The sequence below is a fragment of the Megalobrama amblycephala genome, linkage group LG18, assembly GCF_018812025.1.
Source record: "Megalobrama amblycephala isolate DHTTF-2021 linkage group LG18, ASM1881202v1, whole genome shotgun sequence".
Taxonomy (NCBI): Eukaryota; Metazoa; Chordata; class Actinopteri; order Cypriniformes; family Xenocyprididae; genus Megalobrama; species Megalobrama amblycephala.
This window is the reverse complement of record NC_063061.1, coordinates 14654148-14794962: the sequence shown is the minus strand read 5'-3', so window position 1 is coordinate 14794962 and position 140815 is coordinate 14654148. Positions and strand designations below refer to the sequence as shown.

The 140815-nt window shown below is 38.2% G+C and overlaps 6 protein-coding genes and 2 non-coding genes across 12 annotated transcripts in view; 5 read left to right on the top strand and 3 right to left on the bottom strand.

The window, feature by feature from the left end:
• Positions 1-5030, top strand: part of LOC125252195 (CAAX prenyl protease 2) — a 5916-nt gene extending 886 nt beyond the window's left edge. Inside the window, exons 1-8 of one of the 3 annotated variants that reach the window (XM_048165317.1) lie at positions 1-586; positions 700-802; positions 972-1055; positions 1285-1363; positions 2651-2818; positions 3585-3656; positions 3726-3788; positions 3867-5030. The exon at positions 1-586 is cut by the window's left edge and continues 161 nt beyond it. In XM_048165317.1, the coding sequence (XP_048021274.1) occupies positions 459-586; positions 700-802; positions 972-1055; positions 1285-1363; positions 2651-2818; positions 3585-3656; positions 3726-3788; positions 3867-4090 (921 nt within the window). In that variant the 5' untranslated portion in view covers positions 1-458 and the 3' untranslated portion in view covers positions 4091-5030. The remainder of the gene's footprint in view (positions 587-699; positions 803-971; positions 1056-1284; positions 1364-2650; positions 2819-3584; positions 3657-3725; positions 3789-3866) is intronic. The other 2 variants (XM_048165316.1, XM_048165315.1) reach the window with 2 other exon arrangements.
• A 19356-nt stretch (positions 5031-24386) lies between these two features.
• cd248b (CD248 molecule, endosialin b) lies at positions 24387-30405 on the top strand. The gene is made up of 2 exons (XM_048166045.1): positions 24387-24635; positions 27399-30405. The coding sequence occupies exon 2, from the start codon at positions 27404-27406 to the stop codon at positions 29342-29344; it is 1941 nt and encodes a 646-aa protein (XP_048022002.1). The 5' UTR covers positions 24387-24635; positions 27399-27403; the 3' UTR covers positions 29345-30405.
• A 555-nt stretch (positions 30406-30960) lies between these two features.
• Positions 30961-31042, bottom strand: trnas-gcu. The gene has a single exon. It is a non-coding gene; the product is annotated as a tRNA-Ser (tRNA).
• Positions 31043-31890: 848 nt separating this feature from the next.
• Positions 31891-35527, top strand: zgc:110540 (deoxynucleoside kinase). The gene is made up of 7 exons (XM_048166046.1): positions 31891-32148; positions 32671-32786; positions 32872-33065; positions 33168-33315; positions 33424-33539; positions 33628-33727; positions 34988-35527. Exons 1-7 carry the CDS (start codon positions 32055-32057, stop codon positions 35012-35014), a joined length of 795 nt encoding a protein of 264 aa, XP_048022003.1. The 5' UTR covers positions 31891-32054; the 3' UTR covers positions 35015-35527.
• A 1735-nt stretch (positions 35528-37262) lies between these two features.
• On the top strand, positions 37263-86767 carry ankhd1 (ankyrin repeat and KH domain containing 1). 2 transcript variants are annotated; one of them, XM_048166044.1, is made up of 34 exons: positions 37263-37715; positions 57721-57874; positions 69259-69415; positions 69711-69858; positions 70674-70821; positions 70974-71207; positions 71769-71863; positions 71959-72196; positions 72417-72608; positions 72698-72807; positions 72921-73008; positions 73735-73862; positions 73968-74111; positions 74286-74388; positions 75384-76256; positions 76994-77127; positions 77285-77396; positions 77487-77632; positions 77727-77869; positions 77993-78206; positions 79235-79410; positions 79504-79666; positions 79800-79895; positions 80001-80117; positions 80241-80406; positions 81321-81825; positions 82086-82241; positions 82729-82878; positions 82972-84629; positions 84923-85087; positions 85205-85459; positions 85633-85808; positions 85932-86096; positions 86181-86767. In XM_048166044.1, exons 1-34 carry the CDS (start codon positions 37452-37454, stop codon positions 86238-86240), a joined length of 7833 nt encoding a protein of 2610 aa, XP_048022001.1. In that variant the 5' UTR covers positions 37263-37451; the 3' UTR covers positions 86241-86767. The 2 variants fall into 2 exon arrangements, with proteins under 2 accessions (XP_048022001.1, XP_048022000.1); XM_048166043.1 differs by having other exon boundaries at positions 69696-69858.
• Positions 86768-90877: 4110 nt separating this feature from the next.
• On the top strand, positions 90878-95016 carry eif4ebp3 (eukaryotic translation initiation factor 4E binding protein 3). Its single transcript, XM_048166603.1, has 3 exons — positions 90878-91189; positions 92777-92929; positions 94492-95016. Exons 1-3 carry the CDS (start codon positions 91057-91059, stop codon positions 94521-94523), a joined length of 318 nt encoding a protein of 105 aa, XP_048022560.1. The 5' UTR covers positions 90878-91056; the 3' UTR covers positions 94524-95016.
• A 6135-nt stretch (positions 95017-101151) lies between these two features.
• trnas-gcu lies at positions 101152-101233 on the bottom strand. The gene has a single exon. It is a non-coding gene; the product is annotated as a tRNA-Ser (tRNA).
• Position 101234: 1 nt separating this feature from the next.
• tmsb (thymosin, beta) lies at positions 101235-103128 on the bottom strand. Of its 2 annotated transcripts, XR_007181276.1 has the most exons (4): positions 103114-103128; positions 102549-102880; positions 101968-102078; positions 101235-101473 (listed from the first exon to the last, which is right to left on the bottom strand). XR_007181276.1 is itself a non-coding variant. In XM_048166299.1 (3 exons), exons 2-3 carry the CDS (start codon positions 102065-102067, stop codon positions 101436-101438), a joined length of 138 nt encoding a protein of 45 aa, XP_048022256.1. In that variant the 5' UTR covers positions 102068-102078; positions 102549-102703; the 3' UTR covers positions 101235-101435. The 2 variants fall into 2 exon arrangements, 1 of the variants encoding a protein (XP_048022256.1); XM_048166299.1 differs by lacking the exon at positions 103114-103128 and having other exon boundaries at positions 102549-102703.
• Positions 103129-140815: the final 37687 nt, after the last annotated feature.

Below are 140815 nucleotides of genomic sequence, written 5' to 3'. Positions count from 1 at the left end.
TGTTAATATTGTTTGTGTCTGTGTTAATATTGAGATCTGATTGAGATTCCTTTTTGCTGAGGCTCATTTTGATTAACAGATTAACATCTGTCAACTTCTTTATGATCTAGTAATAAAACTAGTAATCTGAATATTTACTTTAATAAAAAAAAAATGTTTGACTCTCTCTAAACTTATTAAAAACAGCCAAACCAGTCGGGCCCGCATGTCCAAACATAGGTAAAGTGAATTTAAAAAGAAAAAGTGTAATAAAACTAGCCACTTCAACTATTAAAACATTTTTAATCATTTAAAGTATAGTTGACAAAGAGAAGACATGCATAAACTGGACATAAAAATCATGATTATTCAATTGCTTTGCACTAGCTTGACAACAGAGGCTACGTCATGAACCGCAAGCGGCTTAAGCTCATTATCTTCTTTTCAGACAGCAGCATGTTTCTTTGGAATAACGGACGATGTTATCAATCAAAACCCTTTCAGAGACTTTTGAAGGAGAGTGTTGGATATCTGTTATGTGTTGTTTACTGCTTGCCTGTTTGTATGTTGGGAGTTTGTATGTATGGAGGGGCAACAGCTTACCCAGGTAGTGATAAAGCAAAGCACTGGGCTATTATTTCTCTGATAACTGAAGAACAGTTCAGTTGCAGTTTAAAATGTTTCAATGATGCCATATATGCTCTTTTGTTCATTCTTCAGGGATCACCCAAACACAATAAAAAGGCGTTTTATCAGTGTTTTGTGTGTGTCAGCTGTTTCACCACTGGTTGTACTGGCATGGACTCATTACATGAAAGTCAGGGTGAGTGTGGGCTGCATGCCAGAGTGACCCATGCATATGCGATGAAATACTTTTCAAGTATTCAGTTACTGTCTTAAGTGTTAAGAGTATTCATTTTTATATAAATTTAAGTTAATTTAAATTTTTACTTAATTTTATTTAATATGATCTATTTTTGGACTTGTTACAGCCAAGTCCACCATTGTGGGCCCTGCTGGGCATTCGTCTAGAGGGCTTTTTGCCTGCCACTCTGCTGCCGCTGACACTCACTATGGTTTGTTATTGCTATCTTCTCTTTTTTTCATAAACATTAGATAAACATGTAGCCTACAATAACTGGTTACCTGATGGTTACAAACCAGGCCTCTAAACCCAACGGTTTACCTTACCTTTTACTAGGTACCTAATAAAACCACCATTGTGCAAGCATTGAACCAGAAACAGCTTCATGGGAAGCCATTCCTAAGATTTCTGGTTATTTTGTGTATTTATTTTGAACACAGGTGCTTTTTCTTGGACCTCTGACCCAGCTGGCAATTGAGAGCCCAAGAGGACTTTTTCATGATGTTAAAACAGCCTTGAGTGAGTATGAATACGTGTACATTTTAGGGCTGTCAAACAATTAATCATGATTAATGATTAATCGCATACAAAATGGTTTGCCTAATATATGTGAGTGTACTGTGTAATTATTAAGTATACAAACACATTCATGTATATATTTGAGAAATATTTACAAGTACATGTATTTATTTATATTCTTATATAATTTATATTATATATAAATACAAATATTTTGTACATAAATAACATATTTCTCTTAAATATATACATATAAATTACACACAGTACTCACACATATATTATGCAAACTCAAACTTTTATTTTGTATGCGATTAATCGCGATTAATCCTTTGACAGCCATATTTAGAATATAAATTTTTTAAATAAAACATTTGAATAAAAAATAAAATAAATATAAAAACTAACTGCTCTAAAACTTACTGCTTTAAAAAAATGCTCACCAACGCTTCATTTATTTGATCCAAACTACAGCAAAAAGATATATTATGAAATATTTTTACAATTTCAATTGTTTTCTATTTGAATATATTTTAAAATGCTATTTATTTCTGTGTTTGCAAAGCTGAATTTTCAGCATCATTACTACATGATCCTTCAGAAATCATTCCAATATGCTGATTTGCTGCTCAATAAACATTTATTATTATTATCATCAATGTTGGCAAAAAAATTTCAGGATTATTTGATGAATAGAAAGTTCAAAAGAACAGCATTTATCTGAAATACAAAGCTTTTGCAACATTATAAATGTCTATACTGTCACTTTTGATCAATTTAATGCATCCTTGCTGAATAAAGTATTAATTTCTTTAATTCCTTAAAAAAAAACTCTCACTGACCTTTCTATTCATCAAATAATCCTGAAAAAAAATGTACACAACTGTTTTCAACATTGATAATAATAATAAATGTTTCTTGAGCATCAAATCAGCATATTAGAATGATTTCTGAAGGATCACGTGACACTGAAGACTGGAGTAATGATGCTGAAAATTCAGCTTTGCCAACACAGAAATAAATAGCATTTTAAAATATATTCAAATAGAAAACGGTTATTTTAAATTGTAAAAATATTAAACTATTGTACTGTTTTTGCTGTATTTTGGATCAAATAAATGAAACCTTGGTGAGCAGAAGAGACTTCTTTTTTAAAAAACATTAAAAAAATTCTACCGTTCAAAAACGTTTGTCCGGTAATGTAGGCTATATAGCCTATATATAATGTAAAAAAAAAAAAAAAAAAAAAAAAAAAAAATTAATACTGTGATCCTTATTACTGAGCAGATTCTCGGTCCTGGAGCAAGTGTGTGAAGGATCTGCGATGGCTGCGGAACCACGTGGTGGCTCCATTAACAGAGGAGTTCGTCTTTCGAGCGTGTATGATTCCCATGTTGGTACCATGCATCGGTCCCACTGCTGCCATCTTCATCAGTCCGCTCTTCTTCGGTGTGGGTAAGGTAGAATAGCAAGACGATAATGTAGTTAAATATGTTGTCCTTTCAGCAGATGGCGCTGTCGAGCTCTGATAATGAGCAGTGAAATAGGCTAGTTGTGTATGTGTACGCTTTTAAAAGGTAGCCTATTGTTAGTGTTCAGGGAGTCAAGTCACCTTTTTATAGCGCTTGAAGAAGCCTCGGACTTTACTTGACCTCTACCATTCGGGGCAAAACGGTACAAGCAGCGCTTTAAATACAACACAGATTATTTCAAAGCATTTTACAGTGATAAACAGGAAAATAACGATGAAGCAAACATAATTAAACTTTTGTAAAGCAGCTCTAAATGGGTAAACAGTCATTATTCACTTGAAATCAATTCAGCGTTGATTCATTTCGGTTTGATAACTGTGTAAAGCATATCAATTGTGAAATGACTGAGTTATAAATTTACAACTATAAAGCAGCTCTGCAGAAAACAGTAATGTCATCATCCAGCAAAGTTGAGTTTTCATCCAAGTGTCAGTGTGGTCAAATCAGTAATATTGCTGAATATTAAGATTCCCCTAGACCCAACTAAGCAAGCCAAAAGCGACAGTGGCAAGGAACCCAAACTTCATCAGGTGACAGAAATGGAGAAAAAAAAACGTTGGGAGAAACCAGGCTCAGTCGGGGAGCCAGTTGATTGAACATGGTGTGATCATGATTAGAAACTCTGCGTGACAGGAAATTTTCTGTTATATGTTCTTCTGACTTTGCTGTGTTCTTTCTGTCCCACATAGCACATTTCCATCATATCATTGAACAGCTTCACTTTGGACAAGACACTGTGTTTGAAATCCTAATTTGTGCAGGTAAATGCATTTAAATGCCTTACATTTGATGTTGTCTCATCTAAGACTTCATTACATGTTATCTTTCAGCTTTCCAGTTCACTTATACCTCCATCTTTGGAGCTTACACCGCCTTCATATTCATAAGGACAGGTGAGTATCCGTGATATGAATAAATACAGTGTCGTCTGGTTTGTGTCTCACCTCAGATTTCAATATCTTATTGACCAGGTCATCTGGTGGGACCCGTGTTGTGCCACTCGTTTTGCAACTGGATGGGTTTTCCTGCCATTGGCTCAGTTTTACTCCATCCACAGAGGCCTGTGATTCTGTTCTTTTACCAGATGGGTGTTCTGCTCTTCCTCATCCTCCTCTTCCCCTTCACAGATCCTGCTTTCTATGGCATGAGCCCCATCTGCAGTCTACTGCTTACACCTCGCTCTGCCTGCACATGACACATCTTCACGGTGCCTGGGTGGAAAGTACCTGAAAATATTTCACAACATGATGGGGCAAGAGATCCCTTCCTGAGAGCATGAAAGACAGTAAATGAAGCATGTTGCTTTCATGCAAAAGACTCATGCAAGTATACATTCATCAGCATAGATGCCAAGTTAATGACTGTCATATTTCATTTCTTTGCCTTTTTGTGGTAATAGTTTTCAAATTGGAGTGTAGATCAGTGGCTCATTCGAATGATTTATTTTTTCATGTCCCCTTATTTCTCTTTCATTCAATTAAAGTGCAGTTATCAGCTGTTATGTTGTTAAATTAAAACCAGATGCTGATGTGTATATAGTAGATGAGATGCCATTCAACATTTAACACAGATCTCAGTTGAGCAGCATTCTCTGCCTTGTGTTCTAAAAGGATTTTCATTTACATTGGGTACCATTACATATAAACCCTTATATTGAATGGTATCCTTCATGTCCCATGATTCTTTGTGTGAATTAAACTTCCAGGTAAACAATCAGCTAATGAGCTTTTTGTCACTTCATCCCAAAAGCTAAGATGAGAAGGTGTCTGAAATTCTAACCACCATCCGAAAGGTTATATATTGATACTGTATGTAAGTGTATGTACATTCATTGTTGTGTAAATAGTTACCCTTGCTGGTTATAATTTATTATCATGTACACTACCCTTTCTTAATTTTGTGGTCAGTAAGCTTTTTTGGTCCCACTTTAGGTGACTTTAACTATACTAACAATTAAATTAATCAATTGATACAATGCACTTATTATGTACATACATGATTTTACATTGTACTTATGTTATTATAATTACCTGCATGTAATTACATCTGTAATTAATCCTGTAATTACAGCTATAATTACACTGTTAACCCTTCCTTTCCCTTTTAACCAACCAATAAACCTGTTTCTAACCATACCCGTATCCAGCAGCAAAAGTGTTTTGCAATACAACAACACAATAAGTACATTGCTTATTTTATGTAAGTATATAGTAGGTAAAGACACCTAATATAAAGTGACCTTTTTTTTTTTTTTTTTTAAAGAAACAGCACAGTGGTTTTCAGCATTGATAATAATCAGAAGTGTTTTTTTGTTTGTTTTATTTTATTTCAATTAATGAATTTTTTTAAAAATTTTAGTTAAAGGGTTGGTTCACCCAAAAATTAATGACTGAGCCTCATTTCGTTCCACACCCGTACAGCCTTCATTCATCTTCGGAACACAAATTAAGGTATTTTTGATGAAATCCGAGAGGTATATGACTCGTCCATAGACAGCAATTTAACTGACACTTTCAAGGCCCAGAAAGGTACTAAAGACATTGTTAAAACAGTCAACCTGACTGCAGTGTTTCAACCTTAATTTTATGAAGTGACAAAATACTTTTTGTGCGCAAAACAAAAATAACGACTTTATTCAACAATCTCTTCCCTTCCCAGTCATTATCCTTACGCAGTTGATGCAGTAAGCACAGTGAAAGTTTCCGTGTTTACATCCGAATGCAAAGCTGCACACGTGAGCAGCATGACGCATGCGTGTGATGCTGACACAGGAGCCGGCCAATAATGAGTCGGCGTTCTTACGTAGAACCTGGAAGCGCTGGACATAAACAGCATGTGAGAATGACACAGAAGGGAAGATATTGTTGAATAAAGTCATTATTTTTGTTTTGTTTTTGCACACAAAAATTATTCTCACCCTTCATAACATTAAGGTTGAACCACTGCAGTCACATCGGCTTTTTTAATGATGTCTTTAGTACCTTTCTGGACCTTGAAAGTGTTGATTATATTGCTGTCTATGGACGAGTCATATACCTCTCGGATTTCATCAAAAAGATCTTAAAGGTGCCATCAAATGGAAAATTGAATTTACCTTGGCATAGTTGAATAACAAGAGTTCAGTACATGGAAATGACATACAGTCAGTCTCAAACACCATTGTTTCCTCCTTCTTATATAAATCTCATTTGTTTAAAAGACCTCCGAAGTACAGGCGAATCTCAACATAACAGTCGGGATCATTAATATGTACGCCCCCAATATTTGCATATGCCAGCTCATGTTCAAGGCATCAGACAAGGGCAGAACATCTGGATGTGCACAGCTGAATCATCAGACTAGGTAAGCAAGCAAGGACAATAGCGAAAAATGGCAGATGGAGCAATAATAATTGACATGATCATTAATATCATGATATTTTTAGTGATATTTGTAAATTGTCTTTCTAAATGTTTGTTAGCATGTTGCTAATGTACTGTTAAATGTGGTTAAAGTTACCATCTTTTATTTCTGTATTCACGGAGACAAGAGAGCCGTCGCTATTTTCATTTTTAAACACTTGCAGTCTGTGCAGAGACTGCAGTCTGCACAAACACATCTTTCACATTCTTTATAAATCTCTCCAACAGTGTGTAATGTTAGCCCGTTAGCCATGGAGCACTATCAAACTCGTTCAAAATCAAATGTAAACATCCAAATAAATACTATACTCACATGATCTGATGTATGCATGCAGCATGCATGACGAACACTTTGTAAAGATCCATTTTGAGGGTTATATTAGCTGTGTGAACTTTGTTTATGCTGTTTAAGGCAAGCGCGAGCTCCGGGGGCGGGGAGCATGAGGAATTAAAGGGGCCGCAGCCTGAATCGGTGCATTTCTAATTATGCCCCAAAATAGGCAGTTAAAAAAATTTATTAAAAAAAATCTATGGGGCATTTTGAGCTGAAACTTCACAGACACATTCAGGGGACACCTTAGACTTATATTACATCTTGTAAAAAAAACGTTCGATGGCACCTTTAATTTGTGTTCCGATGTTGTGGAACGACATGAGGGTGAGTAATTAATGACAAAATTTTCATTTTTGGGTGAACTAACCCTTTAACTGCACATCCCTGATAATAAAAATAAATGAGTTTAAAATATCTTAAAATAGAAAACAGTTATCGTAAATTGTAATAATATTTCACAATACTGTTTTTACTGTATTTTTGATCGTATAAATGCAGCCCAGTATAATGTATAAATAATCAATGTTGTGCACTTTTAAGGTTTGTGTTCTCTGTTTCTATTGTCATAGTTCAGTTATGGTGATGAGGAGCAGTGTAATGGAGAACATTCCCTTAGAGACATGTAAATAAATAAACAAACAGACTCGAAATGCCCCATACAGTTCTCTCCTGTGAGTGAGCTCTCCTCATTTACGCACTAGCCTTTCAAAATAACCTTGGGGTTTGGACCTACGGGATGTAATTAGCAATGTGCATCTTCCTTCTATTGTAATCTCCAATGATTTTGCAAAACATTTCCCGCACACACAAAAACAATATTTCTGTGTTTTTTGCCATACAACTTCTCAGGTCACAGTGCAAAGAAGTCTTCCAAACTGCCGCTCCTGCCAAATACACATTTCTGTGGAATGTTGGGTTTTAGGGTATGAGATTTCAAACCATATGGTGGGCATCAGCAACTGTCAGTCTTCCAATTATGATTGCCAATCAATACAACACACCATCTGATATTCAACAAAAAGGATTTCCACAAAAAACACAGATTTTGTGTCTGAAACTCTGAGAAGATTACGTGTCAGCAGAGCGACGTTGAGAATGAAAAACCTGAGCCCTTTTTCTCCTCGGAGTGTTCCGAATGGTTCTGCTCGGCTGAGGTAGACTGAGGCTCCAGGAAACTTTAATTCCAGGGTCCTCCTGAGGCCTGGTGGAAACCCAAATGCAGCGTATCTGGGAGCCGTAACAAGATAGGCGCAGTGGGACGCGGCACGGCTGTCTGAGGTTTATTACCGTTCTCCAAACAGAACTGTTAGCCTTTCCTTCATCTACATTGACCCTCAGGTGTGAAGGACTGAAGGAATTCAGTAGCCAAGAGAGTTTGCTTATATGCTTTGTATTGTAGCATATATTCATACATTCATAAAATTAAATCAGGCAGCGGCTCTAAAGTGATTCACCAGAAAAGCTTCATAAGAAATCCAGATTTTCTGACTCTAGGATTTTCCATGATGAATTAACTGTCACCCTCAGGAGCACCGGCTGACTTTTTGTGGTCAGGGGCCTAATGCAATTCCGAGGGCAGCCATTGTGTTCTGAAACTGTGAAGCATTCCCAGGATATTTTGGCTCCCGGATTCCATGCCGATTGTTAATGTGTTCACCATTCTCCTGTTATATATTCACATATGGTTTCATTGGCCTCAAGTGAATATATGGTTTTCCACTGGCAGTGTCAATGACAAAACCATCAGTGCTGGTGAAATATGGTGTTAGATGCTGTATTCTGAAACCAAATATTGGTTTATTTTGTGCAACTGTGATTTATTTGCCATTTTTATAGAAGATGTTCTGTTTTTCTAATAACCATGAGCAGCTATCAGTATCCACCAACAGAGAAAGAAAAAATGACTGACCGTTCTGAACTGAACTGAAGCTCATGGTGAAATTACATGCAGCATAAGAACGGCAGTAATGTTAAATTCTGTCATTAATTATTACCCACCCTCATGTCGTTCCAAACCCGTAAGACCTTTGTTCATCTTCGGAACACAAATTAAGATATTTTTGATAAAATCTGAGAGGTATCTGAACCACACATAGGCAGCAATGTCATTGCACTTTTCAAGGCCCAGAAAGGTAGCAAAGTCATCGTTAAAATAGTCCACGTGCTCTACAGTGGTTCAGGAGAATGACAGGGAAGAGAAGAAATTGTTGAACAAAGACATTATTTTTGTTGCTTCATAACATTAAATGATCAGTTCATTTTCATAAAATTTCCCGATAATTTACTCACCCTCATGTCATCCAAGATGTTGTAACGACTGAGACAAATCAGACACAATTATTTGTTATAGTTTACCAATAATTGTTTAAAGCACGCTGGGGCCTGTCCCCCATCTCCCGAGAAGTTCTTAGTTACAAGTTTTATAGCACTAAAGAATGGTTGAACAGGTTGCCACATTGAGAGCAGAGAGCAGAGAAGAGACACACGAAAATGTGCATCTTTCCTGCATCATCCCCACATAACACAGACTCTCTTGCATTAATGTATAGACAGACTGTTCTATAAATGAACATGCACATTCCCAGGAAATTGTATCCATTATTACCGTTGCTGTATTACAATCATTGTATTCACATGTTTTATGATACATTTAAGGTAACTTTTATTATGCCATGTTTAGTGTCTATGGGTTCGTATCGAGAAGATTCAAATGCTTGTGTATGCGGTATGTCCATACCTGTGCAACACATCAGTATTACAAGAATCTTTAATAGTTCTTCTTCAAAAACTCAGCCAGTTAATCTTGCTCGGTCGTAAAAGCCCTGACAGGAGGCGTGTTGCCACCCGGAAATACAACATCTTCACTGGTCTGGTCAACAACTAGGAGGTGTGACTTTGACCAGAGGTTAAAAGCCAGTGAACAATGCCACTCCCGCTCTCTTTCTTGCTTCTTGGATGACTGAAGAGACCCCCTTTTTGCTGCAGGCCTTTTCAGGCCAAGGCCCGTAGGCCTACAACCCAGCCATGTGCTCATCTATAAGTTGTTTCATAGTACTTCATCCAACACAGAAGATACTGGAAACAACTTCAGACTGAATCATCAAGATTTCTCCTCAGCCTGCAGATCCGATACTCCTCAGCCTAAAGGCATCTTGCAAGTATCGTACATTTGAACACTAAACAGCGATTTAGTATTGATTTGTAAAACTTACCTTTGTCAGCAAAGGTGTTTATTGCTGAGGAAACTGATGATTCTTTTCCAGATTGTCTTTGACTTTTTTCCTATAGTTCCACTTCCGATTCAACTCTATCACTGCTCATTCTTACCTATGTATGTGTGTGACCTGCGTGTATGTTATGTGTTTTTTAGTTTAGTTATGTGTTTGTTTGTGAGTTAGTTAATAAAGATTTTGCACAATACATGTTTGGTTCTGACTCCGTCTGCTAATAAATTGCCTCTAAAGTGATTTAGATCCTGACTACATGCTCTGAGTAGTACGGTACAATAAGAAAGTTGTTTTTCCATAACCTGGAAATGAACATTTCTTAGAATTAATAAACAATCAACACTGATTGTCACTGGATGAACAGGTTAATTGATTGTAACATTAATCTTAATGTAGCTACATCCAGTTAATCTGATTAACTGATGTACATATTCATAATTAATCACAATTAATAATCATAAGGAGTTATGAATAATGATTAATATTTCCCCTTTGAGTTAATTCGCTACAATGTCCATGTCTTTCTTTCTTCAGTTGAAAAGAAATTAAGGTTTTTGATGAAAACATTCCAGGATTATTCTCCTTATAGTGGACTTCAATGGACTCCAAACGGTTGAAGGTCAATAGTTTCAGTGCAGCTTCAAAGGGCTTTAAATGATACCAGACAATGCTTATACATGTATACATCTTGGATGACATGGGGGTGAGTAAATTATCAGCAAATGTTAATATGAAAGTGAACTAATCCTTTAAAGGGGACCTATTATGCAAAATTCACTTTTGCATGGTGTTTGGCTATAAATGTGTGTTGGCAGTGTGTGTACACAACCACCCTATAGTGATATAAATCCAACCACTCCTTTTTTTTTTTAATCCCCATAAATCATAAGCAGTGTCTCAGAACAAGCCGTTTGCACAATCCTGACAGTGTGACATTACATTAGCCACAGGTCCCGCCCACAAATGTTGAAAGACACTTTAACATAGAATCGCCCTGAGCGATTTCACAGCGAGTTGTACATAGTCCGCCATTGCTGCACTAACGAGAACGTCTCCCAAGAGTTTAGGTGTTCTGTAACTGGATGGATTAATCCACATAACTCTCTCCATTTACTCCCTAAATCTGAGCCGCTGAAAACGAGGTGGATTAATTTTGTTTTCGAAGAAAACGCTCCCTCAACTCTACCGAAATTCGTTTATGTCTGCGCAAATCATTTCACACCAAACTTTGTGAACAAATGTCAATAAAAAGGGACAATACAAAACAGAGATTGTGCTAAAAATGTGTTACTCAAGGATAGATCAGTACAAACTGTTCGTGATCCAGCTTACAGTCTCCAGAGTGATACTGGATACGGCAGTAATGAAGGTGAGAGCACTTTATTACAGTTCATCGAAGTTGATTTACAGATATAAAGTTTACCAGTTTATTAAGCACCACCCGAAAAGGTATAAGGTCTTTATATATTTGTTTACTGTTAGTTGTAACGAGAGTTTATGGATAATATTTTAATGCACACATGCACTGTTTTATTAAGCTCTTACAGTGATTTTCTAGAGTGAAAACAGATGCTTCATCTTTTGTGTGAAGTACAATAAACATCATAAAACTCATCTGTAAAGTTTTGGCCATCATTCGGTACAACAGGCTTGTACTAATATAGTGGAAGAAGACAATATAAGTTATAACCATAATTGAACTAAACTATTTCTGTTCCTCCACGCAGCATATATTCGCAGTTTCTGACATTATAGTGCGTCCTGACTGACTCCTGACACCAGAGAATCAGCTCTTAAAGCTCCGCCCTCTTAGGCCGAGCGCAGTAGCTCATTTGCATTTAAAGGGCACACACTGAAACGGTGCGTTTTTGCTCAACCTCAAAATATGGCAATTTTAACATGCTATAAAAATTATCCGTGGGGTATTTTGAGCTATCAGAGACTTACTTTACATCTTGTAAAATGGGGCATAATAGGTCTCCTTTAAGGTTGAACCATGTTACATGGACTATTTTAACAATGTCTTTACCACCTTACTGGGCCTTGAAAAGTGGAATGATGTAGCTGCCTATGTGTGGCATCAAAAATATCTTAATTTGTGTACCGAAGATGAATGAAGGTCTTAATGGGTTTGGAACGACATGAGAGTGAGTAATTTCATTTTTTGGGTGAACTAACCCTTTAAGCATATTAAGAACCTTCCATTGGAAGAACATATTGTTTTAATGATTGAAAAAGAGGATTGTAAGAATATTGGAGTCTGTTTGAGGTCAGTGGGTTGCTTCCAGCTAGACAGCCAGAGATCATGGAAATAATGAGAGTTTTGACATCAAGACTCTCTCTCACCCTATTCCAGAACTTTTCCTCTTTATTGGTCTCTTTTGTAGCAATTTAGCTGGTGAAATATGGAATATCTGATCATCTTTTAATTCATTTTCCACTTCACACTGCTCAAACTCTTTGCTTGCCTCAAAATCTTCTTGCCCCCTTCTCCCTCATAAGCAGGTGTCTGCCTGGCTATACGTCTGACAGTCCGTTGTGTTTATTATCAAGGTGAAGAGAGAGACATTGATAGCCCTGGAATCTTCATTAAGGGATCTGATCATCCCGTTTAGAAAGCCAACATTGTCTATACTTTCCACTGATGGCCGTGCATATACTTACAGTAGATTTTTTTTTTAGAATCCCACAGCAAACACTTAGTGTTTTAGTGTCATTCCATGACTTCCCATATTCTCTTTGTACAAGCAAACAGACAAGTGGACGCAAGGGAATTTAATGTGATTCTAAAGAAAAACATGTTTCCTCTTCAAAGACAATAAAGCACGTTTTCGGTGTAATCACAGGATGGGCAGATTTCCTGTCTGTGAGCAGCAGATGTTATTGTTAAAACTATTTTTGCCACAAGTTACAAATAATACATATCTTGATCGTTTTTCAGCTGCATTTCTGCCTCGACAGCATTTTTTGGTTTTGTTTTATCAAAGAGCCAAAGTAAATTTTAAAGTCCTGTTGTAAATGAAAAAGCAGATCACAAGTACTTTCTGAGCTTGCTCCTGCCTTTCCATATTATGTTATGTTGAATTCCACAAAACCCGCAACATTCTATTCATAGCTTTACATATTATTTTCAATGCAGACCATTTGAAGATATCTGTTTTGCAAGTAAACAAATGTTGCAGGACTTTACCCTGTCATTTTTCTCCATGTTTTGAAACATGGATAACTGGAACTTATTAAATGTTCACTGAGATGTGGCTTTGTCTACAAACCATCCGCTTCACAGTGTTAAAACGGGCTGAATAAAACAACAAAGGAGTCTGTGCATTATATCCTGCAGACATGTGACTACACTGTTCTTTTTAAAGGGTTATGAGTAATTCAAGACTGAGACAGCTTAGACGGTCTGAGCCCTTGCAAAAATCTCCTTGAAGGAAACGGGCTATCTTGGCAAGATGGAAAACTTTAATGATAATTGAGACACCTTTTCTCAAGGTGAAATTTTCTTGGGAATACATTCTGCTGAATTCGTTTACCATGTGGTCTTCTTGACTAATAGTTTCAGGATGTCTAACGAATGATGAGTGGCTGCTGCCTCCTGCTCAGAGGCCACTGTAGGGTCGGCCTCGCTCGAAAGTCTTGCCGCTTTGAGTCAATAAACAAACGATGGAACCTATTAAATCCGTACGAACATACTGAATGAACTCAACACTTTGTTTTTATAAAGCTCATTATCATTGGATGACACGTACTGCCTCAAGGTAATGTATATCTTAGGTATGTGTGAGTTAAGGAGAGAAAAGGCCACAACAAAACAGATTTTTTTTTTTATCCCTTTTTGACATTTCACGGCCAACTTCAGAATGATATAGCCTACATCAGCAGTTTTCAAACTGTGGAATGTGACTTGTGATGCTCTGATGGGTCACGCAAAGTGTGAGATGCGTTCATGCAAGTATTATAAGTTCTAAAATTCAATTAACAAGTTTGTTGATGGGCATAATTTGTATTTACATTTTTCTGAAATGACTCATAACAAGTGTGTTGAAGATCACTGCAGTGTTTCTTCCTTTCAGAGGCAACGTTACTCACATGCAGCAGCACACAAAAATACAGCAGCCACATTTACATGAACACTTTCTGATTCGATTGCAATGCAATGCTCCATGTAAACACACCTAGTGAGACGTCTGTTATCCAATTCGCTAACAAATGACTCTTATTAATTGGTTATTTATTGAATTGTTCATAGAGATTCCCGAACTCAGGTTTAAAATCTTCTAATTAATGCTTCACTGAATAAACTCACAGAATCTGTCAGATTGGCTTCTGAATAAAAGTAATGCTCACTTAGGCTACTGAACTGCACGGTCAATGTATTATTATATATACACTGATCAGGCATAACATTAAGACCACCTTCCTAATATTGTGTTGGTCCCCGTTTTGCTGCCAAAACAGCCCTGACCCGTTGAGGCATGGACTCCACTAGACCCCTGAAGGTGTGCTGTGGTATCTGACACCAAGATGTTAGCAGCAGATCCTTTAAGTCCTGTAAGTTGTGAGGTGGTGCCTCCATAGATTGGACTTGTTTGTTCAGCACATCCCACAGATGCTTGATTGGATTGAGATCTGGGGAATTTGGAGGCCAAGTCAACACCTCAAACTCATTGTTGTGCTCCTCAAACCATTCCTGAACCATTTTTGTTTTGTGGCAGGAGCATTATCCTGCTGAAAGAGGCCACAGCCACCAGGGAATACCGTCTCCATGGAAGGGTTTTCATGGTCTGTAACAATGCTTAGGTAGGTGGTACGTGTCAAAGTAACATCCACATGGATGGCAGGACCCAAGGTTTCCCAGCAGAACATTGCACAAAGCATCACACTGCCTCCGCCGGCTTGCCTTCTTCCCATAGTGCATCCTGGTGCCATGTGTTCCTCTGGTAAGCGACGCACACACACCCGGCCATTTACGTTGATGAAAATGAGATTCATCAGACCAGGCCACTTTCTTCCATTGCTCCGTGGTCCAGTTCTGATGCTCACGTGCCCACTGTTGATGCTTTCAGAGCTGGACAGGGGTCAGCATGGGCATCCTGACTGGTCTGCAGCTATGAAGTCCCATACACAATAAACTGCGATGCACTGTGTATTCTGACACCTTTCTATCAGAACCAGCATTAACGTCTTGAGCAATTTGAGCTACAGTCGCTCGTCTGTTGGATCGGACCACACAGGCCAGCCTTCACTCCCCACATGCATCAATGAGCCTTGGCCGCCCATGACCCTGTCGCCGGTTCACCACTGTTCCTTCCTTGGACCACTTTTGATAGACACTGACCACTGCAGACCGGGAACACCCCACAAGAGCTGCAGTTTTGGAGATGCTCTGACCCAGTCATCTAGCCATCAGAATTTGGCCCTTGGCCCTTGTAACGAAGCGGGACTCAGGCAGGGATCCATTTGCGAGCTTTATTAAAAGTGAGCATGGTCGTACAGGCAGGGTTGAACAAACAGGAACAGCAAGGGACAGGCAGAATCGTGGTCAGGATACAGGCAAAGGTCAGGACAGGCAGATATCGTTCACAGGTCAGCAGGAAACAATACACAGTCCAAAGGCAGGCAGCAGAGAGTCGTAAACGAAAGAAAAACAGGATCAGAAACAGCAGGCAATCAATACAGGGAAAGGCTCGGATTTGTACACAGGGGTGAAACAAGACTTCGCAATGAGGTGGTGTGTGAGTGAGTCTTAAATAGTCCAGATAATAAGCTACAGCTGTATGTGGCAAATGATGATTGGTGTGGAATGTGCATGTGACTGGCAGGGAGGATTATGGGAAGTGTAGTCCAGGAACTGACAGGAATCGTGACAGCCCTCCTTACGCTTGCCCATTTTTCCTGCTTCTCACACATCAACTTTGAGAAGAAAATGTTCACTTGCTGCCTAATATATCCCACCCACTAACAGGTGCCGTGATGAAGAGATAATCAGTGTTATTCACTTCACCTGTCAGTGGTCATAATGTTATGCCTGATCGGTGTATATAGGCTACTTGAATATAGCTGCTCTTACTTGCCTTGCCACCAAGAAAGCAAAAATATATTCCTTTTTTCTGTATGCAGTCATGTTGTTGTTCCTCGTTTACATACCTTTCCTTATACATTAAAGGTGCCCTAGATTATGTTTTTAAAAGATGTAATATAAGTCTAAGGTGTCCCCTGAATGTGTCTGTGAAGTTTCAGCTCAAAATACCCCATAGAGTTTTTTTAATTAATTTTTTTAACTGCCTATTTTGGGGCATCATTATAAACGCGCCGATTTTATGCTGCGGCCCCTTTAAATCCCGTGCTCTCCGCCCACAGAGCTCGCGCTTGCCTTAAACAGTGCCTTAACAAAGTTTACACAGATAATATAACCCTCAAAATGGATCTTTACAAAGTGTTCGTCATGCATGCGGCATGCATGCGTCGGATTATGTGAGTATTGTATACTGTTATATTGTTTACATTGATTCTGAATGAGTTTGATAGTGCTCCGTGGCTAAAGATAACATTACACACTGTTGGAGAGATTTATAAAGAATGAAATTGTGTTTATGAATTATACAGACTGCAAGTGTTTAAAAATGAAAATAATGACAGCTCTTGTCTCCGTGAATACAATAAGAAACGATGGTAACTTTAATCACATTTAACAGTACATTAGCAACATGCTAATGAAACATTTAGAAAGTCAGTTTACAAATATCACTAAAAATATCATGTTATCATGGATCATGTCAGTTATTATTGCTCCATCTGCCATTTTTCGTTATTGTTCTTGCTTGCTTACCTAGTGTGATGATTTTGTTGTGCACATCCAGACGTTAATACTGGCTGCCCTTGTCTAATGCCTTTTATAATGTTGTAAACATGGGCTGGCATATGCAAATATTGGGGGCGTACACCCCGACTGTTACGTAACAGTCGGTGTTATGTTGAGATTTGCCTGTTCTTCGGAGGTCTTTTAAACAAATGAGATTTATATAAGAAGGAGGAAACAATGGAGTTTGAAACTCACTGTATGTCATTTCCATGTACTGAACTCTTGTTATTTAACTATGCCAAGACAAATTCAATTTTTCATTTGAGGGCACCTTTAAATGCAATTAAATGCATTAGTAAGTAGGCTTATCCAATGCTATAATATGACAAGGAAAGTTTAAAAAATATATTTTCTTCAAAATTTTTTCTAAACCATTCATGGTGGGTCTCAAGATTTATTAACTCTCTATGTGGGTCCTAACATGAAAAGGTGTTCAAACATTAGAGTGTGTTACTAACAACACCAAGGTCATGGGTTCAATTCCCAAGGAATGCATGAACTAATTAAATGTGGATGCAATGTTGATTTTGATAAAAAGCTATGGAAAACCTAATCTATACAAGATCATTTTCATTAACCCTTACACCTCACCTCATGTCCTTTACTGCTCCCTGTATGGTCCAAGAGTGTGGAGATAGATATGTTATGGCATAAGTATGAGGGGAAAAAATAACATGGGATTAGTTAAGCTGCTGTTAAATACTAAGGGACTGCATTCGATGGCAGTGAATCAAGAATTTTTCAAACAGTAGAGGGAAGGAGTCTGCTTAGAGACTAGCAGTAGCAGAAGAAACATGTGATCTTAACATAGTGATACTTTTGTTAGCAATGTAACCAGACACTAAGCCTGCCAAGCACTCTCATCCCAAGAGGACCGATGAGATATTTTGAGAACTTTAAGATCATAGACTACCAGCAGACACCAAACACTTGAGTTTTTCTTTATGTCTTGGCCTTTACAAACTATTTTGGATTGTCTAGACCATAGTCAGGTTGTGATATTCAGAGAGATGTCTGCAATTTGATTCTTTTCATAAAGCATCACTGCTGAAGACTCCACAACAAAGACCTCGACCACAGCAGGGAAGAAAGCTTTGAGGAATGTGAAGGTTTCTCAATCTAAGTAAGCAAATCTACAGAGAGAATGAACAGATGCTATCTAGATCAGTTGCAACGGGGCCGGCATATGCTATGCACATCAGTTAGGAGAGGGGCTGAGGTAATAAAGAAACTAGACCTTCATACCTGGCTTGAGGACCTGAGTGAGATGGTTTTATAGATCAAAGCCTCCTACAGTCACAAACTGCAATTGAAAAACCAGAGAGAGAGATGGAGGACGCCAGGATAAATGGCTAGTTTTTAAGTCTAAAGAATAAAAACTGGGTTTTGTAAAAGTTAGTTTGCTCTCAAGAATCTGATGCAGTAGGGGAAAATGACATGGTTATCATGGATAAAGTGAAAAAAAGAAGAGTTATTGGATTATTCTCGCAGTAGGTCACATATGTGTGTTTTATTGACATTTTATCAAAGAAGTAACCATGATGATTCAATTTGAACTAATAAAGGAAAAGTGTATACGTAGCACTACGATGTTGGCTACAACCTCTGACTTGGAACAACTGATGACAGAATGAAATATAGGCTCGGCCTGTGTGCTGAATTAGAAAAAAATTACATAACAGCCCATAAGCTTTCAGTTTTTCCAAACTACTCTCCACCAACAGACATGTGTTGTATATTCCTGCAAACCTTTTAACACGGTTCAAACAACCCATTTGAATAATAATAAAAAAAAAACAACTAAAAAAAAAACAGAGAGAGCACATCTCAAAACCACCCAAGAGTCAATGTAGCAGTATTTTCCTGTTTATATGTGAAGACTTCAGGAGCTAAAGGTCATCAGTGGTTAGAGAGGTTAGCAGAGATTCCTACTAAATCATATCTACTAGTGCAGACATCTTTAGTGGCTTTCTGATCTCTCAGGGTGTTGAGAAAATGGGAGCCAGGATGTTAAAACAACCCCCCCAAATTACTAACCTCCATTTCCCAGCATTCCTCATCAGGATATTCCCTTAGGGACCATCACTTATGTGCATACATTGGGCAGGGTCCTTCATGCTCTGCTGGGGGCAAACATATAAACAACATCCTTTGTTGGTCATATGGAATCTGAAGCTTTGACAGTGGGATGTGGAATTGTGCATTAGACTAAACTAAATTTTTAGACAAACAAACAAACAAACAAACAAACAAATAGACTAAATTTGTCCAATTTGATGCTCTCAGTGATTGCATCCTGGTTGTGTCATATATAACTTTACAGAGTTTTTACATCTCTTTTGCTAAGGCCGATGAATGTCTCACCTAAAGAATACACCGTCACGGTAATTTAGAATCAGACCTGAAAAATGACAAGCTGTTCACTGAGTAAATTGTGAACTTAAGAGTTAATTCACCCCAAAATTAAAATTCTGTCATTAATTACTCACCCTCATGTCGTTCCAAATCTGTAAGACGTTCGTTCATCTTCAGAACACAAATGAAGATATTTTTTGATGAAATCTGAGAGCTTTCTGTCCATAAACAGCCATAAAGAGATCGTAAAACTAATCCATATGAATTGAGCAGTTTAGTCCAAAATGTTCTGAAGAGACACGATCGCTTTATATGATCAGATTGAATTTAGCCTTTTATTCACATAAACATTCATCAACTCACAAACTAACGGAAGCTCAAGCATGTTCACGTGACGTGTGAGAACCAATGAGGTTCATCTTCGTGTGTTATGCAGCACGTTTAAGCTTCCGCAAGAGGTTTGTTCTAATGCATCTAGCAGGTTTGGTTGAGCTTCTGGTTTAGTTTGCTAATCAAAGTTTATATGTAAATAAAAGCCTAAATTAAATCTGTTCATCATATAAAGCGATCGAGTCTCTTCAAAATGAGTAAATCACTCAATTAATATGGATTATTTTTACGATCTCTATATGCACTTTTTGAAGCGTCAGCGTGGTAGTTACGTAGCTGTCAATGGAGGGACAGAAAGCTCTCAGATTTCATCAAAAATATCTTCATTTGTGTTCCGAAGATGAACGAAGGTCTTACGGGTGTGGAACGACATGAGAGTGAGTAATTAATGACAAAATTTTAATTTTTGGGTGAACTAACCCTTTTGTAAGCACTTTGAACGTGACGGAGTGAGTCTGAATCAAACTGCTAAATAACTCAGGAGCGAGTTCGAGGCTGTTTCGTGAATCTTTTTGGCTGACTCATTAAAAAGAACCGGTTCACAAGACTAGAGTCATTTGTTCACGAATCGGACATCACAGTTTGTGATGTGTTAAAGGGTTAGTTCACCCAAAAATGAAAATTCTGTCATTAATTACTCACCCTCATGCTGTTCCACACCCGTAAGACCTTCGTTAATCTTCAGAACACAAATTAAGATATTTTTGTTGAAATCCAATGACTCAGTGAGGCCTCCATTGACAGCAATGACATTTCCTCTCTCAAGATCCATTAATGTACTAAAAACATATTTAAATCAGTTCATGTGAGTACAGTGGTTCAATATTAATATTATAAAGTGACGAGAATATTTTTGGTGCGCCAAAATAAATCAAAATAACGACTTATTTAGTGATGGCCAATTTTAAAACACTGCTTCAGGAAGCTTCGGAGCGTTATGAATCAGCGTATCGAATCACGATTCGGATCGCATGTCAAACCGCCAAACTGCTGAAATGTGATTTTGGTGCTCCGAACTGCTGATTTGACACGCTGATTCATTTGTGCTCCGAAGCTTCCTGAATCAGTGTTTTGAAATCGGCCATCACTATATAAGTCGTTTTTTATTTTATTTTTTTTGGTGCACCAAAAATATTCTCGTCGCTTTATAATATTAATATTGAACCACTGTACTCACATGAACTGATTTAAATATGTTTTTAGTACCTTTATGGATCTTGAGAGAGGAAGTGTCCATTGCTCCCTATGCAGGCCTCACGGAGCCATCGGATTTCAACAAAAATATCTTAATTTGTGTTCCGAAGATTAACAAAGGTCTTACTGGTGTGGAACGACATGAGGGTAAGTAATAAATTACATTATTTTTATTTGTGGGTGAACTAACCCTTTAATTGTTGCGGGGTTTATGACATGATATCTGACCGTTCCGCATTTGGACAACAAAGCTTCCACAACTGTGGCTACTGGCTAATAGTGACTAGATTTTTAATTACTGTCACACTTTTTTTTTCACAGAGGAAAATGCTGTACGGGTCTGGAGAGACATCTGACTGTGAGTAAACAATTAGTAGGCCTACGGAGCCCAGCACATGATATGCAAGAAAAAAAGTAGGATATATCGTGTGCACGATTTGAGTCAACTATTCCTTTCATATTGGTCCTGCAAAGCACCATCATTTAGTATTTATTAATTTATTTTTGTAATATTGCAAGAGCCATATTTGTAGTGTAGCCTACTTGTGTTTTTTTTTTTTTGTAACAGAAATTATACAGAAAATAGGCCTAACAATAATGTAGGCCTTCAAACAAAGTCCAACAAAAGAGAGTGCATCTCAAAAGTATACAGTGAAGGTGAATGCTCTATGGTCTTCTAGATTCTAGGGTTTGTAATAGTCCATCAAATGGAACTTTAGGATGACCATGGCTTTTCAAATTAAAAACGCCTTTATTATCAGATGACAACAGGTGAAAGCAGTATCACCTCACCTGTTGCTGACTTTGTTGTGTTGCTCTCCCTGAAGAAGGCATGGGCCACAACACGTTGGAGAGTTTTTAGATTTTTTTGTTTGTAGCCATCTGATAATAAAGGCTTTTAAATTTGAAATAGTGCCATGGTCATCCTAAATCTTTTCTCTGATGCAATAATGTAGGCCTATTTACAAAAAAAACATTATTTTTTACCCTCATGATGTAGCACAAGAGATTTATAAGCAATTTTGTTGCAGACCGGGAACATCACAAGTGTTCTAGGGTTTACAACTCCGCACAATTCTGTTATTCATCAGGAAAAAAAGTATAAAACTTTAAGAAAATGCAGGAAATCACAGCTGTTTTTCAATGAAATGTAGGGTATCACTAAACAAATGTAAATATGTTGTGTTTCAGATATTTCTCTTAAATCATTGAAAGGCATTGGCCTAACAGAGAGAAAGCATATATCTTGTATAAATAGCTTCTACTGAGGTTGTATCCACATGATAAAATCTCTAGACTGCACTCTTCTAACCGAGGTCAGGAACCGACCCTTTACAACACTCATGACTATTATTTATTTGTGTTGAAATCATAGTCAGGGGAGACGGCCAATCTGATATAAGTGTTTCCTTTGGGGACTGACCATAGAAAACCCTGTCTGAAAGCTGTGCACACACTGAATTGGCAGTTGAACTTATGTGGCTGTGATCATCACCAGTTATCACTTTAATAGTATTACAGAGCTTGCAAAAGGGTGCATATAGATTACTATTATATTCTACAAACAAAGCTATAATTACAAAAAGGTTCTCAATTGACCATGCTAGTTGTGTGAACTTCTGTGTGAACTTCAAGCTGTACATATTTGACTGCTGAAATAGAGTGAATTTGGCAATACAATCAGTCTGTTTTACTGACAGTCGTTCCTCAAAGTGGTGGAAAATATTGTTCAGCTGAATCAGTTTCAATGTGCTTGTCATAGAAAAGTTCCAAGCTATGAAACAAAAGAGCAGTTGCTTGGTGCTTTAAGCATCTAGTCTTTCTGATCTCCATTTAGGAAGTTTTATCTTGCAGAGGCAAAGATGCAAATCTCAACATTTAATGTGGAAATGCAGGAAGATGTGTCCTCAGTCTAGACTGGTTTAACATCTGGAAAATTGAGGAGAAAAAAATGGCCCATGTAGATTAGTGTATCTGGGGGGTTACGGTTACCTAAACAAAACCGAAATTTGCCTATTTTGCTGAATTTTCCTTTTCTCATCGAAAGAATTCATCCATGTTTTTATTGCATTCATCCGTGCTGCTTCTTTTGTCTCTTCCGTGTCAATATTTATGAGATTATTCTGTTATTTTATCCATCTACAATGAGGTATTTGGGAATTTTACTTTGGTCAAGTATGTTCGAGTTCGAAAGACCACACCAGGACAGATTTGTTTAAATTGGAATAGGTAAGTGAGATTTTTGGGATGTATTTCAGAAAGGTTTATTATTTGGTTTAGAGAAATAAATGTAAGAGAGTTTGTGGGGACAAAGAGCAGGGTTATTTCAAGTGGAGTTCTGTAATTGAAACCGAGATGACGTGTATGAAAAGGCCTGAAGCAAAGAAGAAAACTGCTTAAGCTGCCTGACTGTTGAACTGCTAACATCTGTGCTGGTGAAGGTTACTGATAGTAATATCTGATATTTATGTGCTCATTGTGGATCAATGTCTCAAAAAAATAAAAAACATATCAACAACTGGAGGAGGTATCTGTATCTCATGAGGGTCTGAGTTCAAACTGGAGAACATTAAGTTGTGGTCTTGGACAAACATTTCTCTTCTGTCTTGAAGGGGGAAGCCTTGAACCTTTGTGGTTTAGTGGCTCCATGCAATTGAGAAGAAGGCAGTGGCCACTGTGAGAAAACCTCTACATATTCTCACGTTTTTAAATCTTGATTCAGTCCAATAACAATCTGAGCTCAGCTGGAACTTCTGCTTTTATTATGCTTATTAGTTTTATATGGGAGCTTTAAAAGGCCATGCACATTTTTTTCTATCATGATTTGTCATGATCATGACCTAATTTTCTTGAGATCTTGAGAACTTTAAAAGTTGTTTTCCCTTGGTCTGGAGGTAACAACGTTTTAAGCAGTATTGCTTTGAAATAAAAATGACTCGTTCATGATATGGCAGTATATTTTTATTTGCATGGTTATAGAATGTTCGACAGGTGAACGTTGAGTGACATACAAGTTGATATTACAAGAAAACTTTGTTGAGATCATGAGAAAATTAAAACAAGGCACAAAATGATACATGACCTCTTAAGGGCTTTTCAGACTTGAAAATGAAATGAAAATTCTATCATTAACTCACCCTCATGTCGTTCTATGCCCGTAAGACTTTCGTTCTTCTTCGGAAGACAAATTAAGACATTTTTGATGACAGAATGCTGTCAGATTTCCTTCCATTGGCTGCCTTTGCAACTTCCACTTTGACGCCTCAAAGACGTCATAAAGAGATCAGAAAACTAATCCATATGAGTCAAGTGGTTTAGTCCAAATTTTCTGAAGAAAATCGATCGCTTGTTAGGACAAACATATCTAAATTTGTCTTCCAAAGAAGAACGAGTAAGTCTTACGAGTGTGGAATGACATGAGGGTGAGTAATTAATGACAGAATTTTCATTTTAGAAAAAGAATTGTTGGTTTAACTTAAAAAAGTAAGTTGCCTGGTTGCCTTAATTTTGTGTTCTTTGAAATTAAAAATTTGTGTTAATACAATGAAGGCAATTGGTTTAATCAATAGAAACTCAAAATATGTTGTTATCTGAACCACATTAATTATTTAAGTTGATTTGACAGAAGAAAAAATGTTGTGATAACAAATCATGAAAATATTTTTTTTTAAGGTGTGGGTCATTCTAAACCCCATAAACGGAATCCTGGGATATCTTGCTTCACGTTATACTGCTCACTTTACCCGGGGTTAACAATTAATCCTGGGTATTCATAACCTGATGTTTCACATTGTACATTCGTAATCCCTGGTTTAACATTCTTATTTGCATATTTGCGGTGTCAGTGTCATTGATTGGATAAAGGCAGCACGCGACCTACATAGCTCTAGCATTGCGCATCCTCGTATTGCCGACTGTAGGCTACTATATAGATTGTGGTTTATAGGCTACTGAATGGACATTGGACTATAAAGGTAAGAATGAAACGGTCTCCATTCAAATTGTCGTGTTTTCTGTCAGCATTAGACATTTTTCCTCTCAAACGCGGAAGTTACTGTTTATATAGCCTACAATGCGCACTTTGCGCCTTGTTTCCGTGATTGTCTAAAGCAGGCAAATGTGAGTATTGTCTGTTGGTAAGCGTCTAGCTGTAACATTCTAAGGGGCCGTTCACACAGAACGCGTTTTTCTATTCCAATGCGCTACTTTCCCATTGTTTTTCTATGTAAACACGCGCTTTACAGACGTGCATGACCGTTACGCTCGCGTCTCGCGTCTTTTGCAGCGCCTCACACACGAGCGCCGCGTTTTTAAGACGCCGTGTCAAGTTAAAAGAATTTCAACTTTTACACGCAGCGCAGCTCATCAATGTCAGTTCCAAAACAGTGGACCAATCAGAAGAACTTGGAGGCGGGGCAAGCGTTGCGAGTTGACATGACAACTGTTTTATATAATGGCAACATGGCGGCGGAGGCGCTCATTATTATCTTATTTTCTTTTTTTCCATGTCAAAACTTGTATCTGTAAATTCTGCAGTTTGCCTATTTCTATTATTTCCGTTATTGTCGTTATTGCATCACGTCTCAAAGGCGCGTCTCGAGACTCTCGCGTTCTATGCTGCGCTTTTTTTAAAATCACTTCTGAGCGCTGCGTCTCGCGTTTTTAGACGCAAAGACGCGTTCTGTGTGAACGGCCCCACACTGCATCGTTTCACACTGTACAAGTTTGGCACTGCAATGCGTGGTTAACACCACAAAAGCGGTGCTAAACCTGTTGCGGAGCAGGGTTTCATAACCCTGGGTAAAAAGCGGAGCTAACCACACTTCTAAATTACAAGAGTGAAACGTTCCTTTACCCGGGATTAAAAGCGATGTTTAGAACGACGATAACCCGGGGTTAAGCGTAACATGAAAAGACCTATATTAGAGTTTTATTTTTGTAGTTTTGCACAGAAAAAAAAAAACATTTTCACATTTTTTTTTTTACAATGGTCAGTCAAAGACAATAATATGCTCAAAAAGACCAGTGTTTTTTAAACATTTGCTATCAAACCATTTTCTCCTCATTAAAGGGTTAGTTCACCCAAAAATGAAAATTATGTAATTAATGACTCACCCTCATGTCGTTCCACACCTGTAAGACCTTCGTTCATCTTCGGAACACAGTTTAAGATATTTTAGATTTAGTCCGAGAGCTTTCTGTCCCTCCATTGAAAGTGTATGTACGGTATGCTGCCCATGTCCATAAAGGTAATAAAAGCATCATCAAAGTAGTCCATGTGACATCAGTGGGTTAGTTAGAAGTTTTTGAAGCATCGAAAATACATTTTGGTCCAAAAATAACAAAAACTATGACTTTATTCAGCATTGTCTTCTCTTCCGGGTCTGTTGTCAATCCGGGTTCACGACTCCGCAGTGATGCTGCTGACGTGTTATCCGGTGCGCCCGAGCTTCATTTACAGTCTGAGGGAGACGTACGCTGTATTCAAGCTATTCTACATTGTTTGTATTTTGGTATTGCTATATTTTTTAAAATGGTGCGTAAGTGTGCATGTCGCGGATGTCCTAATCGCCAAAAACAACGTCGTAAAAGTGCATTACCAATGCCGACAGATGAAAGGATTCAATGGAATCAATTAAATGGAATGGATTCCGGAAGAGAATACAATGCAGAATAAAGTCGTAGTTTTTGTTATTTTTGGACCAAAATGTATTTTCGATGCTTCAAAAATTTCTAACTAACCCACTGATGTCACATGGACTACTTAGATGATTTTTTTATTACCTTTCTGGACATGGACAGTCTACCGTACATACACTTTCAATGGAGGGACAGAAAGCTCTCGGACTAAATCTAAAATATCTTAAACTGTGTTCCGAAGATGAACGGAGGTCTTACAGGTGTGGAACGACATGAGGGTGAGTCATTAATGACAATTTTCATTTTTGGGTGAACTAACCCTTTAACTTCAAATAAATAACAAATAAAACCTGCATATTCTCTAATGTTTGGTTGCTTTCCATTGTGTAAATGAATTTAAATGCACAAATACAGCTTGATTATGGTGATGAGAAAGAACAGGCAATACAAATTAAGTTAAATATTTTTAAACCATTACATCAAAAGAATTTTATATAAAATATTATGCTAAATTAATTTAAAAAAAGAAAACAGTCTAAGCAGCTGTGCAAAAATTAACCACACAAGAATGCAAAAATGAGAAAATCTTATCAGGATGACCCAGGATAATGTTTTCAGGTTGGATGGATGGATGGATTTGTGATGGTGATTGTTGTAGTGATTGGATGAGTGAGTGGAGGATGGGGGGGGGACTTGTTGGCAGGGTCACAAACTATTTCCTTAAACAGTTTTATGAAAACCATACGGCACAAGGGAAAACCACAGGCTGAATCTCCCCCCACCACTCAGCACACTCATTACCCGCCCCCTCTTCTAATAACAAACGTCTATACCCTCCTCCTCTGTCTCCCTGCTGCAGACAGACTGCAGACAAAAGTCATCTCTTTAAGCATAGAGACCAGAGGTTTGAAAGAGCTCATAGGTAAATTTAAACTTTTGATTAGGTGAGAAAAAAAAAAAACTGCAGACAAGTAAGATAACAGACAAAACAAGAATCATCTCAGCTGCAGAAATAATGGGAATCAGGACTGTTAGAAAATGCTGTGCTGCATATCCCTTTCTTTTCTTTGTTCTTCTATATTTATATTGGTCTAAAGGAGTCATGGGACAAAGCTTGCAGGAGCAGGATGGCGTGTGCAATGCTGAGGGATGCTATTCTATTCATCTCCAGCGCAAGACTTTCCGGGAGTCCTGGAGGACCTGCAAGGATAAAGGGGGGAACCTGGCTACTATGAAAGGACCAGAAGAAGCTTCTTTGATTCATGACCTCCTATCGTCAGGGGTCAGGCGTGGCTCCCGACCCAGAATCAGGCTGTGGATTGGCCTTCAGCGTCAGCCTCGGCAGTGTTCGGCCACACGTCCTTTGAGGGGCTTTACCTGGATCACTGGGGATCAGGAAACACAGTATACAAACTGGCAACGTGATGACTTACCCAGTGCTTGTGCTGCTCATCGTTGTGTGGTCATTACCTACAACACGGCTGACAAAAGTGGCAATGACCAGTACAACTTCAAATGGCTCGATGGGTCTTGTGCAGTGGCCGTGGAAGGATTCCTCTGTCGTTACACCTACCAGGGGATGTGCCCAGCTCTTCAAAAAGAAGGAGGGGGTCCTGCACTGTACACCACCCCATTTGAACTGGCAAGTACTGCTCTTACTCACATCCCTTTCGGTTCTGTGGCAACTCTTCCTTGTCCCGACAACGAGAAGGAAGACCAGTCGGTTCTGTGCATGCTGAGGGAGGACGGGAGCATTGGCTGGTCGAAGGATGCACCGCTCTGCTTGAACACTCCAAGGGACTGGTGCGAACAGGACAATGGAGGATGCGAGCACTACTGCTTGAACTCGGATACACATTACTACTGTGAGTGCTCAGAGAATTATGTCCTGGCAGAAGATGGAAAGACCTGCCAGCTCTCGGATCCCTGCCACAATGCCAACTGCGAGTTTGAGTGCGAGTCCACCCCTCAGGGTCACCGCTGCAAGTGCCCCGATGGGTATCTCCTGTCAGGTGATGGTCAGAGCTGTCTTGATATAGATGAGTGCTTGCAGAAACCATGTCCGCAGGAATGCATCAATGCACCTGGTACATTTGAGTGTAGGTGCAACGAGGGCTACCTTCCGTCTGAGTTCGGAGAATGTGTGGACATAGACGAATGCATGGAAGGAAAGTGCGATCATTTGTGCGAGAACTCTCCTGGTTCCTACACGTGCCGCTGTCACGAGGGATTCTCTCCACGTAGAGAAGATCCAGATCAATGCGAAGATATTGATGAGTGTAATACCCCAGACATTTGCGAACAGGTGTGCAGAAATTATGAAGGTGGATTTGAGTGTCTTTGTGAGGAGGGTTACATGTTACAAGAGGACAACTACTATTGTCGGCCAGTCGAAGAGGATGAACACACGACTGGCGAATCATCTGATTCAACTCCCAGCTTGCCTGAACTGGTGACAGATGCCAGCCCTCTGGAGTGGCTAACAGATACCCCAAGCTTGGAGTGGCATTCGACTTACCTGAGCTGGTTTACAGAGAAGACCCAGGAAGGAGATGTAACTACACAGGAACCTGATTTAAATGAGCATGCATCCTCAAACTCACCTTCATCTAACTTTTTGATGGATATTACAACTTCAGCTTATTCAAATGAAGAGGATGCACATGAGGAAGAAATATCAATAGCAACTGGTGATACAGTAGATGTAAGGACTTCAGGAGACAAAGGACCCTCAGTGACTTTGACATCTGCGCCTAAGAGAAAATGGGATTTTGTCATGCTTACTCCTGAAACATCACAAATTCCAGAAGATACATCAGGAACAGAACAGCGTCCAGGTGACAGGAAGAAACCCGACAAAAGCTGGCTGCTTGTGGCACTGTTGGTACCACTATGTGTTTTTATTGTGGTTATGTTAGCATTAGGCATAGTTTATTGCACAAGTTGTGCTGTAGAGCCACGGAGCAAAAGCGTGACAGACTGTTACCGCTGGACCACTGCGTCCAAGCCTGAAAAGTCAAGCACAGCAAAATCTCGAGCTTGAGTAATGTACATTGTACAGTTAACATGACTTTTTTTATTATTATTATTATTAAAAAGCAGCAATGACCCTGGACTTCGTCAAGCTGTTTTGGTGTGATCACACTGTCACTTTGGTATTCTGTAGGATCCTGTGGGATATAAGAGCAAAATAGTCACTTAGATGCACAATTTAACTTTCAGACATTGTTTTAGACAATGAATAGGTTTTTAAAAAGCATCAACAATTCTTTCCTAATGGAGTACAGGCAGCAGTAACCCCCATGTAAGAGACATTTTGTGGAAAGTGGAACATGGCAAACAGAATTTAGCATGCATCCCTTTTTCATATAAAACAATAAATGAGAATTTTTATAACACTTACAAGTGAAAATAAAAATATAAACAAATCTGCAGCTTAAATGTGTTTGTTCCAGTCACAGTTTATGCAACAGCGCCCCCAACAGTGAGGTATGTAACTACAACTGTTTGTCCAGACTTTAGGTTGTTTTCAATCATTGTCATTTACACACAAGAGATTAAACAGATCTGAGTGCATCAGTTTAACTTTATTTTATCCTGCACAAGTTATCTGACTAATGACTATAAAAGGAAATGTCAAAGAAAAATAGAGCAGACCAATAATAGTCATGAAACTTAAACAGTTCAAGCACAAAACACACCTTTAGTAAAATAGTAAATTAAAGAATAAATTATAAAGTATGCTAACACGATTTTTTTGTTGTTATTATTCCATAACAGTATATATCAAATCCATGATAAACAATTGTTTCATCAACAAATTCGTTTTTCACTGTATCCCACTATTCTCATTTTGAAAGTGTTTATCAAAAAAAGTTTTTTAGTAGTGTTAAAATTAATGTTCCTTGCTGTCACTAATAAAATTTCATTAGCACTTTCAGCATCCCAATTTTAATTCACGCCTGCTCTGGCAGTGAGAATGACCGCTGGTTTGGCCGTTTTGTGTTGTACAGGCACAATCACACCAGTAGCGGTCACTGTATGACATTTGAGTTATTGTCTTCTACAAACTAACACGATTTTAATAAAGCTGAACTTGCACTACATTATAGTACAGTTTTTTTCCTAATCATATGTTGTTTTCAAAAGATTATAGGCCTACTTTGAATGTGTTTGTAAAAGTGATATGAGCCAATCAGAAAATTCAGGGTTTGTTTACTGCTTTAGGATTGTTGATGTCATATGTGCAGCAGGATCATTATTATATAATGACTAACTTGATCAGCTGATATATTTGTCGGAATGTAGGCTATTTAAAAATCTGTAATTAACAGTTACATAATGTAATTTGAATTTCTGTCTACATCTGGTCTATGGGAAGCTGGTCCATCAAAGAATTGCTTTAAATTGACTGGTTGCAGAAACGTCAAGATCTTCAGAAAAAAAACAAAAACAAACAAAAAACAATCTTACCTTGTAAGAAAAATGATTTAAAACAAGCTTTCATTTAAAAAAAAAAAAATTGTACATGAAATTGCAGGAATAAAGAAACAGTATTTAATGTTTTCTGGTGTGATAAATATAACAGAGATTTTAGGAAAGTAAAAACTGTAAAATTGCCTGAGACGTCACAGACAAACTCCTGAAAAACACATTTACCGACGAGGATGGGATTCGAACCCACGCGTGCAGAGCACAATGGATTAGCAGTCCATCGCCTTAACCACTCGGCCACCTCGTCATATACCGAAAGTTGTTTTGTTATTATGTATTAAAATGAAAAGTGTGTAAGTCATATCGACTTAACATTCAACTTGATTTTATTTTTAATTTCAGTGTAGATACTAAAACGTTCAGTTACTAAATGGTTGTTGAAGCACCTTTGTCTCCATGATATGTTGCTAAATCGCTATCACAACACGGTTCTAGTAAACACTAACAAAAGCATTAAAATTAGCAATTAGAAAAACGCATTCTAGAAAGACTGAAACTGCGCTTGAATACATTTGAGGAAACTGGTAATAAAGCAAATTAATCGAACTATTTCACTAACAGCAGACTAAACTCACAAACTAGCCGTTAGTGCCACTTACTGCCACTCAGTTTACCTGAAAGAGATAAAGACTATACAGCTTTTTGTTAATAATAGATAAAGACCTAACAATTGAAAGTATCACTTATTTTACTTGGTTAAAAAAATGTGCGGGAAAACATTTAGCTTGACATTCGTGTTGCCGTAGTTCCTTTCTGCCCTCTACTGGTCACACTGATATTACATTTATATAATAGTAGCTTTTTTTCCATAGTATTTGCTTTTTTGTAAAGGTTTACATCTTATCTGGACACTAGTTAGCTCCAGCAACTTCAAAACTTAAAAAACCCCACTTCATTGTGTAATATTTACAATGTTTTCATACTTTTAATAATGTGTAGCTTTACTTAATTTAACGGTTTTAAAGGTTTACGTTGTCTTACATTTACTGTCTGTTTACTAGATAAAGAACAGGAAGTGTCTCAGGGCAGCTGAGCACACGTCAACCAATGAAACGGAGGCTTCTGTGGTCTCGACCAATCACACAAGGAGTACTAGAGCCCCTCCCCGCGCCTCTGACCATGTGAAGTCTTGCCGCGAATTTCAAGCAGAAAACTGTTAGGCGCGCACGGGAACATTTAAGCTGGTCTTACAGACTTTTAAAAATATATATAAAACAAATCAAGTGGTTTGTTTATTTATTTAAGTATTTTATACGATAATGGCTACTCCTCCCAAAAGATTTTGCTCAAGCTTCGACGCTGACCTCAGCTTCGAAAAAAGGGCATTGAAGGTCTCGATAGAGGGAAACATTGGTAAGTTGCTTTAATCGACGAAATAATATAACGTTACATAAATTAAAACGCATCTAATATATAATATATAAGTATTGTTAATAGCTTAGTTTTTTATATTAAATAAACGAGAAATATGCATGAGAGCTTTCTTGTACTGTTACAGTAACGTTAGTGCTGTTGGCGCCAAATACTATTGTCGTTGAGTGAGGCTTACAACCATCGACTATGACTGAATTTTATATATATATATATATATATATATATATATATATATATATATATATATATATTCATTGAAATCAAAGAACGGTTGACAACTAAAGGATGTTGTTTCATTACATTGCAGAATTATGACAACCAGGCTAATGCTATTGTCATACATACTGTCATACTGCTATATTATTTGGTTTAAGCATCCTTATGGCTATTAATGCAAAGATAAAAACGTCTAGGGAACTGTTTTTATCTTTGATAATCATAAGACAACACAAATTTTGCTTGTTTTGATTTTTAAAACATTTATGTCTGTGAAACAAACAGCGGCAGGGAAGTCAACTTTAGTGCGCTTGCTGGAGCGGGCGTCAGAGGAATGGGAAGTCATACCAGAGCCCATTGGGAAGTGGTGCAATGTACAAACCACAGAGAACGAGTACGAGGTACAGTATACAAGAGATATTATTAAGGAGTGTCTTCATGTTAATTTGAGTTCTTTTAATAAAATATCCCCTTCAAACCCTGTAGGAGCTCAGCACGTCCCAGAAGAGTGGAGGCAACCTGCTGCAGATGTTATATGACAAGCCCAGTCGCTGGTCTTACACTTTCCAGACCTACGCCTGCCTGAGTCGTGTCCGTTCACAGCTTCAGCCTCCTTCTGCCAAACTTCAGCAGGCAGAGAAACCAGTCCAGTTCTTTGAGCGTTCTGTCTATAGTGATCGGTACAGACAAACAGCTTCTCTCAACAATTAGAAAACAATTAAAAAGACAAATGTAAAATGGTATTGAATTGAAACGTCTGATTTTTTTTTTTTATATTCCAGATATGTGTTTGCCTCCAACCTCTTTGAGTCTGGAGATCTAAATGAGACCGAGTGGGCCATCTACCAAGACTGGCATTCGTGGCTCCTCACTCAGTTCGAGTCCCAGATTGAGCTGGACGGCATGATCTATCTTCGTGCTAATCCAGAGGTATCTAGCAGTTCCTTTATATTTTGATTGGATCACCTGTAGTAGTAAAAAAAAAGTGATGTGAATGTAAGGATAAAATGATTAATTGATTAAACGCATGATCTGCAGAGGTGTATGCAGCGTCTTCAGTTCCGAGGGCGAGAGGAGGAACAGGGGATTCCACTGGATTACCTGGAGAAGCTGCATTATAAGCATGAGTGTTGGCTGTACAACCGAACCACAAAGTTAGTGATTAACTTAATATGTGCTAAAACGTGTGTTTCAGCTGTTTGCATTGTTTAATTATCTAAATGGATATCTTGTCATATACAGGTTGGATTTTGAGTATCTTAAAGACCTGCCAGTACTGGTCCTGGATGTTAATGAGGATTTTAAAAATGACAGAATTAAGCAAGAAGGTGTAATTGACAAGGTATGTATATATAAGTCTGTGGACAAATGCCATCATTAAAGGGTTAGTTCACCCAAAAATGAAAATTCTGTCATTAATTACTTACCCTCATGCCGTTCCACACCCATAAGACCTTTATTCATCTACAGAACACAAATTAAGATATTTCTGATGAAATTCGAGAGCTTTCTGGCCCCCCATAGACTGCAACGTTATTACCACGTTCAAGGTCCAGAAAGTAGTAAAGACATTGATAAAATAGTCCACGTGACTATTGTGGTTTACCCTTAATGTTATGAAGCAAAACTTTATTCAACAATTTTCTGTCAGTTTCCGATGCTTTTCACATTGTAAATGTAGTGCAGCGCTTCTGGGTTCAATGTGAGAACACCGTATTACGCATGAGTCGTGGTGCTCACGTGAACAGAGTCAGAGAGTAGAGAAGAAAGTCATTATTTTTGTGCACAAAAAGTATTCTTGTCGCTTCATGACATTAAGGTTGAATCACTAGTCACACAGACTATTTAAACAATGTCTTTACTACCTTTCTGGACCTAAAAAATAGTAATAATGTTGCAGTCTATGGGGAGGTCAGAAACCTCTCGGATTTCATCAAAAATATCTTAATTTGTGTTCTGAAGATGAACGAAGGTCTTACAGGTGTGGAACGACATGAGGGTGAGTAATAAATGACAGAAATGTCATTTTTGGGTGAACTAACCCTTTAAGAGTTTTGTCTCTAATGCCCGTTTCACACTGGATGCACAAGCAGAGTTTGTCACGTGCAGATGAACCACAACTTGTGTACTGCAAATACAGACGAGTATCTTCTATTCTGTCAAGCTATTCAGGTGTTTTCCCCCGACCACTGTGTCACGTGCTTTGATTTATGATAGGTAGCATACTGTGCTGCGATGCAGCAGTGTTCCTCTTCTACTGTCCCAAACACAGGACGTGCCATATATATGTAGTTTACATGATAAAAGTAATCTTAAAGTTAGGATATACCTCAAGATTTAATCATTTAAATGGGCCTTTGAAGTTTGGGCAAAAACTCCTGGCAATGATGTGTGCAGAAAGAAATTTATAAAGGTTTGGAACAACTCTACGGTCAGTAAATGACAGAATTTTCATTTTTTGTGAGCTGTCCCTTTAACATGGGCTTTGAAAAAAATATGTGCTGCTTTTACACATTCAGTATGAAACAGGCATAACAGTAAAGTGTTTTAGCCATGTTTTGACATAATTTTGATGTTTTTTCTTTTTTCTTTTTCTTTTCAGGTGAAGGAGTTTCTGAGCAACCTGTAGACTATATAAATTGATCTGTGTGAATCATGTAAACTGGTGATTCCTCACTAGTATGCCTCTGGTCATTTAAATGAATTTATTATTGTATTTTATTATTATTATTTTTTTTCATTTATTTTTTTATTTTTTTTTAGCTTTTTAAATGTAAATTTTTTTTTTATTATTTTTTTATAAATACTTAGCTTGTTGTACATATGTATCTCGTTGTATAAAATTAAAAATCTAATTTAAAAAAAAAAGAAAAAGATTTGAACTCTTCTGTAATGGAAACTGAAGCAGGACAGGACATCAAATATAAAGTGCAGGACATTTTGGGACAAATAACAGTAAAATTTTAAACCACTGGCTTTAAGTGCAGAGATGAATATTTATATGAGTTTTGTCATTAGGTCTGAAGACTGTTCTATAAGGAAAAAGATGAAAGTTAATATTACGAGGTTATTAAAAAAAAATAAAAAATTGATTTACCCAACTGAAAAAGTTGTGGCAATAAATAAAATCTCAAAAAAGCAAGTTATTTTCTGTTCTTTCTGCTAGAAATTGCTCTTCGTAAGTGCCGTCTCTGATTTTTTTTTTTTATAGAATAATTTTTTTCTATAATTTCGAACAACTGGAAAGTTTGAATAGAAAATATAAGGTTTCATAACCATTAATTTCTGCAATTTTAGGCCCAATTCTCTCCAATTTGCCTCATGACTAGTTGCCCAAACCCTTACTTCTGTAATGCAGGCTGTCAGAACGCTGACAAACCCACTAATGAGGACCTGCTGGCTCAGTCTGTGTTTTTGAGTTCATTATTATAATTAAGCTTTCATAATTTTCGGCCTTCATGGTCAATGCAGGCAATTCACTTATGACCAATTTTCAGTTTCATTTTATCTATATTCAGACAGTTACCCATTTAAACCTACATCTTTAAAATTGAAGAAATGTGTCACTTTTTTTTTTTTTTTTTACAATGCTTGTAAATGGTTTAAATGTCATGCAGACATATCCTTACAGCTCATGTGACTTTGAGAAATAATTAAATGCATTTGCAACACCTTAATCATGAACAGGAATAATTAAAAAAAAATATATATTGCATTTGCATATGCCAATCTAAGGTTGTGTGGCACATATTCACATTTTAGTCACATAAGTGAAGAGTCTGAAGAAAATGTAGAACTTTTTTTGACGACATTATGAATTAGCCTATAAAACATGCGGTAAATAGGTGAAACAAGTGATTTTTTTTTATTTCACCTGAAAAACAGCTACATGTAAACAGAACCTGAGTTTTATTATTTAGAATATTACAATGTCATATTGTTTATTGGAAAATATTAAACCACTGTCTAATTGTTCTAATCTTTCACATTAAAAATTGCAGAGTATGTCAAATTATTAAAGTTTGAAAGCTTTACTGAGCTTCCAATTGTCATCTAAACAGAGTTTATTATAAACATTGAATTTAGCTTTTAATGCAGGAGAAAAGTCCCATTAGTTTTCAGTTTAAAACTGCGACGAAACAGCTTTCCATAGACTCATAAATATAATTACATGTAGTCATAACAGCTTCTGTACCAATATAAGAGGGTAAATATATTTATGCAGAAGAATATGAAAAAATGTCCCTATGCAAAATGTTATTTCCCCAGAAATTAAGGACATTTTATAATTTTGTACAATATTATATACGTGTCAAAATTAAACTACAAGTCCCATAATTAAATCTTCCACAGAAATCCGGGTATTGCTTCACCCAGGTCGGTCGCGCCCTCCTCTAAACGGACTTATTGACACAGTTGTCTTAACATGTTAAATAATAAGTGTTGCTTAATGTTGGACGCAGTGGGATGACAGCTACAGACTTTTAACTGTCAGCACCTTGTATTTATATTCATAAAATATTTCGGCAGTTAGTGACCGACTAATCTGATGTATCTAGCTTTACATTACTATAAACATGACATCTCAGAAATTGATAAAACTTCCTAAATATGATTCTGAAACAAATTAACCTCTACTTTCTCGATAAAGACAAAAATAGGCGTATCGAGAGGGCGGGAATTTGTGACAAGCGTGCCCGCGTCCAATCGCCTTTACTAAATGATGTTTCCTGGCGTTAAATCTTAAAGCCCTCTTGTAAACCAACCTTGACGTCGCGTGCTTTCGCTCGAGTAGCGTGCGTCGCAGCGAATCAGGTTCCAGTATTTAACTCTCCTGCCCAATAGCCTTCGCATATTTTAAACAGGGGCGGGACAATACACAAATGGAACGAAGTAGGGTAGGTTGTTAGAAAGTTAATGGCTTGGGGGAAAGAGATTCTCTTCTCGCTTCAGGAGAGTTTGAGGATTTTTCTGAAGTAAAACGTAATTATTTTATAACAATATAACCCCAAAGAAAGTGAAAAGACAACATTACCTTCACAAATAGACGTATTATTTAGGAAAGTATGCAGGATGCAGTAGCCGGGACGGCAATGCTGACGGACGGCTTCGAGGACGAGATTGACTCGGTGACTCCGCGTTCCCCTGCGTTAGGGATGGGGGTTGGAGCTACACCAGGAGCCGGACTCGGGGGCCTCGGTGGCAAGAAAGTACGCTTGTTCGGAGAGGCTGGCGGGCCCACCACAGACAGACTTGATTTCAAACTCACAGCGGCCGCGGTGCTATCGTCAGGCCCCGGATCCGGCAGCGACGAGGATGAGGTGTCTGAGGTGAGAGCGAGTCAGCCAGCAGGAAAGTGGAGAGAGTGTGTGTGTGTTAGCTCACATGCTAACTTCTGCTAGCCTTAATAGGCTTCATTCCCAACCCACCAAAACCCTGGAATTAATCACCTCATCTAAAGAGGCTGACTTATCACGTCCCACTTTTGACTACATATATACAACAACTCTCTCACGCGGAGCGCCGTTAGCAATTATTTCAGCAGCGTTTCACGCTACCCACGTTGCCAGTTGCGTTTCTAAATAGCTCAAATTCAGGCGAGTTAGCTTAGCTTAGCACGGGCTCAGAGATGAAGGCTGCGATTTGGGCCTAAAGAGAACATCAGGGGGCAACGCCATCGTCTGCTAGTTAGCCATCCCAAATCATTTCATCTATTTCAAGCACTTGTCACTTTAGTTTACGCCTTTTAAAGTGTAACTCGCCACACGTCGCGTCTTAGTGGCTGTCATTTTGAAGGATGTAGAAATGTCGCTAGCCGGGAAGCTAAGTGGCTCTTGGTACGTATCTAAATATTAGCTGGAAATATTAGCTGTTTAGCAAAGCTTATCTGCGTGACGGTGCCACGCCAGGCCTTTTGCAGTGTTGGTAAACTTAGGCTTTGACTTAGATCTGACATCTGTGTCAGTGCATGCAAGATGTTAAAACGTTCACATAACCTTAGTGTCAGCACTAGTGCTTGGCCTCAAGACATGTAAATGTATCCCCACGGCAGGTTCTGTAATTTCATGGGACGCAAATGTTAAAACAACAAGCTTTAAGATTAGACATTTGTTCCTCGGTGTCAGAGGAACAATTATTAGCCATTATGATCACGAAGTGTGGCTCTGGTTTTCAGGGAGACTTGTCATGCGGGTTTGTCGTCATACATCAAGATGCACCTGTTGGGTCCTGTAGATGTTTAATTATCAGTCGCACTTAAGAAGTTTTTCTAATAACTGCAGCCACTTCTTATTGGATCAAGTGCATACTTCCACTTCATCTAAGCATTTGTAATACACAAACAGAGGTATGGTCTGAATATTAATTTTATTTAAAAGATTGTATGGATTTACCTTTTTTGACAGATGACAGGCATTTGCCATGCAAGAATTGCATGATGAAAAATTCATGCATACTTGTAGGGGTGGGCGATATATCAGAATATTGTTTGTTTTGCTTCAAATTAGGTTGTGATATCAAAAGTTTAGATCACATTGAAATTATTCTTTAATTTCACTTCAATGAAGTTGAGAGCTTTTTACATAAAAGTAATTAAGAGCTGTAGGACAAATAAACATAATTGAGCAAAGATGAAAATTAAGTAAACAGTCGTTTAAGTTCTTCAGTTTTTCTTTTTCGCTGCAAATTGTGCTTGATCTGTTTTAAAAAAATCACCCTGTCAGTTTTCTAAATGTATGTTATAGGTCTTATTGCAGACATTTAATCTATTTCTATTTTTTTAATGTTTAATCAATGTCATACTGGATCTTCTGGTGTAAACGACAGACTTCCTCTGGTGACATTATCAAGACTTCTCAAACCACTTAAACCAAGATTTTGATCATCTGCCTCCACTTTTGAGTGCAACGGCCACATCTCAAAACCCTATCAAACTGACGCATAGAACCAAGTGGAGTTGTCAAAAGTACCAACAAATGTAAAAAATGTGACGCTTTGAGCGCTGTTGAGCGGATTCGTAAACACCTGATTGGTTGTTGTGTTGACATGCTCATCGGATATGTCTGTGACTGGCTACAATGATCAACGCACGGGAGTGTTTGAATTTGAAAAAGGGAGCGTTTGAAAGCAGGCGTCTGGTCCGCGATAGATGCCTGCTTTCAAACGCTCCCGTGTGTATCTGTGTAAGCATTCGGTGAAGAGTGTCATTGACTGTTTACAAAACTTTTACAGCGTTGATCATTGAAGCCAATCACAGACACATCCAATGAGCCGTGAACACGATGGCCAATCAGAAGTGTTTACAAATCCACTCAACAGCATTCAAAGCGTCACATTTTTAAAATTGCAGTACTGACTAGGTACCGAAGTCTGTACTTTTGACAACTCTAGAACCAATTCCCGTCCAAAATATTTATTTTTTTGATAATCCGTTGCACTCATATATATACATCACTATATGGAAGAATATATCTGTTACTGCTTCCATTTTATTTGCATTTTTGTGTGTTGTTGCAAATACTTTTCTTTTCTTTTTTTTTAATCTAAAAGAATGTCTTAAAAACGCATACAAATTTATACACTTTCATGACGCCCACATATCATGTGAGAATAATCACAATCTCTACCGGTTGACAAATTTCTTGTTTATCGTGTCAACCAGTATATCCCCTACATACTTGCTCCACTACCGATTGTGAAGTGTTGTTTAAAAAATACAGAACTTTTTTGGCTGCAGGTCAACCATAGGCCTGTTTTAATGTAAATGACTGAAGTCAAATTGAGCTCTCGGGCTCTGTGCTGAAACGCTTGCAAACATATATACTGTTGTATTTCAGAGCTGCATGTGATCCCCCCCCCCACCCACTGTCTGGAGTACAGGGGTGTGTCTGTTGCCTTTTATAACTTGTAATGGGTGCCCCCCCCTTGTGTTGTTGGTATTTGTTTGGAATTTAGGGGGAGGGGTATTAAAGTTGGTGGAGGTATATAGAGATGATGACAAGCTCAGGTAGGACCTGCATTCCCACGGATTCTGGCACTCTGCATGCACTTCTGGTTAGGTCACTCTGCTTCAAGAGTCAGTCTGCTATATGCTTTATGACTTAAAATTAGACCGTAAATATGTTTAGAAATGTAATTCATGTATGTGAAAAACAAGTTTAGTCATTCTGCAACCCAAAGTATAGCTGAAGTAGGATATTCAATCTGACCTGGAAGCTGGATCATGTGAGAAGTTGTTACATTACTTTCATGAGATTATGAATCAATTGAATTTTTTAGTTACATTTAAATTCTTGACATTCTTTTTGCTTGTATTAGTTCTACATGGAATTCTGCAGTCGTCTGTAGTCATAGATTTGCTTAGTCGGGTTCTGATAGTGAGCATTGTATCTTGTGTCATTTTAAATTGTGACAGTTTGATTTATTCTCTTAATATAGGCCACTATTGCAAGTTATATGCATGGTTCTGGAAAACCTGGGAATATCAGAATTTCAAAAGTGTGATTTGCATGTTTGGAAAAGCATGAAAATGAATGAAGTGTTAAAAGGTCATGGAAAATCATAAAGGCAATTTAAATTTTGTGGTTATGCTCCGTTCTTATCACTCCTTATGAGTGTGGTGGTGTTTCACTCATTGGTCAACATGTGGGAACCCTTTTTATGTCCTATATGAACAGGCACAGGAGTGATGTTCTGGGTTCATTCAGAGACTCGTTGTTAAATCAATATCTGAGTCAGACAAATGTCAGGTGAAAAGAGCAGCATACTTGTAGCGCACAGTTGCCCTTTTCTGCCCTCGTCAAAATGCTTTTTCTTAGGAGAAGAGAAAAAAAAATTAGTGTTCAGGTTTGCATTGCATTTACTGAGTTTTAAAGGGTTCACCCAAAAAATGAAAGTTCTGTCATTAATTACTCGCCTTCATTTCATTTAAAACCTGTAAGACCTTCGTTCATCTTCGGGAATACTTTTTATGTGCAAAAAACAAAAATAACAACTTCTTATAATTTCTTCATATTCAACAATTTCTTCTTTTCTATAACCTGTTCACAAGAGTAGCACGACGTATGCATGTGATGCTGACGCAGACACTGAGGAGAAGAAATTGTTGAATTAAGTTCTTTTTGTGCGGAAAAAAACTAATTCTTGTTGCTTCATAACATTAAGGTTGAACCACTGCAGTCACATGGACTATTTTAACAATGTCTTTACTACCTTTCTGGTCCTTAAAATAAATACTGTTGCTTTCTATGGGGGATCGGCAAGCTCTCCGATTTAGATATCTTAATTTTTGTTCTGAAGATGAGCGAAGGTTTTACAGATGTGGAACGTCATGAAGGTGAGTAATTAATGACAGAATTTTCATTTTTGGGTGAACCAACCCTTTAAGTCCTCGTCCTCTACTGAATACTTCATTAGCATCTTTTCATGCTGATGTCTTAGGAACTCCCTTACACCAAAGTATTTTTGACTTATGGAAACTCATAACATAAAAGGCTTTTCTTTGTTGCTGTGTTTTTTTTTTTTTTTTTTTTCCCCTCTTAACATTTATTTAATGACCAAGACAATTCACATGACTGTGGCCTATGCCACAGCATGTGTTTCCTAATTAATTGCATATTGTTTTATGAACGGAGTCAGCTACACATTTGCTACATGTTAACTCCCTGTCTTTGGGGAAAACTGTAGATATAATCATATACAAACCTGGCAATCCCTCTACCTTATTTCAGTGGTGTTTCTAGTTTAGATCCTAGCTAGTGCAACATTTGCTGTTTAACATTTGACTATCTCAAGTAGTTTTTTGTTTGTCTGGCTATCACCAGACCAAGCTCAATTTAAAATTGAACATTGGTCTGGGGAGTTTGCTATGTATTTCCTACTGCACAAGAGGGGCGATCAACGCGCATTATTCACGCAATTGGATAGTCCTTCAACCAATCAGATCAACGATCCGGGTGACGTACTTTTGCAGAGCGACGCGAAAACTCCACACAGGCTTAGTTTGTATTGGTTTGTAGCATTGATCAGCGGTTTGCAGAAGCAGCAATGGCATCGAGCGATTTTTGCAGATTGTGCAAAAAAACATGAAAGTGATCGGTGTTTACACCCAGTCGAACGATTTGTTTGCTAAACTAAAGAACTCATTTAGCATCGTTGAGAGGTTAAAAGGAATTGGATTGACGGTCGTGCGAGAGACGTCATCGTGTTATACCTGCCCAGAGCCATAGAAAGAGCTCTGTACCCGCCAATAGCGAGCAAGGTGGATAAGCCAGTCTGTGATTGGTTCCCGCAAAAGTGTAACAGATGCAGCAGAAATGAATGTACAGGTTTCCAGACTGAGTTGCCGGGCGAAATCAAATCGGCGGCAGATCAGGCTGGGTTTACCCAGTCTAGTTTTTTGTACTATTTTGTAGTGCAAGAGTTAGTTTCTCCTGCTATATATGCAAAAGAAGTGATGTTTAAAGTTTTAAATGCAAAATATCAGTTAAATTGGTTAATTTTCTTAAATCTTTAGTTTTGAGGCTGTGGATGTAGTGACCATACTGTGGCTTGAAGCAGCTTTTTATAAATACACACAGTACACATGCATTCAGAGCAGGTTCTCTGCTGGATTGCCAGTTTTATTCATATATAACGGCGTAGTAACTTCATGATTTAACTGGTGTTTTGCAGTTTCATCTTGTGCAGTTCCAGTTTGTGATGATTCTTTATAAACCTCTTGAGTTGTTTCGGCCATATGTCGTAGTACATTAGAAACTATGTGAAGTAAATATCTTTGTGGGCTATCACAGCTCCAGCATTATTCACTATTGCTCGCTGTTTTTAAAAAAAAAATTATTTTATCCAAACCAATAAATTTAAAGTCAAGCTTCGCCCCTAAAGATGAATTCTTCTTGCTCACCCTCATGATGTTCCAAACCTGTATGATTGTATGACATATCTTAAGTAGAACACAAAAGGAGATGTTAGACAAGATGTTTACGCTGCTCTTTTCCATACTATGAAAGCAAAAGATGACCAGAGGCTTTTAAATACCATAAAATACCATAAAAGTCATTCATATGACTCATGCTTCGCATTTCCAAAGTCGTGTTAGAGCATTGTGTGAAGAACAGACTGAAATATTGTCGTCTTCAGCTCTTTGTGCGATTTGAATATATGCCCGTTTATATTTTTCACATCATGATCGGTTATGAGACTCACAACCAAGAATGTCTTGCATCATTGTTGTGACGTCTTGATGTGCCATATTTAAATATAAAGATGCGATTTAAGATGTGTTGCAGCTGAGATTAATAGTGAATAACTATGAATTGAAGAAATTAAATCAAACTGGTTTGGAACAATGTGGTGAGTAAATAAAGAGCATGTCCATACAAAATGTTATCCCGCTCCACCCCCCACCCCCACCCCCCCTACATTTGACCTAAAAACACAAGTAGATAAATATGCTGTGTTTTGTGTGTATGAACCTGGCTGACACAGGTCATATATAGTGCAGTACATGAGCCGTGTATTCGCAGAACTGCTGTGCTCTTTTGGACTTTATACACTGTATGTTATTCTTGTCAGAACTCTCCCTTCCAGGTCGCCTGCGTGCTTGGCTAAAGTTTTACCACCAGAAAGCTGCAATGTATAGAACACTATAATTTTTGTGTTTTCCCATCAGAAAATGTTGAATAAAAGCTCTTCTTTTAAAGACTCCTCAAGACGTAGGTATATGAGCCAGTGTTTTTGATTTCACCAAGTCATCCTATTGTTTTCATGATGGTTTAGGGTTACCAGCCCTAAACCTGTCTGCAGCCACCAGACATGTCATTGTTAAAGGCCCACTGAAGTGCCTTGAAATGTGCAGCATTATTCAGTGTGTTGACGTAATTTCCACTGAAACAGGAAGATAGTGCGGGACATATTGAACAGCTCCTCCCTTTTTAAAAAAAAAAAAAAAAAATGGCCAGTAGCGTTTAGTTTATATCACAGCTTGGCCAGAGCCGCAGAGCTCTGTAAAGCCTCCATTTCTCCTCCTAATCTCCTCCATATAACTATAAAATATAGCATTCTGTGCAGAATTCAGATGGGTCCGATACGTTTTGACTCACGCATATGATCCACTCAGTGCTATTATGTCTCTGGACTGGAGCAGACCGCGTGCATGCTAGAGCGGCTTGCGTGACACTAACGTGAAACCAGACTTCATTCACCCCAATGTAAAGCATATTTGCACTGTTGGAATCGTTCCCTATCCCCTCTATAGTGCGTTATGTGCCATTCACCATGTAGAAAATAGTAAATGTGTAAACAAGTGACCGATTTCAGATGCAGCTTCAGCATCTTTATAATGAAGGGGGCGGGATGCTTCAGATTCAGAGAGCAATTGATTGGACATAAGATCCGATGAGAAGCTGAAGTGCAGCGTGATATCATCAAAATCATTGATCCATATTGGCGGTACTGAGAGACTCTAAGTTTTGAAAGCTTATATCTTTTAAATGCAAATTTTGTTATTGCTTTGGAACACACTAGCTTATAGATAAGGCTAACACACTCAGACTAAAATCCAAAAACTTCAATTTGGATTTCATGACGACTTTAAAGCCAGATATTTGTACGCAAATTATTTGAACTCCTCCAGTTCTTGCCTCTTGCCCTCTTGCTGGAAGCGTAGCACTCGCAGTCTGTCTCTCGGTGCAGAGATGAGGTAATGAGAGTCACTTGTTTGGACGTAGCCTCTCGTCTCGCCCTCGTGTCTCTCTCTTTCTCTCACTCACACCCTGAGACAGATGCTTCCCAGAGTCTGAGACCAGAGCACAACAATTCCAGCCACGCCAGAGCCCTGCACATTCAAATGCTCCTGTATGCTTTTAATTACTCTTACTGCAGATGGGCTCTCTGCTTGACCACGCCCGGCCTCGCTGCCTTACTCACCCTGCTTTTTGGGTCAGCTCCTTTTGGCAGCCCTTCGTATTTATCTCGTCTGAAATTGTATGACCCCTCCCAGTTCCTTGGTCTTGAAACTTCAGTACACAAAAAGGGTAATCCCTTGACATAATTATAAGAACAACCAGAATGGTGTGTTTCACAGCATTTCTGGTGGTGGCCTCCTAGATTTTGGCAAGAACCAAGGTCTCCTAGATTGTATAACTGTTCTATAAGCTTTGAAATTGAGAATCTGTTTGTTCTTGTAGAAAATACATAATTTTCATCGTTCATTTCCAGTAATGCGTGAGTAATGTGTACGTCCTTCCGTCAATGTGGGTGGAATTCAGTACTAAACTATGCAGAATAAGCATCAGAGCGTCATGTTGGCTGCATACATAAATGCTTAAAAGTTTGCTGATTTTATTGTTTCTTGAGATTTGCCTATGTAAATGAATTTTTGTGGTATACCTTACAGAAAACATACACTACCATTCTAAAGTTTGGGGTCGGTAAGATTTTAGGTCTCTTATGCTCAACAAGGCTGCATTAATTTGATTTAAAAAATACAGTAAAACACTAATGTTGATATATAATTGTATGTGTTTTATATATAAATGTAATTTATTCCTGTGATGGCAAAGCTGAATTTACTCCAGTCTTCAGTGTCACATGATCCTGCAGAAATCATTCTAATGTGTTTCTTTTTATTATCAATGTTGAAAACTGTTGTGCTGCTTAATATTCTTGATAAAACTGATGCATTTTCTTCAAGTTTCTTTGATGAATAGAGTTCAAAAGAACAGCATTTGAAATAGTACATCCTTATTAAAGCAGAACTAAGTAACTTTTTTTACCTTCATAACTTCATCAAACTTTTGAATCAGTGCACTGACTGCTCAGTAAATGGGATTGTGTTTTCTAAGAAATTAGTTATTTTTCTAATTTTGATACTATTTTGTTTGAAATATGAAATATCCAAATTTGACAGCCTCATGAATGTAGTAAATGCAATAAGAATTGTGTATATTTGCCTATTAATTCTCATCGTTAATGAACCAAAATAATTTAGTTTCTTATGATTCTCTCTCTGAAAGCGCAGAACAGAGCAGATAGTCTCCTTCTGTGTGGGTGTGTTGGTAGTCTAGAACTTTATCAACAGTTTGTACTGGCAATAGCAAACAGATTTTAGCTTAACAGACTTTGATTAAATGCGTAATGTACGTCATATGCCTTCTGCTCTGTTTACATGTAGCAAGTGCTTACAACTGGATTTAAGCATGCTTGTCTTTTGTATTTGCATTTAAAAAAAAACAAAGTAATCTTTTTGGGCGCATCAGGCATTATTTGAGCAGCCTCGAATGTCACAATGGCTTTGAAGGGTTCTGTGGTAGACCACAGGAACAATTAAACTCATGCAAGGTTACTGTGCACTGTTGTATATATTATCTGATATGAATGAGAAGGGATTTTATTTATTTTGATTGATGTTTGAAAGTTTCACATTAAAGCCAAAGACAAACGTATAGTATGGAGTATGTGATCTCATCATATCAGTATTTAAATTATTAATATTATTACAACTCTTTTCTTTCAAATTTCTTTGAAATTTCTATTCAAAGATTTCCCTATCACGTTGTACAAAATATAGGCCTGTACTGGTTTCCACATAAATATTACGCAGCACAACAGTTTTTAACATTGATGATAATAAGAAATATTTCTTGAGCACTAAATCAGCATATTAGAATTATTTCAGAAGGATCACGTGACACTGAAGACTGGAGAAAATCAGCTTTGCCGTCACAGGAATAAATTATATTTTAAAATATATTAAAATTAGAAATCAGTTCTTTCAAAGGGGTGGTTCAGTGGTTTTTTTCTAGGCTTGATTGTGTTTTTGGGGCACAGTTTAACATGTCTTAATGCTTAGTTTTTTTTGAAAACGCCATAATATATTTCATATATTTTACCTTTATTCTACACCTCTGTTTCCACTTTCATTCGAACGGCTTGTTTGACTTCCTGCTCCTATGAAGCCACTCCCTCCAAAATACGCAATGTGCTCAGATTGGTTAGCTGGCCCAGTGTATCCAGAGCCATCGTGATTCGCTGAAGCATCCGGAAACGCCACTCCCCTTACCATTTGTTACCGGTTACGTGCACTTCGGTTATATTGTATGCTCAATTTGATTATATTGCTGTATCAAATTGAGCCCGAATCAGACCCAGATGAACAGCAATCGCAGCTTTTAAAGGATGTTTATGAATGGTATTTCATTTATTATTTGTGTCAAAGTGTTTAGATGCTGTCACTGCTGTTTGTTAGCTTTCAATACAGTTTTATCCTGATTTAAAGCTTTACTGTAGCTAGGGTTGTAACGGTATGAGATTTCCACGGTATGATAACCGTCTGAGTAAATATCACGGTTTCACGGTATACAACAATCAATTATTATTTATATCATCAATTAAAATGACCAATAAATTAATTAAAATGTTTGTTTTCTCTATTCAGATTTCAATAATCAAAAACAATCAAACACATTTAATAAATGATTATGGATTAGAAGATGAACAACTTTTATTAATAATTAAAATTCAGAAATTCTGCCTTGACTAATTCTTCTGGCTTTTATTTTTTTAATACAAATGTTATCAAAAATGATGGAAATGAAATTAACTTTTTTTATAATTATTTTGAGAAGTACATTCTATTTAACAATCATAATAAATTTCAGTCAATTTCTTTGAGTTAAAAAGCGGTCTTTTATTTTGACGGGATGTAGTGAAGAGCTTTGATTTTCAGTGTATTTGACAATGGTTTTTCTCAAATAAAATGATGAAATGCTCATTAAGCGCCATCTCAGAGCAACCTTGGATATGTTTGTGTTCATGTCCTCTGATAACGAGCAACGGCAAACACTGAAAAAACAATAAGAGCGTCGCACGTACTTAAGTATATAGTACAGGAAACGGCGCAGCTCATTCACACAGACTGACACGCAAAACAAACAGATATATTTATACAGCCGTCTTTTTGCGCTTTAATATTCACAGACCCCGCCTAGACCATGTCACGATTTTATTTATTGTACAGCTCTGCTTTTGTTTTATTCATCAGTCCAACAAATCGCGCGTTTTTACCTGACATTGCTGCGTTATACTGTACATTCCATTTTCATGACTGGATTCCGGGATTCCCTCTCCATCACGCACATCATACGACCTAAGTTATAAACGGAACATACCTGCATCTACACGGATGGTGTTCTCGAATATAGGTCAACATGTTCGATGCGTTTCCTCCTTTTGCAGGTAGGCCTACTTTGCGCCCGCATTGTTTTTGGATATCTACACTCGAGGACAGCCCCACGTTTGTTTTTCTATATCTAAAGTATTCCCATAATGCAAATTGTAACTTATTTTTCAACGGGGCATAGAGATTAGAGATAGCAACTTCTGTCTCTGACATTGTCTGCTGTATGTGTGGAGCAAGTTTAGAGTGTAGTGAAGTAGAAAGTTGTCTATGCGCAAGTGGAATTCTGCGTCTTATTTTTTTTTTTTTTACAATACCGTAAATAAGCAAATGTACACGATATGATAACCGTACGTGTTCATACCGTGATATATCGTCATACAGGTATATCGTTACAACCCTAACTGTAGCCAAATTCATGACTGAGTAGTAGTATTTTTGTAAAGGTAGCATTTAATTTACAGCATGAACAACTGTTTGTCTATGAACATAGAAGTTTGTTGGTGTTTGTTGAAGTATGCTAACTGGCTAGCGAGGTGCTCTTTGTTTACGTCCTTGATGCAACCAAAAAATGCAACAGAACTATACGTTTAAAAGACATGTACAAACAATAAAATGTACTTACAGTTTGGGGCGATAATCAGCAGCTTCTGCTTTTAAAGTTGGAACTGCTTCATCTTTCAGTAATCGCCATCCAGCATTGAACTCGTGTAGATTCTGGAAGCCATCTTCAGCGGCACATCCAGTGTAGACAATATCACTGATTGTAATTGGTTCTATTATCTTTTGACGCGTCGCGCCGCACGCATCCGGTGTACACAACTTTTCCGCTTTCATTATGCTGCGTGACATGGCCTCGCCCACTTTGTTGCATGTTCCTGGGGCGTGTTTTGCAGGGTTTATGATGTCACCAACCCACGTTGTAGTCCAAACCGGTCGTTTTTGTAGGCATTAAACTGCCATAACTTTAAAAGACAATATCTCCGTTTGCATTAAACGTTCAGCGCTGTAACTTTGCAGATACTGTTTATGCTCAAGCAGCAACATTACACACTAAAGTTAAAAAAGTGAAATCGCGTTGAACCACCCCTTTAAATTTGTAATATTTCACTGTTACAGTTTTAATTTAGTCTGTTTACTTTCAAGCACTTCTGTCCTGATTTCTTTGAGGGGAGGGTATATGGGCGGGTAAATGTATTTTGTTTTTATATTTATTTATTTATTTATTTATTTACAGATCTTTCGACCTAATGGACAAAATAAGCTTGCACAATTTACATATGAATGCGCTCGGAGACGACAGAAAAATGTATTTTTAATTTCTTTTTTGAAAGCTGCAAGACCATAGTGAACGCTGAGTGCGTTTTAGAAATCAGGAAAGGTGAGAGAACATTGTGCTCAGTATGTTTTTCGTTTTCAAACCAAACTTGGGTCTTCAACCGACACAGTTTAAATCCTGTCTGGCTAGCGCGCTTCCCATAATGTGTGGTTAAGTCGGTAGGCGGAGAGTAGGCGTCTTTTGCGGCTGTTGGAACATATTCGACCACGCAAGCGTTTCCACCACGAAAGCAATTCAGTCGAATGCGTTTTTTTTTCTTTTTAAACTACTTCTGGAAGTGGTCAAATGTAGACAAGCTCAAAAGGTTTTACATCCCGTTTTACACATCTGTATTTAGCGTTGTCCACTTGTGATCTGATGGACCAAAACGCATCTTGATACCAGGTGGAAACAGGGCCTTGATCCTTGACCATCATGGGATCTGAGTTCAGTTTAGCTGAGTTGGACCCTTCTTAAATTTTGATGTCCATCACTTTCCAGTGGAAGTTTTAAATGTTGTAGCTTCATTGCTAGGAGATGCTTTGACTCACCACTGTGTATTTATATTATTCTTGACTGTGTTAAAATCTTGTGGCTTATTACTTAATCTAGTAATCACAAATGACTGGAACAGTCATGGAAATTAAGTTTGGGAATCTTGTCTCTTTGTCTTTGTCAAAATCTGCCAAGGGGTAATTAAATATAACAAATCATGTAAAAACTTTCAAGAATATATTACATCAGCATTTGAGAGTCAAATTGCATGACTACAGGGAATCATCTCAAGCGCACTCATTTAATAGTTCATCTATTGACAAAATTATAAAAAAAGATAAATTAGTCAAATTATTGAAAAATATTCAAATCCGGAATGTCAGAATCAGAATGTGTACTTTGTGCATAAAAAATTAGTGGTTCAGCAGATCACAAAACTCACGGTTCGGATCATATCATGGTTATTAAGTCACGGGTCGGATAATTTTTCGGATCAGCACAAAGAAAAAATTGAGGGGTGGGGTAACTTTGCCTACTTTAACTACTCCGATACCACAGCAGAAACTACTAGCCTAACTAATACATTATTAAAGGCAAGTGAACAGACTGTAAAAAGAACACCAATTACAAGCATGGATAAATACAACAAACTTACAAATAAAGTATTAATTTTCGTGTCAGAAATGTAATAATTAAATGTAAAATGACATTGTTCACTGGATGAATTTAATATAGATTAATCTTTGTTAAAGCTGTGTTTTGTTGTTTGATTTACATGACAGACAACAGCAGGTATTTATAGGTTGCTGTCACTTTAAGAGTAAGACCCCATGCACACTCACATCAGATAGATACACATCCGAATTCTCACCTTGTTCACTTAAGACATAACCGAATGTGTTAACGAGAATACTTGCCGAGAGGGTATTTTGACTATTTTGTTCGCGAGCTATCTGAAACGCACCCCTCTCTGTGTGCATGCGAGCCATGTATGTATGTATGTTCGCACGGATAACAGTGTGCGTTACCGAATTAAATCCTCTTTTGCTTCTTCTAGCGCTGGAATGGTTTTATGTCCATTTAATGTGTAAACTACCAAGACAAAACATGTGCAAATGATAACCTTTCACTGTATTGCTGTTAAACGCGCAATTGATCAACAATGATCCGTTTAACCACTATAAAAAAATGTTTTGTTTATTCAAAAACTGGCATTTATTCTCTTTAGCATGTGGTGTGTAGTATTTCACCCTGTTCCCTGATCATTTTGATTTAATTTCAGCGAGTGAAGAATAAATTTATACTCACTCGAGTTATGCATTATGCATGTTATCGTCTCTGACAGACAGCATGTTGAAGCCGCCTTTTTCTCCCTCCTCTTGGAAAGTGATGATGCATTTAAAACATTGATTTTGAATGTGTGATTTTCAAATTATGTGGATTTGAAAAAAAGATGGATCATAAGGTAATATTTATTTTTTAGCCGACAAGTATTTAGTGAAGTGATTGTCCGTGAGTGTGTTATTTCAGTGGTTTTTAGTTGTAACATTCCAACCGACAACCAGCCTAAGGGTTTGACGGATATGATAACGTGCCTAAGGGGTGAACTATGTTTGAATTTTGGGTAATTATAAAACGTACTGGAGACGTAGTTCATTTTGCTTAGTTCATTATACTTATTTTATGGAATGTAGTTTATTTTGTGGTTTAAATAATTTGCATGTTACTCAGAGACCTGCATGTTTGGCTTGTCAAAAATTTTACCTTCAGCTGTCGCCAATTTGTTGACTTGAAAATTGTTTTTTTTTTTTTTACCAGAAAAGTAGTTTTGATGGGTTTTTTTTTTTTTTTGGTCTCTTATAACAAATATATTTATATAAAACCATGAAAATGCAGATTCTGTTGTAAATAATAGTGTGAAAAAAAATCACTTTTTAAAACTGTTGTTCCATTATTACCCTTTTAATCATTTTGAAAATCACCGCCATTACCATGCTTCTGCCTATACTAACAAGCAGCCCAGTTCCTCCCACTTCCTCACAGTGAGGGATGTCCTGCCCTCACTGTGGGTGTTAAGGAAGGTGTGTGGAGAGGTCAAGGGCACAGGGAGAGAAGAGGGAGGGGGGAAACCCGCTGATCAGCTCATCTTAATGCTTACAGTAATTCCTCAAAAGCTCAGGGCCTAAATAGCACGCAGCTTTTTCTCCCAGCTGCGTTTGAGAGGGGTGGGCGTAGTGGCTGATGTGAACTTTGTGACTAGTGCCCTCATTTGTGTTAATTACCTGTCCCTGTTCAAGGGGACGGGCCATGTGCTGCTGCACATAATAGACTTTTTAATGCCTTAGTCACTAAGAAAATTCACTCTTTGTAAATGCATGTTAAAGATCTTATTGTGAACAATTCATCCATTTATGTGTTTGCTATGCAATGTTAAATCACTATGATTACATGTGCACCAATAATGTGGTTATTTTTAATAATCAGAATTATCAGATTGCAGTAAGATCAAATTGCAGTAAGATATTTACATGACATGAGCAAACTTACTTAGTTTAAACATTTGCCAACAATGTAAAACATTTATGTGTATTAAATATGTTGTCTGTCTGTCTCGCATAAGTGCCAAGGACCGGGCGAAGCGATTACGCAAGATGGATGAATGACCAAATAAAAAGAATGTTATGCCTGATAGCACAAAAAAAAAGTTAATAAAAGCGCTGTATACCAAACTCAATTTGGTACTGACACACAGACCGATGTCAGACTGGCTGTGGATTCTGTGCATGCGTTTGCCATCTGTCCGCGCGCGAGTATACTGAAATGTGTTCTATTACTAGGCTTATTTCCCTTGAATGGTCAAATACACATATAATCATGCCTAAATGTTCATATTGGCAATTACGTCTTGAGTGAACAAGTTTGGGACGTGTGTCAGTTAGGGGTGTAACGATATCACAAACCGAACCGAAAGATCGCGATACACCACCCACGATACGAATCGCGGAACTCTCGTGGCGTACCGCGGTACTCTCACGCCTCCTGCTGCCCATTGTTGAGGTAAATGTCACTTATCTCTAACTAACTAATCTATTAATTTAATCAATTTTCTTTGCATACATTTGATTAAATTGCATTAGTAACGACTAATTAGAGCTTTTTAAATGCTGTTCTAAATATTATATTCCAAAGTTCATGTTTTCCAAGTGCATGTCATGTCACGTGACTTGGGAGTGAGCGTCACACGCAGGATGGCTGCTCCGCCTGAGATTGCAGATCCCCTGGACAGATTTAAGTCTCTTGTGTGAGAACATTTTGGTTTTCCAGTGGAGTACAGGAATGGAATTCGTGTCATAGACAAAGCACACACAATCTGTCGTAACTGTTTCACAAAACTTACTTATATGACAGGAAACACGTCTAATATGCAAGCGCATCTCCGGAGACATCAGCCCAACATTGATATTAGCGGCAAACGTAAGAAGCCTCAAAAGCAGGCAAAAGAAGCAAACTTTTCCCACTGCCTTCAGAATAGTTAACTCGCTCAAACAATTACAAAGGCAATAGGTGTTTTCATGGCACTAGATATGCAGCCGTTTTCTGTTGTTGAGAATGACGTATTCACGCATTTGCTAAGTGTCGGAGCCCAGATACCGATTACCGAGCCGACCGCATTTCAGTCAGAATGTGCTGCCTCACTTTTACAGCGAAGTAAAAGCCAATCTAGTCGAGGACCTGAAGCAATGCTAAATTCATTGCTTTAATTCCGGGCGGGTGGATCTATGCAACTCAGTTTTTCATGACGATCACGGCGCAATACATTACTAAGTTTATTTTTGACTAGTTTTGGAGTTATTTATTTAATTTGAATTAACTCCGTTAAGCTGACTGTACTAAAGAGATAAATGTTTTATTCTGACTATTCTACATTGGAAGTATTTATTTCATTTTTTTTTTTTTTTTTTTACTCCGGTATGCTGACTGCACTAAAATTGTGAAGCCAAAGTAAATAAAGAAAAAGTCAAGTTATTTTTGTTATTATTAAGTTAAGTGAATATTGTTCCTTAGCATTGCTGGTAAAATGAACCCTACCCCCACAGCGAACCGAACCGAACCGTGGCTCCAAAACCGTAAACCGAACTGAACCGTGCCATTGGTGTATCGTTACACCCCTGGTGTCAGTGCATCTGTGCATTAGGCCTATTGTAGGTCTTAAAGTGAAAGCAACCTAATATCCGCTCCTGTCTGTGTTGTTAATGTCAATCAAACTACAACAATGGGTAAAAATGTTTTTTTAAAGATACACTGCTTTATGTTGTATTTATTTGTCCTATTGTCATTTGTTTATAAGTTCTTAATAGTGACCGTTTACTTTAGTTGATTTTTTATAACCGATACCGATACCGATTATTTGCATGTTTATGTACCCGATAACCGATATGCAGAACCGATATTTATTTACTGTTATACTTCTGTTTTTGACAATTATTACAACACAAATGAGCTGAACAAACCATTTTATTTATAAAAATCACTCCCTCCTTGCATACAAAAAAAACTTTATATTTATACACAAATAAATAGAGGGGTCTGAGTCCAAAAAATTAAAGTGCAATTAACTAAATAATGGTTATGTAGTAAATCAAATGATTATATAATCTAGGGTGTTTAAACGAGATAATCTTGTCAAAAATTTCATGCAGTGGCCGTGCTTGAGGCTTCCTGATCATCAACCCATTCAGGTGCTGAGCAATATGAACAAACTTTTTTTTCCGAGACTATATAAAGTTAAACAGCACTTGTCAGTTGGCATTTTATGATCTAAATTTAATCTAACGTTAAATCATGAAATGCCAACTGACAAAGTGCTGTTTGACTATAACTTAATCAACCGCGATCGCGCATGGAGATAATAAATAATTAATTTCCACAAAGCGGTAGGCTATATTTATATGTGTATTAGCGAAGTAATTGTTATGTAGTAAATGATAATATAATCTAGGGTGTTTAAACAAGATAATCTTGTCAAAAGTTTCATTCAGTGGCCGTGCTTAAGCCTCCTGATCATCCGTCAGTTGCTAAGCAATATGAACGAACTTTTTCTTCTAGACTAATGGTGAGCAAATGCAACAGATAGAGAATTAAATTCAGCGCTTTTATTTTCAACATGCACTCATTCATGTCTGTTTTATTTAATTCATGTAAAGTTACGTCTTTATTGGGGCAGGACATGACGAATTACACTACGTGACTCAATGAGTTCGTCTCAATTGTTTAGAAACATGCTGCATAAATTAACTATATCAGGAATTTATGTCTCAGATCTCATTTGTGCATATCTGTTATGTTAAATAAAGTTGATTAATTAAAGCAAACCAAGTAGAACATATACTTTACCTGTGCATTGAGTTGTTGTTGACTGATCATCTCAGACGCCCGGGCTGCAATGGCGGAAATCTCAAAACGGCCACAAGATGGCGCCGTAAAATCGGCGAATCCGATATTACAAAACCGATACCAGATTATGGAAAAATGCTTAAATATCGGGAAAAATATCGGTAAACAGATATATCGGTCGATCACTAGTTTACTTGATTACTTAATTTCCTAATTTCTGTTTTTACTTGTACAACTGCTTATTGCTATGGTTTGCTTATAAGATTTTGGTCATATTTCCCACCTAAGTGATCATGTTATTTATAGCACACCACTGGACTAGCCCTTTTTTTGGTGAGATGCCAAAATAATCAAGATTTATGCTTTATATTTTTTGTCATGTGTGAGTATTGTGCATGTAACGTAAATGTGGTATCCTAATTATGAAACAAAAAAACCTTCTTGGAAGGTTTTAAAAAATAACGACTTTATTCAACAATTTCTTCTCTTCCCTGTCAGTCTCCTATGCAGTTGACGTAGTGAACACAGTGCAGCGCTTCCGTGTTTACGTCCACACACCGGCTCAGTATTGGCGATGCTCTTCATGTTAGCGGCACAACGCATGCATGTGATGCTGATGCAGAAGCGCTGCACTGCGTTCACTACGTCAACTGCATAGGAGACTGACAGGGAAGAGAAGAAATTGTTGAATAAAGTAGTTATTTTTGTTTTGTTTTTGCACACAAGTATTCTTGTCGCTTTGTAAAATTTCAGGTTGAACCACTATGTGATCATAATCCATGTGACTACAGTAGACGATGGCTTTAGTACCTTTCTGGACCTTGATAGTGGTAATTGCTGTCTATAGAGGAATTGGAGAGCTCTCGGATTTCATCAATAATATCTTAATTTGTGTTCTGAAGATGAACAAAGTTCTTATGGGTTTAGAATGACATGAGGGTGAGTAATTAATGACAGAAATTTCATTTTTGGGTGAACTAACCCTTTAAAGCGTTTGCATCCAAACAGAAGTATTCTTTTGGCTTAAGCATGCTTTTGTGAACTCTGCAGTCGGTCCGGCCTCACTCTGCAGTCAGCTGCTAAGGTGAAGCGCCTTGTCAAACCACACGTACAGAAAGCATGGGTTGTATACACGGGTCACACTTTGTGTTCAAAGACAGCTGAACAGTGCGAAAGAATGTAGGAGATCTCTACAAAGAATGTAGGGGACTCGAGACGTGTGATTTAAGGCTGAACTACTTTCAAATTGACACGGTTTAAAAAAAAAATACAGCAAAAATTCTACCAAAGACGTTTTTGTTCCACGTGTTTACAAAATTAATAATAGCTCAAATGCAATATAACAACATGTCTACCTTGGACAGATTGCCAAATATTTGTGGCCTATAAGTCTATATTGTACCAATGGTATGGGCATATGTTGATTGTCATGTTTATTCAGTGCTTTGTCTACGAAGAACTTTTCTCAGCAAATGTTTATATGCCAATTAATCAGATTTAAATACATGCAATGTCATTCATTCAACTGGAAGTTTGACTAAAGTTGTGACTAAATGGTTTCTTTACCAGGAACAGTTGCTTTGCTGGTATCAGTTGAGGGTAGGGTTTATTTTTTGTCTAATGGTCACTGCAGGATCAGTGTGAGGGTCTTGTATCATTTCAGCACTTCTGATGTATGATATAGTCACACTGTGGAGTCACTGTGTTCATTGGAGCAGACCATATTAATTTTTGACAAGTCAGACTACAGTCTGCAGATTCTGATAGATACAAATGTTGGCCATTATATGCAAGATAATCTTTTTAAAACCAGATTTCCAAATGGAAATTGTTTGAAGTTGCTTTTTAAGTTTATTTTACTGTATAGAAATGTGTACAAGACCGAAACCTTTTCTTTTCTTGTTTGGTAAATAATGTAAGCAGACCGTGGCTGACACTGACTCTTTCCATGCAGGTGGAATCGTTCATACTAGACCAGGAGGATCTGGATAACCCCGTACTAAAGACAGCTTCAGAGCTTCTCCTATCCAGCGCAGCAGACGGAGCTGACCTCAGAACAGTAGACCCAGAAACACAGGCCCGGCTTGAGGCATTACTAGAAGCAGCAGGTACATCCTCCGGCCAACCCTGATGTGATCGCATTAAGCCTAATGATTTATCCTGTGTCTCTGCATGCATGTGCTCACACTTGTTTGTTTAACATGTCTTCACAGTGCTGAGCATGAGACGTGCTTTTGGTTCTTGTGTTTTAGGTTTTAGATCAAAATGCTACAGAGATCCTTCAAATGGCTTTTTGTTGGTTATTTTTTTGTTGCCACAAAAATCCTCACAGAATCATAAATATATTTATAAATTGCAATTAGGACTGCAACAACTAACTAATTATAATCAATAAAAATTTTTTTTAAAAAAGTCAGCGATAAATTTGACTGTTCACAGGGAACCTTTCTGTAAAAATAAATAAATAATGCATTTACTACTGTTCAAATGTTGGGGGTTGGTCAGATTTATTTTTTAAAGTGCACTTTTTTTTGCTATATTAAAGGTTCCTAATTTTGTTTTGGATGTCTACAGTAGGTACTGTAGGTTTACATTAGGGGTGTAACAGTACACACAACTGTATAGGGAGCCCTTATTTGCACATTACAATAATATTAAAGGTTAACAACGGAGCCCAAACTATTAGCCTAAATTCTTTTGATATTTATTTTTAGATATAATAAATAAACCTCATAAAACAATTATGTTCCACAGCTCTACGAAAATGGCATAGAATATCAATATTTATCAAGGTATCATATTGAAATTAGAAATTCCAGAATTTTGACAACACTACATTGCAGCACTACCTCTTTTCTCACATTGTATGAAACAGCTCAAATAAGGATCTCTCTAAACCCCTTCTTTCCGAGAGCCTACTCTGCTCTGGTCAGATGGCCCAGTCTGTTGTGATTTGGTCTACCGCTTACAGTCCGTATCGGAAACAAAATGCCCTTTACCCTAACTGAATTTTCAGCTTTTATGCACAGTGATATGATCAGTATCAATGGTGCTGGTTTTACCGTATCAATTCAAGGCCAAGTCCTCATCCTTTGAAAATGCTTGCACAGTTGATTTGTAATGCAGAAAACAGTTGTTGTTGTTTGATAAACATTAACAGGTATTTATAGGCTGCTGTCACTTTAAGAGGGAATGCATGGATCAAGTATTCTGTTACATGTGTTTTCTTTCTCATCTGTTAACATTCAGTTAAGACATAACCAACAGTGTTTATGTTAAGGGTGCTCTGATTTTTGGACGATCACTGATCGTCGATGAAAGGAAGCAGTATCTGCCGATACGATCACCGATACTGATCTTTTTGAAGCCTTCTTTTTATATTCTAGAATTACTTATAGGGATGCTCCAATCAGGATTTTTACAGACATTGATTCAGGGCCTAAATTTCTATTTTGACAACTGTCTTTCTTTTTTTTTACTGAACACAGCACATATTAGGGGTGGGATGGTTCAGATTTCTCACGGTTCGCTTTGTATCACAGTTTTAGTGTCACGGTTTTGGTACAGTTTGGTATGTGCTATGTTCAGCAAAAAATAGGACAATTGTCAAATAAAGATAAAGAAAATAAAAACAAATAATTGAACTACAAGAAACGGCACAAATAAATACATGAGAGCTAAGATACAAATAAAATAAACAATGCTTTACAGGTTTTTCAGGTGTCTAACAGCTTTCAGATACAGAGATTGAATAAAGTAATCAAATATAAAATAACACTTTATATAAACTTCTTTGAATAATTAAATAAAGTTGAAACATTATTGAAGTTACAAAAGCTATTCAGTTGAGTGCTTTGTCATTTGATTAACATTAAAACTCTGAGAGCAGGAATATGTCCCTTCAAGTCCCTGTCCCCTGTCCCTTTAAGACATAATTTAAGACAAAGATCCAGTACACTGATACTGATACACATGCGTTGTCTGTCTCATTTTTCTCCTAAGACATACAGTGTTTGTTAGGATACTCGCTAAGATGGACATGTTGACATTTTTTTTGTGAATTTGTCCGTTTAGGTGCAAGACTTAAAAGAGAATTTGCGCAAGAGTATTTGCGTGCTGTGACGCAGCTCTTCATAAACGCGCTTCGGATGAGTACACACAAATCTCCTCACAGCTCACAGTGAGTTCTCTTTCACGTCTGAATGAATGTTTAAATTAGCAAGGTTTAAATGAGTTTCGATTTAACACAGATAGCAATGTGAGATGTTCAGGTCTCACCTGCGCTCGCGTCGCGCGCTATCAACACCCGGGTGATGACGGTGTAAATGACTGGTCATAGAGCTTTCAGCACATCATTGAACATTTGTTTACAACGAGTGACTGTACATACATTAGCCGAATCCGTCTGTCTGTTTTGCACATTGTTTTCAACAAACCATTTTATAGATGCGTCGTCAAATTTGGGATGAACCGTGGCGCAAGTGCGTGCCGAACCCTGGATGGAGGACCGAACGGTTCTCTCTCTCTCTTTCTCTCTCTCTCTCTCTCTCTCTCTATATATATATATATATATATATATATATATATATATATATATATATATATATATATATATATATATATATATATATATATATATATATATATATATATATATATATATATCACCTAAATGTTTGATCATTCTTTTAACAATGGGGCAATTGCACAATAGCTTACACACAGCACAAGCCCTGTTTTCAAACTCTGAACACAAAGTCAACAGTCAGTAATAAAATAAGAACAAATAAACAGTTTACAAGCAGTAGCACAAATAAATAAAATAGAATAAAGATACAAATAAAATAAACGGTGCTTTAAGTTTTGTTTTTTCTTTTCATATAGGTCTAACAGTAGTATTAAGGTAAGAAATACTAAAATTCAAGAAATCAAATGTAAAATAATACTGGATGGTCTTTGAATTAATTAAATACAGATTAATCCTTACACTCAAGATAACAAATTAGTCATTCAAGATCAGTGAGTGTCATTAATGTTAAACAACAAAAGACAAAGAAAAAAATCTTGTGATAGCAGCCAGATTATTAGGCTGCTGTCACTTTAAGACCTACATGGATCAAATATAGGCTACTGTCACACAACTTTCTCAATTGTTCACTTAAGACAGAACCGACTGTTTACGTGCATACTTGTCAAGATGGTAATTTATACATTTGTGTGTGTTTGACCATTTAAGTGCAATTTGGTACTCGCAAGCTGTTTGTGAGGCGGTATTATGTGTGTGCTCTTTAAGTGTGCATAAGCACACCATCTCTTGGAGAGCGTGCAAGTGCTGAGTGGTTTAAACTAGAGATGCACCGATTGATCGGCCAGGAATCGGAATAGGCTGATTTTCCTCATGATCGGCCCGGATCGGTGATCGGCCGATGAGTCTCTCTTCTTACCGATTCCAAGCCGATCTTTTTTTGTTACCAGCGGCACAGGCAATAACGTCAAATGCGCGTTCCCGCTCTCTTCTCTGTCACGGTGAATTGTCACACATCTGCGTGGGTGCCTACACTCTCTCTCTCTCACTCGCCTCATTCGCTCCGGTTAAATAGTGCTTACTGCGCATAATTTTAGTCATTCCCGCAGGTTTTGCGGTCACACCGAAAGCGCGCGCTCCACTGATCTATATTAGTGAAGCGAACAAGCCACGCTCAGTCTCAAACAGAGATAGAAGTCAAACAGACTCACAAGTACCAAAATAAGCGCCTTCCTGCGCTCAAACTGTCAGATACATACACAAGTATGTCAAAACCAGCGGCACAGGCAATCTTGGCGAGTATACAGATAAACTCTGTCAGTTTTGAATTATAAGTTTTGTCAGTCTGTTAAACACAGTTCATAAACTCTTAAAGGGACAGCAGTCCAATATTCCTGCTGCTGTCTGTCATGTTAATCAAAGAACAAAAGACAAAGAAAATCAGTTTCAGCTCTTGACTGAATATGTTTTATAACTTTAATGGTAAGAATTGATCTGTATTAATATTTACAATAAAGACTACAGAAATTAAGGTAACCAATGTAAAATTATACTGAATGTGTCATTTTACATTTGATTACTTTAATTTCTGTAGTATTTCTTACCTGAATAGAAACCCAGTTAACCCAAAAAACTTAGTTTCATAGCTCTCTTTATTCTATTACATTTATTTGAGCGGTTTATATTTTATTACTGACTTTTACTTGTTTTTTTTTTTATGAAAATAAAACTTTGCATTGAAGAAAAGTAGATTTTTGTTTGTATATGTTGTCAATTATAGTTCTTAGAAAGAAAATCAGCAAAAATCGGTATCGGCCGATCTCACTAACAAAAAATCGGAAATCGGAATCGGCCAAGAAAATTGCAATCGGTGCATCTCTAGTTTAAACACGCCAAGACTTAAAAAGAAATCCATTTAAGAAATTATAAACTTATTGACGATGCGACACTGCCTCGATTGTGCAAGTGACAATTCCTGTGTCAACTGTGCAGCATGCAGCTCGCTTATAGTGCAGACGATGTGGTGATGTGAAGCCATTTGCACATTTTGAGAGGAAAAGCGAAATTCACTCATGCTGTTTGTGAAATTTTGTCTCCACAGAAAGTTTTCAAATTATTTGTAAGTTATTTAATAAAGAAATATGAATTTTACTTCACCTTCAGCATTATAACCACCGCGCCGGACAGAGATTGAGATGGTGCTGCTGCTGCATTTCATGCCAAACCACTCATGGCAGACATGCCTCTTATGCGTCGTCAGCATGAGATTGGTTTTTGAGATCAGCCTTTATAGAGGGTGCTGATCAAACTTCCCAGAGCGATTATTGGCCGATAGCGATCGGTAGCCGTTCTATCGGAGCAACCCTAGTTTATAATCGTCAAGATAGGCATTGACATAAATTTGTTGTGTGTAAATTTGTTCCCGTTCAAGTGCAAGAAGACGTGAAAGAGAACTCAATTCATTACTCGTGAGCTGTTGTCTCTGTTCGTGCACACAACGAACTGTCTTGGCTTTCTGTGTGCACAGTAGGGTTGCGCGGTATACTGGAACTGGAAAAAATGACGGTATATGTTTTACTTCAAACTGTATGATGATATGATTTTGCTCATTTTAGTACATGCGTTTGACACGCTAGAACCAATGATGTTTAGATCTCATAATATTTGCACTTAAGTTTAGGTAGGTCTAACAGAAGTATTCACGTACAGAAGTAATACAGAAATTGAATAAAATAATCAAATGTAAAATACTCTGAATAGTCTTCCCTGTTAATATATTAAATCCTTACAATTAAAGTTACAAAAGTTATTTAGTGACAGACAGCACCATGTATTAGGCTATTAATACTATTACTATCACTATTAATACTATTACGTGTGCATGCGTTGTTAGTATGAGCACAAAGAAAATGGTCTCTCAAAGAGCTCCCAAGTACTACTGTCTGAATGATATAAAATACCTTGGATGTTCAAATTGGCAAGGTTTAAAAAGATGTGGGCAAGTGATTTCTGTCAGCTGTCCCAAAATGCAGGCGAACATGTATCTCAGCACGCAGCTCACTTATGTAGTGCAGGCGTGATGTCTTTTGAGGCCAGGAGCAATTTGCTCATTTTGAAAGATAGAGGCTAGAGACAGAGTATTGCTGAAATTCTCACAAAAAAGTTCTCAAATTAGTGATTTGATAATCTGTGTTGATTAATTTGCTAATAAACATTTGAGAGAATGCGTAACATTATGCACAATAGCCATGTCAAAATTTAGAACACTATATGGTATCGATTTAATACAGATACTACGGTATTAGATTGTGGTACCGTACCGAAGCCAAAATTGTGGTATGGTGCCATCCCTAGTGCACAGAAAACAGTGCTTACTGTAGTACACACACTGAATTGAGTTGTTTCATGTCTTGTGCTTGAACCTAAATGGTTAAAAATCACTTGAATGTTTAAATTGACAAGGCTTAAAAACACGTGCTAATGATACACTTTTGTGTCAGCTGAGCACTGGCACAATCTGGCAAGTGACTATTCCGTCAACTGTCCCGAGCTTCTTTTACACTGGCCCCATGCCATCGGGTAGTCCTTATTGTCAAGCCCTGCATTCACAAACGGCTATATTACATGCTGGATGAAAGGTAATATTCGAAAAAACATAATAGGGGCACTTTAATCTCATTAAATCTCATTCTCACCAAGGCTGGGGATTTTATTTATTTGTTAAAATATTGTAATATTGTGAAATGTTTTCTATGTAAATATATTTTAAATTGTAATTTTAAGCTGAATTTCAGTTCAGTCTTTAGTGTCACATGATCCTTCAGAAATCATTCTCATGTGTTGATTTGCTGCTGAAGAAATATTTCTTATCAATGTTGAAAACATTTGTTGACTTGATTTGATTTGTTTTTTTTTTTGTTTTTTTAAGGATTCATTGAATAGAATGTTCAAAAGAACAGCATTAAATTGATATAGAACTCGTTTGTAAAAATAAATTAGTCACTTAAGATCAATTGAATGCATCCTTGCTGAATAAGTTAATTCACAAAAAGAGAATCTTACTGACCCCAAACATTTGAACAGTATATTTTAAGCCATTTTTTGTTATTTATGTATATTGTTTTACATGTTTAGTTTGCACATTGTTTTGAAAGAGAGCATTGTGCAAGATGAATATCTAATTAAAGAAATAATTGATAGACTGATTGATTTTTCAAAATAAAATAATTAAAAGTATTTGCAAGTTGCAGCGCTAACAAAAAAAGCTTTTATTTTTCAAAACTACACAATGCACAGCCACAATGTTAATTTGTTTTTCCTACATGTAAATTTTATTGTGAACAAAGCAAATGATGGTATCTGGGTCTCTCGGCTAAAAAGCTCACAGTTACAGTATATATAGATCTACTGCTGATTGAGCAGCACAGAGGCTTTTTGAGTTCACACACAGAAATATCTGTATACAGAGAGTTAGTACTTAATATAGCCCTGCAAATCCTTAAAATCTGTTTATTTATACATGCTTCACATCCTGTAGTGTTTTTTGTTCTTATAGCTCACCGTGAGCATACAATTGCTGATGGAATAAGGGTCAGTGTCACATTTGTGTGCACTGTGCAGAGCATTTTATAATTGTTTTTTTTTTTACAATCTAGGAAACTGGTGGCTGATGGTAATTGCCACCAAATTTTGCCATGTTCTGTTGAGCTAGTCTGCGTGTTGTGCCATTGTGTGTTTGTTTGAGATGAGTTGGTTTGGGTGAGGCCCGGCGTGTTAGGCCTGATTCTCTACACCGGCCTGCCCTGCCCCATGAGCGGATAGTTATCTCGCAGAGGAACCAAAGGGGAGATTAGTAGCAACAATGGATTTCCATACAGCAGCAGCAGCATCGCTCATGACTCAGCACTGGTCTTTAGTACACTTGTGTACTGTCTGTGTGCGTGTGTCTTCATCTGTGTCCATGAGCATCTCTATTGCTTTCTCCATCTGTGCAGAGCTTGTGAATGTGTCTTTTTCTGTGTTTGCTTGTTTTTCTGTATGCTTTATTGTTGTCTGTCTTGCACTTAATTGTGCGCACATTATGCTGTTCATAAGTTACCTACTGTTTACTCATGCTTTGACGTGTTTTCATTCCACCTGAATCACACTATTGTGGCTGAACACCTCTATACCACTTGTTTTACCTGCTACCACGAGCATTATCTGTTTTGCGTCATCATAGGAAAGCAAATACTGCTCTTCCTGGTTGAGGTCAAATCCCTTGATCTTTATGTTGCCACTTTACAGTTGGCTAGTGGTCATTTGTTTCAAGATGGAGGGGACCATCCACGCTCAAATACAGCAGTTTTCATGAAAATCCAAGGTGGAATTAAAAACAACCTGCTAATCAAATTTGAGGGTTGGGAATGGTGCATAGCACACACATTTCAAGACATACATAGCCTTTGTTTGACAGAGATTAGAGGTTGACTGATTTATGCCGAAAATAGCCTTTTGAATCTATCAGCAAAAATTAAGACTTTTTTTTGGTATGTTTTGCAAAACCCTGTTTGCTGTGTTTAGATCTGTTGTCATCTTTTATTTTTATCCTCACTATAACACTTTTTTAATTTTAATTAGATAACAAAAACAACATGCAAAAACAAATGCAAGTATAAGGAAACGTGTGCAGAGCCACCATTTTCCAGAACTGTAACCTACCTTGAGTCTCCAGAAGTGCAAGATGTCAGGATCTCAGAGAATCCTAAAAAATGACCCCCACTAAAAATCACATACTGAAGTGTTGTAAAATACAAAAAGACTGAATTTTATTGCCAGGCTGATTGAGAGTGACTCTTGAAGAACCAGCATGACATCCTCTTGTACCACAGTTTAAAGAATTTGTGTTCCAGAATCTGGCAGTAAGTTTTGGAAGATCATTTTTAGTCCATCTCTGCTAGATGGACTTTTCAGGATAGGAGATGGACTAAAAAAGAACTCACAAAACTTGCTCTCTTCAAGGGTCACACGCAATCAGCCTGGCTCTAAAATTCAATCTTTGTATTTTACTACACTTCAGTATGTGATTTTTAAGTGGGGGTAATTTTCAGAATACTTTACCTAACCTTTCGACTGCAGGAACTAGGGTTTAAATGAAGTTCCGGGTAAAAAAAAAAAAAAAAAAAAAAAATCCCCTTCTGAAAGTACCTGCTCGCTAGGTAGTACTTTTTCAAAGTTCCGGAACTTTCAGGGTTGGACTTGGGCGCTGAACATGCTGATTGGTTGTTCACGCAGCATTTTGATTGGTTGACTCCACGCAGTATTTAATTTCAACCATCGTTTTTTTAGTCTGTTGAGGTGCGTGCAGTAAGAGTTGTTTGGTATTCGAATCAACAGTGGAGTTTAAAAAAATTAGGGCTGTCATGATTAATCGCATACAAAATAAAAGTTTGCCTAATATATGTGTGAGTACTGTATACACACATTCATGTGTATATATTTGAGAAATACTTACAAGTATATGTATTTATTTATATTTTTATATCATTTTTTATTATATATAAATAATATTTTGTACATAAATAACAAATTTCTCAAATATATACATAAATATGTGTGTATTTATATATACATAATAATTATACACAGTACTCAGACATATATTAGGCAAACTCAAACTTTTATTTTGTATGCGATTAATCGGTTGACAGCCTTAAAAAACAAACAAAAAAAAAAACACAGATGGACTGACGATGAGGTTCAGGCTTTATTAAGCTTATATGCGGAAGACGAAATCCAGCGGAAACTGGAAAGTCACGCGCAGTCCTACGTCACCAGACTATCTTCACGGTACTTTAGACAGCAACAGGTCTGGGGGGGAAAATGTTCCTGGGACAAATTGTTAAGTCTCTGAGAACCTGACACCTTGCACTTCTGGAGACTCCAGGTAGGTTGCAGTTCTGGAAAAATGGTGGCACTGGAGACTAAAGGGTTCCTAATGGTTTCACAAGAAGTTCTTCAACTTAAATCTTAATTCTTTTGCAGTTAACATGTCTTTCTTCTCCACCTGTTTTTGTCTGACCCTGCTGATCCAATGAGAATTTCGCTGTCCAAAGATAATGCTTTAACTTTGTAATTTCTAGTATTGCATGAGTATTGCACCCTTTTCATGAGCATTTAATAATTTTTGGCTTTTCAGTCTGAGTTTAATGTCTTTTTGGCTCTTTTATCTGTAAAAGAAAACCTGCTTAATAATTATGCACACCTGAATAGAAGGCGTTTTTCACTTCCAGCCTTCATGGGCAATTATATATCACTTATAAATGAAGAAATACAAAATTAATAGTAGTAAAGATGTGGTTTGGAATAGGTAAAATGTGCTTGGGGAAAAAAAATATGATCAAAAAATTATGCACGCACTGTAAATTGCAGCATTCTTGATTGCCAATCGATAGACACAGCACTATTTATTGACAACCATTTATCTCCTTGAAAGCCGCAGGGAGCACAGACATTTCAAATAAAAGTCTGCTGTATTTTGGTCCTTTTTAATGTTAGAAATCATGATGTGCACTAGGGGTGCAACGGTTTAAATTGCTTACGGTTTGGTTTTTATCACGTTTTAGGGTCACGGTTTCGGTACGGTTGGTTATGTGCTATATGTTCAGTGATAAAAAGACTGTCAAATAAAAATAAAGAACAAATAATCAAACTACAAGCAATAGCACAAATACTGTAGAGCGAAGATACAAATAAAATTGTTTTTCAGGTATCTAACAGTAGTTTTCAGGTACAGAAACTGAATAAAGTAGCTAATCAAATGTAAAACAGCATGGCAAATAATCTTCACTGTATAAATTAAAGATTAATAATTAAGTGACTAAAGCTATTCAGTTGAGAGCAATGAGTGGTTTTCTTGTCTTTTGTTGTTTGGTTAACATTAAAAACAGACCACAAGAATGCAAGGGCTGCTGTCATTTTAAGACATAATGCATGATTCAGTACGCTGATTCTGATCTCATGCGTTCTTTCTCAAGTGTTTATGTTCACTTAAGAAAAAAACTTGCCAAGACGGCATGTTGTTATAATTTTTGTGAATTTGTCCGTTCAAGCACAAGACTTGAGAGAGAACTCAATGTTTGTGCACTGTACAGGCGTTTCCGTGTGCACGCGTCGGATGAATGCACAAATCTTCTCACAGCGCTTGCGCACGAGTTCCCCTTCGCGTCTTGCCTTCGAATGTTTAAATTGGCACGGCTTACATAAGTTTAGTTTAAACCATGTGCTGTTCAGGTCTTACCTGCGCCCCGGGTGATGACTGGTCATACAGAGCATACGGCACTCGCATTGAACAAAGTTTAGGAGAAGCCAGAATGCGTATCCATCTACAGAAACATACCTTAGCCTAACTCTTTTTTTTTTTTTTTTTTTTTTCTCTTCCAACAAACCATATTATAGAAGTGTATGCATTGTCAGATATGAGATGAACTGCAGTGCAAGTGTGTGCAGAACGGTACGGTTCGAGAACCGTTTCACCCCTATTGTGCACAGAATCATCTTTATGGGATTTTTATTTTCCCAATATTCTGCATGCCCCATTATTGGCATACCGGGCTATAGAAATACTAAGGAATAACACATTCAATATGGGCTTTAAAAACTAGCGTCCAGTAAACTGCAAATTGACTTTTGTCCCCACCTTAGTTGGTATCAACAAACTGCATTATCGGTCAACCTCTAATAAAAATGTATTTAATGGCAAAATCATTCTTATTTATTTGAGCATTGATAGTGTTATGCCATTCTCTGTGGGAGCTTTGAAATTTAGTTTTAGACATAAGTTAAGACATTACTAAAACTGCATGGTGTGAATTTGGCTAACCGACCGTTGTATTTCCTGTGTGTGAGCGTGTTGGGCCTGCACTAACCATGGATGCGTTTGTTCTTGCTGGATGGCGTGTGGTGCTGGTGTGGGGCTGGATGCTGCAGGCATTGGTAAACTCTCCACTGCCGATGGCAAAGCCTTTGCAGATCCAGAGGTGTTACGCCGCCTGACGTCGTCAGTGAGTTGCGCGCTGGATGAGGCCGCCGCCGCCCTCACCCGCATGAGGGCCGAAAACACACTCAACGCCAGCCAGGCCGACAAGTAGGCATCTTTTCTCACACATACGATTTCTCCTCCTGTGTCCACACATCATGATGCAACACTCATGTTCAACCAGCAAGAATTACTACATTAAGGCTAAAAGCTAAGCAATATTAAATGTTTTAAGCTTTGTCTCAGTCTGAATGTTTAAAGTGCACTTGATATTTGAAACCTCTGTAATTAGACACAAGCAGCTGTATAGGTCTTCTTGTTCCTCCATGAGCTTTGAGTTAGAGTAGTTAGCTTAGCTTCGCCTGCACAGTCGCAGTAATTGTAGTAGTCTGGTTATTTTTAGCCGTAGCCTGGCTGAGGCCTGCTCGGACGGCGACGTGAATGCGGTGCGGAAGCTGCTAGACGAGGGACGCAGCGTCAACGAACACACAGAGGAGGGCGAGAGCCTGCTGTGTCTGGCCTGCTCGGCTGGATACTATGAGCTTGCACAGGTACCGTGTACAGACTCGGACACTTATGCTAGTGTTTTGTGCTACCAAACTTCCAAGCTTGAAGCTTTCCTTTCAGTTGCTGACAGCCAAAACAACTCCTTGTCAAATGCATAAATGATTCATAAAAATAAATTGAATGATTAAAATCAAATGAATAATTGAAATGTTAAGTTAAGGATGTGTGTGTAATTTCAGCACTTAAATCAGCATTGAACTAAATTAGGGGGAAAAAAAATATTTTAAAATAAATTTCAGAAACATTTCCCTTCTGCCATATTATTTATTTATTTATTTATTTATTTATTTATTTATTATTTTTAAGACAAACAGGTAGTTAGCAAATCTCAACTGTGTGATTGTTTTTTTTCATCACAAAATGTAAAGCTGTTAATTGCACAGCTCTATATATAAAGTTGGAAGTATATTTTGTCCAACTTTATCCACATACATTCTGTACACTCAAAGAGGGCGATATATACTGAATAGCAGATCTCAGTTGCTTGTATTGTAAGTGCTATACAAATAAACTTGTCTAGTACCCATTTATGATTTTTATCATTCTGATATTAAGCATTATTAAAGCTACTATCCTTTCTATTTATACCTTGATACCTCAAATAGATTAAAAAAATAAAATAAAAAAAGCTTTACACCCTATTTCCAGACCAATCTTCCCATTCCTGACTGCAATTGGTTATGGTGCTGTTAGTGGTGAAGAAATTACATGCTTTACCTTTAATTTTCAGTTTTAATTGAAGCATGCACTGGTTATCTGAGAAGAATGTTTTAGTTGATTTGAGTTTGACGGGTTGTAGGTCTTGCTGGCCATGCATGCTAACGTGGAGGACAGAGGGATCAAAGGAGACATCACGCCACTTATGGCTGCTGCAAGCGGTGGTTACGTTGACATCGTCAAACTGCTCCTAGTGCACGGAGCCGATGTTAACGCACAGTCCTCGACAGGTACAACAATATATAGGCACTTCTTTTGTTAAAAACAACGGTGACATGAAAGTAGGCTTAAATTGAACAAAAGAGTACCTTTTCACTTTTCATTTTCAAATGCATGCTTGCAAACACACCTTGTTCATTCATTGTCTTGCCCTTTCTTGCAGGTAACACAGCCTTGACATATGCGTGTGCAGGAGGCTTCCTGGATGTGGTAAAGGTGTTGCTGAAGGAGGGTGCTAACATTGAAGATCACAATGAGAATGGTCACACTCCGTTGATGGAGGCTGCCAGTGCGGGCCACGTAGAGGTCGCTCGTGTGCTCCTGGAGTATGGCGCTGGAATCAACACACACTCCAACGAATTTAAGGAGAGCGCACTCACACTCGCCTGCTATAAAGGTGCATCTCATTATATCATAGACTGTTTGCATAAGATAATAATCAGATTATGGTCTTATGTTAGTGGATTAACATGATTCCCATAACCAGATTAAAAACTTTTCAGGAAATTTGAATGATAAAGTAGCCATATGCCTGTATTAGTCTGAATTTTGGGCCTGAAAATCTGCTGATTATTCATGTTTATCTGCACATTGAAACAAAGGTAAATCTTGGTGATATTAAATACAATAAGGTATCATTTGTTAACAGTTAATGTATTAATTAACATGAACTGACCATGAGCAAATGCATTTGTTACTGTTTTTGTTAATCTTTATTAGCGTTAGTTAATAAAAATACAGCAGGTCATTGTTTGCTCATGTTAGTTCACAGTGCATTAACTAAGGTTAACAAATAAAATTCTTGATTTTAATAATGTATTAGTAAATATTGAAATTAACATTTACAATGATGTGCATGTAAATTCTGTTCATTGGAATAGTATGCCCAACTGTGTATGAAATCAGTCTGTTTAGTACATTTTGGGGTGATGTTGACTGTATCCTGCCTGTTCCTCAGGGCACTTGGACATGGTCCGGTTTCTCTTAGAAGCAGGAGCCGACCAGGAGCACAAGACAGACGAGATGCACACTGCTCTTATGGAGGCCTGCATGGTAACACAAGCTTTTATGTACACAGTCTTGTAGGTACTTCCTTTGATATTTGTGCTGTTGTTTTGAATCGTTATTCTTGTGGTTGTCTTGTGTAGGATGGGCATGTGGAGGTGGCACGGCTGCTATTGGATAGTGGGGCACAGGTAAACATGCCTGCTGACTCATTTGAGTCGCCTCTAACGCTGGCTGCCTGCGGGGGTCACGTGGAGCTGGCAGCGCTTCTGATCGAGAGGGGGGCCAACCTGGAGGAGGTGAATGATGAGGGCTACACTCCACTGATGGAGGCAGCTCGTGAGGGCCATGAAGAGATGGTGGCGCTGCTCCTGGCACAAGGTACTATGGTCATGTTTCGTAGACTTCACCCATAGGAATTAAGTCAATAACACACAACCAGAATCCATTTAGAAAAGTAATACGATCTCAAAAGGTACAAAGCTTGCATTGTTAAAAATGTCTGTTTTCAAACTCTCTGACTGTTTCTATGCTGTTTCCTTTGCAAGTTCATTCTTGTTCAACAACTGAAAATTGTTCTTTATTGGTTGGTTGGTCTTAGGTGCAAATATTAACGCTCAGACAGAGGAGACGCAAGAGACGGCGTTGACTCTGGCGTGTTGCGGAGGCTTCCTAGAGGTGGCTGATTTCCTCATCAAAGCTGGGGCGGACATTGAGTTGGGTTGTTCCACCCCACTCATGGAGGCTGCACAGGAGGGGCATCTGGAACTGGTCAAATACTTGTTGGCTGCAGGTGAGGCTTTGCTTTAGTTATAATTCTTGAAATTTCTTTCTCCTGCCTATGACGCAATGTGTTCTCACACTTTTTTCCTCACTGTTCAGGAGCTAACGTCCACGCCACAACAGCCACGGGTGACACAGCTCTGACATACGCGTGTGAGAATGGTCACACGGATGTGGCCGACGTGCTGCTGCAAACAGGGGCTGACCTGGTTTGTGGATATCCTGATTTACCATGATTGCATGTTTAATACTTTTTGTGTTTTTTTTTCATTTTCAGTTAATTAAAGCCTGTTTGGTGGTAACTGGTGTTTTTGTTTCTCAGGAACATGAATCAGAAGGGGGCAGGACTCCACTGATGAAAGCGGCCAGAGCAGGACACCTGTGCACTGTGCAGTTTCTCATCAGCAAAGGCAAGTTGTAACATCCCAAACTAGGGTTGCAACAAACAGTCAGTGAAATTAACAATTTATGATAATGAAAATCATGAATTTCATCATTAGCATAGTGAACCTTCATCAGTGACACAAGTTTGCTGTAGAAAAAATAAACATTTGAAAAAATGGCGGAGGCCACAGAGCAGCAACTTGCATGGGGGTCACCTTAGGTCAAAAGTTTGTAGTTTAATTTTGCCAGGTTACCCATCCCAACAGCAAATCAACAATTCAGTGTCACTGTTTGTCACATTAAAAGGCACTGCCGCTCAAAAGTTGCTGTTCAAAGCAGTTTCTTGTGCTCACCAGGACTCTATTTACTTGTTCAAAAATACAGAAAAAACAATGACATTTTGTGAACTATTAACATAATTAAAAAATTTTAAAATATATTTCAGGGCTCAATGCTAATGATTTTTTTCTACTGGCCTGGTTAGGCTAGTGGTGTAAAATTTTTACTTGCCCTGCCAAACTTTTCAGTGACACCACCACAAAAAAAGTTATTGTTTTTGTTTTGTATGGCCCTTGTAACCATGCATTATAATAAACAAGGTTATGACACCAAAATTGTAGATACTGGAGAAATTTGTTTTTTAAATAATTTTATCAAATGATGATGAACTACAAATTGCATTTTATGTCTGCTTCTGTCCCCTTTGTTTCTTATTTTGCATTGTATTTTGAATTACACATTTATGTCTGCAGGTGCTAATGTAAATAGAGCCACAGCCAACAATGATCACACAGTGGTTTCTCTGGCTTGTGCTGGGGGCCATCTGGCTGTGGTTGAGCTGCTGTTGGCCCATGGTGCTGACCCCACCCACAGACTAAAGGTGAGGTTCTCAGAGAATGACACTGCCCAGATGCTAATGGGTGTTGTGGACACACACATTTTGGTCAGTCCCCTGTGTTAATTAGAGATTCTCTTATACTCACAGGATGGCTCCACAATGCTGATTGAAGCTGCTAAAGGTGGTCACACTAATGTGGTGTCCTACCTGCTAGACTACCCAAACAACATCCTGTCAGTCCCTGCCCCAGACCTGTCCCAGCTCACACCGCCCTCTCATGACACTTCTCAGGTGAGCAGAAACATGCTTTAGACTATCCAACAGTCCAAGAATCACTACAAATGACCCTCTTTAACATGTATCTAATGCTTTGAGAGATGAAAATCCAAGTGTATGTAGCATGAACGTTTTATATAATACTTTACACTTTTGTTTAATAGATTGTCGATTTTGTTTTACGTGCAGGCCCCTCGAGTCCCATTCCAAGCCCTGGCTATGGTGGTGCCCCCCCAGGAGCCAGACAGAGTGCCCTCCACCATCCCCACGCCCCCACCCGTTACAAGCAAAGGTTAGTTTGACTAGAATATCTAGTAAAGTTATTCTAATCAGCTGGATGTTTTCTCAAAATGACGTACTAGTTATACTTATAAGTGGCCTATAGTCGTATTGTTCAGACAGTTGCATATCCAGTCATATTTAGCAAGTGTTGAAATGTTGAATCCTATCAAATCACATTTCTGGAAATCATTTCAGTCTGATTGGATTTTGCATAGCTTTTCTGCTTGACACTTTCTCACACCACATAAAATGTAAACATGTCAGATGTTTTGTTGGTTGTGTTGTTACAAAGTGCATTTTGAGCACAATATCATTGCCATAGAAACCAATGAAAGAAAAAAAACAAAAGATTGCCACGTAACGCACAAATAGGATCTGAACAGTTGCGATACATGAGTACAGCAAATCATTTAGATCAGATTTCAGTCGAATATTTGGATTTGGACTGACAGTGTGAACATAGCTGTTATGAACTGATATTGGATCAATTATCTGCCGTCATTTCACAAATGAAGAATCCACTTTGTTTTCTGTGATCATATCACGATTTAATAATGCTTGGCCATGTTAAAAGGCAGCTTACACAATGCACTTTAGATGCATTGTGATGGGATCGTTTAAAAAACCGTTTGAAGATGGTTTTAGATTTTGAATATTTAATGTAGGTGTAAATGCAAGTATTATTGCTATCCATATTCGGATAGGTAAGTAATATGCTGGCTTATTTACGCCGCAAATTATTGTATATTCTTCTGCTCTCACAAAAAGACAAGACACTGTTTTCACGCTTCAAATGCATTGGAATTGAAGTCTAGCTGCAGTCCAGCTAAAAACTTTGGATATGCTTGTTAATCTCAGGTGTAAAGGGGGCCCATGAGTATCGAAATACAGTCCGTTGAGTAGAATAACTACACTGTGTTGATGAGTTGCACAGTATGCATGATGTCTGGTTAATATCAGCTTTTTGGGTTGAGCATTAGTTTTATTTTTTTTTCTTTCTCTTAGGTGCGTCCAAGCAAAGACTGAGCTCCCTTCAGAGCAACTCTGTGGCTTCGGGTGGCTTAGACGCTGACCTGCTGCCACCCTTTCACACGTACCAGCCTCTGGAGTGCATCGTCGAAGAGACGGAGGGCAAGCTGAACGAGCTGGGCCAGCGCATCAGTGCCATCGAGAAGGCCCAGCTGCAGTCGCTCGAGCTCATCCAGGGCGAGCCGCTCACCAAAGACAAGATCGAGGAGCTAAAGAAGAGTCGTGAGGAGCAGGTGCAGAAGAAGAAGAAGATCTTGAAGGAGCTGCAGAAGGTGGAGCGGCAGTTGCAGCTGAAGACGCAACAGCAGTTCACCAAAGAATACATGGAGACCAAGGGGCTCAAGGAGGAGCTGGGCCAGGCGGCAGGGGTGGAAATGCCCGGCACCCCCCTGCCCCTGCAGGCCACACAGCTGGGCTCTGACAACGAAAGTGAGGTTATTCGCAGAGAGGAGGACCACAGGCCCACCCCTACCAATGATGAGGACGAGGAGGACGAAGACGACGAGGAGGATGAAGATGACGTTGACTGTGCCAGGCTGCCACAGGTGGATTCCCTTCTGCATCCACAGGCAACACAGCCGCCGCTACCTCCGTCACCTCAGAACCAGGCCCTCCAGAGTCCCCCTCTGCAGACCAGCTTCGTTCCCATCCAGCCTCTGGCCCTGCAGCAGTCCACAGACTTCAGTAACGCAGAGTACCCGGGAAGCAGCAGCCCAGACCTGCAGAGGGTGTTGCTAGGTCAACAGCTGACAGGGTTGGGGCCGGGGCTTCTTACACAGGCACCCGATGGACTCATGGTCGCCACACCCGCACAGACGCTCACAGATACGCTTGACGACATCATGGCGGGTGAGCTCACTGCAACTAGGGCTGGCTGACAACCAGGGATAAGAAATGAATTGGCTACATTGCTATTGGCAGATAATCAGTCTTGAGGCTTTCAGCTCACTTTGATTATGCTAATATTTTTGATAGTCTACGCCCAAAAGTTGACTAAAATATCTTTTTAGAAGATGTACACATTTAAAGTTCAGTGTTCAGTCTTTCTTTTTTTGGGAAATCGGACCAAAAGTAGTGATGATATCCACAAATGGGTGTATACGAATTTATGGCCAATCATATACCTTCTAGAATGGAAATATCCCTCCCCTAATATAAGCTGCTACTGACTAGCAATAGTTGATCATGATTCATGACTTTGATGTAAACTAAAAATATTTGGGAATATAAAAACGGGTATGAGGGAATATCCAGCCCCAACTTCCTTTTTTCCCAATAGGAAATTCATGAGCAGTCTTTAAATATTTTTAAATGCTTTTTATTTTTATTTGCAAATGTAGTGATTTCAGTACAAGGATACAATATTATTAACTGAAATAAGTTGAAGTACTAAATTTACTAAATTTACTAAAAATAAAGCTAAATAGAAATATTAAACTGAACCTAATACAAAAGACACGATTACTATAAATTACTAAAACATCAAATAAAACTAGTAAGTAAAGTTTCATTTAAAAATATTATTAAATACTACAATAGTTTATAAAAAATACTAAAATACCACTGGTCTGTCTCTGTCTTTGCAGCTGTGAGCAGCAGAGTGCCTGTGGTAAACACTACAACTTCGCCCTCCCCTCAGCCATCCTTACAGACGCCCATCAACACGGTCTCCCCACCCTCCATGCTCCCTCTTTATCCCTCAGTGGACATTGACGCACATGTAAGACCATCTTCTTTGCATGTAACATGAACAAAGCAATCAAATAACACAAATGGCTGCCGTGGAGCATTTGTAGACATGATAAAACTATGCATCAAATTGTCCGTATTTGTCTTTAAGTGACATATTGAAGCATCTTCATCTTTTCCCCCCTCAGACTGAGAGCAATCATGACACGGCACTGACCCTGGCCTGTGCAGGTGGCCATGAAGAGCTTGTCTCAGTGCTCATTGCTCGTGGGGCCAACATCGAGCACCGGGACAAGAAGGGTAAAAGGCTCTTTGATTTGTTGCATGAAGACTTATCTGTATGGTAAGATTACAGAGATGTTGAGTGTCGCTCTACATGTCTGCCTACAGGGTTCACCCCCTTAATCCTAGCGGCTACTGCGGGCCATGTGGGTGTGGTGGAGATCCTGCTGGACAAGGGAGGGGACATTGAAGCTCAGTCTGAGAGGACCAAAGACACCCCTCTGTCCCTCGCCTGCTCGGGTGGCAGACAAGAGGTACCCTAACAGTTTTAGCTCCACCTCTTTACCAGAAACCCTCTAAAATGCCTCAAAAACTTGGAAGTACATTAATATATCTCCATCTTTGCAGGTGGTGGAGCTGTTGTTGCTTCGTGGGGCTAATAAGGAGCACCGTAATGTTTCCGACTACACACCGCTCAGCCTGGCGGCCTCAGGGGGCTACGTCAACATCATCAAGATCCTTCTGAATGCTGGTGCTGAGATCAACTCTAGGTCAGAACGTCGGCTTCTATTGGTTTGTCTTAAGATTTGTATTAGGAAGCATTAAGACACTGTATCAACTCTTTTCTCTTTCTCTTTTTTTCTTCTTTCTCTGTTCCCTTGTTTCTCTTTCAGGACTGGCAGTAAGCTGGGCATTTCTCCGCTCATGTTGGCGGCCATGAACGGCCATGTGCCTGCGGTGAAGCTGCTGTTGGACATGGGCTCTGATATCAATGCACAGATCGAGACCAATCGTAACACAGCACTGACCTTGGCTTGCTTCCAAGGCCGAGCAGAGGTTGTCAGCCTGCTGCTGGACCGGAAGGCCAACGTGGAACACCGTGCCAAGGTCTGTGTTCAACTTACCGTGTTGTTACTTGGGCAGTGAGGTCCTTGAGTAGGGCTGCACGATATTGAAGAAAAATGCGTAATCACAATAATGACAATAATGCTTTAAATGTGTATCAATTTAAATCATATTTAAATACATTTCAAAACTGAAAATGATATAAATGTTCCATGTTTTTGGAACTAAATAGTCAGCTGCAGGTGCTTTGGGCTTTCACACTGGGTACGTTTGCTGTGGTCCAAGCGCGATTGTTCCTGGTGTTAGTATGATTTCACACTCAACTTGATTCTGTCAAACCCTGGTGCATTTGCATTCGTCTTACACTATCACAAACATGCATGATAGAAAATGGGATGTGGGTCAATATTTATTTGGTGCTGTTATGCGCAGCAGACACTTGGGTTTACTGTGTGTGCCTCTCATGAAGATGGTTTTCTGCTGCTTGCAAATGGATTCTTTTGAGGAGACTTGTGATTTAAATTGTATACAGTTGATGCAAAAAAAAATATTACTTGAGTGGTAGAAACATGCATGGTTACAATTTGAAAAATCTCTTTTAAGCTGGGCATACAGTACAACCCTACAGCGTGCGCATACACCATGAAACAGATGCACTCTAGTCATTTTTATTTAAAGGAATGGCTGTGATGTTCTCTGCTTTTCACCAAATCATATGCGCACTCTTCTTTTTATCTTCTTTCTTTTTCCTATCTGAAGCTATAGCAGCAACATTGAAAGCTCCAGTCTCTGTGTTAAGTGTGAAAGCTCATGTGATTGCCGCTGGCTCGCTGTGCAGTACAGTCGTGCAGTGTACCAGCTGCTTTGACGCGATTATCAGGTTAACTGCCACGTAATATGTGCAGTGGCTCACAACCTCCCAAGTGTCCGAACTCACACAGTGTATGCCCGCCTTAAGAGATGTCTAAAAGATGCAAGTTGAAAACCTAGCATGTGTTGAGTTGTAGCAGAATGTTTGTTCATTACCTTAATATTAGTTTTAATGGTAAGGGGACCTTTCCTTCCACTAGACTGGCCTCACCCCTCTCATGGAGGCTGCGTCTGGCGGTTATGCTGAAGTGGGCCGTGTTCTGTTGGATAAAGGGGCAGATGTCAATGCCCCTCCAGTTCCCTCCTCTCGTGACACCGCCCTCACCATTGCTGCAGACAAGGGCCACTACAAGTTTTGTGAGCTTCTCATCAGCAGGTATGTTTTAAAGCACTGGTAGTGTACAGTACCAGTCAGTCTTCTCTCCAGAATGTAGTGTCTCATGCTGCTCTTTGCGCTCTGTTAATGTAGAGGGGCTCACATTGACGTGCGAAATAAGAAGGGGAACACCCCTTTGTGGCTCGCTGCTAACGGTGGCCACTTTGATGTGGTGCAGCTGTTGGTCCAGGCTGGAGCCGATGTGGATGCAGCCGACAACCGCAAGATAACCCCCCTCATGGCAGCGTTCCGCAAGGTGAGCAGTGTGCCATGCCGTTCATAGGATTAATGGATATCTTGGCTTGTGACTGAATGTCACTGGTGCTTTGCTGCTCTTTTGTAGAAAAATAATGAATGATGATAAACACTGAAATATGTCCTTTTTTTAGGGCCATGTAAAAGTGGTGCAGTACTTGGTGAAGGAAGTAAACCAGTTCCCATCTGACATTGAGTGCATGAGATACATTGCAACTATTGCAGATAAGGTATAAAAGATCAAAATGCGGAGATTGCTTTGGAATATACCATATACCACTGTTTCCATGATTTGAGAAGTCTTCAGTTGATGTATTCACATTGCCACTCTGCAGGAGCTGCTGAAGAAATGTCATCAGTGCATGGAGACCATCGTCAAAGCCAAAGATCAGCAGGCTGCTGAGGCGAACAAGAACGCCAGCATTCTGCTTAAGGAGCTTGATCTGGAGAAGGTTTGTATCTTCAGATGACCAGTTAGACTAACTATTGAGCTAATTGGTTAAGGATTTTTATATTAGTCACAACATTCTGCGTATCATGGTGAACTTAGTTCTTTTCAAATTGTTTCTCAACAGTCTCGTGAAGAAAGCAAAAAGCAGGCTCTGGCAGCAAAGCGGGAGAAGAGAAAGGAGAAGCGCAAGAAAAAGAAGGAAGAGCAGAAGAGGAAGCTGGAGGAAGAAGATGCTAAGGTGAAAGAAGTGTTCTGTGAGATGCAGGATCAGAAGGAGGACTCTGCAGAAGGTGAGGAACACCTTGTTGTTTTATGTCTGATATCATAGAAATGCATATCTCCAGCTTTATTTATTTATTTATTTATTTATTTATTTTAATGAAAGAAATTATTACCTTTTTAGTGATGCACTGAAATACTGACATAGCAAAAAAAAAAAAAAAAAAAAAAATCTTTGACTGAATTGCTTTGCCTATGCCACGTTTTGGCTCATTGATTTTGTGCACACGTGGATAAACTAAAAAAAAAAAGCCATCTTTGTGGATGCTATGGCTAGGTTGAAATTATAGATTTCTCAATTTCAGTCTCTTCATTTTGATGAAACAGTATAATTTCTTTATTAATTTTGATGAAACAATATAATTTCTTAAATCCCAAGATCTATCTTTTAGTCTTTATCTCTCATCCAATAAACGTAATAAGCTTTGTGCTTTGTTACTTTTTCATATCACACAATTCCAACTTTTTTTTTTTTTCCGCTCTTTAATATGGTGACAGTTTGTTTTAGCTGCTTCAGTTCATGTGAACTGCAACACTGAATTAAAGTAGAAACATAATTAATAATGAATGAATGATAAAATAAATCAATTACCTTAAATAGTTAAACTAGTAAATAGTTATAAGCCCTTACTTTTAAGTATGCCTCTTGAAATCACATGAAATCATTAAAAATGCCTTTAGGATGTAACAGTCACTATCATCAGAGAGCTTACATATCACTTATATAAAGCTTGAAGGGTCAGTATTAGCCAATCATCATGACCAAAAATCATAGTGGGTATCGGCTGCAAAAATCCTGATCAGAGCATTCCTATTATTTTGATTTATTAAATACATTTGCTATTAACTATTAAATTATAAAATAAAATAATTTCAAATTTGATTTAATTTTTAACGACTAACCTTTTGTCATTTTATCCCACAGAGGTGGAGGTTCCCATCGAGCCTCCAAGTGCTACCACCACCACAACCATCGGTATCTCCGCCACCTCCACAACATTCACTAACACTTTCGGCAAAAAGCGAGCCAACGTGGCCACCACACCAAGCACCAATCGCAAAAACAAAAAGAACAAGACCAAGGATTCACCTAGTGAACCCATTATTCTTCAGGACCCACAGGTGGCACTGGCACAGCAGAAAGCAGACAAAAATAAGATCCACGGAGAACCTCGAGGGGGTGGGGCGCCGGGAGGAACCAGCGACTCTGATAATCTAGATAGCACCGACTGCAACAGTGAGAGCAGCACTGGCAGTAAGAGTCAGGAGCTCGCTGACCTGCCTTCATCATCATCTTCTTCCTCCTCTGCCCCTTCGGTACTTGCAGGCTGTAACCAGCCCTTCATCGCAAGTGAGAAGAGACATGGGCTATCGCTGCCGGGCTCTCGTGAGGATAAGATCACGGTGTCCATCTCCAAACCACAGCAGAGGTAAGTTCATGTACTTCTGCTTGCCACTACCACTTACCTATACTACTTAGCGTTGTACAGTTGTTAGCACTACTTAGTAATAAATAGTAACTTTGTCTGCTATTTGTTACTACTTATTTTCTTGAACTTTGGTAGTAAGAGTGTGTTGTAGTCTGACAAGTGATTTGACAAGATATTGCATTTCCATTTTGCAGATTTTTGCAAAAAAAAATTTTGTGGGAAGATGATTAAACTACTACTTCTATTCACATTTCTAACAGATCTCATGACATCAACAGTGACTTGACCCCCAGTTCTCTGCCCTGCTCGTTCAAGACCATTTCACTGCCAGTCACCTCGCCCAACATTAAGATGAATCTCACTAGCCCAAAGAGAGGCCAGAAGAGAGAAGAGGGGTGGAAAGAGGTGGTTCGAAGGTGAGATGCACTTTTATGCAGCAACAATTGCATTTACCTCAGTAGAGCCATTCAGTGTGTCTAGTTTGCTTGTCAACTAGAAAAAAGTAACTATAGAGAGGAGCATTTTCATAAATACATGCACCATACATATTCATTAAATTTTTTACTTAAGAGATTTCTGAAACTCGTCTTTCATTGCTTGTGCTATGGATATCTTGTTATAATGCATTAAGTTATGCAGCTTGTTGAGGAGAGATGTGCTTTTATTTTTCTAAGCAATCAGACTTTGGCCATAAAACAGGATGAAAAAAATATAAGCGATTTACTGTGAAGCAAGGACATAAGCCATATCTAGGGATCAAAAAATCTCTGAAATATAGGGATAAGATCTTTAGATTTAGCAATGTGCCAAAAAAAAAAAAACCAACAACTCAGTAGGCAAATTGAAAGGTCCTGGAAGACACCTAGCACTGTGACATCGAGTTATTTGTCATTTCTCCCTTAGATCCAAGAAGCTCTCTGTCCCTGCCTCTGTTGTGTCTCGGATTATGGGTAGAGGTGGCTGCAACATTACGGCCATCCAAGACGTTACAGGCGCACACATTGACGTGGACAAACAGAAGGACAAGAATGGAGAAAGAATGATCACAATCAGGTAAAAATGACACTGAAAGTTTTTAGGACACTAGGAATGGATTGGTTCACCCTGCTTGTATTTCTTACATATACTCATTTTCTTGGTTTGCAGAGGTGGCACAGAGTCCACACGGCATGCGGTGCAGCTGATCAATGCGCTGATCCAGGACCCAGCAAAAGAGCTAGAGGACCTGATCCCTCGTAACCACATCCGGCCACCTGGCGCCAACACCAAAATCAGCTCCACCTACACAACCTCCACTGGGGCCACAAGCACTACTGCAGCCAGTTCAAAGGGCCTGCCATCTGTAGTGCCCTCCTCCAGCATGTCGTTCCAGTCCTCCACCAACTTCACAGCTCAGCAGGCTGGCAAGTTAGGCAAAAGTATGGCACCAGGCGTCAGGCCCCCATTCGTTTCTTTGCCACCACTTGCTTATGCTCATCCTCAGCTGGCCCTTCTAGCAGCCCAGACTATGAACCAGATCCGCCACCCTCGATTGCCCATGGCACAGTTTGGTGGCACTTTCTCATCCTCTCCCAACACTTGGGGTCCTTTCCCTGTGCGTCCTGTGAGCCCTGGTAGTGCTAACAGCTCACCCAAACACAGCGGTAATCCTACACTGCGTCCCGCCAGCTCTGCTCCGGCCCACACTGAGCATCTTGCAGCTCCCATGTCCAGCACCTCGACTCCCACTGCTTCCACCTCTTCTCCCACCAGTACCGCACCTGTTAACACCCCCACGCCTTCCTCTGTCAGGAAGCAGCTTTTCTCATCAGAGCCCAAGTCTGGGGCTGGAGTTGTTGTGGCTACTACTGGCAGCAGCACTCCCTCTTCGCAAGTTGCTCCCTCTCCCATCAGCTGTGCTCCCACAACCCCTACGACTCCCCCATCTCCATCTGCGCCCATTGCTCCACCTCCACAGCATCCTCCTCCCCCCAAGCCAGAGCCAGCCAGCCTTAGCACCCCAGCTAAAGAGAAGCCCGTCACAGAGCTTGCCGCACCTGCCACTGGAGCTCCATCTGACGGGCCCAGCCCCTCCGCTCCTCTGCACTTCACCTCATCTCCCTCAGGCCCATCGATGCTAAACGTACAGCCCGACAGTCGGCAGCCGATTGCGTCACACTTCACCTCCAGCTCAGAACCCAGTTCCTCTTCCTCAACTCAGCCAGGATCATCTCATCCTGTCACACGCCTGCCACCTCCGACCTGCAGCAGCACAGTCACTAATACCAGCAGCACCTTACCTCATTATGCCACCCCCACTGCGCCTGGTGTGACTCCCCGCATGCAGCCACCCACACCCTACTACCCCATGGCTCCAGGGACCCTGCAGGAGCAGCAATCTGTGTTTGTGCCTCCAGGAGCCCCACAGGAGCCCCTCAAACAGCAGCAACAACAACCTCCATCTCAGCCTAACATGGCTCCAACAGGCATGCCACCTCCCTCACTTCCAATGTCCTCCACCATGGGCATGATAAACGGCTCTCAAATGCACCTGCACAGTGGAAAAGCGCAACTGCCCCCCAACTTTGGTCCTGCAGCTCTCTTCAATCACTTCAGCAGTATCTTCGACAGCAACCAAGTGGGCAACAACCAGGTTTGGGGTGCCTGCCATCTACCTGCGCGCACTCCACCAGAGCAGCCCTACAGTGGCCCACCTACCGCCTATATAGGGGGAATGGGGCAGATGGAAAATGTCATGCCTCCTGACGGCTCAAAAGCTCCAGGGTATCGCTGCACCTCACAGCGGATGGTTTCCAGTCCCATTGGTGAGTGCAACCTTTAAATCAAAAGGGTGTCCAGTCGTGCTCCGGGAGGGCCACCTTCCTGCAGAGCTTTTGTTTCAACATGCTCCAACACACCCACCTGGAAGTGTCTTGTAGTCCTGAAGACCTTAACTAGCTGGTTTAAGTGTGTTTATTTAGGGTTGGAGCTAAACTCCATAAGAAAGGTGGCCCTCCGAGAGCAGGATTGGACACCACTATTGCTGATGACCTTGAGTCTTTGTTTTGTGTAGTCAAATCCTCTTGAGTAACGCTCTTGTATTCTCTCTCTACCACAGGAATACACCCCATGGACAACTCCATGTCCTCGTCCACTGCGCTCACCAGCTTTACCACAAGCATATCTGCCAGCCCCGTGTTCCTGCCTGGTCCTGCTCCTGTGGGCACACCCTCCTTCAGCCGCCAGCACTTCTCTCCCCACCCCTGGAGTGCCTCCACCTCTTGTATGTCAATAAATATGTCCTTTTAATGCAGATGCACTAAGCACAGCTTCACTTTTTATAAGACTACAGTGCTCATGTGTTCTTTCTGGTGGTCTCTTCATTTCTCATTGATTTTAGGCGAGTCTCCAGTGCCCTCTGTGTCTTCCGGGGCATCATCACCTCTTTGCACATCTACGGTGACTCCCACTCTGATCCAGGCAAAACCTAGTAGCTCCAACCAGCAGGACCGCAAAGTGCCCCCTCCCATTGGAACTGAGCGCCTGGCCCGCATCCGGCAAACTGGCTCTGTCAACCACACCATGCTGCCCACCAGCTACACCCCACCAGTTGGACAGGGTGGCATCTGGTCTTTTGGAGTGGGCAGTGCCTCCGGTGAGTTTGTGACTGAGATGTAATGGGAATTTAGGAATTGTTCTACATGTTACGAAATGGAACATATTCACATTCAGGGACAATTGTTTTTGCTTCTATAACTAATAGCGCTAAATGTGGAGAGTTGTTATTGGATCTGAAGAACTTAATAAATATGTCTCTGTTCTTCACAGAGACAATGTCAGGCTGGTCTCAGCCCCTGATGGGAGGGCCAGTGATGCACCAGCAGATGCAGGAGCCATCAGCCTTCTCTCAGCACCAGGCTATGGAACGAGATGATACTGGGATTGTGGCTCCTTCTAATACTTTCCACCAACCTTTGCCCACCAACTTCATGGATTTTCCAAAGGTACACTGTACATAGAATCTCTTTTAAAAATATAATTTTTTGTTGTTTTATTACTCCCATTCAAGAAGGAGAATTTTAATTTGTAGTTCCACTGAAAAATATTTTATTTCATGGACTGTATAGGGGCTGCCAATGTCAATGTACGGTGGCACGATGATCCCTCCTCACCCTCAGATGGCGGAGGGTCCTGGAGGCCCGGTATACAATGGTCTACACACTTCTGACCCTGCCTGGAATCCCATCCTAAAGGTTGTTCCCAATTCTGCTGAGAATTCAGACCCACAGCAGGTAATTGCTCTTAGCAGGCCTCAACTGAAATTGTAAATTAGAGCCCCATTTGTTGTCTAACTTTTGAAATCCTTGTTGTTGCAGGTATGGCCAGGCACTTGGGCCCCACATGTGGGAAACGTGCATTTGAATCATGTCAACTAAACAGTGATCGAGAGGCCTAGGAGCAGTAACAAGAAACACGTTAAAAAGAACAAGATAATTACCTAATTACTGAGACGTGGTATTAACCTAGATGTGTCCCCCAAAAAAATTTTAAACAAGTTAAGAAATTTGAGAGATGGACACCCTCGATGTGCCTAACTAAAAAGAAAGAATCCAGTGTGGGATTTAACGTTTTTGCCACTGTCTATGAACAAATCGATTGCCTGTTCAACAGGATACATTCTGAGTAGTATAGCCATTTTGACATTTAAGCCCCACGTAAAAGTGTTCTTGGTCAGCAGGGCTCAATAGGACAGTGCGCTATTTATACACGGCCAAGACCTAGATGATTGCGTAAAGAATGAAATCAGACCTTTTAGAGTGGTAAATACCTGTATAATTGTTTACATACTGAAAAAAGGGTTAAAAATGAGAGTAAATTTCATGTCGTATAGTGGCTCTACTTTATGTAGCCTGTATTAATGTGAAATATTTACCTTAATATTCAATAAAAAGTTGGAAATGTATCTGCTGTGTGAGTTATTTTGATGAGATGATGGATTGTCAGTGATTACCAATGTAAAATCAAAGCTGCAAGTATGACCATTTCTTGTGCAACTGTATATGGTACGGCGCATTGCTTATTACTGGTTAGAATAGTAAAACTAGTGCTGGATGGTAAATCCAAAGAAAGATGGTATTTCTGGTATGTAACTAGATGACAATTTTCACAATTTGAGATGTCTGTGTTGTAAAAATATATATCAAGAAATTTTTCGTAAATATCTCATAGGTCAAATGTCTTAAAATCTTAAAGGGTTAGTTCACCCAAAAATGAAAATTCTGTCATTTATTACTTACCCTCATGCCGTTTCACACCCGCAAGACCTTCATTAATCTTCGGAACACAAATTAAGATATTTTTGTTGAAATCCGATGGCTCCGTGAGGCCTGCATAGGGAGCAATGACATTTCCTCTCTCAAGATCCATAAAGGTAATAACATATTTAAATCAGTTCATGTGAGTACAGTGGTTCAATATTAATATTATAAAGTGACAAGAATATTTTTGGTGCACCAAAAAAATAAAATGATGACTTATTTAGTGATGGTCGATTTCAAAACACTGCTTCAGGAAGCTTCGGAGCGTTATGAATCAGCTGTTCGGAGCGCCAACGTCATGTGATTTCAGCAGTTTGGCGGTTTGATGCGCGATCTGAATCATGATTCGACACACTGATTCATTTATGCTCCGAAGCTTCCTGAAGCATTGTTTTGAAATCGGCCATCACTAAATAAGTTGTTATTTTGATTTTTTGGCGCACCAAAAATATCCTTGTCGCTTTATAATATTAATATTGAACCACTGAACTCACATGAACTGATTTAAATATGTTTTTAGTACATTAATGGATCTTGAGAGGGGAAATGCCATTGCCGACTATGGAGGCCTCACTGAGCCATCGGATTTCAACAAAATTATCTTAATTTGGCATATTGGCAGTGGTGTAAAGTATGAGTCAAGTAAATTTCAGCAGGGGCGGATCTAGAAAATTTATAGGGTGGCAAAGGGGTGGCATGAGGTCTATGAGGGGTGGCAACACCAAAGCAAGTGCCCATGCATAGTTTTTTTAGATTTATGGCCTGACATACACAACTGTGTTCACAAACATTGCATTACCAAAATAAATAAGACTTCAATATCGATCATGGCACCAAGTAAAGGCACTAAATGAAAAACATCAACAGATTTAAAATGAGTCTGACCTTGTATCACTAAAGGAGATGAGCAGTTTTATTAATATTACACAGGTTACTTCGATGGCATAAATCACGTTTTAGTGCAAATTAAAGAACAACAAAAACTTGTTTTTTGCAAACAATTTTTGAGTTTGTTATTAACAGAGGTGGGAATGTCTGTGTATGTTCACCCAGAACACCCTTTCAACTACATACTCTAGCAACACCCCAGCAATTGCAGCAAGAGCCTAGCAACCACCTAGCAACACTTTGGCGATCACCCAGAACATCTATATTCTGGCCTAACTGACCAAACAATTTGTTTTTTAAACAAGACTTTAAGTTGGCTTTATGACAAGCCAGCATAAATTTGTCTTTCAAACTTTTAATCTAGTTGAAATGAAATAATTCAACATTTTCTTACAACTATAAACACAATCTCAAAACTATGCACCAACTTGTACAAACCTCAAACTTCCAGGTCAAAATAAAATGTTTTAGTCAAAAACTTACTCTTGTCTGACAAAATCAAACTTTGGCCTCAGATGGCACACAAAACTTAACAAATACACAGACTACTGCACTGCCCAGTGAACACTAGTGAGATCAATTCATGTAACACTGTGACAAAAATACCGCTTACTGGGATTCAGGAATTATTTTGCAGCTCAGTCTACTACACTATACAAAAATAAATTTACAAATACAGTAAAATACAGCAGTGATTTTTTCTTTTTTTCATTTTACTATTATAAATTGATCTTGCAGTAGATTGCAGTAGTATGCACCACAATACAGTATACTGTCAATTACAGTAAAACTAAATTCAGCATCCTCTGCACATTTGGCCAAATTTTATTACAGTATATAAGGTACTATAGCAGTGTATTGGTCTTCTGACACAAGACTTTCTCGGTTCTGCAAAATGCAGTATAACAAATGGCTACAGAGAAAGTTGACAATCACAAGTTTGAGGGTGTACAACGTGCTACAGTTTACTGTACATAGTGAAATTTCCCTCATCTAAAGTACTGGTACTGTGCAAGTTTAAAACCCCTGTAAATTATTCATTATGCCCTATCTCAGATTTTGACTGGTGTTATCAGTTTTGCTACCTAATGTAGTCATTGTTAAACGTTTTGAGAAATGTGTCTTTGTTTTGAGAACTGAATGAATGGTTTGGGAAACTGGGCCAACTGAATCACTTATGTGTTAGCAATCGAGAAAAGCTAAAATACATTTAGATTCTTACATAACTAGTTTCTGTGATCGGGATCTTCTTATTGATTTCATGTTACCGTTTCGTCGGATGGCAAAAAGACCTTTATACATTATGAAAGTGGAGCGGGCAGTCGGTGAATCAGCTCGCAAAAAATTACTAAAATTCGAGGACTTTGAGTTAGCCGAGAAGCAGTAATTTTCCGATTCACGAACAAATGGAAAACAATTCGTAAGTGAACTTGGCTGCGCTGTGTTTTTGACTCCCAAAGAACCGGTTCATAAGAGTCATTTGTTAATGAAGCTGACTACATTGGGCGAGCTGCGTTCGCGTGCAACCGTCATAAGACCCCTTAAAAGTTTGTAAACATTGCAACGTTTCCTGGTGGGCGGGGCTTAGCTGGAGGCAAAAAGAGACGCTGGACTCAATGTTGACAAGCGTTAGGAGGGATTTATTAAACATAGATGCAGAAGAAGTTTCAGAACTGTCCGAATATGTACAGTCACTGACTCTGCGGGACCGTGACAGCTATTTTTGTAAATTAACTTAAGTTTTGGATATTCCTAGACAACATATGAATTACTTTCGGGTGGTTCGGGGAATTTTGTCAAGGATTATTGTCTAATGTAACCTAACGCTGGGCTAACTATGATTATGGCTAGCAATGTGAATTATTTTAAGAGACCATTCAAAGGATGGCACACACATCTATCGCTGTATGTTTGTTTAAAATTTAAGCTAGCGCGCTGATCAAGTTGGCGACTTTTCACCTATAAAACAGAAACTTGCTGATTTGTACTAGATAAAACCAACACACCATTACATATGCATCGATTATTTTACCTGATATGAAGTGTGCACTGCAAACACGAGTATTATTTATGATCGTCTCCGTCCAGTCTGTATGCCGTATTGCATTCAACCACAATTATCTTTTTGATTTCTATGAATGTCAGCCGGGATCTGGTAAAAGTTTAGTTTTGAACCAAAAGTCCTGTTCCTTCTATTCTGGCAGCCAAAAACACAACAGGACGACATTTTAAAGTCAAAACCTCAAACTTTTAGCGCGCCTGTTTTGAGTTCTTATTTATGTTTTGCCTCCAGCTAGAGCGGTGACGTCACAGTGACGTAGGCGATTAAGGGGTCTATTGAAAGACGTGTTTTCTTGCCTTTATTTTGCAATACGCTGTCTTTTTTATGTCATCACATTGAAGCGCCCGCTGAAAAGCAGTAGTACTTGAAACACTGCTAACATTTATATTTTATTCTCTGATAATTTTTGGGTGGCAAAGCTTTTTCTTAGGGTGGCAGTTGCCACCCCGTGCCACCCCGGTAGATCCGCCCCTGAATTTCAGTATGAGTAAAATACTCAAGTACTGTTAAAATCAGATACTCAAAGACTTTCACTCAAGTCGTATTGAAATTGGTGAATTGTAATGGAGTCATTTTCGCTGTAAGGTATCTGTACTTTACTCAAGTATGGTTTTCAGGTACTCTTTACACCTCTGCAATATATGAGGCAAATGTAGACTGGACAAGTCATGCTTTTTAGTACAGCACATATTGTTTTGTCATATCACGTGCCCAACTGAGTCACTCAGAAAACCTCGTGCAGTTCAAAGAGTTTATATTCCATGAAATAGCTCTAAACACTTGCTCCCTACAGAGGGCCTCGGCGCTGCTCGTCAGAGGGGTGGATTCATCTTTCTGATTGGCCAGATTTGATAGTTTGCTGCACGTGAGAAATCTCCTCCCTAGCGCGTTCCGACATGTGGAGTGTACAGACACTCAGCAGCGCTACTGCAGATCAAACAAGTCTTTAGCGTTAAAGGATCGAGTTTAGATTTTGGTTCAGTCATGTCAACCAGCTGCGAAGCTTCGTCTACCTGCCCGATTCCAAGCCGCGCCATCCACGAGAAAAGCTGGTCTCCACTCCCGGACAGCTACAGCCAGACTCCAGGAGGAACCGTGTTCTCAACAACTCCCGGTGGTAAGATGCAGACCTAATGTATTTGTTTTTTCGCAGGATGTATTTTTGAGCTAATGCTTTGCTATGTGTGTGAGTCTTTCCACATGTTGCTCGTGCACATTTTTGTATGACGGCTCTGATCGTTTGAACTGCGCAATAATAACGACAGAGACAGTGTTTACAAGCGGTCTGCTGCCTTTTAAACGATTCTGTCATTTACTCTCAGTGGTTGTCGCTGGATTTAAAGGTGTTTTTTTTTTTTTTTCTTTCTCCAAATGATGCACATATTTGGCTGTAATTTTACTTTTTTTTTTTTTTTTTTTTTTTTTTTTTTTTTACACCTAATAGTTTAATTTGTCTGCTAATGTCTAAAGGTCAACACGTGCATCACAGGACAGGAGAATTGTTATTTGACTTCTCTGAATAAGTTTTTACCGTTTAGCGACGATTTATTACATTTTAGAAAAATGGTCGACTCCTTTGCTTACAATTTTATAAATCGCAAATTTTTTTTTTTTTCGTACTGTTAATTATACACTGATCGAAAATGATGCATTACAAAATAAATATATAATTTTTGCTTTTTTATTTCCTGTTTCACAGACATGTCAAGACATCGAAGACAATGTTGTTGTCTTCTCTAAGTAGGCCTACATTAATCTTTGCAGAAATCTTTTAGAGGCAGAATTGGAGATACCACAATTGGTCAACTTTATGGACATTTTGGTCGTAATTTATATTTACAATGAATATTGAAATTGTTTTTGAACTCTTGTGTAAAAAAAAAAAAAAAAAGAAATCCATGTAATTTTTTTGTAATGGGATTTATAAATTTTATGGGTAGTTATCAGAGGCAAGGATGAAATAAAATCTGTTCATAACAGTAAATCTATTCATAAAGCCATTTTAAATTAAGGAATGGTAAAATTACAAAATAAAATTGTTAGTACTTATACAGAACTGAAGTTCCTGTAGAATAAACACCCATATACATGCTATATGGTAGCACATCAACTGTCAATATTGATCACGTGACTATTAAAGCTTACATGGAGAAATGTGTTTGAAACTAAGTCAGTTACTAAGTCAGCCATTGCATCAGTCAACTTTGTACTTAAAGCATTTTTGTCATTAAAAACCCATCCTGCTTTGACCATGTGTGCTTGGGCTGCCAGAGATGTTAAAAAAAGATAGTCATATCTAAGAGCTAATTATTTCTTAAACTTGCTTATTTTAATTAATGTTTTAGACATTCTTGATAGAGCCAGACCCCTAAATCTGTCCAATCACAGTGGGTCTTTATGCAGCAAAGGGTGATGTTGCTGCTTGGGTTACTACAGGACATCTAAACAGGGGCACCTTGTTTTTATGAGTGTTTTCACCTGAAGGCACTTTAGTCAGTTCTTCACCCTGTTTCCATTACACCAACATGAGCTGAGCTAAACTATGGGCTTTCACTTTGGTGACATAACATGTTTTTTGAGCAGAACACAACAGGAAGAAAATCCCTTGACGCAAAGAATGCTATGAACTTGTGCCAATATTTTTTTAAATTTTTTTTTATATAAGGCTGAACCTCTTAAACTAATATTGGTATTTTCCCTGCAGGAACTCGCATAATCTATGATCGAAAGTTTCTCTTGGAATGTCGAAACTCACCAATCGCACGCACCCCACCCTGTTGCCTCCCCCACATTCCAGGGGTCACCAGACCCTCACTGCAACCAGCAGAGCAGGAGGATGACAGCAAAGATCTGTCTGGTAAGACACTACAAGTTTTCTTTCTTTCTTTCTTTCTTTCTTTCTTTCTTTCTTTCTTTCTTTCTTTCTTTCTTTCTTGAATGGGGATCAGTGGCTCTCACATGTGGCCTAATGTATTCCATTTTCGATTTCCTCAAGCAAAACCTGAGGAACAGGTTTAAGCATATTCTCAAATGATTGCATGATTTTGTATTGCCGCAAGTCGAAAAATACACTTGCATGACACATTATGGTTGTCAACTGGATACAGTATGTGAAAGAATAAGTCATGTGTGAATTTCTATAGTACACAGGTCAATGGCAAATAAAAGTGATCATAAGGATATAAAGAAAGCTCTTTTAAATATCTTTTTTCATCCCAAGTTCTTAGTTCTCTTTTTATTCATGCTGGTTTCATTTGATTTTGAAAAAACTTTCATTTTCAAAAAAGGTTTGTTTAAAGGGATAGTTCACCCAATGATGAAAAAAAAATAAAAAAAAATATATATATATCCCATTATTTACTCACCCTCAAGCCATCCTAGGTGTATATAACTACCTTCAACATTTTATTTTTATATACGGGTCCACATTTACAACCATTATAAACCTTGGCAGACTAAGGATATTTTTAAATATATCTCTGATTGTGTTCGTCTGAAAGAAGATGGTCATATCCACCTAGTATGGCTTGAGGGCAAGTAAATCATGGGATCATTTTTATTTTTGGGTGAACTATCCCTTTAATGTCAGGTTCTGTAACCATAAAGTAATGAGTAATAACATTTTCCCTTACATCAGGAATACACATTTTATAAAATGTATGTGTATATATATTATTATTTAATTTTTTAAATATATACCATGAATTAATATTTAACCTGGTCCTCTCTATAATATCGCACTTAACTTTTTAGTGTTTTATTACTTTTGTTGGTTTTATTACTTGTAATAAAACATTATGCCAAACTACTAAAATGTAATTCTTGTAATGAGGCTTTTTTTTTCATAATGATAACAAGACCATTATATCACCCTAATGTTTTTACCTCATGCCCCTCCAAAAATAGTGTAAATTCAGGTTAAGAAACTTTTCCCCAGTCATCTCAATGGCACAAAGTGTCCCAATCTATCAAAATAATTACTTAAAAAACAAACAAAAAAAAACATGCTCATCATTGAAGAGGTGTATTTCACGCTGTCATTTTTAATGTATTTTTAAATAAGTAGATCCAGACAAAATAAAATTAGCATTATATATATTGACCCAAATGTCAAAAGTTCCACTTCCGTTTATTTTGTTTTTCTTCTCCAGTCTAAGCTCAAGGTCACATTTCGGTGTGACTGAAGTCACTTCATGAGAAAAGCAAACAAAAATGCATCTGACCTGCTCACTGTTGGCAAGTCTGATTTCCATATCAGGAGAATATCCACAGGGTTGTACTGTGCTTTGTGTGAAAGGGGTTCAAAGGAAGATATTTTATTTTTAGAAAGAGATCACAGTGACAACCTTTTGAAACCTCTAACTCTTCTCTCTCTCTCTCTCTCTCTCTCTCTCTCTCTCTCTCTCTGTTCCTTCTCAGTTGATGACAGCCAGTTTGTGATGGATATTTGATGGACATCTCCAGCTCCTGTGGAAAAATGGACTGTCTCAGCCTGTTCTACCAGTGCTCATGATCTGAGGGAAGATCCCACCAGCTCTCTTCATTATTGCCTCCGTGCTTTATTTTTTTACTTTACCTAAATAATGAAATGCTCAGAGCAAGTGTCTCTGTTGTGGGGAGGAGCATTTTGAGTTTGGTGGATATTTTGTTGAAAATGCAGCTTGTGCTGTTGTTTTATCAGCAGCTGCGATTCAGTGCCTTCCTTACTCTTCCTTTACTTTTCTTTTTTAAACAACCATTCGGAAGGTGACTATATGTAATCTACATTTTTAATATCTGAGAATAGTTCAAATGCAGCTATTTCATTTTTATAATGGATTAATGACCCTATGAGGGGCATTTAAGAAAATCCAGAATGCCAGAAATCAGCAGTTGCAGTGACAATTTTTGTACTGTTCTCTGCATACAATATGACATTTTGGAATAAAACTAAACAAAACACAAGTCTTTGACTCATGTCTTCTTTAAGTGTTTAAAATGACCTACAGTACAGTCCAAAAGTTTGGAACCACTAAGATTTTTAATGTTTTTAAAAGAAGTTTCGTCTGCTCACCAAGGCTACATTTATTTAATTAAAAATACAGTAAAAAACAGTAATATTGTGAAATATTATTACAATTTAAAATAACTGTTTTCTATTTGAATATATTTGACAAAGTAATTTATTCCTGTGATGCAAAGCTGAATTTTCAGCATCATTACTCCAGTCTTCAGTGTCACATGATCCTTCAGAAATCATTCTAATATGCTGATCTGCTGCTCAAGAAACATTTAATGTGTACAATTGTACAAAATATTTGTGTACAATATTTTTTTTCAGGATTATTTGATGAATAGAAAGTTCAAAAGAACAGTGTTTATCTGAAATCTAATCTTTTGTAACATTATAAATGTCTTTACTGCCACTTTTGATTGATTTAATGCATCCTTGCTGAATAAAAGTATTAATTTCTTTAATTTCTTTTCAAAAAAATAAAAATAAAAATTCTTACTGACCCCAAACTTTTGAACGGTAGTGTATAATGCTACAGAAGCGTTGTATTTCAGATAAATGCTGTTCTTTTGAACTTTCTATTCATCAAGGAATCCTGAAAAAAAAAAACTGTTTTCAACATTGAAAATAATCATAAATGTTTATTGAGCAGCAAATCAGCATATTAGAATGATTTCTGAAGGATCATGTGACACTGAAGACTGGAGTAACGATGCTGAAAATTCAGCTTTGCATCACAGGAATAAATTACTTTGTCAAATATATTTAAATAGTACACAGTTATTTTAAATTGTAATAATATTTCACAATATTACTGTTTTTTTACTGTATTTTTAATTAAATAAATGTAGCCTTGGTGAGCAGACGAATCTTCTTTTAAAAACATTAAAAATCTTAGTGGTTCCAAACTTTTGGACTGTACTGTATATCATGTATGGATCATGTATAGCATTCAGATTGTTTAAAGGAATATTCCCAGTTTAATACAAATTCCCAATATGTGTGGAATGGTAATAGAAACTGTCAGTGTATCACTTATAAAAGAAGGGGGGCTCAAATAATACACAGCTCAAATAATACACATTTTTTAACTAATTTGTCTGTTAAAAAATGTGTATTATTTGAGCTGTTAAGTTAAAAAAAAAATTATAGGCATTTTAGGTTTTTTTTTTTTAGGCATTATGTTGTCACAGCAACAAAGTTATACAATTAAGTATAATTACACAAAGGGTTAGCAAGCATTTTTTTTCCCCATACCAAAATCATAACATGCATATTATTTATGCCTTGTGGCTGTACTATTGGCTCCAATCACTTCTATTTTATGCATTTTTTTTGGAGAGCAAAGGCAAATTTATGCTGCAAGTTTTGTCAATAGAATTTAACTTCTATTGTACTGATTTTAGTGATCCATTTTTAGAAAGAATATTGTAAATATCACTTCTTTACCCCACAACCTAGATCCCAGTGTTCTCATCAGATCATAGCGGCAACAACAGTGTCCTGTTTGATGTCATGTGGTGCAAAGTACAAAACCCTGGCTCCTGAGAACCAGAACACTGTAGTCATGTGGGAAAGACTTTTATTAAAACTCATTGGAACATGATCAGTTAATTGGACACCTTCATGTCACTGTAATGTAGTCAGGTCATCTGTAATATCAGGAGTGCTTTTGTTGGTGGATAAGATGCCTGTTTTGCATTTTAACCTAGTTTTAGATCAGGCAAAAAAATTTTTTAAATGACATGATGCAGAATAATACATCTTCCCATGCATGAAATATTAGCTGCAATGAGGATGTGAAGAAAGCCTCTCAATGGGCATATTATGAGCTCATAGCATATACAGGTCCAAACCATGGACAAATGTCCATGTTTTCTTTTTAATTGCCATGCATGATCAGCTCCAAGCCCATAGATTGGTGTGATGTCCTCTCAGTCTTTACTCCTTCAATACAGAACGTTTTAAACATGGGAGAATTTGGCACACTCACCCTGTCCTGTTCCTAGAATGCCACTTTGTCGATACAGAGAAATATTGAAGTGCTGCCAGGGCAATGCACGTTGCACAGTCATTTTGTCCCTGAACGAAGAACAGTAGCTACTGCCCAGTTCTTCTGATAGCAGTTTGTTTCTCATGCGCTAAACGTGTCTGAGAATGATGGTTGTTTTCCCTGGTTGTCCAAAGAATTTTTCTGATTAAAAGGTTCACAGAAATGTACTTTCTGTGAACTTTCTGTATTTCTGTTGGTTCCATATGATTTTTTATTTTTTTAGACCATTTTCAAGAAATGTTTAAGCTTAAAGGGTTAGATCATCCAAAAATGCTGTCATTAATTACTCACCCTCATGTCGTTCCACACCTGTAGACCTTCGTTCATCTTCAGAACACAAATTAAGATATTTTTGATGAAATCCGAGAGCTTTCTGACCTCCGATAGACTGCAACGTTACCACTTTCAAGGCCCAGAAAGGTAGTACAGACATCTTTAAAATAGTTCATGTGACTACAGTGGTTCAACCTTAACCGACTAGAATATTTTCTGTGTGCAAAAAACAAACAAAAATAACTTTATTCAATAATTTCTTCTCTTCCATGCTAGTCTCCTACACTGTTCACATTGTAAACACAGTGCAGCACTTCCAGGTTCTACATCGGAAAGCTGCCTCAGTGTTGCCACCAGCTAAAAATTGTAATATGTTTTACTGCACCTTGAAAAAATGTGAGCATACACATTATTATTATTAAAACAACAAAACAACGTTTTCAGGGAGCATGTAACATTTTACAACCTAAACTAACCAAACTCAGTATCTGGCGGTTATTTTGAAAGACTTATTTAGCCACATGGTCAAGATCCGTGGATTGTTTTTCCTTCATGTTTCTTTGTTGGTCACACAACTTGATTTCTGATTTTACAGACAAAAGTTTGAGTAATATATACAGTGGGTACGGAAAGTATTCGGACCCCCTTAAATTTTTCACTCTTTGTTATATTGCAGCCATTTGCTAAAATCATTTGTTAATTTTTTTTCCTCATTAATGAACACACAGCATCCCATATTGACAGAAAAACACAGAATTGTTGACATTTTTGCAGATTTATTAAACAAGAAAAACTGAAATATCACATGGTCCTAAGTATTCAGACCCTTTGCTGTGACACTCATATATTTAACTCAGGTGCTGTCCATTTCTTCTGATCATCCTTGAGATGGTTCTACACCTTCATTTGAGTCCAGCTGTGTTTGATTATACTGATTCGGACTTGATTAGGAAAGCCACACACCTGTCTATATAAGACCTTACAGCTCACAGTGCATGTCAGAGCAAATGAGAATCATGAGGTCAAAGGAACTGCCTGAAGAGCTCAGAGACAGAATTGTGGCAAGGCACAGATCTGGCCAAGGTTACAAAAAAAATTATGCTGCACTTAAAGTTCCTAAGAGCACAGTGGCCTCCATAATCCTTAAATGGAAGACATTTGGGACGACCAGAACCCTTCCTAGAGCTGGCCGTCCGATCAAACTGAGCTATCGGGGGAGAAGAGCCTTGGTGAGAGAGGTAAAGAAGAACCCAAAGATCACTGTGGCTGAGCTCCAGAGATGCAGTCGGGAGATGGGAGAAAGTTGTAGAAAGTCAACCATCACTGCAGCCCTCCACCAGTCAGGGCTTTATGGCAGAGTGGCCCGACAGAAGCCTCTCCTCAGTGCAAGACACATGAAAGCCCACATGGAGTTTGCTAAAAAACATCTGAAGGACTCCAAGATGGTGAGAAATAAGATTCTCTGGTCTGATGAGACCAAGATAGAACTTTTTGGCCTTAATTCTAAGCGGTATGTGTGGAGAAAACCAGGCACTGCTCATCACCTGTCCAATACAGTCCCAACAGTGAAACATGGTGGTGGCAGCATCATGCTGTGGGGGTGTTTTTCAGCTGCAGGGACAGGACGACTGGTTGCAATCGAGGGAAAGATGAATGCGGCCAAGTACAGGGATATCTTGGACGAAAACCTTTTCCAGAGTGCTCGGGACCTCAGACTGGGCCGAAGGTTTACCTTCCAACAAGACAATGACCCTAAGCACACAGCTAAAATAACGAAGGAGTGGCTTCACAACAACTCCGTGACTGTTCTTGAATGGCCCAGCCAGAGCCCTGACTTAAACCCAATTGAGCATCTCTGGAGAGACTTAAAAATGGCTGTCCACCAACGTTTACCATCCAACCTGACAGAACTGGAGAGGATCCCCAAATCCAGGTGTGAAAAACTTGTTGCATCTTTCCCAAAAAGACTCATGGCTGTATTAGATCAAAAGGGTGCTTCTACTAAATACTAAGCAAAGGGTCTGAATACTTAGGATCATGTGATATTTCAGTTTTTCTTTTTTAATAAATCTGCAAAAATGTCAACAATTCTGTGTTTTTCTGTCAATATGGGGTGCTGTGTGGACATTAATGAGGGAAAAAAATGAACTTGAATGATTTTAGCAAATGGCCGCAATAACAAAGAGTGAAAAATTTAAGGGGGTCTGAATACTTTCCGTACCCACTGTATATATTTCCCTTTTCTTTATTTGGTTTAGAATTAGACCATTTTGTTATTGATAATCTTGATTTTGAAAGCGGACACGGACATGGCTTGGTGCCAGTTTGGCTAAAGCACGTGAGATGTGAACTCGCATGATGTCACAGAGACAGCAGCGAAAGACCTGCTGATAGTGTCTTTGGTACACAAAACCACCTGTTGTTTTCTTTAACACTCCTTATCATTGTTCTCAGCCTCAACCTTGAGACTCAACCCTGGAAGTTCTTCTTGATGTGGTCTAACCGGCATCACGTAATGTTTACACGAGCTGGTGCCGGTTTATTTTTTCTCATCCTTTTTCCCTCTCAAGTTATTTTACAGTAGGCTAATTTGCGTCAGATTGGTTGTTGTCAATACTGAGTTTGATTGCTACCTTGACTACCATTTTGAATGTTCATGATTATTTTTTTTTGCATTTCCTGATGTGACTTTCTTTAGCATGTAAAGCCTTACGATTTGAAACATGAACTCATAGCCTATAGTCATAATAATGTATTCATGCTTCAGTCATGTTGTTATACGTCGGTATGTCAAAAAGAAAATACCAGTAATACACTTACCCACCACCACACTTTTACTCAGCACCTATATCAATTTCATTCCTAAACAAATGCTTAAACCCAAATGCTTGCAATCTGTCCACGTACTAACATTTTAGTAGGCCTAATACATTTATATTATATTATATTATATTATATTATATTATATTATATTATATTATATTATATTATATTAATTATATTATATTATTATATGCAAATTCTCCAGCATCCCAATGGTCCTACTGAGTACAAGCGGGTATATATAGGCCTATAGTATAGGCCAAGTACTAGGCAAGTAGGCTACTATCCATATAGTAGCCTACTACACTTAAAAAACATCTGAAATGCTCAAATATTAATTTAGTATTTAATATTAATTATATATAGCATTTAATCTAATTACTTCCCCCTTGAAAAGTAGCCTAATATTACTCTTCATTTTTCTGTAATTTAATTACAGTTAGGCCTACTTCTGATGTAATTGCATTAAATATTCTATAGACTATAGAACAATTAAACATCTAATGATAAAATGTATGATTTTGTAATTAGTACAGTAATCTAATTACACTGTTGAAGACGTAATTGGTAGCTAATTAATTCTTTTTTGAGTAACTTACCCAGCACTGAAAGTTATAGGCCTAGCATTTTGCAACAAATGTTAATCCTGTTCTTCAGTGCCATCTAGTGGTAAATCGAGGCGCTGTGTCAGGAGTTCGGAATGCACAATTTTACTGATACAATTAAATAATAGACCTATATTCATTTGGTTTGTAAAGACGCTTTACCAAGAATTTATTGACACATTTGCTGATACAACGCGATTAAAACGTCTTCAGGTTACACGTTTGAAATAACCACTGATTTATTTATTTATTTATATACACGTGACTTAAAAGCCCTCTTCGTGTTTTTAAGGGTTTTAGGGTAAATTAGCTATAACCATAATAGTAATTTCCGACGAGGATGGGATTCGAACCCACGCGTGCAGAGCACAATGGATTAGCAGTCCATCGCCTTAACCACTCGGCCACCTCGTCATGTTGTCAAATTCATTTATTGGTTGTCTGGCTGCACTCGATGAAACACATTCGTACATTTTTATTTCATTCTCGAACAAACAAACAAATATATAAAACCAATTACACATCAGTTACTAGTTCGATTCCTCTCAAAGTCTCTTCTCTGCTCATCTCAGCCATTCACTTCTGTCTGCTGTGTGACTTCAGTTACAAACATCATTCATGGTGTGGACTCTCCTTGTCTCTCCTGTTCAATAGCTGCAGAAAGAAATGGTTTAACAAGAAGACAAACCTTGAGAAGAGTTTGAAGTGACTTAAGACTGAAGTGATTATATTTTCTAAATCAGGTGAAAAATAAGTGAAATAGCCACAGTGAGTATCATTACTGTGAAAACAAAGCAAAAGGAGGCAGACAACTTAATTAATTACTTGTTTAATGGGTTTTTATTTACCACTTAGATTTACCGCATATATACTGCTTAGATTTACCTTTATTTAGCACTTACATTTACCTCACATATTTACCTCTATAGATTACTTTCCAAATCAAATTATGGGAAATAATGGATGATTCTAGATAATCACACAACCTATATTTACTTCATTTCACATGCAATAGGTTTCCTGAACCAAACTAGTGTCATTATACATTTTTAATCGAGACATAAACAATATATTTAAAAAAACCAAAACAATATTTTGATCATAACATAATCACAATGACATCCTCAGCGATTGTTTCAGGTACTCACTTTCTTTGGTTGGCAATGGATTCTTTTCTTGGGTCTCTGTCTTCCTGAGTTTAGTTTTATCAAAAGATGTGATTTCTGTCATGTTGGGTTTGTCAGCCATGTTTTTTTGGACTATAGAAAGAAAGAAAAGAGAGAAAGAAAGAAAAATTCCAAGTTTAATATTTAATTTGTGTAATATTACTTACACAAATTAATTCCAAGTTGAAACAGAACACAAGTTAACCAAAATATCTTAAATTATTTTAGTGAGGGCATCATTTGAGCAATGTCACATCCACATCCATCAACTGTGTAAAACTGTAACAATTCATTCTATCTAGGCTTATAAAAATTGTAGCTGCTGCTTAAGAAAGTATTTCTTAAAAAGCATGCCAAGTCCGATGACTGTTGGCCATCCTTTCTTTCTGGGAAATGGGAATGTCACGCCTCTGTCTTTGTTCTGTGCCCTGCTTCTCAGAGTCATTTCTCTGCTTCTCACTTTAAATCTCTAGACTCTTTTGACAATCTCTCACAGAAAATAAGTAGAAAGAACACAAAGACACCTCTAAAAGCATCCAGATGTTTGGAGTAGAAAGTCTTACCGTGATGCAGTGTATGGACACGGGAGCTGAATGAGAAAGTATCAGTCTGTCTGTGTGGGTGGATGAAGCAGCAGGTTCTGCCTTATGCGTGTGTATGTGGCAATGAGGAGGGGGCTACAACGCCTGACTGTCCCCAGGGTTATTTGATTGGCTACACCCCCCTTTGTCTTTCTTTTTCCTTCACATAACATGAAATATTCATGAACTTAGAAGGGAGGGGCAGATTTGAGTATACATCTGCTGACCTTGCACATGCAGAGGGGTGTAGCAGATTTTATTCATTTAGGGAAATGAGACCCAATTATGTGAAAGATTCAGAGGGAGTGGACAACCTGAAAGAGAGAAAGAAAGAAAGAAAGAAAGAAAGAAAGAAAGAAAGAAAGAAAGAAAGAAAGAAAGAAAGAAAGAAAGAGCAGTAAAAACAGTAGTGTTATAAAATATTACAATTTTAAAAATAATGTTTAATAACTATTTGTATGATTTGCTTGGCATAATCATACTTTCAGACAAAAGATGATCAACATTCATGACATGTGGGCAAACATAAGGTTTAGTGTGTACATACATGAACCAACTGCTTCAGTCCACGGCTCAGCTGCTGTGTCCCATACACAGAGAGTCATCCAACACCAGACGCATGGTGCCTCAGAGCAGCTGTGTCTGAGCTGATCCCTATAGGGAGGAAGTGACCAAAGATCTATAAGCACCACACAGCTGTTCCTGCTTTCCAGGCCAAGAGACAGATCTTTGACCTTTCAGAAGGCCTAATGTAATCAGACCTCTTTCAGCATATTTGTCTGAATTTTTCTGTATTTCAAATTGATAATAAATTATTAATAATTATTTAATATTTGTATTTACATATGAATTTACATATGTCGATTGTATATATATGTATGTATATATATATGACGAGGGCCAAATTGTGATGGCTAGATGACTGGGTCAGAGTATCTCCAAAACTGCAGCTCTTGTGGGGTGTTCCCAGTCTGCAGTGGTGAATATCTATCAAAAGTGGTCCAAGGAAGGAACAGTGTTGAATCGACGACAGGGTCATGAGCGGGCAAGGCTGATGCATGTGGGGAGCGAAGGCTGGCCCATGTGGTCTGAACCAACAGACGAGCTACTGTAGCTCAAATTGCTCAAGAAGTTAATGCTGGTTCTGATAGAAAGGTGTCAGAATACACAGTGCATCACAGTTTGTTGTGTATGGGACTTCATAGCTGCAGACCAGTCAGGATGCCCATGCTGACCCCTGTCCACCGCCAAAAGCAGCAACAGTGGGCACGTGAGCATCAGAACTGGACCACGGGGCAATGGAAGAAGGTGGCCTGGTCTGATGAATCACGTTTTCTTTTACATCACGTGAATGGCCGGGTACGTGTGCGTTGCTTACCTGGGGAACACATGGCACCAGGATGCACTATGGGAAGAAGGCAAGCCAGCGGAGACAGTGTGATGCTTTGTGCAATGTTCTGCTGGGAAACCTTGGGTCCTGCCATCCATGTGGATGTTACTTTGACACGTACCACCTACCTAAACATTGTTACAGACCATGAATACCCTTTCATGGAAATGGTATTCCCTGGTGTCTGTAGCCTCTTTCAGCAGGATAATGCACCCTGCCACAAAACAAAAATGGTTCAGGAATGGTTTGAGGAGCAAAACAACGATGTTGAAGTGTTGACTTGGCCTCCAAATTCCCCAGATCTCAATCCAATCGAGCATCTGTGGGATGTGCTGAACAAAATAAGTCCGATCCATGGAGGCCCCACCTCGCAACTTACAGGACTTAAAGGATCTGCTGCTAACATCTTGGTGCCAGATACCACAGCACACCTTCAGGGGTCTAGTGGAGTCCATGCCTCAACGGGTCAGGGCTGTTTTGGCAGCAAAAGGGGGACCAACACAATATTAGGAAAGTGGTCATAATGTTATGCCTGATCAGTGTGTTTACACACACATATATATATATATATATATATATATATATATATATGTGCAATATGTCCATTCGTGAAATTTCCTCACTACCAAGGTCAACTGTTAGTGGTATCATAACAAAGTGAATGCAATTGGGAACAACAGCAACTCACCCACAAAGTAGTAGGCCACGGAAAATCACAGAGCGAGGTCAGCGCATGCTGAGGCGCACAGTGCGCAGAATTCGCCAACTGCAGAATTCCAAACTTCGTGTGGGCTTCAGATTAGCTCAAGAACGGTGCGTAGAGAGCTTCATGGAATGGGTTTCCATGGCTGAGCAGCTGCATCCAAGCCTTACATCACCAAGTGCAATGCAAAGCGTCGGATGCAGTGGTGTAAATCATGCCGCCACTGGACTCTAGAGCAGTGGAGACATGTTCTCTGGAGTGACGAATCACGCTTCTCTGTCTGGAAATCTGATGGACGAGTCTGGGTTTGACGGTTGCCAGGAGAACGGTACTTGCCTGACTGTATTGTGCCAAGTGTAAAGTTTGGTGGAGGGTTGTTTTTCAGGGCTTGGGCTTGGCCCCTTAGTTCCAGTGAAAGGAACTCTTAATGCTTCAGCATACCAAGACATTTTGGACAATTTAAGGCTCCCAACTTTGTGGGAACAGTTTGGGGATGGCCCCTTCCTGTTCCAACATGACTGCGCACCAGTGCACAAAGCAAGGTCCATAAAGACATGGATGAGTGAGTTTGCTGTGGAGGAACTTGACTGGCCTGCACAGAGTCCTGACCTCAACCCGATAGAACACCTTTGGGATAAATTAGAGCGGAAACTGCGAGCCAGGCCTTCTCACAAAACATCAGTGCCTGACCTCACAAATGCGCTTCTAGATGAATGGTCAAAAATTCCCATAAACACACTCCTAAACCTTGTGGAAAGCCTTTTCAGAAGAGTTGAAGCTGTAATAGCTGCAAAGGGTGGGCCAACTCCATATTAAACCCAATGGATTAAGAATGGGATGTCATTAAAGTTCATGTGCACATAAAGGCAGGCATTCCAAAACTTTTGGCAATGTGTATATATATATATATATATATATATATATATATATATATATATATATATATATATATATATATAATATACAGTACTGTGCAAAGTCTTAGGCCACCATTAAATGTTGTTTTAGCAATGGTATAATGACCAAATATAATTATTTCTCAGTCTCTTTATTAGAATATAAGAAGAAAATACAGGACATTTGTATGCAGTATTAAAAAAATAGGGGGAAAAATCAGAACAAAACGGTTTCTATAGGCTTAAGTGGCAACTATTTAGTGAACTCCTCTTACACTTGAGTATGTCACCATGGAACTTGGCTCTTTTAAACCTAAATGGAATGGAAAAGGACTGGAAGACCAAGAAAACTTTCAAAATCTGATGAGAAGTTTCTCATAGTTTCTTCTTTGAGAAACTGGAAGAAGTATGTATTTATAATTTATAATGTATTTTTTATTTATAGTTTTTTTTTTTTTTTTTTTGTTTTTTTTAAATCCTGGGCTTCACAAAAATGTGTTTTTCCATTCTCTCCACCAGATGGACCCAGAGAAACACAAATGTAAGGCTCTCTGTGCTCAACTACGCACAAGCACCACAGCACATTCCAGAAATAACGCATTGAAACATGTAGAGAGGATTTAAGCTAAAGTGTTTTTTATTGAAAGCTGAATCTTTGTAATTTGCCCACCTATGATTCAAAGCTCACACACTCTTGACAGACAGACATTGACAGACTCAATCTGAGAAAACTGTCTAGTTGAGCTATTTTGTGTGTGGGGAGTATAATTTGTTTGTTGTTACACAGCATGTGCATCATCTGTACTGAGCTCCTGTTCACTATCCCCATATCAAGGGTATCATTTATTGTTTATTAAATCGAACCAATTAGTTCAGCATTCCTTTGGTTCAAATGACAGGTGTGGGTGAAGCCCTTGGGAAAACAACCGGTCAGTAGATGGAGACGAGATGGCCAAATCATTAAGTTGATGGACTGTAATCTATTGTGCTCTGCATATGATTGTTTAGTGTTGCTCACTGAAAATCTCAAGCTTGCACATTCAAAATGACCCAAATTACTCCAAGTTTATCATCCTGGAACAACTGGACATGCTTTTCACTTACAAACAAAAATCCCCACAGTGTAATCTGCTTTGTGGAAAGCTGGCCCAATGGCAAACGACTGAATATAGAGACCCGACTGACTTTTAGTCACAATTAAAGAGATGAATGGAGAAGAGACTGTTTATTCATAACCTTTGAATAACCCCATAAAAGCCCTGGGGCTGCATTAAGAGGTTTGTCCTCACATTTGCAGAAATATCGCCCTCTTTCCTCTCCTCCTTCCTGCCGCTCTCCATCTAGCAGACTGCGCTCGACGTGCCGCAGCTGTGCTCAACAGAGCAAAGCAATGTTCACCCTTTTTAAAGTCCACTTCCCACATGAACCCTGCCTCCACCCCTGCACCTCTTCATCCATACAACATCAGCATTGTCACTGAGAGGGTCGTCTGCAGTACGTCTTAAAAGGTGATTTATACCCCTTAAACTCCAAGAGCATCTAACTTAATACATCTTAAGTCCATGAATCAACTTTCCAGATTGTCAATGGCAGTCTAAAAAAGTGACTTGAAATAATGCTTAATATAACTAACACAGAAACCACCTGTACACACTAAAGGTTGGATCAACTGCACTGTAAAAAATAATTGTTGGTTTAACTTTAAAAAGTAAGTTACCAGATTGGCTTAAAATTTTGAGTTCATTAAAATTAAAAATTTGAGTTATTACAATGAAGGCGATTGGTTTAATCAACAGAAACTATGTGCAAGATAGAAGCTCCATGCCTGAAATCAGATGGTTTATCCATTGAGGGATCCGTTCATCCGTTGGTTTGTAAATGAGATTACATTTTCAAAGCCCATTTCAGGATAGACTGAAACAAAAATGCAAGTTCTTAACTAAATTATGGGAGATTAAGGTGCTGGTCATCATCACACAGAGAGCCATAGGAATGTATAAAATATTAAAGGTAGGATGAAACAAGCCAGCCTTGTGCAGCTGACATCAATAAAGAGTGCTGAATAGAAATGAACGTTCACAAACAAAGCAGTGAAGCGAATCACCTATTAACTGCCAGCTCTCCCACAAATATTTCAATTGCTTATTTCAGCTAAACCTATTAAAACAACCCCAGTGCTGGAAGGATTGTGTTTTGGCACAATTACTCTGAAACAATTTAATCTCAGTGATTTCATGGACATCAAAATAACCCTGTTTATTTGTGCAACTGTTGTCTTGGAGGAATATTCCGGGTTCAAAAGAAGTTAAAGGGTTTGTTCACCCAAAAATGAAAATTTGGTCTTCATTTACTCTCCCTCATGTCGTTCTTTCTTCTGTGGAATATAAAAGGTTATCTTGAAAAATGTTGGTGCCATTTTGGTTACCACTGACTTCCATTGTATAGAAAAAAAACCCCCCCCCCCCCCTTCTTTTGTGTTCCGCAGGAGAAAGTCAGCTAGGATTGTGGTATTTATGGAATAATGTTGATTACCACAAAAATGTATTTTGTCTTGACCCTCAAAAAACAAAAATGTGGGTTACAGAGGTACTTACAATGGAAATGAATGGAGCCAATCTGTAAATGATTAAAGGGTTATTTCACCCAAAAATGAAAATTATGTCATTTATTACTCACCCTCATGTTGTTCTACACCTGTAAGACCTTCGTTACTCTTCGGAACACTAATTAAGATATTTTTGATAAAATCCGATGGCTCAGTGAGGCCTCCATTGCCAGCAAGATAATTTACACATTCAGATGCCCAGAAAGCTACTAAAAACATATTTAAAACAGTTCATGTGACTACAGTGGTTCAACCTTAATAATATAAAGTGACGAAAATACGTTTTTTCACCAAAAAAAAACCAAAATAACGACTTTTCAACAATATCTAGTGATGGGTAATTTCAAAACACTGCTTCATGAAGCTTTACGAATCTTTAGTTTCAAATCAGTGATTTGGATTGCATATCAAACTGCCAAAGTTTTGTGAACTATTGAAATTTCGAAACACTTATGACGTAATGAAGCATTGTTTACTGAAATCACGTGACTTTGGCGCTCTGAACCACTGATTTGAAACAAAAGATTCGTAAAGCTTCGAAGCAGTATTTTGAAATCACCCATCACTATTGTTGAAAAGTCATTATTTTGTTTTTTTGCCACACAAAATGTATTCTCGTCGCTTTATAACATTAAGATTGAACCACTGTAGTCACATGAACTGTTTTAAATATGTTTTAAGTACCTTTTTGGGCACGGAAAGTGTTTCTGGCAATGGAGGCCTCACTGAGCCATCGGATTTTCTCAAAAATATCTTAATTTGTGTTCTGAAGATGAATGAAGGTCTTATGGGTGTAGAACGACATGAGAGTGAGTAATTAATGACAGAATTTTCATTTTTTGGGTGAATTAACCCTTTAAATACTCACTGTTTCAAAAGTATTGCTACAAGATGTAAACAATATGCATGTTGCATGATTTTAATGTGAAAAAATGAATTTGCTGTGTAAAGTTACAACTTCTTTGCATTGACAACATAATGTGTAAAAACCTAAAACGACTTTTTTTTAAAGAAAATGAAGGACAAGTCAGTAGTATTTGTGTGGTAATCATATACCACAAATGCCTTAACTTGTACTGAATCTGGAATGTTCTATTAACTCCTGTTAATTTGTACCTCAGTCGGCATTAAAAGCTCTTCTGACCTTGTACTGCCGAATCGGCTCAAACAGACCATCTGAAACAGCCAACAGGTGTGAATCACAAAGTGTTATGCTGCTTAAACTAATCTAGGGCAGCACTGACGTCTGCTCCAAAAAGCTTAGTTTAAATCTCAAAAGAACCAATAGAACATCCATCCTTGGAAACCGTGGAGAGCTTTCATAAGAGCCAGTTGTCATGGCAACTGTGTACTAATGGAAGTCATGACAAAGGGATTGCACACGCCACCCAGGTCTGACAGAGTCACAGGCAAGTGGCTGTGAAGGACAAAAGTGGAGTGAAGATGGTGAAGAGGCTGGTTTTGTGCAAGTCTTGTGTGACTGTGTCAAAGCATGGACATGTTTATAACAGTATTGAACGGCCAGCTGTGTGCCGATGGAGTCTATAGTGGCAGAGAGGAGACAGGCAGTCTGAGCGCATGAGAGATCAGAGCCCCGGCTTCGCAGGGTGTCTGAAGGTGCATTCTCTCACGCTCAGTTACATAAACACGCTGTAGATGTGAAGGAGGTTTACATAAGTGCTGTAGTGCAAAGCTCCATTACAATGCTGCATTGTGCCTGACATATCACACCATGTTCCCCCTGCATATGAGACACATCCTGTCTCTCTTCATCTCTTGTCAACCGGAGTAACGGGGGTGATTTGCCTGCAGTAACTCAGACATCTCTTTCCCAACTATGCCTGAAGAGTAAGGCAGAGGAGAAAAGGTCTACGCTTGTTGGGAAACAACTCGTGATTGGCTTACGGGAGAGGAGCACTCACCTGCAAATTTCTCCAGGGGTTCAGTATGGGCACCCTGGTCACCAGACTTTTCTTTCTCCCCACGGCAACGTTTTCAATCAGAATGTGGGTTTATAGACACATTGGCTAAATAAAGGTTAAAATCTCCTCACTTTAATAGCTGGTAAAATCCCACTCTGAAATCTGAATCTGAATGAGGAAGCTTAAAGGATTAGTTCACTTTCAAATAAAATTTTCCTGATAATTTACTCACCCCCATGTCATCCAAGATGTTCATGTCTTTCTTTCTTTAGTTGAAAAGAAATTAAGGTTTTTGATGAAAACATTCCAGGACTATTCTCCTTATAGTGGATTTCAATGGCCTCCAAACGGTTGAAAATTAGTTTCAGTGCAGCTTCAAAGGGCTTTAAATGATACCAGACGAGGAATAAGGGTCTTATCTAGCGAAACGATCGGTCATTTTAAAAAAAAAAATGTAAATGTAAATGCTTTATATAAACAAATGATCGCCTTCCAAGTGCTTCCGCCAAAACTGCACTTTCCTATTCTTCAAAGAGCTTACGCTGTATGTCCTACGCCTTCCCTATTCTACTTACGGAACGAACACAGCGCCAGTTCTATTTTTTCCGTTGGGATAAGAGATTTTTCTTATCCCAACATAAATCAAGCATTCTGCGTCAGTTCAGGAAGGCCTCGTAGTCTCTCTGCCTGCTTGGCTGCTTCCACTGCACGCTGCTTGCGACCCACTTCTTCCCCAGCTCCTCCTTAAATTTGTGTATAACTTAATTAGTGTCATTCTGTTGTCATTGATGCATGCTCTGTTCTCAATAGGGGGATTTTCTGCTGCTCTCCCAGTTAAAAAATGTGAGGTTGTCCCCAGAAGCTGCTGCTGTTCCCGGTCTTGGCTTTCATGGAGCTCATGAAAAGGACAGGGAATTTAGAACAGAGCCATACCGCCAAATTGTAACTTTAGCAAAATATGCCAATAAAAAATTGACTAAATTTAGTCTCTTGGAATTTTTGACTTAAGTGGTCCTGACTGAATTACTGTCATTCAAGGTCCAGAAAAGTAGTAAAGACATCGTTAAAATAGTCAAGGTGACTACAGTGGTTCAACCTTAATGTTATGAAGTGACGAGAATACTTTTTGTGCGCAAAAACAAAACAAAAATAACTACATTTATTTTTGGGTGAACTAACCCTCTAAAACACAAGAAAGTGCTTTACAATCTATTATTTGTGTAAATGTAATTAGTTACTGTACTTAAGTATCTTTTTGGCTGCTTTGTATTTTTACTGAGGATCAGAGATATTAAAATTTTTTACTCTCGACTGCATTTTTGAATAAGTATATGTACTCTTTACTCCAGTACACTTGTGATAAGTAATGGGTTACATTTTATTTCAATGGTCCACTTTACACATTCTTTAAACTATAACTTTGCAACTACATGTTAACTAACTCTCATTACAGTATTAATAGACTGTTAGGTTTTAGGGTTTGGGTTACTAGAATAAGTTGAAATGTAGTTGAGAGTTATGCAGTCAGTAGAATGTCTATTGTGCTAAAATAAAGCGTTAGCAGATATTAAGTAGACAGTCTACTAAATACTCTAATGAGAGTTAGTTGACATGTAGTTGCAAAGTTACATTTAGTAGAATATCTAAAGTGGACCATCGAAATAAAGTGTTACCGAGTAACGCAATTACTTGTTACATTTTGCGTGGCACCTAACTTTTTCTGCAGCAGTTTATTTCTGCTACAAAAGAAGTGATATTGCCATCTACAGGGCATTGAAGGTACTATATCTGATGCGTTTTGCCCTCATTCAACTTGTCAACAAGGCTACTTTAAGCGAATGCGAAAGGTAGTTGTGAATCACAGGTGTTTCATAGAGGACGTGACTGTAGCAGGTGACAATGAGGCCGAAAACATCATGTCCAGTGCAAATAGCCTTTGACATTTACTTTTTATTTATCTTATATTGAAGAGATCTTGTAACAGTTTTCCTGTTACCGTTTCGGTTGCCTTCTCAGTGATTTGGCTTTTCAACAAAGACTGTGAGCAAAGGGAACAGTTTTAAATGACTTCAAACCAAAGATTGTGCATTGTGATGGTGGACCTTTTTTAAATCCTCTGTTGCATCCAGTTTGACAATTGATTATTGGTGCCATGTATATATTTGTATAACTTTGTACAATACACATGACCCATAAAAAAATTAGTCTTGTTGGTCACTTATTTTATGTGACATTAAACAAAGGTCTAGGGATAGGGGTTACAACCTTTGGTTTACTTATTCCCTTTTTGAGCACTTAAGCTTAACTGAGACTTGAGTGTTTGTAGACATGTTATGTTTAGTTTTATTGTGTTTTAGGCCACATCCATACGACGCCAGAGCTTTCCCTATCCAATCTTTTTTTCCCTCATCTAAATAAATATCTGAAACCACTGAAACCGACTCAAAACGATGTAGTATACATGCCAGATTAGTATGTGGTGCTGTAATTCTGCCACAGAGATACACTAAAAACAGAGAATAAGACTTGGAGCGTGCGCATAAACCTTGTGCGCTGTATACAAACTTTAGTAAAGCTTAGAAATAAAGTTTACTTTAGTTAAGCTAATAGGCTCAGTAGCTTCTGCGGCATAAATACAAGCATGTAGTCCGCTATTGTTGTTGCTGTTACGTGACATAGCGGAGTCTGACTAGGGCTGATGACATCATCATTTCACAAAATATACGGATTGGCTGTACAAATCAAAACTCAAGAGTGTCGTTTCAGATTTATCCACTCTGGGAGCCGGTTTCAAAAAATAGCTGTTTCAGGCTCCCAAAACGCCAGATCCATCTGGATGAAGCGATACTGATACGATACAAAATTTTTACGTATACATCTAAACGCGTCTCTTAGTTTTTCCTGTTACCTGAATTCCTTGTTTGTTTCCTTGGGTTCCAGAAAGTTCTCATTTGTTGTCATAGCAACTAATTGATTGAATTGCCACACCTGTTACCTTTTAGTTTATTGGCTTGTGTGTATTGCCTTGAGTTTCCTTGGTCCTTTGTTCTGGTATTGTCTTAGTGTTACAAAGCTGTTATGTTTGTTTCTGTGATTGCTTCTTGATGGATTACCTGTTTTCTTTTGCTTATGTAAATAAATTGTGCTGTTTGAAGATCCTGAACTCTTTTTGCTGAAACATGACAGCTGTTGTTTCGACCTTTTGAGGTGTTCAGTTTTATTTTGATTTTAGAAAATAAACAGGATTGCTCTCCTCACAAATCAACTGTTTCTTGTTTTCACTGGCATTTCTCTTGGTGGTGTTGACTAGGGCATCTTTGAGCCTACATTCACAAGTAAAATACTTAAGTTCTGTTAGTTTTACTCAAGTCATATTGGAATTGATGACTTGTAACTCCTAATGGAGTCATTTTCAATGTAAAGTATCTGTACTTTTACTCAAGTATGCTTTTCATGTACTCTTTACACCTCTGATACAGTGGTTCTATGTTTGTAGGCACTTTTCTATGAATATACATAGTGTTCCATTACTTTTTTCATTACTCATAAAATTGAATTTTTAGAATCTTTTTTTTAGGTAAACCATTTTTAATTACCAGCGACCCTTCATTTGGAAAATGGATGGATATTAAGTAATTTAATTATCACAAAACATTATTTAACTGTATTTAATTTTGCCTGAAGCCCTGTTACAGCATCAGTTTTTCCCCAATGTAACTGCATTCAAGGGTAACAATTTTGTTATTTTGTGCATTTCACTGGAATAATACCCATGATATTGATGTTGTGTAAAAAATGTAAGGTGACCTTGATACAGTGTAATTGCACATTTAAGTACTTGTCAGATTTTAATTGTAAGCTAGATTTGGAGAATTTTATGTTTCCACATTCAAAGAGATAGGAGCTGCACTTGCAGCATGAAATAGCATTTAAAGGATGGCCGCTGAGTGAAATGACTTGCCTTAAAAGGGACAGCTATAAGGTCCTTTGGTTGCTCAAACTGACTTTAGCTGTTGCACTAACACAGAAACATCTGTTCTAAGAAAATACCCTCAGGGATGATGTGTGGCAACATCACAAACACAAGGTCCCAGGAGTTTTACCTTTGTTTACCCAGGAGAGCCTTATGGTCTGTTGGCAAATATGTTCAGGGACTGAGAAGGAGAGACACCATGATATCCTATTCAAATCTCCCCGGAGTTTACAGTATTTCACATTTTCCATGGAATAACAACACAAACATTGCCATTATATAAATCCTAGTTGGGTTTGGTTAGATTTAATTAGATGAACTTGCATGACTGTTATAATAAGGGCATAAATTAGTGTCATAATCTTTTGTTTCAGGAAGCTGTTTTCTGTGCCTTTCAATCTTATTCATTAGCACTGCTGACTTGAAAGATGGCAGAAAAAGGCCACCCTTCTTAAAGAGCTATAAAACAAAAGCATTCAAAAGCACAAATGTGTGACTCACAATAAAGACGCCCACTTCGTAAAGAATCTATGACTGTTATTATCAAATCAAAATGACTCAGCGTCACAGTTCTCTAGGAGGCCCTACAGGGACATTGATGAAGAAACATTACAGCCCATCGCTCAATACCTTTCAGCTGCGTTTTTGTGCAATATGCATAATCACTGGTTATAGCATCAGGGTCCTTCGAGAGAAGACAAAGGGAAGGAGCGGAAACTGTGACTGCTAAAACAGATTTTTAACCCCCCGCTTAAAAATCTATCATCCCAAAGTGTCAGTTGTGAACATCTTGCCACCTACTGCTGCACATTTTTCATCTGACTTCCACAATGAACTATAATATCACAAAGAAGGCAATTCTTTTGAAAAATGACAGGAAGAAATGTGGGTGTGTGAAATATAGACCTCATATTATATTGTGAAACATGTTGACAGGTGTATGATAAAGCAGCTGTACATCATTCAACTCTGAGCCTGTGTATGGTTGCAGGTGCCATTCACACAGAACGCCCCTTTGCATTTAAAGGGGACATATCATGAAAATAGGATTTTTTATGTGTTTAAGTGCTATAATCGGGTCCCCGGTGCATCTACCAACCCAAAAAACGTGAAAAAGGACAACCCAGTAACTTTGTTTTGGCAAGCCTTTCACTGCAAGCATGTGAAAAAACGAGGAAGGGAATCTTATTATAATATCACCACCCCTTAACCTGCACTTTTTCACCCATGGTGCCGTCATTTTGTTTTCGCAAGCAAAAACGGTGTACCAGTTCTAACGCCATTGCAAAAGTTTGAGAAAATTATGTTAACTGTTCTGTCGTTGGCTGCACAGATGAGCACAGAACACTATTTAGAGTCTCGTTAGCTTGGATAGCCTGCAAGTTGATCCTGGTAAGCTCGATTGCTAAAAAGGAGCGTTTTTGGAAAAAAATATTAGATCATTCACAGCATTTGATAGCAATCATAAACATTAGCCTGGTGTGTATAGCACTTTTTTGCAAACAAGTACGCTATGTATAGTGGGCGTCCATACGGGTTTTGCACAAAAGATTAACATGACGGCACATTCTAGTCAATGAGTTGAATCAACTCCATAGCAACTCCATAAATTTATCCACTAACCATTCAGAAACGTCCAGTTGCATTGTAAAAGTTGTAACTTCTCCCTGAGTCTCTCCATCAGTGTCCGACTCTGGTTTGAACAATGTAAGGCTGAACACTATTACTGAGAATCGTCACATTTGCTGTGTGAGATTTTCCAGCTTTGTTGTTGTTGAGCAACTGAAGTGCGAAAGTAGGCCCTCTTATGGAAAGTAGGCAGAGAGCAGCTCATTTGCATTTAAAGTAGTGGCGTAACTTTGTTTTAAAAAGTAGGTGGGACGTCAGGAATGTGTATGTGTGTGTGTGGGGGGGGGCGGTATTGTAATTGCATTATTACAATAATAATAATAATATGATATTAAAATAAATATGATAATTTCTTCCTTACATCTGCTTTAATACATCTCGAAAGTATGTATATTAGTTAATAAATAAGTGGATCCGCTAATGAAAATAGATTGTCCTGATGGACTTGAGGCAATATTTTCGTTTAGCATGCAAGAGATTCTGGGTTCGAATCCAACCATGTATGATTTTTATTTTTTTTCTCTCTCATTAAAACCAAAGATGTTCGTCAGTGATTGTATATCAAGAGCAGGGGCACGTTTATTTGTATTTTGTTTTGTGATTCAACGTAACGAATAGAGAGTCTCTGCAACAGTTAAGCGATAGATTGAAGCGCTTGTCCGTGTGAACACTGCGCAGCGTGCACGAGCGCCAAGACTGTTGCGCCTCTGATAACAGCGACAACGAGCACTCAACATGATTTCAAAAACAACACATCCCAGCGCCAGATCGCCTATTATTAACACAAATTGATAATCAACTAGAGGTGTTTCTTTTGTATTAGATATCCGCGAGATGCCGCGAGATGTTTCAAAAAGTGGTGGGGACAATATCGACCCTTTCAAAAAGTGGTGGGGACATGTCCCACCCGCAAATTACGCCTATGATTTAAAGGGACACACACAAAAACGGCATGTTTTTGCTCACACCCAAATAGGGGCAAATTTGACAAGCTATAATAAATGATCTGTGGGGTATTTTTGGGGACACCAGAGACTGATATTACATCTTGTAAAAAGGGGCATAATAGGTCCCCTTTAAAAATGTGAGAAGTGCCGCTAAGGAATGGAAAGGATCGCAGGGTGTCGAGGCACTTCACACGTGTATTTGCATACTTCCCTACTATAGCCAATAGTAGGTGAAAAACAGTATGAATATAGTAGTATGTCTGAATTTACAGGATTCATAAAACATAACATGATGATAGCCTACTTCTGGCGAGATACAGAAGTGTGCATCCAATACTATCTTATGACGCCACAGGAGATGATTTGTGAATGGCAACTGACGCTGGTTAGTCATGTGATAATGATGTCCGGATTACATTCACAGACCTTATTCAGTTTAGACACCATATAAAATTTAACAGATGAAAATGAGACTGTGGGGGTAACTGCAGTCTTTACAATGGCACGGCCTCTATAAAGGTCCTAGATCACAGAATTTTCACACCTCACAACTTTTATAACTGTTTTTACAACTGTTTTATAAAGATGTTTCATCAGCTGAACAGTTGGATTGTTGTTAAACAATAGTACAATCCACTGAATGCACTTTATTCTATCCCTCACAGCCTCATTTTCATTCCTGTCAAAAATTAAATATGGTGCTATCCTAAGACCTAAACTACTCACATTCATAATATATCCACCTTATGTCACAATGCAAAAGTAGCCTAAGCTTTTTTCTGTACATGTGCGAGACTTCTGATTCATTGACCACTATGTAGATAAAATAACTAGAACAATAACAAAGTGCAGTAAACGGCAGATAGCATCTCTTTTAAAGAATCAGTAATTGAAGCAACCTACTCATATGCATTCAGACACAAAACGCAGCACACATGTGTATGTTGACAAAGCGGCGGAACAGTCAAAAGCACTTCAGAAGGAGCACAACTCAAAAACGCGTTGTGTGTGAAACCATTCTTGGACTCTTCTTTCTGTTGTTTAGCGATTACACTGAGGTGAGAAATTAAACTGTCACAAAATTTATAATAGGCCTACTATTTCAAACCTACATTTTTATTTATTTATTTATTTATTTTTTTACATTTTGCCTAATTTAATTTCAATCCAGGCTAAATGGTGTTTGAATGCTGTGTTTTCTGGTACTGCCCTGTTGGACAGATGTGAATAGAAGCATATGAATTGGGGTTCTGAATTGCTTAGACTCACTCTGCCCTAAATCGCATGTACCCAATTACCAGAGCCACCGGAGCCTGACCTCCAGATTACGAGCAATTGGAAGGACATTTTATTGTAATTTGGAACAAGGGAGGCCAATTTAGTGATATTTTTCAGAAATCCATCAGGCTCACTGGTGCCACGGTCCGTCTCCCTCTTCGTTGCTGACCATATGGTTTGCTTTTTCTTTAACATAGATGCAACTGTTTGTGTTACGCATGTTTATCACATGCAGTGAGGTCCAAAAGTCTGAGGCCAGTGGTCAAAATGCTTCTGTTTTGCCTTTTTTCTTCTTTATAATTACAAATTATATTATCGACTTAAACGTGCATGAATTTTAGAATGTCTTGGCCTATTTGTATTTTAATAACAGCAGCATTTAAATTGTATGAACTCCACACGTGTGTAAAACCTGATGATCATGTTCTCCAACATTATCTGAGAATGATCCAAAGAGCATCTCATGTTTCAAGGGAAGCATAAATATTTGACTGTCTGTAGACATATGAAAAGGTAATGCTAGACAAATATGTTGATATCCTTTTAAGAAAATGACTATCTGAGAACTTTCATATGCAAGCATTGTTCTTTTGGTTTTAGAATAGGAAACTGACTGGATGGACAGTCTGCCAGGGGGAGTTGCTCAGTAATCCTGTTGTGGTGAGTGACAGAGGAATTAACCTGGTAATATATGGAGTCCACATAATCTGTTTATATAGTGACTGAATCAAAGGGGTTTATTAAATTTTATGTTAAAGAAATTACTCTCTCTTCCATCTACCTTTCACTTTGTATCTCTCCCTCTCTTTCTAAATTTATGCAATGTTCTGATGAAGCCAATTGCTTGCTGAGCATTTGTTGGGATACTGTTTGTAGCCAAATTCCTTTCTGCCTTTTTTTGCCCTGCAGCTATGGCTACAGACAGAGCACACACTGAATAAAGATGTTCCCTCATGCCTGCAGATGGGCTATGATGCACTTCTGAAGAGAGCATATGCTTTGCCTTTGCAGAAGTCTGTAGCTCCAGGACTGCAGCAACTCAAATGTGGTAATATTTTCTTAAAGCGAATATGTCAATATTAATTTGGTATTAGTAGTCTTTTTCTAGCATTACCTTTTCATATGTCTTTCACATGTCTTGTACAGTTCTTTAATTCAATATGTTTAATGAACAGTGCCGCTGTTAGCCATTTTGGTGCCCTAAGCATAATTCCTTTATGATGCCCCCCACCCCGACCCCGAGAAAGAAAAAAAAAACGTTTGTTTTTGCCAGTTTAACTTTTTATTACCAAACATAACTCAATACCAATAACACATAATAGCAGCATCACAGTATAAAACTTAAGAACACTAAAAAGAGAAAGTAAAATCTTAAACTGAGTAAAATAGTAAAATCTTAGATTAAACTGAGAAGGGTCATAGGCATAGCACTTGCATATTGTTGTCCTACTGTTAGTTTAACTGCTTCTATTGTTCTCATTTGTAAGTCGCTTTAGATAAAAGCATCTGCTAAATGAATAAATAAATGTAAATCTAAATCTAATCTAATATAAAGCATAATAGAATGAGGTGCAATAATGCACACAAATCAACAGTAATGTTTGCTTTATATCATTCATAATGACATTTTATATTTTATATATATATTTATATATATATATATTTAACAGGAATTGTTAGCCTACCATGTGCACTGCACTGACTGCTAACTGTTAACGTTACTGAGAAAGTATTGTAGCAAGTCCAAAGAGTGTTTTATGTTCTGTTCAGATAAATCTAAGTGATGTATGTTCTTTTCTTATGTTATGGTTCAGCTTGTGTGGGGCTTTAAGGGGTGGGAGGTTCTCTTGAAAGTAGAGCCTGCGTGGTGTTGTGTGGGCGGGGTTCTGGGGAAAATGTTCCTAAGTTGGTTCGATGTCTGTGAGGCAAGAGCATAGGCCAAACAGGTGCTCACCTGAATAAAAGAAGACTAAGCTGTTAAGTGAGTTTCATCATTTCCTCCGTTCGTTACAGTATTAACCACCGTCACGTCAAAATAAACCATAAACTACTGCTCAATATCTAAAGAAAGATAGTAAAAAAAAAAGAAAAAAAGTAACAGCTAGCTGGCGTCAGGTCAGTTATTTTTAAAATAGGTAATGTTTAACAGTAAAATCTCAATTTAGCTTGCACCGAAGTTGTAAGTTATAATAACATAGTTTGCTAATGCTAACATTAACGTCAGCAAGTTTGAGGCGCATTACGATTAGCAGCAGCACGCACATGCAGCACAATTCCCGTATTTATGAATGATTAAACATGGACTTACCTGAAAGTGATGCACGGGCATCATCTCGCAGTTTCTTCTTCTTTCGTTTCTTAGCACCCGACTCCTGCTGTCTTTTCGGAGCCATGCTCAAATCTGTCAAACTGCGTCAGACAGGCGCCCGCGCGTACAACCGGAACGGACCATCCGTCTACTTTCTAGACTAGACTAGAGCAATTATTAAATATCTTTCTTGTTCCCCCTTTTTTGTTACATATACATGGCTAAAATGTGCCTAATATTTCTATAGGCTAATGAAATAATACCGGCATTTAAAAAAAAAAAATTATTAGGCTATTTTTGGTGCCCTACGCACAGTGCGTGATGCGCGTGGTGGGAGCGGCGGCGCTGTTAATGAATGCGAAAGCTATCACCCCACGATATGTTACATGATCATTTAAACTAGAGAGTCAAAAGTGAATAACTGTCACATTGATTTGCATTTACAGAAAATACGTTCCACTGATAAGCTAATGATTTCTGATCTTTTTTGCGGAAGTTGCTTGCTTGTTTTGTTATTTTTTATTTATGACTGACAACTCGTTTAATATTGATTTTTAAAATTATTAATTATTTAGATATTGAGCATGTACTCTGGAATTCTCTGTTCTGATTGGTCAGTTGCACCATCCAGTGGTTAGATAAATCCGAATATTTGCTGTTCATGGTATCACTGTATATCAGACTGCATTGATTTCAAGTCTCTCGTCTCGGTATTGAAAATTACCTTGGTAAAAGGTTGTCTGAGCAATTAAGTAGGGAGACCTTCTTTTCTTGTTTTTCTCAGTTTTTAATGCATTAAAACTATAATATATATATATATATATATATATATATATATATATATATATATATATATATATATATATATATATATATGTTTTTCTCCAATACATGTTGGCCACAATTATTGGCACCCCTTGAAATTCTTATGAGTAAAATATCTCTGAAGTATATTCCCATTCATATTTGCATTTTTTAGCACACCAGGGTAACTAGGAACATGAAATTATCCAACCATGACTTCCTGTTACACAGGAGTATAAACATGAGGAAACACAAAGGCCAAATTCCTGTAATCATTCATCACAATGAGAAAAACCAAAGAACATACACTCAAAAAAATAACTCTTTGAACGAACATAAAAAAAAACTTGGAAAGGATTTCCACATGATTAAGTTGCTTTATTTCAGCATTATGCAATTCTGTTATTCCAATTTAATGTACTTACGTTGGGTCAACTTAATTTATTAAGGTTGATTCAACTTATTTACTATGGTTGGGCACAGCTTAATTTAATAGTGTCAGCCCAACTAATTTGCAATGTTTTGGAAAATAAATAAAGGCAATAAATAAAAAAATAAATTGTTTTCATATACATTGATTTTTTACAATTAATTTGTCTTGTTTAATTTTGTGATTTATATAACTTTTGTGATGTTCTGTGTTAGAAATCTAAATGTGATACTGGATTCAGCCTTAACCAAAAACATTGTAAAGCCTAAATTGATTTTAAGTCCATTGGTGGCAATGGTTTTACAATCAACATAGGCTTACAATGCTTTTGGGAAATGCAACCCAGAGCACTACCACAGTGACTACTTTCTTATTAAAGTAATTTGAAAGTTTGTTAGCAGGTCCTCAACCCAAGCACAAGTGCAACAATTCACCACAATGGTAACCCTAAAACTATTAATTAACAGAAACTTTTAAATACCAACATAATAGAACAGTAAACATTAAAAAGTCTTTCCATTTTCTCATCTTCCTAAAAACTGCTTAAAATAACACTTTATTTCAACATTTACACTCCTAGTTCAGCCCCTTTGCAAAGCATAATGGGAAGTGAAAATCCTGTTTGATTGAGTCCTGGTTGGGTTTACTTGATTGAAACATGTTATTCCAATATGAAAACATCAAGTTAAGTCAGAGAGTAATCGTTTCAAGTCAATTTAACATGAATCAATCACATTTAAACCAGAAACCTGATACAATGGTGTTGAATCAAAATAAATTGTTTAAATAAACTGAACAGCATCAAAAAATCTTTTTTTTGAGGGTAGTTCTGATGCACAGCAAAATTCAATTCAATTCAATTCACATTTATTTGTATAGCGCTTTTCACGACACATATCATTTCAAAGCAGCTTTACAGAGAATGCATGTCAACATTACAATTTAAAGAATGAAGTTAGCAAATAATGTAATAATTTAGGCAATTTACAATCACTGTTAGCAGTTTAACTGAAGGTAGAAGCAATGAGCTCCTGGAAAAATGAATTACATATTAACAATAATTAGGATATATAGAAATTTGGCAATGTGCATGTTGATCCAGATGATTGCGTCTTCTGAAATCTTCGCAGGAGTTGGGGCCGTCTCTTCACAGGTGTTGGTCATCTGAGGTCTTCTTAAGAGGCTGGATCCAATTGAAGCTGATGTCCTCTCTAGTCACCTCAGGCCGGGTGTCCCGAGGTAAAACAGAAAAGCAAATGGAGAATAATTAGCGTAGCTGCTGTTCATAACATTAAGCAAAGATAGTCATGTGCAATTGATCTGAAATGAGATGCATTATGTGAATGCTTGGCTAAAGAGATGCGTCTTTAATCTAGATTTAAACTAGGTGAGCGAGTCTGAGCCCCTAACGTTATCAGGAAGGATATTCCAGAGTTTCGGAGCCAAATGTGAAAATGCTCTCCCTCCTTTAGTGGACTTAGATATCCTAGGTACAAACAGAAGTCCAGAGTTTTGTGATCTTAAAGAGCGTGAAGGATTGTAGGGCGATAGAAGATCTGTTAAGTACACAGGAGCTAAACCATTTAGAGCCTTATAGGTCATTAGCAATACTTTATAATCGATACGGAACTTAATGGGTAACCAGTGTAGAGATGATAAAATTGGTGATATATGATTGTAGTGATGGTGATGTATGATATAATTGTAGCTTATTTATTGAGGAAGCAGGACAACCAGCTAATAATGCATTACAGTAATCTAGTCGAGACGTCATGAAAGCATGAACTAACTTTTCTGCATCAGAAATAGATAACATATTCCGTATCTTAGCAATGTTTCTAAGGTGGAAGAAGGATGTTTTTGTAACATATGAAATATGATTTTCAAAGGACAAATTGCTGTCTAATATAACACCCAGGTCTTTAACTGTTGAGGATGGAGTAACTGTAAATCCTTCTAAATGCAGAGTGTAATCTGAAAGATTCTGTGTACAGGTTTTTGGTCCAATAAGTAATACTTCAGTCTTATCTGAATTTAATAGAAGAAAATTACTAGTCATCCAATGTTTTACTTCTTTAACACACTCTGTCAGATTGGATAATTTAAAGATTTCATCTGGTTGTGTTGAAATATATAACTGAGTATCATCAGCATAGCAGTGGAAACTAATTCCATGTTTTCTTATAATATTGCCACGTGGCAGCATGTATATTGAAAATAGCAAAGGGCCTAACACAGTTCCCTGCAGCACTCCATAGTTTACTATCGTTATTTTAGATTTTTCCCCATTTAAATAAACAAAATTGTGACAGTCTGATAGGTATGACCTAAACCACCGTAATGCCTGGCCTTTTATACTAGTATAATTTTGTAGTCTATCTAGGAGTATTTTATGATCTATAGTTTCAAATGCAGCACTGAGATCAAGTAACACTAGTATTGAGACACAGCCTTGGTCAGAAGCTAGAAGTAAGTCATTTGTAATTTTAACGAGTAATGTCCTATAGTTGTAAAGCACTGCAACTGTTCTTGAGGGGTGATAATTGAGGCTGAATCATAAAACTCTGTTAAAGGTTGTAGCCTACATTTACAATTGTATTTCTGATACTTTCGATTTTCTCAGTAAAGAAATTCATAAAGTCATCACTACTAAACTGCAATGAAATGTTTTGCTCTGGTGATGTCTGTTTATTTGTTAATCTAGCCACTGTACTAAACAAGAACCTTGGATTGTTTCGGTAATTTTCTATAAGTTTGCGGAGATGCTCGGCTCTGGCTGCTTTTAGAGTCTTTCTATAACGGGACGAACTGTCTTTCCATGCGATTCTGAAGACCTCTAAACGAGTTTGTCTCCATTTCCGTTCTAGATTACGAGTTTCTCTTTTGATAGTGTGAGTAATACTGTTGTGCCAAGGTACAGTATTTTTCTCTCTAACCTTTTTAAATCTCATCGGTGCAACAGTATCTAATGTACTAGTGAAAATGGTGCACATGCTGCTAGTCATTTTCTCGAGATCATTTGTGTGTTTAGGTACGATGAGCAGCTGAGACAGATCAGGCAGTTTATTTGTGAATTTATTTCTATAGTTGTCGGGAGAATTGTTCTGCCTAGTCGATATCATGGAGCAGTTTGACAAATATCATCAGTATGCAGTACGCAAATTACAAGGTAGTGATCAGAGACATCATCACTTTGCGGTAGAATTTCTATAGGATTGATTCCATGTGATATCATTAAATCTATGTTTAAAACGGTGAGTGGGTCCAGTGACGTTTTGTTTGACTCCAAAGGAGTTTAGTAAATCTGTAAAAGCAGCCCCTAACGCATCATTTGTATTGTCTACATGAATGTTAAAATCTCCAACAATCAGCGCTTTATCGACGTTGACCAATAGGTCTGAGAGAAAGTCTGCAAACTCTTTTAGGAAGTCAGCATAAGGCCCTGGAGGTCTATAAACGGTAGCTAAAGTAAGAGATAGTAGCGACTTTTTACTTATATCTGAGAGTGTAACATTTAGCATAAGAATTTCAAATGAATTAAATCTGTAGTTTGTTTTCTGAGTAACGTTAAGAATATCTCTATAGATTGTTGCTACACCACCGCTGCGGCCAATTGAACAGCATTTATTTTTATAACAGTAGCCAGGTGGACAAGATTCATTAAGACCGAAATAATCATTTGGTTTAAGCCATGTTTCAGTAAGGCAAATTACATCAAGACTATTATCTGTGATCATTTCATTTATAATAACCACCTTAGGTGTAAGCGATATAATGTTTAGTAGCCCTAGCTTTAGAGATTGTTTTTGTTCAGTAATTTTGTGAATTTGTGGTTTGATCACGATCAGGTTTTTTTCTAGATCCTTTATTTTTATTGTTAAACCTCACTATTCGGGGAATAGATACAGTTTCTATAGACTGTACTACACTCACATTTCTATCAATTAAGTGGGCAGAACACAGACTGTGATTTGAGGTTTGACTTACTAGTCATACGGTGCGAACCGTCTTGGAGATGTTTTCTGACAGAAGATCAGCTCCGACAATCTCCAAAAGATTGTTGAGCTTCACAAAATAGAAAGTGGTTGTAAGAATATAGCTAAAGCATTGAAAACCCCCCATTTCCACTACCAGGACAATAATTAAGAAGTTCCAATCAACTAAAGATGTTACAAATCCGCCTGGAAGAGGATGTGTGTCTAAACCGTCCTAATGTGAAGTGAGGAGGAAAGTTTGAGTGGCCAAAGACTCTCCAAGGATCACAGCTGGAAAATTGCAGAGATTAGTTGAGTCTTGAGTCTCAGAAAGCCTAAAAAAAATGATAAAACAGCACCTACATCCCCACAAGTTGTTCAGGAGGGTTTCAAGAAAAATCCTCTTCACTCATCTAGAAACAATCTCCAGCATATTCAGCTGTCAGACACGACTGGAACTTCAAACGGGACCGGCTTCTATGGTCAGATGAAACTAAAAAAAGAGCTTTTTGGCAGCAAACTCACCAGATGGGTTTGGTGCACACAGGGAAAAAAGTACCCCATTCCCACGGTTAAATATACTGCTGGATCTTTAATGTTGTGGGCCTGTTGGTTTTGCTGAAGGTCCTGGACATCTTGTTCAGATTCATGGTATCATGGATTCTATCAAATACCAACAGATAAGAAATCAAAACCTGACCGCTTCTGCTAGAAATCCAATAATGGGCCGTGGTTGGATCTTCCATTAGGACAATGATCCAAAGCAAACACCAAAACCAACACAAAAATGTGTCACTGAACACAAAATGAAGCTTCTGCCATGGTCTTCCCAGTTCCCTGACCTGAACCCTAAAGAAAATGAGTGGAGTGAACTGAAGAGAAGAAGCACCAACATGGAGCTGGAATCTGAAGGATCTGGAGAGATTCTGCATGAAGGAATGGTCTCTGATCTCCTGTCAGGTGTTCTCCAAACTCATCAGGCATTATAGAAGAAGACTCAGAGCTGTTATCTTGGCAAAAGGAGGTTGCAAAAAGTTTTGAATAAAAGGGTCCCAATAATTGTGGCCAACGTGTTTTGGAGAAAAACATTTATTTCATAATGTGAGTTTCCCCCCACTTTCAATTATTTTCCTTAAATGAAAGGTTTGAATTTTGTAAATTTTTTGAATGAAAGATCAAAAGGATAAACAATGCAGATTTATTTTCACAGCTGCTTTTGCTCATAATTACTAAGGGTGCCAATAATTGTGGAGGGCACTGTATGATGTAACACACAAGGATGAATGATGTAACCTGAAATTTCCTGCCAAACCGGACTGACTGCTCAAAAATAAAAAAAATAAACATTATTTTAGGTAAGCAAGAAGAGTTTTATGAACTTGTTCAAAAACGAAATTGTTTTGTTAATTTATACTCAAACTAACATCCACAGTGCCCTTTTAAAAGCAATTCTCTTTACACTGGTCCCTTTATTTGGAACACCTTAATTTAGTTCATTTTCATCTTGGGATTAGGCCATATCCTCCTCCTTAGTAATAGCATTTTCATGATCATTTCAGGCACCAGCCTGCTCTTCTTTAGCATACTAACTTGGTACTGTGATTAATATACAAACAGAAATCCAGCATAATAATATAATTAATATACAAACAGAAAAGTGTGATGCCTCTCCACATTTCTGTCAACAAAGAAATGTTTGTTTAGCCCCTCCCTCCTTGTACAGCTATTTCAAATAATTTTCCATTATGTGCTGTTAATCTGGTTGTTCCTTTTGCAATGCTCTATATTTGTGTGCCGTGTACAGCCATATGTTATTTTCTGCTGATGAATGTGGGCCATTTGGCACTGTATTGATTTGGTGATTAAGGTAATGAAAATAAATGGCTCTGTGGTGCACAGAAGACTTTTTCTCGTAGATTTACCGAGCATCTGCAAAGTAGAAGTCATTTTGTTTAGACAATATTTGGATGAGTCATTAAAGTTGTAGGTACCGATTGCAGTACCAAGTACACACTGCCATTCTTCTTTTTTATTGCATTTTCATGGTTGGGTTAACTATAATAAACTTAAATCATAAGGTTTACAAAGGGGAGTCTAGACATTTTTCATCAACATTCTCACAGATCGATGATGAGGGGGTCAGCGGCAATTACATATCGTACTGTGAAAGGACAGCCGTTGAGTTTGCCAATTACTCTGTGAGCAATTTCAGTGGGATGAAAATGCTATGTTGCTTTTTTATTCAGCTTGAATAACAACCAAAAATGGTACAGAAAGTATTTTTTGGTCTTGATGCAAAGCTACACACATGTTTGCACATATGAGCACCTTACAGACAGTATTCCTGCTTCAAATCTGCACACTGACTTTTTCTTTCCAACCGTGCTTTGAGAGGATCAACTTTGATGGTATAAATGGACTGCGGAGAAATAACTGAGTCATGCTGAAAGCTGTGGAAAAGGCTTCTTGGAAATATTTTCAGAGGCATAGATTAAGTGGAGCCATTTTGATCTCGCTTCCCGAACAGTATGCTCCGAGTGAGATAGGAATAAAGGAGGAGGAACAATCAGAATGTTGCATTTAATTTGTCATCTGTATGCTTGTGGGTGAGACTGAACTCATAAAATGATGCACAAGTAGCTATATCTGAGCTCTCTAATTTCTTTTCAAAAATATTTATTCACACTTCTGGTATATAGATTATTTCCTGTTTTGTTTGTATTTGATAAGGACAAAATATCCTGTTGACTGGAGATAACCAGATGGCTTGAATACCTTTGAATGGGTAATATCTTAGGAAACCATTAATATGTTAGGATTGGATTGTGAAAAAAACACCATCATGCTATATTGTAGCATAAGTGTCGCTATTATGGTGATCGGTGATCCTTTTTGCATCACACTTTATACTCCAAATATACAGTATTTAAAGTATATAAGGAACATATATACTTGATGTATATAGTCACAGTATACAGTAGTCAAATTATAGAACTGGTATTGTAAAAAATACAGTGAAAAAATGACAACTTTTAGCCACAAATATATATACTGTAAATTCGCAACCACAGTGAAGTTCTTCAGAGCCATATACTCTATACATACACTAAAAACTATTCAGAGTATTAGGAAGAATATGAAAACAACTGTCTTTAGCCTACGGCAACTACTGAGATATGCCATCTTATATTTATAAATTGAGTCTGAAAGAATAAGACTGACTGCAACAAAAAAGGCTAAATATAAACCAAAACAAGGCTAGCATAAACCTGGCCTTTAAATATTACAAATATTTTGCCAAATTAATAAGATTTGATTTTGTTAGCATGCTTGAACAACCTGCTTCATTAGCCAACTGCTGGCTAATGATGTATAAATATGTTACTTACTGCAATATCACCAGTAGAGTTTTTGTTTTTTTAAATATCAGCAAAATAAGTAAAATTGTTGCCTAAAGGACTCTCAAGCTGTAAAATGCTGCTCTCACTGCCTCTTATTACACATTTAGTATATTAAGCATCTCTGAAGTTTTCATACTCTGTTCCCTTTACACCCAATGACAGCTGCAAAAGTGTGAAATGTCACACGGTCAGGTTTGTGTTGTGCCTAAGAAGCTGTTCATTTCACTTTCTGTTATCTCTCTGAAGATGCTCGAAACATTGCCGTACTGCTTAAATCATCAAAACATTCACCGCAGATCCCTGTCACCATTTCTGCTTTGGTTGCATGGCGCTTGCAAACACAACAAAACAGTGGCTAGTTCAGAATTTGAAATTTGACAACAGACACAAAACCTGAATAGTAATTGCAAATTCTTCCATAACGTTTCTCTCTAGATGAATACCTGCCATGTCATAAAAGTTGTCAGATAATCTAAAGTGTGAGAAACCTTTCAGATGCCTCATCTCTCCTGGTTTCCAGCAGGTTCTCCTTTCTGTTAGAAGAGGAACTGTTTTATGTTCCTCATAATTTGCAGCTTTCACACTTTTTTTTGCTGTGGTATCTATTTGTCATTATCTGTTTAGGTATATTATGAAACAAATAAGAGTTCATTTGCAAAAACAGTTAACTCAGTTTTTATTAATTCTCACCACAAATTTTTTTTTTTATTGTGCATTCCAAGTAATATCAATCAAATGGCAATTGGGTTGTTTTGATTAAGTAATAATAACTCCAAAAACTACAGGTAACTTACACAATTAATGTTCATTGAAAGTATGTAAAGTATCGGTTTCTGTACACAAACAACAAGGGCACTTTTCGGTTTCTGCTGTAAAACGTGAACTCGCGATGCCTTGACAGTGGACTCTGGCTGAATCGCAAATAGCACACTTCTATGCACTTTCGGCCTTGTGGATTTACAATGGCTGCTGTGCGTTAAAGGGATAGTTCACCCAAAAATGAAAATTTGATGTTTATCTGCTTACCCCCAGGGCATCCAAGATGTAGGTGACTTTGTTTCTTCAGTAGAACACAAATGATGATTTTTACCTCCAACCGTTGCCATCTGTCAGCCGTATAATGCGGTTGGATTTGTCTGTGCATGTCGTCACGAGCCGCAGGGTTTAATTTGGATTTGTCTGTGTGTGTTTTTTGACTCTTATAGATGGAGTTCCTATTGACTCGCATTATATGACTGACAGACTGCAACGGTTGGAGGTAAAAATCATCATTTGTGTTCTACTGAAGAAACAAAGTCACCTACATCTTGGATGCTCTGGGGGTAAGCAGATAAACATCAAATTTTCATTTTTGGGTGAACTATCCCTTTAAGTCTACAAGACCGTAGGTTGTCCCATTCATCATTTTAGGTTTTTAGAAGTGTGCTCGCGAGTGCCCCCTTTGCGGCCGCTATGCATCCTCGATGCGCACTTCAGCTGAGCCTGCAAGTTTGCGAGCTACGCAGAGGACTTTACCCAGCAGTCAAAGAGGCATTACGTCACAAAAATGCGGACTCGGAGGAAGACTGTGAAGGTGATGATACACGGGGCAACTTTTTGAGCAATGTTGCCGTCAACGGCAATCTGATGAGACACAGGGCAACTAATTAGGGCAACAGACAGTTGGCAGCAACTAATCAGAGAGGAGGAAAATCTATTGCCAACCCAATAAATACCTTACTATAAACACTTATAGGCACTTTATTTCAACTTTTCAAATATTTTCTTCATTTTTATTAAAAATAAATGCTTTTCCGATCTGATTTGTGATAGAAAAAGGGAGAAGAGCGAGTTCAGCAAAAGGCGGATTCGAACCCGCGTCGATCGCATCAAAAGTATCATTCATGTGCCATACGCCCTACAGCCTATGCTAGGCTGACGTTAAACTAACTCCGTATTTTTAGTATTTAACTGAAAACATTCAATGGCTTAATTACAGCTTACATGCATTACTTTGGACAGTTGTTTGTATTTTAAGCAATATATGAGGTAAATTCCCTGTTTTGGGTTGACGCATGACAACTTACTACAACTTACTAGTTCACACTCTTTTTCTCCGCTCCACTGCCGGTGAGAGGCCGCCATCTTGTTTTAATTTTTTCTGAAATCTCCGAACCGGTCACGTGATCGGCTGCTAACATTCTGATTGGAGGATCTCAAAAAATTGCCCACGACCGATTTAATGTATTCAGATATAAATTTGTTGCTCATTCTCAATGGGAAAGTGCACAAGCAACGTTGCTCGGCTGCATTGCCCGGCAACATTGCTCAAAAAGTTGCCCCGTGTATCATCACCTTGAGGGTTTAGGGTGCAATTTGGGATTCAGCCAAGACCGGCTTTTCTGACAAAACGTATTTAGGGTTCAGAACGTGCTAGTGGAGAATAACCAAGCGGCAACCTCCCCCTTTCTCTCGTGAAGCCAATACAGAAGTAACTTAAACTGCGATTCATCGACTGGCCGCTAGGGACAGGCTGCAAAAGGGAGCAGAATCTCATTGACCATCATGTTAAAATAGCCAAGTTTACAGCAGAAAAAAACATGTTTACACTCTGGTTCACATTGTGTTTTGGTCTATACTGCTAATTTTGTCCTTCATGACAACTCTGAGGGGGGTGAATTTTTTTATAACTCATCCGTTTAAATTATATTAAGCCTTAAAGTTCTGCATAATTAAGGGCGTGGTCACTTGAGTGACAGGTGGATTGGCGCTGCTGTCTGTGAGCCGCCATGTTACCTCAGCTAATTCCAGCCGCTGAATTTGGCATCTCAGCTGTTTTTGTGCCTTTTTTCTGGATTATTTTATACAATATATGGCTTGCTGCATACTCGAGACAGATGTCAGTCTGTGTAACGTTACATGTGCTCGCATGCGGAACACACGTTGTTGGATCGTCGTGGCATTGGCTAAAGGTTTTGTTCCTGAGATTTACTACAATGACAATACCAGGAGGATATACAACTCCGACAGCACTGCTTGGATATAACTAAAACTGCTGCACTATTTTGAAAAATTATACTTTGGACACGTGCTCATTAGTTTGAGAGAACATTATACAGATATCTGGTACCTATATATGTACGTATAGAGTTTTACATTATAAACGATGTTTTATGTTTTGAAATGGACATGTTACCCAAGTGCAACGGATTGGATTCATCTCGCGATCTCTATTTCATTAAAGGTATGAAGTCCCAGTTGATTTTTTTGTGTTATTTGCACACCCCACACAAATTAATTAGCCTACTGGTGTTAGAGCATCTATAACGTTATCTTAAAAATCACTGTAGATTGACAGTAAACCTTTAGTACTTTCTAATGATATTGTTATCTTTATTAATATTTTAGATAGTGTCTAAGATAGATAGCTAGGTGGGCGTGGTTTCAGCAACAAGTCGCATGGGCTCCAACTACGTCCCGCCTCTTTGCCCATTTTCAGTTATCCGTGAGTGACGTACGGTCACGTGCAGCTAAGATGGCCGCGGCCTCATTTTTGCGTCAAAACTGCTGTTCAGAACTCTATGGGTGACGTCACGGACACTACGTCCATATTTTTTACAGTCTATGAGAATAACGCGCAGCAGTCAGTTCATTTTTCTGCATTGATCTCATATTTGATTGTAGCTTGTGGGAAAGATGTTGGGTTATGCATTCATAAAGAGAAGCCATGTGAAACAACAAAACTGTTTGATCATTTCAGTTGTTCTTCGTATTTTGCACTCCTGTTTGACACTTTTAAAAATAAATGTTCTTTATTGGCATCTGTGGTTCCTTTAACATCCATGAAATCTTTCCGTTCTTTATAATGATAAAAGAATCTTTAGATTTTTAAAATGTTCTACACTCCTGTAAGAACTGATCACTGAAATCTTTGAAATTCTTTGGGGGACAAAAAACGGTTCTTCTCTGGCATCGCTGTGAAAACCCCCTTGTGTAGATTATGGGTTTATGATTGTACAAATATAAAGGTTTTTAAAATGTCAACTGACAATGTAGATTAAGCACTTGTATAACATACAGTATGTCATGCTTTGGTGACATGCTTTTTGACATGTTTGACAAGTATGACATGCTTTTCTTCAACAGGGTGTTTTGTGGCAGAATTGCTGTTATAACAGCACTGTGAGGTAAGGCATATCTAATGTGTGTATTAAACCATTGCTGCCTTTTTGATACCTCCATTGTTTTAAGGTCACGTGTAGGACATCAGCCCCTGTAGAGTAATAATCCATAACGATGAATGTCCTTGTGCTTCCTTCTCATTCAGTCGAGCATGTATTGCGTGTGCAGTAACCGCATGTCGTCTTCACAAGCACAGTTCAAGACAAAGAAATAGATCCCAGTGGGACTTTCTGATCCAAGATGTTGGTTGTGGTCCTATCATGCTTGTCTATTTTATGCTCTGTTGTATGTGTATCAACTAGATATAATTTCTCTATGGTGTCATTGTATTACTTGGTTTATTACAGTGTGGCCTTAAGAGCAGGTTATTGTATAGGAAAGATGATAAAGACTGGCTGTCTATACCAGCAATGAGAGGTTGGTGTTTGTTTCTTTTTCATTATGTAGTGATGCAATGTTTGCTGGAGTATGGATAAATCAGATCATATCAATATATATTTAATATTAATATTAAAAATATTTTAAATATATATATATATATATATATATATATATATATATATATATATATATATATATATATATATATGAATGAATGAATTGTTTTGGTCTGATTTTTTCAAGTAAAATTTCATTGATTATCTCCTAACAAGTCCACATGTCAGGTTCTGGGTAGATTAAATGGTAAGCAAACAATTATTTCTTGTAGCATCTTGTTGGATGCAGGAGAAATGGGCAGGAATAAAGATCTGAGCAATTTTGACAAGGGTCAAATTGTTATGGCAAGGCAACTGGGTCAGAGTATTTCTTAAACAGCAAGGCTTGTGGGTTGGTTTTGGTCAGCAGTGGTGAGAATTTACCAACAGTGGTCCGAGGAGGGACAAATCACAAACCGGTGACAGGGTATTGGGCTCCCAAGGCTCATCGATGCACAAGGGCAACAAAATCTATCCCGTCTGGTCCGAGCAGACAGAAGGTCTACTGTGGGACAAGTCACACAAAATTTTAATGATAGTTCACGAGTTCACACTTACAAATAAATCTGATAAAGTAAATGGAATGTGTATTTGGCGTGCTGGATAGGGCTCCGAGCTCGGTATTTTGCCCGAACCCATGGTACTCCCCCCGTATTCTGGTTAGGAAGATAACCAGGCGAATGTGAGGAGACTGGGTGGTGGAGGGATGCTGAAAAACTGTCGAGGATCAAAGGTTAGTCGACTGCATATCTATGTAGCCCTCCACTCATGCTGATTTGGTGTACATTTTGATTACTGATTGCTGTCTGCTGGTTAAAATGACGTGTTGATTGGATAGATCATTTGAAAGTGCTCACTCGAACTTTGTTAATAAAACATAATTTATGGGAGGAACAACACACAGTGCATCACACTCGGTCTGCATAGCTGTAGACCAATCAGAGTGCCTATGACGACCCGTCGACCGTCAAAAGTGCCCTCAATGGGCATGCAAGCATTGGAACTGGACCTTGAAGCAGTGGAAGAAGGTCACCTGGTCTGATGAGTCCCGTTTTCTTTGCATCACATGAACAGCCGTGTATGTGTGCACCATTTATGGGGAAGTAATGGCACCAGGATGCACTGTGGGAGTGTGATGGGCTGGGCAATATTCTGCTGGGAAACCCTGGGTCTGGTCATTCATGTGGACGTAAAAGTGACACGTGCCATCAGGATTGGTTTGAGGAACATGATGAAGAGTTGTTGCCCTGGACTCCAAATTCCCCAGATCTCAATCTAATTGAATGTGTGCACATTCAAAAAAAAAAAAAATCCATAAAAATAGGGCACAATGTAATGTATTAATTTAACAGAATTTTCCGTATTTATTTTTTACAGGTTTACCTGAATTTTGAATTTTGCACTTCATTGAGTTGTGTTTTAGGGTTAATGGAAATGTATGTAAAATTACTGGATAATGTCCGGGTAATGAGCTGCCAGTACCTTTTCTGTTATTTTACAGATTTATTTGTTACAGTGTGGGAAGTCCAATCCACTGTGGCTCCACCTCACAACCTTGCAATATATATATATATATATATATATATATATATATATATATATATATATATATATATATATATAAATTCATAATATGTAAACAATAAGGTACTCAAGGCTGTGCTGTATCGTGAATAAGTTGCGGCTGAAGTCAACCCCTTCAGCCGTGACTTATTCACGATACAGCAATAGCCTCAAGTACCTTATTGCTTTTATAAAACGGTTACCACACAATAAAAAATGTTAAAGCCAAAAATATGTATCAATGCAAGTTTCATGAAGTAAACTTTCAAAAAAAACCTTCCTTCCTTCCGCCGGAAAAAATAGTCCCTGACCGTGAACAGCAACAAAAGTTACATTTTTACGCCATTAGATGGCAGCAAAGACTGTCTTTATGAGTGTGTCGGTCAGTAGCAGAAACTTTTATATTGAAAAGACTGAATTGTTGTGAACACGGAACAAAGACGCAACTGACAAATGCTTTGACTAGCACTGTCAGTCACAGGAAAACCCCTTAAATGTTAAAAGGACAAGATGATACATCGGACATTTAAACAGATTTTTTATTATGAGGACTGACCTGAAGGAAAATGCTAAATCTGAATGCAGGCAATAAACTTGCTCTCTCTTTTTCACATTACTCTTCTACATAATACAGTAAGCTTCAATGAACAATATCAACTGAGAACAAACAGTTTACGTTGCTAAGAGTGGTTGCTAAGAGTGTTGTGTAGTGATACACAGAACCGTTGGGTGAAGCGGTCATAGCCGTGTTTTATCATGAATAAAACACAGCTATTGACCAATCAGAATCAAGGACAGTAACTAACTGTTTTATAAATATATATATATATATATATTCATAATATTAATATATAAACAAATATTAGCATGAAATATCCCATGAAATGAATGTGCCGTCTGTGGATGCTACATGATTTCAAGTAAAGAATTATTGTTTCAATAGAGTGAAGATTTAGCTCATGCAAACATTTTCTTCCTTTTAGCTGCCTTCATATTCTCTTGTAATTATCATACCTATCTCCCTCACTGTGTGGGATGAAACAAACCTAGGAGCCAAGATGGTGACCTGGAAACGACTGTCTGTGATTTCATTTGGGACAGGAATATTTTGCTGCAGGTTTCATCGGTGCCATTTTTCCTTATGCACCCCAGAGAAGTGGTTTTAAATGTTCTGGCACCTGAGTTCTCCATGCTGAAGCTGTTACAGATGTTTCAGGGCTCAAGTCCTCTGAGAAAGCAGCCTACTATCACATTCCAGTCAGGCGGCTGGTGAACAGAAGCTCTGTAAGGGCAGCATGTGGCCCTGAGGTAGAGCAGAGGATCACAGAGCTATATCGCTGTTCATACTGCTCAGTAAATAGAGCATGACTGGCTTTCTGGACAGAAGTCAACGTAGAAACACAATAAGTGGCTTATAAACATAAAAAATTTAAATGTCTGCAGCTGGGAAAGTCAGAGAGGGATGTCATGAGATTAAGTTAGTCTCGTGTTTACTGCCTCGCTGTAAACAGCCCGTATCATCCTCGTGACTGAGCAGAATGCGCTATTTCCTTTGTTGTGTTGATCAAAGAAGTGCCAACTTACCCATTCTATACATTGCTTCTGGTTTCCAGTGACTTCTGCGGCTATAATATCTCTGCAGAGCAGGAACTTGAGCAAATCAACACATTAGAATTGTAAATTTAACTCTTGCCAACGTATTAATGACAGCACCTAGTTTGGATTAACTCTTTCTCCATGTAAAATGACAAGTGCTGCAAAATGTAGGGAAAGAGAGAGATAAGAAACAGTCCTGGTACGGCTCCTCCTGAAATATATATGCGAGTCACGTCCCTGTGCATAAATATTAAGCACCATGTATCATAACGTGTGTGTCCCTCTTGCACATCACTGTTTTTCACATGTCTTCCAGCAGAATAACACCATAAGTATTAAATAATTTAAGTATTAAATATATCAAGTATGTTTTAATTTTAAACTATTTTAAACTATAAGTCTCGAATATTTGGATATTTTGGGTTCCATCTTCAGTAGAATATTCTATGGAATTTGCAGTTGGGATATATTTTATTTCTATGAAGAGCTTTAATTTTTACTGAGAAATGTCTCAAAGACCAGTGAAATGCACTGTGCCTCTATTTGTATTCATAGTTTTTTGGGAGGGAAATCAGCCATGTTCAAATCTGCAGGCCTCTGTTGTCTTTGATTGATCTTTGCAATCCCTGAATGAACCTGCTGTCTGTTTCTTCATTCCTTTTGTTCCTTCACAAACTATTTACTTAGCAGCAGTTCTCAGACTCATCTGAAATCTCCATCTGATAGCTTATTCTCATCTTAACGTATATTTCAATAGTAATGCAGATCACTCCATTCCCAGTGTTGGGAGATGTGAATTATTCATTGGCGTTTAAAGACAGAGTGTTTTACTCACAATTCCTTACTTCAGAACTATTTCATTTCTCGCTCCTTAGAGTGCATTTATGTTTACTGAATTGATTTTAGTCAACCTGCCCCACCAGAATTCTGTAATTTGTTGATAACATTCTTCAAACTGAAATTCAGGAATTTACATTTAATGTAAATAAATGGTGTATAAAAAGATGAACAAGTCTGGCTTGCTGTCTGCAATGCAGCTACACAAGACTGAGGCTGGCTTCAAACTCTGTTTCATCACATTATTAGTTAACATTAGTTAATCCATTAAAGGGTTAGTTTACCCAAAAATGCTTTATAGTTTTACTTTGGACTAAATCTGGACAAATTTCTATTGTGTGGAATTTCTTTTTTTAATTGCATTTCTGTAAATTTTACTTCCTATCATTCCAACCTAGATGAAAAAATACTATAGGAATTTATAGTAAATACAGTGTTTTTGAACCATACTATAGTAAAGTACTTGAATTTATTTGTTGTGGTAATTCTATAGTTGCTGTGGTAATATAACAACTATAGTAAACAAATTATCCAATACTGTACTAACTTTTCTATAGTAGGCTACTTTTCTAACTATAGGGTATATTATACTACAATATACTACAGTATTTATTATAGTTTATCAGTTCACTATAGTTAATACAACAGTATGCTGTAGTATTCATTAACAATGTATTGTAAATACTATAATATATACAGTGGGTACGGAAGGTATTCAGACCCCCTTAATTTTTTCACTCTTTGTTATATTGCAGCCATTTGCTAAAATCATTTAAGTTCATTTTTTTCCTCATTAATGTACACACAGCACCCCATATTGACAGAAAAACACAGAATTGTTGACATTTTTGCAGATTTATTAAAAAAGAAAAACTGAAATATCACATGGTCCTAAGTATTCAGACCCTTTGCTGTGACACTCATATATTTAACTCAGGTGCTGTCCATTTCTTCTGATCATCCTTGAGATGGTTCTACACCTTAATTTGAGTCCAGCTGTGTTTGATTATACTGATTCGGACTTGATTAGGAAAGCCACACACCTGTCTATATAAGACCTTACAGTTCACAGTGCATGTCAGAGCAAATGAGAATCATGAGGTCAAAGGAACTGCCTGAAGAGCTCAGAGACAGAATTGTGGCAAGGCACAGATCTGGCCAAGGTTACAAAAAAAATTCTGCTGCACTTAAAGTTCCTAAGAGCACAGTGGCCTCCATAATCCTTAAATGGAAGACATTTGGGACGACCAGAACCCTTCCTAGAGCTGGCCGTCCGATCAAACTGAGCTATCGGGGGAGAAGAGCCTTGGTGAGAGAGGTAAAGAAGAACCCAAAGATCACTGTGGCTGAGCTCCAGAGATGCAGTCGGGAGATGGGAGAAAGTTGTAGAAAGTCAACCATCACTGCAGCCCTCCACCAGTTGGAGCTTTATGGCAGAGTGGCCAGATGGAAGCCTCTCCTCAGTGCAAGACACATGAAAGCCCGCATGGAGTTTGCTAAAAAACATCTGAAGGACTCCAAGATGGTGAGAAATACGATTCTCTGGTCTGAAGAGACCAAGATAGAACTTTTTGGCCTTAATTCTAAGTGGTATGTGTGGAGAAAACCAGGCACTACTCATCACCTGTCCAATACAGTCCCAACAGTGAAGCATGGTGGTGGCAGCATCATGTTGTGGGGGTGTTTTTCAGCTGCAGGGACAGGACGACTGGTTGCAATCGAGGGAAAGATGAATGCGGCCAAGTACAGGGATATCCTGGACGAAAACCTTCTCCAGAGTGCTCAGGACCTCAGACTGGGCTGAAGGTTTACCTTCCAACAAGACAATTACCTTAAGCACACAGCTAAAATAACAAAGGAGTGGCTTCACAACAACTCCGTGACTGTTCTTGAATGGCCCAGCCAGAGCCCTGACTTAAACCCAATTGAGCATCTCTGGAGAGACCTAAAAATGGCTGTCCACCAACGTTTACCATCCAACCTGACAGAACTGGAGAGGATCTGCAAGGAGGAATGGCAGAGGATCCCCAAATCCAGGTGTGAAAAACTTGTTGCATCTTTCCCAAAAAGACTCATGGCTGTATTAGATCAAAAGGGTGCTTCTACTAAATACTGAGAAAAGGGTCTGAATACTTAGGACCATGTGATATTTCAGTTTTTCTTTTTTAATAAATCTGCAAAAATGTCAACAATTCTGTGTTTTTCTGTCAATATGGGGTGCTGTGTGTACATTAATGAGGAAAAAAAATGAACTTAAATGATTTTAGCAAATGGCTGCAATATAACAAAGAGTGAAAAATTTAAGGGGGTCTGAATACTTTCCGTACCCACTGTATACAGTATACTACAATTTACTACAGTATGGTTCAAAAACACTATAGAATTTACTATAAATTACTATAGTATTGTTTCATGTGGAAATTCAAGTTCCTGTGGTGTGTGGCCAATGCAATTCAAATTCCAACACTTGAATTGAAAGGGAGCTGCTTCTTAAATTCTGAATTTTGCTCAGTCCTACTGCTGACATTAAGATGAAGAAGCTAGAAGAAATATGAAAGCAGTTAGGTGATTTAAACAACTTTGAATAGATTTATAGATACAATCCTCCCAAACTTTCTAAATAAAGCTAAAATCCTATGCAAACTTTAATCTTTGTGACATTATAATGGATAATGTAAGAAAAAAATTAAATAACTGCATGGGTCTTTTAATGCAGTTCGTATCATTGAAGGTCATGTTCTCTGAAGTGGGCGTGGAGAGCTGCACCAGTCATTGCTCTTTCCATATAGAAATGAGTGACAGATCTCTATATCTGATTGCATGCTGGGAATGAATGCTTCAAATTACCACCTGCACTTCTGTCACCCATTGAAACAATTGAAAGCAAGAGCCCCTTCCACCTACTGTTTGGCAGTTTTAGCTGCATAACAAAAACTGAGACCAATGATCTGAATTTTAATGCATGGTTTCATAGACAGTGAGTGAGTAAAATCAGGCACGACTGCCCTCCCATGTCCTGAGACCACAGCTGTAATGCAATTTATGTCTACTTAACAGCCTGAATCCAAAACTTTGCAAGTATGCCCCCTAGTTAAACTCATGTTGACCATAATTAGCCTCTTGTGTGTTGTCATGGTGATGGTCAGCTGTGATTAGCAGGGACAGATTTAATTACATTAGGGCTTGAAAAGTTGACGGTGGAGTCTGGGCTTGACTCATGTCATGTTTCTCTGAGCCAGAGGGCAGAGGGTTTTACCTAATGAGCCAATGAGTTAAGGACACATTGGGCCTCTGGGCAGACAACGCTCGGATCACTATGGCCTGTGACAAATGCCACGGATTGGAAATGGAGTTAA

Coding starts and splice junctions, on each gene's coding strand:
- cd248b (XM_048166045.1), top strand. CDS start 27,404: ATGGGACAAAGCTTGCAGGAGCAGGATGGCGTGTGCAATGCTGAGGGA.
- zgc:110540 (XM_048166046.1), top strand. CDS start 32,055: ATGGCTACTCCTCCCAAAAGATTTTGCTCAAGCTTCGACGCTGACCTC. Junction 32,149..32,670: donor CTCGATAGAGGGAAACATTG/GTAAGTTGCTTT, acceptor TGAAACAAACAG/CGGCAGGGAAGTCAACTTTA. Junction 32,787..32,871: donor CCACAGAGAACGAGTACGAG/GTACAGTATACA, acceptor CAAACCCTGTAG/GAGCTCAGCACGTCCCAGAA.
- ankhd1 (XM_048166043.1), top strand. CDS start 37,452: ATGCAGGATGCAGTAGCCGGGACGGCAATGCTGACGGACGGCTTCGAG. Junction 70,822..70,973: donor TAACGCACAGTCCTCGACAG/GTACAACAATAT, acceptor CCTTTCTTGCAG/GTAACACAGCCTTGACATAT. Junction 77,128..77,284: donor CAGTGGACATTGACGCACAT/GTAAGACCATCT, acceptor TTCCCCCCTCAG/ACTGAGAGCAATCATGACAC.
- eif4ebp3 (XM_048166603.1), top strand. CDS start 91,057: ATGTCAACCAGCTGCGAAGCTTCGTCTACCTGCCCGATTCCAAGCCGC. Junction 91,190..92,776: donor GTTCTCAACAACTCCCGGTG/GTAAGATGCAGA, acceptor TTTTCCCTGCAG/GAACTCGCATAATCTATGAT. Junction 92,930..94,491: donor TGACAGCAAAGATCTGTCTG/GTAAGACACTAC, acceptor GTTCCTTCTCAG/TTGATGACAGCCAGTTTGTG.
- tmsb (XM_048166299.1), bottom strand. CDS start 102,067: ATGGCTGACAAACCCAACATGACAGAAATCACATCTTTTGATAAAACT. Junction 101,474..101,967: donor TCCATTGCCAACCAAAGAAA/GTGAGTACCTGA, acceptor TTCTTTCTGCAG/CTATTGAACAGGAGAGACAA.